The sequence below is a fragment of the Xiphophorus maculatus genome, chromosome 8 (assembly GCF_002775205.1).
Source record: "Xiphophorus maculatus strain JP 163 A chromosome 8, X_maculatus-5.0-male, whole genome shotgun sequence".
Classification (NCBI taxonomy): domain Eukaryota; kingdom Metazoa; phylum Chordata; class Actinopteri; order Cyprinodontiformes; family Poeciliidae; genus Xiphophorus; species Xiphophorus maculatus.
Genome location: NC_036450.1, coordinates 4,244,139 through 4,387,436, shown reverse-complemented (window position 1 = coordinate 4,387,436; position 143,298 = coordinate 4,244,139). Strand labels below are relative to the sequence as shown.

Genomic DNA, 143,298 nt, shown 5'->3' with positions numbered 1-143,298 from the left:
ATATAAAACCTGCATGTTGACTCTGCCTGTTAGAGCTTTTCACTCTGAACTGCTTCATTATTGATTGTCTTACAAGCTCTCTGCATTGTGCACAATATACAGATAAACCTGATTGAGTGATTTCATCTAACAGAGCTTGGAAATTAATTTCTTCCACAACAACTTGGTGCCAACCTGGACACTCGGCTCCAGCCTCAAACCTGGATTAGGATTAAAGAGAGACGAGGGCTGCTGGTCGGCTCCACGGCTCCAACGCTGAGATCAACAAACTCAATCCACTGATATCTGGTGAGACTCTCACTCAGGTAATAAATTAACTTAAAAACTCTAAATGACAGAATCTAAAATAGTAAAGTATCTGATAAACCTTTCTCCCTGAGGATTGAGATTGACCAGATTAATAGAGATTACAAAGGAAAAGAATTTAAAAAAGAAGAAAAGTAAGAGAAGAAGAGAAGACAGATCTTTGTAAAAATGAAAGATTATTTTCTTGAAGATACCTGTAAGGGTGTCTGTCTAAGAAATTGAGAACTTATAGAGATTTTATTGGTTTTCTTGGAAAGCTGAAGAAAAAACCTTGATATAGTTTTGATGGAACCACAGGTTCTAGGATGAGTCCTAGTTAAAGTCCTTATCGGAGAATAAGGCAGGTATTTACTGGAGTTTTGGTTTTTAAATTCAGGGAACCAAACCTTTAGAGAATCCTAAAGACGTTTATCAGAAATAAAGACCCTCTTAGAGGATTAAGAGGCAGAGCGACCACAAAGCTGATTGGTTTGATTCTGTGAAGACGTTTGCAGCCTAAAGAGGAAATCCCACCTATTCAGAAGAATTGGCCTGAGTGGTTCCAGGGTCTTTTCTCCTCCTCAGGGTGAATTGTTTCACTATATAATAATGAAATAGTCAGAAAAAAGTCTGCATGGTGTGAATGAATGGATAAAAAGTGTCATTTTTCTTGCAGGTGGTTCATTGAAGCTGATCGTTTTGAAAGGAAGAGAAAGAGAATTAGAAGCAGAGGAAGTGAACTGAGGCAAAGAAATCAGAAACAAAGAGTTTAGTTCATCTGGAGAAACACGAGGAAAGTTTGGATGAAAGAGAGAGAACGAAGAGAAAGATAGAAAAATGATAAACAAATGGAAATGCTTCTTTTACTGAACATAAATCTTTAGTCAATAAATTACAGGCCTTAATATGTTTTATGTTTTTGTGTGTTTGAATAAGCAAATGATTTTATTCCTTAAAAGGATGAATAATAAGTGACTAAAACAAAATAAACCAAATCGATTTCTATTTGCTTCTTTTTTTTCCTCTATCTGAGCCTTGCTGCGGTGCATCTGACCTCTGACCTCAACTCCTCAACCCTGTCCTCCCATGGACCAGATGATGTCCCTCTCACACCACCAGCTGATGAAAGAGATCCAGTGGATCCAGTGGATCAAGAAGATCAGGAAGATGAAGAAAACCTTCATCACCTCCAGCCACTGAAGTGTCTGTTGATCCTGATTTTTATTTTTGACACCAGAGAACTGATGAAACATTTCCATTCAGGGGACGACTGTCAGGTCTCCTGTTGGACATTTGGACTGAAACTGTGTGTGACTGAGCTTTAACAACCTCCGCTGGTCTGCTGTCCAGTATCAGCGTAGAGAAAGAAAAGATAAACATGATTCAAAGCTGTGAGAGGAGAAGACACCACTCTGAACTGGTGATGCTTGTTTCATCTGTGGACAACATGGACATTGACTGAGGGACGATCTGGACCAGCCAGAGATCCAAGACCAGAACCAGTTGGACTGACAGGGAGCCGGAGGAGAGAGACTGGGAGGATTTCACTGCAGCGACGCCGACAGCAGGAGGGAGAGAGAGAAGAGAAAGGAGACATTTAAGATAAGTTATACACACACACACACACACTACAACGAAGACTGCTGGCTTACTAACCCCGTTCATATTTAGAAATTCTTTAGAAAGAAAAGAATGACTTTAATAGAGTTTTTATGCTCAATAAATAGAGAAACTCTTTCAATTGTTCCTGTTAATTCTAAGTCCTGAACAGAAGGACCAACACTAATGACCCTCTAAGGGTCCATGAACCATAGATTGAGAAACTGTGAAGGGAAACTGCAATCACTTTAGTTCTGCAATGAACTAACAAAATTATGCCATTGAATTATAGCAAGTAAAACAGATGGAGAACATTCTAAATAAAAAATGGTTTTGAAATAAATGTTTTAAAATAAATAAATAAAAACTGAATAGTTTTAGACAAAGACAGTAAATTTAATGTTAAATGGGAATAAAGTCAAAGTTTCTCCTGGATTCTAAATGTTTTGAAAACTTCTGACACTCAGATGGTTGAGATTTATTTTGTTCTCCTTTTTGAAGATCTATGCTGTAGTTACATATTAGTATGGGAATAAACAAAACATCTTTCAGGGTTAAGAACTAGAGATCATTAATACTGCAGAGTTTAGAACATCTTGGTATACCATATAATATTTGTTGTATTGAAATTGAATAGAAGGAAATTATTATAAAATAAAGCTGTGATACATTTGAACTAAGAGGTTAAAAAGACTTTTTGTTTTCCTGGAAATATTTGTTATAACAAAACCTAAAATTAGTGAAACTTCAGCAGAAACTTGATCAATTTGTTGCTGTGATCCTAAATTATATTGAGATTTCTTGTTTGACTGTGAACACATAACTTAAAACAGGATCCTGTAGATTAGAGTTCAATTCAAACATTAAAATATGTTAAAAGGAGAAAAATTAGAGAATCTTGAAGCTTCAGTAAATTTGATAATTACAATTTGATAAAATAGACAAAATGAGGACTGACTGGAAATTATTGACTGTGATGAAAATTTAACTGATTCCAAATTCTGACTGTTTGTCTGTTTCATGTTGAATGTTTGTGTGTTTTGTGTTTAATAAATATTGTTTACTAAACTAAAATTAGTTAGAGTTTGATGAAGCAACTTAAGTTTCTAAAGGAAAATTGCATGAGATGATCTGAGATCTTAGTTTGTCTTCAGGATGGTAATTTTTATTTTTATACTTTGACAACCAAAATTATATTTTGCTCTGTTAATTCTAACAGTGTAAGGAGGAAGTAGGACTGCCTACAGTCGACCTTTGAACTGTCTGAGACTGACCCCTCCTAGCTCCTCCCACCTACTGGATTTGTTCCCGCCTTCAGTTTCCATAGCAACGCTCCCTTTGAGTTTCACAGAGTTTAGGAAGAAAGAAAAAACCTGCCATGCTTGATAGAATGAATGGATGTTTATATAATAACTGAGCATGAAATTATATAGTTAGTATTTACATATTAAAGATGAATAAAACAGTTTAAATGGTTTTTAAGTATTTTCTTTACTTTGTAGAATAATAAGGGATTTATTTGTATAAATAACTTTTCATAATGACATATAACACTTTTAAGAAAATCAATGTAAAATTTTAGCAGCTTTAGATTCCATTCCTTCCTCTTTACTTAAAAAACAAAACAATCAAACTCAAAGCTTCTGAAACTCTTTAAATTCTTTCTTTGGGAATTACTTAATGGAAATAGCTAATGGCTTCTGTTATGAAATAATGCACAATATAATGTATGAACCTTTGGATGAAATGCATCATGGGATGCTTTGCTGGTTGATTCCCAATGTCACATAATATGTTGCACAATGTTTTGGATTGATTAAATTAATTGAAAACAGATTTAACATTTACTTTTTTAAACTTAACTTAAACTTGGACTTTACAATAAACATAAACCTTTACTAGGCTTCCTTTAATTGGAGAGTTAACACACAAATAAATCTTGACTAAATTCAGTTGATTCAACATCGTTCTCACGTAAATATGTTATAATTTACAGTGTAGATGGGTAAAATCATGAATAGAGGTTCTGTTTGCTGAAATGATTGGATTTTCCAAAATACTGCAAATCCTTAAAAGTATGAATACAACATTTTAGCCTAATGAGTCTAAATTTACAGTTTTAGACGAGGATAAAAACATAAATCAACCTACATTCAAACTTCAAATTAGATTTGAAGACTCTGTGTGGAAGTGAGGCCCACACTGCTGAGCTCATACGACACAAACCATTGAAATTAAACATATTACTTAGCAGATGGCTGGTTTCTGATGCTTCTGATGACTCGGTTGCCAATGGTGATGCAAGAGCTGCTGCTGCTGCTAAGCTAGCTGCCCAGAGACCTCAGGCAGTAAACTGCCCCTTCTTTCACACTTGCTGATGTTAAGATGGTTCAATCCGTTGCACATTCTCTACCTGACAAACCTTTTGACCACTTAATATTGGATTTATGTCAAATCTCACCAACTTAAGCTAAAAATGAAAATGAAAAAACAATAGTAGATTGTTCCTGTGTTGTCTTATTGTTAAAACCTGCCCACTAGGTTTTGTCGAGCCTCACAGACAGTGAAAACCTTCCTGCCATTTCCTGCCAAAGGCCTGTTGCATCCATCAGACCAGGTGACTGGGTCGTGATGAAGGATTTTCAGAGGAAGCTCTGGAACTACAAATGCTGGCCTAGTTCAATCCAGAGGCCAATCCAGCTGCTGCTCATGACCAACACAACCACTAAAGTCCAGGAAGGAACAACCTGAATCCCCAGCAGCCACAGTGAGGAGAACCAGAACCTCTCTGTAACGTCCATCTAGATCAGACCTCCAAATCCAAAACAACAGAGTCAGTAGTAAAACTTCACTCTACCTAGTATCAAGTACTACAACCTCTGACCCCAAAGAGAACATCGTCCAGTTCAACAGTTAGTTTAAATGTTTCTTAAAGGCTCTCCAGCCAAAGAACTACTGCTGGTCCAGTGGCGAGTGGTCGAAGTGGAGAGAGAAGATTTGAACCATCACTGTTCTGACAGGAGGCATCAAATCCTACTGAGCAGATAAACTGTCAGTGTTCCTGTTTCTACACTTTACCTGCTTCCAGATGGAAAAATCTACATTTTCTTGTTGGGTTTTTGAATAATTTACACTACAGACACTTAATATACCTTCACTGAGCAAATGTAAGATTTATGTGGGATTTTCTTGAAAACACATGAAATTGGGAAACTACATCATAATAATTTTTAGTTCTTTGAATAAGATGTAGATTAGATGAATATATCAAAAGTCTTAATAATACTAACTTTAGGCTGAAACAACTAAATTAAAATGTGCATAAAATCAAAAAGTGAAGGTTTAACATGAATAACTTGAACTGCATGTGGAGATTTTCACAAAAATAAATGGAAATCTGATTTGATAAAAAGCTTATATAACTACATGTTTAACCTTATGCATTACTTTATAGAAATAGTTAGGATAATTTTCCTGCTACCAGGAAGGTTTTATAGCAAATGTTCCTCATGATTTGAACTCAAAGTTTAATCTCTCTTCCTTTTGAAAGTTAATCTACAGGATTATTAGATTACTGATGAACTGGAATCAAACAACATGATGAACAGCTGATGTTTCACTGTTTTCTTCTCTGAACAAACTGCTTCATGTTTTTGTTCCCTGGTATCAAATTCTTGTCTCCACCATTAAAGTCAGAATCAACAGTTTCCTGTTGCTCCCTTTCAAAATAAAACAAATATTGTTAAAATGTGTTTGATTCAGTCAGATTATTAAACAGTTAATCTTCTCCACTTGTAGAGTTTAATGATTGTGAACTAAAATACTTCCTGTTGTTCAGGTTGAATCAGTGAATGTAAATGTTGCTCCATGTCTCCATCTAGTGGACTGATAGTAGAAGTGCAGCAGCTGATGGCAGCTTCCTCTGCCTCTCTGCAAATCTTTTTTAGCTGCTGTTGCCAACAGCAGACATGGCTCAGTTTAATGTGCCATGTCTGCACCATGTTGGAGGAAGAAGAGAGGAAAATATTCTGCTTCTCTGACCTGAAGAACAGGCCTTCTGATGGTCGGCATTTTATTACCAATTTGGTCATAAAACGTTAGTATTTTTGTAAAGACCGTCACCGGTTCTGTAAGAAGGAATGGACCAGAACTCCAGCAATGTATCATGAGAACCTTGTGGAAGGAAACCAGAACATTTGACCCAAATTAGACTGAAGGAGATTCTGACAAAACCTGAGGAGATGGAAGCAAACTTCTGAATATTAAGTTATGAAACTGTGTCCAATAAATATTTTTATATAATTATTCTCTTTCTTATTTCTGAATCATGAGGCTTTTCACATTCCTGGGTAAAAGTTACTCAAGACATCAAAATGTACAAATAATATGAATTCTGATTGACTAGAAGTTACCTGTGGAAAACCACAAGGGTCAGAACTGGGTCCTAAACTTTTATACTTTACATAAATGATTTATGCAATGAACAGTGGCGGCTGGCCAGTAGGGGGCGCTTGGGCGCCGCCCCTTTTAAATTGTTTAGATAATAAATGATTTCTATTCTGAACTGCAAAATACTTAGAAATGTATTTATTCATACTGTGTGTCCAATAGACATGTTAGAATTTATTAAAATAGTAAATACATAATTCTATTTAATTGCTCACATTGTGCACACTTCCTATGTGCAGGGCGCCGTCCTAATGAGAGTGTATGTAGGCGCATCAACTTTTGGCAAGCAGGTGATCTGAGGCTGACTTTTAATTGGTTGTTTAAGGTTTTCCACAGGGCGCAGCGCTCTGCGTCCCGGACACACCCATTTTGTTGTGTCATTACTGGTAGAGCGTCAGTACTGGCTAATTTTTTTTAAAACATTGTGTGATTGGACAATCCCCGATTCGACTCATTAGAGCAGCTGCAGTTCGTTAGGTCGATTCACGTTTACGTTTGCATTAAGCAATGCATTTTACTGCTTTCCGTGTTTGCTATTTCAACGTTCTGGCACGGAGGCAATGTGGACAACAACTGGGGTAAGAGACTTAAAACATCTTTCAGAAAAATGCAAACGGCACGAAAACAGCCGCAGCCACCTAGACAATGCAATGAAGCTAAGTTTTTGGGGGAAACTTAGCATAGCTGAAAGGTGCTTTTCAACTCTGAAAAGCATCAAGACTTTTCTGAGAAACTCAATGACTCAGGACAGGCTGAATGCATTGGCCATGTTGTCAATGGAGAAAAGACTAGTCACAGAGATGACTGACTTTAACAAGAATGTAATTGAGAAATTTGCAGGGCAGAAGGAAAGGAGGGCAAAATTCATGTTCAAATAGTGCTATTTTTTAAGATTTGTTTTGTTTGTTTTTCATTTGTTTGTTTGTGTGCGCCCCCCTCAGTTTTTTTAGCACCAGCCGCTACTGGCAATGAATCTAATTTGTTAACATTTACTTTATTTGCTGATACATTATTTTGATCTGGTCAGTTTGGAGCAGCAACAGTTTAATGGAAGGAGAATTACAAATATTAATGATGAGACAAAAATTTCAGGTAGAAGTTCTGAATGAAATAGAAAATATGAAGATTTTCCCACTTTAGGCTTCAAAGCATTGACCTCTGACCTTCATGGGATGGGAATGTTTTACTTTAAATCAGGACTTTCTGAAAGGCAGAGTTGATGAAAAAATCTTTTTAATGCAAATATTTAAATTTGAACAGGAAAAGAACAGAATGAGCAGCAAATGAACCAAATGCAGAAGAAAAATGTTTTTATTTAAAACACATGAAGAAAAACTGCAGCAAATTTACAAAAGGAAGATTTAATATTCAAATCTGACATGTTGAGAAAAATAGGAGCCGATAGAAACAGAAAATGATCAGTGATTGAGAAAAACTGATCAACATTTCAATGAAATCTGATGAATGAAAGGAAAAAAAATATGAGAAACAACATCTTGATATTCAGTGTGAAGCTTTGACTGGAAACAGACAAAAAAACATGTGGATCCTGGAATAACCCTGGAATAATCCTGGAATAATCCCAGCTTCCATCTTTAAAGGACTGGAAGAAGAAAAAGTTTCCAAGGACTCAATCAGAATTGTTTCACCAAGAAATAGATTGTAGAGACTGAACTATCTGTTCAACAGTGAGAGAGTTTCTCTGACAGGAGGAAAATCTTTAGACTCTTTAGACTCAACTCAGCACAGAAACACTGAGGAACCAGAACTGGACCAGAACCTAAATCCAGGAATCAGAGGTTCAGTGAATGTGGTGTTGAAGGTGTGGAGGAGGATCAGTGAGTCAGAGGAAACTCTGTAGAAGGACAGAATGCCAGCAGGACAGTCCACATACACTGCTACTCTGTTAGAGACAGAGGAGGAGGAGAGACGAGTTTCTCTGTCATTGTGCCAGACAGAGTAACCAACATCATCAGAGCAGCTCAGACTCCAGGAATGATCATTCCCTCCAAACAAACAGTCTCCACTGTTTTTTTTCCTCCTGATTCTTCTGTAACTCACTGATATATAAACTCTTCCTCTCCACTCAACCTCCCAGTAAGAGCGACCAGTCAGACCAGTTCTACACAGTAGCTGAGGCCAGTAATCAAATCTGTCTGGATGATCAGGATATGACTGAAGCTCCTCCACATGTGTCACCTTCCTGTTGTCTTCAGACAGTTTGAGTTCTCTGCTCACTGTGTTTGTGTCGATGGTGAGTTGACAGGAATCTGATGGAGAGAACAAACACAATCCAGCTGCAGTTATTGATCATTTATTGGCACTTTGATGATGACTCCTAAATGAGTGATGTGACAGTTTGAAGATGGTTGAATGTGAGCTGCTTTGTTGTCATGAATCAGATGAAAAACACACTTACACTTCCTCAGACCTGGTGTCAAGAATGGGACTCCAGCAGGCTCCACCCTGAAAGGAGGAGGGGGGTCAGACCATCAGTCTCTTTCAGCAGCAAACATGGACATTACATGTCTCTCAGACACACATTGTCCTCCACTGAGACAGGAACAGTCCAACATTTGGATTGCAAACTGCAGTGGATGTAGGAAGGACAGTTGGTGCTGCTGCAGCACAACTCATTTCTCCAAACACAGGAAAAGCTCCAACAGAGAGGAGAAAGGAAATCCCTCAGTAACAACCTGAAGAAACTCACTGAAGCCTAAAGGGACATCAGGAAACTAAGGAAACATTTCTGGAAGCTCAACCTGATTTAATAATCAGCATTAAAATACAATCAATCTAAACTCTGACACAACACCTGGATACCTGTTCCATCCACACTCCCACACACAGATGAAGGAATGAAACACTAAACAGCCCTGCTGCTGAAAACCTGCTGTGGCCTCACTGTAATATCCAGAAATACAAACATTAAAAAGGAGAAGCTGCATCACATTCAACAAAGAGTTCAACAAGAATCAAAGATTTGATCTCTGAGCTCAGACTCACAAACCAGGGAGAGGCTTCCATCATCACACACCTCTGACAAACACCTCCAACCTTTCAGCACTTCCTCTACCAACCAACACCACCAGGTGGCGCTGCTGCACACATTTACAATGAGACCAAGAAGAAGAAGCAGCATCCTGAATCCAGCAGCTGCAGTAATGGCTGTGAAAGTGTCCAAGGAGCATCTGGAACCAGAACCAGCAGATCCAACAGTCCAGAGAGTCTTTGTTTGCATCTTTCCTCTCAGATTTCCAAGCTGCTCAGAGAGGGAAATGACATCATCATTCTACTGATGATGTCACGCTCTGATGTCACTGATCAGGAGCTGCTGGACTTGTACATTTCCAGCATGGAGGACAGAGAAGATCTCAGCTCTGATGAGGAGCTGGCCTGCCTTCAAACTGATTCAGGGTCAAAGAAATATTTCCAGATGAAGTCAGACTAAAATGTTGGATTGTCCTGCTGTTGCAATCAGAGGCCAAGAAGAAGCTTCAAGTTCTTCTCCTGTTCAGCTCTACGTTCCTGTCAGAGACTTCAGCTCCTCATGAGGAGAACAACTAAAGCCTGGAACAGACTGACACTAACATCCTGACATCTCATCCCTGAACAAAGCTTTGCAGCATCAAGGTGACTCTTAGCGCCATATATGGACAGATTTCCTCTAAAGGGGGCGGAGCCTGGATTGGAGGAACCAGCAGCAGCTTCCAGGAACAAACCTTGGGAACCTCTGGAGGAGAACATGGAGATGAGATTCCTGCTTTAATCAGTGGATTCATTGATAGAAAACATGACGACTGAAATATCTGAGAGCTGCAGCTCCATTTTCTACAGATCTGCTGGAACATCAGATAGAAATGAAGAATAACACATTCAGGTTGAATCTAATGGAGGCTGAAGATCTCAAAGTTTAATGAGAGGAAACCTGATGAGCTCTACAGTCCACTAGATCCAGATCAGAACATCTACACTGGAAGCAGAGCCACAAGCTAGAAAAATATAACATAACATTACATAAAACTTTTCTAACCTAAATCAGTTTAACACCCAAAACTCAGACAGCGTTTAGCAGCTTAACTTTCCTCGATATGTTTTTCAGATTTGATGGTGAATTTTTGAAAGCTAGCAGTTCATGATATCAGGGAGGCAAAGGCGGCACCAGAATCATTGATTACTTTCAAACTAACCAACAAATCAAAAAGCGCAAAGCGACTTGGATGTAACTTGTAACGCAACGCTTTATAGAAATGTAGTGAAGTACAAAGTACAGATGCTGTAAAATGTAGTGGAGTAAAAGTTCCCACCATTAAATCTACTTACGTACAGAAACATGAAAAATGTCCTTAAGTTCAGTAACAAAGTTCTTGTCCCAACAACCAGGATCAGGTGAAGGACCTCTGCAGTCCCATGATGCTTCCTCTCCCTCTTCTAAACCACCTGATGGGCTGATATCATCCCTCTACTTTATCAATAAAATGTTTTTCTTTCTCTTATTATGATTCCATTATTTATCCTAAATGTGACGTCAGAGCTGTGGATCTGGAATCTGATTGGTCGGATGGATATTTCCCTGGTTTTCCAACATGAAGGGTCTCTGCCTTTTTCCAAAAAGGTGGGAAATTTTTCCCAAACTTTATTGAACAATCCCAAAAGCTTTCCCAACTACTGAAAACCTAAACACATTAGTCTTTTCTTGGATCTGTCTAAAAGGTCTTATTATTGTTTTTTCATTTCTACCACAGTCAACAGAGCACAATTCTACTTTTTCACCATCATTCACTGCAATTCTTTATTTCCTCTGGAAAACAAGGGATTTCCATTCTCTCCTGATTCCTTTCATTCTTTGGATCATTTTCCAGATGTCGCCCCCTGGTGGAGATCAAACTACTAAATGGATGAAACTGTTAAAATTCTCACTTTATTTCTTTGCCTTATGAATTGTTTCAAACTAAAAGTTTCCCAGCAGACTGACTAAAGACATTTCTCCCTCTTCCTCCTCTATCAGACCTTCTCTGCTCCTGCAGCAGGTTCCTCCATACCTGAGAGCTTCCAGTCTCCAGTGTGGATCCTTCAGTCCAGCCGACAGCAGCTTCACTCCTGAGTCTCCTGGATGATTGTAGCTCAGGTCCAACTCTTTCAGATGGGAGGGGTTGGAGGTCAGAGCTGAGGCCAGAGAAGCACAGCCTTCCTCTGAGACCAAACAGCCTGATAAGCTGCAGACACACAATTCATCACATGATGAGAATATGAGAACATTGAGGTAGAACCCAATGTCTGAACTGATTGTTGGATGGATGGATGGATGGAGGGATGGATTTGTAACATGTGGAATAAATAAGAAAGCCAAGCAACTGCTGGGATCTGTAATAATGTTTGTTTTTGCACCTAAGATGCTGCAATTTGTCAAGTGCCCAGAGTTACCTGAGAGTTTCCAGGTTGCAGTTTGGACTCTTCAGTCCAGCAGAGAGAAGCTTCACTCCGGAATCCTGCAGGTTGTTGTTACTCAGGTCCAGTTCTCTGAGACTGGAGGACTGGGAGCTGAGAACTGAGGACAGAGCTTCACAGCTTCTCTCTGAGAGGTTACAGCCACTCAGTCTGAGGAGACAGAGAGAAAAATCTTTTATTAAACAATTCTTCAAAATGTGTCTTTTTTCCAGTCAACAATGTTCCTCTTTACTGATTTAAGGGACTGTTTTATATATAATTATGTTGCCTTTTGTTGTGAACTGGTTCAGTCTATAGATGGGCCTCCAGCCATGAAGGACTGAACTAAAGGCAACAAGGAGGCTGGCAAGAGAAATATTAAATTCCTCTATGAACTAAATTAATCCCATGTCAGTTTTAACAGAAAGAGTCCAATGAAGCCTGAGAATCAAGGCTGGGCTGAAGAACAGCATCAGGCTTAGTTTGAGGATCAGCATCAGAGCTGGTTTGAGGGAAAACACCAGCTTGAATCAAAGCTGAGCAAATCTGGAATTTCATCTTTCCATTTTTTAACTGTTGGATACAGAGATGGAAAACTGAGCAGCAACTGACAAAAATTATATTTGAACAAGAATAAAATTGCTCTATAAATGGATTGTATAAAAAACTCCTCTACTTGTTTCTCTGAATATAGATGATTATTTTAACATGTTGTTCATCCTCTTCCTGTTACTGAAACATTTCCACTTATTCTAGAATCTACAATTGCTCTCAGCCATATCTCTTCAATGCCAATAATATTGGTTAATGTAATTTATCTGAACAGTCTAACTTCCTGTCCATCAGCCAATCAGCTTCTTGTATTTTCTCAGTAGATCCATCAGTGGAAGCCCCGCCCAGCCCATGATGCTCCTGGTTTGTGAAGACAGAGAAACAAACTGAACTCTGATAGGAAACAGTTTCAAACTGATTTTCTCTCTCCAACCTCTTGGTTCCACATGGAGCTATATTTGGCCCCCTGCTGCTCTGACTACCATGTCATTGTGGTTCCAGTAGATGGGTCGGTTTGCCAGGTTCATACAGTACCATGTGGAAAATGGTGCTATATGGTAATAGGCTGTTCTTTGCAAAGTTACACAGTCAAACTTAACAGAAATAATTTTAGTTATTCAACTGTCATTAGAGACAAAATGATGTTCAGAATATCAAGTTATATTTTCACCATGTTATTCATTAACTTATAAGTCCCATCGTTCAAAACTAAATATTTAATTGTGAAACTACAAATTTAGATTCAAACTAAATGTTTCCCAGCAGACTGACTAAAGACATTTCTCCCTCTTCCTCCTCTATCAGACCTTCTCTGCTCCTGCAGCAGGTTCCTCCATACCTGAGAGTTTCCAGTTTTGTAGGTAATAAAAATCAACAACAGTCACATGTACAATGGATTAGGAAGTCTAACAATTGCTGGGAGGAAGGATCTGCAATAATGCTCCTTGTGTACCAGGATGCAGCAACCTGTCATGTATCCAGAGCTACACTATCAATGTTAGCCTGAACCCAACCTTTCTAAATATCTCTTTTCTTGGTTCATTCAGGCTGCAGTAAAGGAAAACCAGCCATGTTTGTGTCGAGACTTAGCATAGTTACCCATCTCACAGTAAGACATCTATTATTATTTTACTCTACTATTGAAAAACATTTGCATCATAACTGATAGAATATAATGGACAGAAATCTGGTTTCACCAGGATTGAGAACATTTTACCTGAGAGTTTCCAGGTTGCAGTTTGGACTCTTCAGTCCAGCAGAGAGAAGCTTCACTCCTGAATCCTGCAGGTTGTTGTTACTCAGGTCCAGTTCTCTGAGACTGGAGGACTGGGAGCTGAGAACTGAGGACAGAGCTTCACAGCTTCGCTCTGAGAGGTTACAGACACTCAGTCTGAGGAGACAGAGAGAAAAATCTGTTATTAAACAAATGATGAAAATTTATGTTATTTCAAATCATCATCACTTTGCTTGGACAGAGAAGGAACTATCTTATTTTACACACATTCATGTTGCTGTTTGTTGTGAATCGGTTCATTCTATAGTTAGTCCTCCAGCCTTAAAGTTTAGAACTACAGGCAAAAAGGAGGATGGAAAAATAATTATAAGATTCCACAATGAACTAAATTAACCCAGTTTCAATTTTGATATGAAGAGGAGTAGTTTTGCTGCTGGGATATGAAATAATATGTCCAGCTTTGCTGAAGGAAGTCTGTTTCACTTTTAAACGTCTCCTTCCTCCCCACCAGTGGGACACTTTGAAGAAAAAATGTACCAATATATAAACTGAAGCATGAAAATATATTTACCTCATAATTAGCAGATTTCTGTCAAAACATAAATGCAGTAACAATCTGTGTCCTTACAGAGCTTTGTTGGAGGCTTTAACCACTGGCAGCAGCCTCAGAAGAGCCTCCTCTGAAGCAGAGTATTTCTTCAGGTCAAACACATCCAGATCTTTTCCTGATGACACTAAGATGAAACCCAGAGCTGACCACTGAGCAGGAGACAGTTTATCTGTGGAGAGACTTCCTGAACTCAGAGACTGTTGGATCTCCTCCACTAGAGAACGATCATTCAGTTCATTCAGACAGTGGAACAGACTGATGCTTTTCTCTGCAGACACATTCTCATTGATCTTCTCCTTGATGTACTGAACTGTTTCCTGATTGGTCTGTGAGCTACTTCCTGTTTTCGTCAGCAGACCTTGTAGGAGTCTCTCATTGCTCTGCAGTGAAAGTCCCAGGAGGAAGCGGAGGAACAAGTCCAGGTGTCCATTTGGACTCTGTAAGGCCTGGTCAACAGCTTTCTGATGGAGAGATTTTAGGTCAGATTTATTAAATAATGAAGATTTCTTAGATCTTTGTGTTTCTTTCATCAGGTTGACACCAGAGTTGATGAAGGTCAGATGAACATGAAGAGCAGCCAGAAACTCCTGAACACTCAGATGGATGAAGCAGAACACCTTATCCTGGTACAGCCCTCTCTCCTCTTTAAAGATCTGTGTGAACACTCCTGAGTTCACTGAGGCTGCTCTGATATTGATGCCACACTCTGTCAGGTCTGATTCATAGAAGATCAGGTTTCCTTTCTGCAGCTGATCAAAAGCCAGTTTTCCCAGAGACTTAATCATCTTCCTGCTCTCTGGACTCCAGTGTGTATCTGTTTCAGCTCCTCCATCATACTTGACCTTCTTCACTTTGGTCTGAACCACCAGGAAGTGGATATACATCTCAGTCAGGGTTCTGGGCAGCTCTCCTCCCTCTCTGGTCTCCAACACATCCTCCAGAACTGTAGCAGTGATCCAGCAGAAGACTGGGATGTGGCACATGATGTGGAGGCTTCGTGATGTCTTCATGTGGGAGATGATCCTGCTGGCCTGCTCCTCATCTCTGAATCTCTTCCTGAAGTACTCCTCCTTCTGTGGGTCGTTGAACCCTCTGACCTCTGTCACCATGCCAACACACTGAGGAGCGATCTGATTGGCTGCTGCAGGTCGCGTGGTTATCCAGAGGAGAGCAGAGGGAAGCAGTTTCCCCCTGATGAGGTTTGTCAGTAGAACGTCCACTGAGGTGGACTCTGTAACATCAGTCAGGATCTCCTTGTTGTGGAAGTCCAGAGGAAGTCGACTCTCATCCAGACCATCAAAGATGAACAGAACCTGGAAGTGTTCAAAGCTGCAGATTTCTTTGGTTTCACTAAAGAAATAATGAACAAGTTCCACCAAACTGAACTGTTTATCTTTCAGAACATTCAGCTCTCTGAACGTGAATGGAAATATAAACTGGATGTTCTGGTGGGCTTTGTCTTCAGCCCAGTCCAGAGTGAACTTCTGTGTTAGGACTGTTTTCCCAATGCCAGCCACTCCCTTTGTCATCACTGTTCTGATTGGTTGATCTCTTCCAGGTGGGACTTTAAAGATGTCTTCATGTCTGATTGTTGTTTCTGGTCTGTCTGGTTTCCTGGATGCTGTTTCAATCCGTCTGACCTCATGTTCATCATTGACCTCTCCAGTCCCTCCCTCTGTGATATAGAGCTCTGTGTAGATCTGGTTCAAAAGGGTTGGACTTCCTGCTTTAGCAATCCCCTCAAACACAGACTGGAACTTCTTCTTCAGACCAGATTTAAGTTGATGTTGACAAACTGCAGCAAAATATCCTAAATGAACACAATAACAAAAATCAGATATTAAATAAAATCATCTTTTGAATTTGATTACATCACTTTAGCAAATTAAATGTATAATTTATCTTTCATTTCAAATCTCTGCAGAAATCCTCTTACTGCTCTCCAGACAGTCAGCCAGCTCCTCCTGCTTCATCCTCCTCAGGAAGTTCAGTGTGATCTTCATCACTGCCTCTCTGCTGCTCCTCCTCTGTTCATCATCACCTTCCAACACCCCATCATCTCTCTGACTCTCTGGATGTTCTGGGTAATCTGGACTCAGAGCTTTCTGGATCTTTTTCAGTTCTTTCTTCACAAAAGTGACAATGTTGTCCTCCAGCAGCTGGAACAGAATAATAGATGAAGGAAATATCAGAGTGAAATCATGGAGCCAAACACCAGATGGATGTTGGACAGACTGACACTCCTCTGGTCTACAAAGTGCAGCATGAAGATGACTTTGAACAGAACTCATAGAAAAGTAGTACTTGTACATGTACAGACCATAAATATGGAGTCCAGCTGTGTTTGATGCTGCTGGGCAGACTGACCACTGGGAACCTCTGAGCTCTGCTGGTCCACTCTGTGGAGGAACCAGGAACAATTAGGAAATCAGGAAATATTCATCCAGCAGTATTCACAGATGAAATCACCAAGATTTCACATCAAATGTCCTTTATATAGAAAACAGAGCATCACATGAACACAATTTAAAGTCAGAAAGAATAAGATGATCTACAAACTAGAAGAACCTCTGATGGTCCACATCAGCTCAGTTTGGTTGAGTTCCTGCAGATCTCACCAACCACATCATGAAGCTTCCTTCCCTGCTGAACTGCTCTCACAATACACACAGGAACCAAGTCCTGATGGACCAGATGGCTTTACCAGGTATTTCACAGTGGGTTGTGGAAATGGGTCCACCGTTAATCTGACATGGAGCTAAGAAGCAGCAGCTCATCATCATCAACACCCAAACATGGATATATGAAAGTATTGTCAATGGGGTTTATGTCTGGTGAGGAAAGGGACCACCTCATTATTCTTTCATCTTTAAGGCCTTTACTGGCTAGACACATAATGGAGTACTTTGATGCATGCAATTGAGCATTGTCCTGCATAAAAATCATGGTCTTCTTGAAAGATGCAAACTTGTTCCTGCACCACTGCATGAAGAAACTGTCTTCTAAAAACTGGCAGTAGGTTTGGGAGTTGATTTTGAGTCCATCTTCAGACCAAAATTGTCCAACTAGCTCATGTTTGATAATACCAGCCCATATTAGTACCCTACCTCCACCTTGCTGGTGTCTGATGCAAGGTGGAGCTGTGTGGCCATTACTGATCCAGCTACAGGGCTGTCAAGAGTCACTCTCATATCATCAGTCCATAAAACCTGATGATATGGGTGATTAACACAGAAGGCTGTTAATCACCCACAGATTCAATCCAGGTGTGTGGCAGAAGGGAAAAAGGCCAAAAATGCAATGCAGGGGGGCCTTAGGACCGGAATTGAGAAACACTGATATAGGGTGTCCTTAGGCCCCACCCTTCCTCATTAAACAAATACACATTAGCTGATATTCAATAAGCATTCCATGTTTACTGCTAGGAGTTGAATAATGTGCATAAAAATGATATGGTCAAAACTAAAAGTTGCCTAATTGTGCACACAGTGTAGATGTATGTGACAGAATGGACAATAAAAATAATTACACCCCCTCCCCTTTTCTTACTTTATTTAAGGACTGTAGACTATACTCTTAAGCTGCACTTCTCCTACTTGAATTTAGAGATGCATTAAACTATAGTTACAGCAGTTTGCCACCAGTTGGCACATGCTATGGTAGTTTTTCTGGGTTCCAAGTTCTAATCTCTGTTGCTCAATAAGTGTAAGTAAGTATCCTCTGGACTTCTGGGATGCTAGATCAGTGTAATATTCTCTGGACTTTCTAAATGTGCTCTGAATGTGTAAAAGTAATGAGAACTCCACAGATCCTAAGTAATAATAAAAACTAAATGTTCCTGTTCTGGAAGAATTTTTTCTGGATTCTAAATTTGTTGTAAATTGAGTTTTAGCTACAAACCATTTGCCTCCATTTCACTAATATTTAAGGAATTAAGGACAAAAATTACCAAGATATTTAAATATTTAACTGGTACCTGTACATTTTATCACACTTAACAACAGATGAGTCAGTCAGCAGCAGGTCTAACCCACGTTCCTCCTGACCTGCCCTCTCCTAAGGGAAATTAAAGCTGCAGTATGTAACTTTTATATAAAAATATTTGTTTTTACGTATTTGTTAAAACTGTCATTATGTTGTAACACTATGATACGAAAGATGATCTGTGAAAAATCTATTTCCTCTGTCTTTTCCCAGTGCTATCTAGAAACAACCAATCCGTGGCAGTTGAGTTTTATTGCTGTCAATCACAATCTCATGTGGTGCTGCTCATCCTCCCTCCTCTCGCTCTGTGCTATGCTGTAGCTAGCATAGCCTGTTGTGAATGCTCAGTCTAGTTAGCATAGCTACCAATGACAGCAGAAAAACATTTTTCCTATAATGACAAGATGTTTCTCCACCATTAGCACATTTAGCAGTTAATGAATGATGATGATTGACAGCACTAAGACCCTCCTCCTGGTTCTGATTGGTTGTTTTTGGTCAGAACGGTGAATTACTTAAGCTAACAGTAGTAGTTCAGGGAGAAGGAGGAGGAGATTGATCTTTTTTCACAGATTATCTGTTTCATAACAAACTGTCACAACATGGTGACAACTTTAACAAATATGGAGAAAACATATTTTTTATTGAAGTTATATACTGCAGCTTGAATAAAATGCAACTACATAACATTTTTTGAGAAGTCTGGATTGTTTTATGTATATTTTGCATGTTGCGTTTCACTGTTGCTGGTGTGGAGAGACATTTCAGTATCTAAAACTAACAGAAACATTTAAGCAACCTACTTGCAAACTGTATGTGGACTATTGCATGTAAAATTCATGAGCAGTAAATATTGTGCTAATATCAGTATTGGACCAAAGAAAGCAAGGCAGTAGCAAGCCTTTAAAATTGTGATGCTTTCTATGGGTCAAATAGACTCAAACATTGTAACAGCAGCTGCATGGAGGGCCCCCAATTTAATTTTTTGTCATGAGGCCCAAGATTCCTGGCGGCGCCCCTGCAGACAGATCCAAATGACTGATGAACTTGTGCAGATTTCTCTGCAGATGCAACCAGGAGGAATTTGTGAGGCTGCATGTTCAGATCCCAGCAGCTGAACTGCTGGTATTTTCAGTGAAGTCGTTTAATTTAATTTATTATAAGTTATTGAGGCCACAGTCAGTGATTTTTATCACTGCGGAGAAAAAGTTAGAAGTTTATCTGCTTTATGTGTTATGGGATCTGGATTCACGGTTTAACTAGTGAATAATAACTAAACCATCCATCCATCCATCCATCCATCCATCCATCCATCCATCTTCTTCCGCTTATCCGAGGTCGGGTCGCGGGGGTAGCAGCTTCAGAAGGGAGGCCCAGACTTCCCTCTCCCCAGCCACTTCTTCTAGCTCCTCCGGGGGAATCCCGAGGCGTTCCCAGGCCAGCCGAGAGACATAGTCCCTCCAGCGTGTCCTGGGTCTTCCCCGGGGCCTCCTCCCGGTGGGACGTGCCCGGAACACCTCACCAGGGAGGCGTCCAGGAGGCATCCTGACCAGATGCCCGAGCCACCTCAACTGGCTCCTCTCGATGTGAAGGAGCAGCGGCTCTACTCTGAGTCCCTCCCGGATGACTGAGCTTCTCACCCTATCTCTAAGGGAGAGCCCAGCCACCCTACGGAGAAAACCCATTTCGGCCGCTTGTATCCGCGATCTCGTTCTTTCGGTCATGACCCAAAGCTCATGACCATAGATGAGGGTGGGAACGTAGATCGACCGGTAAATCGAGAGCTTCGCTTTTTGGCTCAGCTCTCTCTTCACCACGACGGACCGGTACAGCGCCCGCTTGACAGCAGACGCTGCGCCAATCCGCCTGTCGATCTCCCGCTCCCTTCTTCCCCCATTCGTGAACAAGATCCCGAGATACTTAAACTCCTCCACTTGGGGCAGGACACCCCCCCTGACCCGGAGAAGGCACTCTACCCTTTTCCGGCTCAAGACCATGGCCTCGGATTTGGAGGCACTGATCCCCATCCCGGCCGCTTCACACTCGGCTGCGAACCGCTCCAGCGAGAGCTGCAGATCACGATCTGATGAAGCCAAAAGGACCACATCGTCTGCGAAAAGCAGAGATGAGATCCTAAGGCCACCAAATCGGATCCCCTCAACACCTTGGCTGCGCCTAGAAATTCTGTCCATGAAAGTGATGAACAGAATCGGTGACAAAGGGCAGCCCTGGCGGAGTCCAACTCTCACCGGAAACGAGCCCGACTTACTGCCGGCAATGCGGACCAGACTCTGACACCGGTCATACAGGGACCTGACAGCCCGTATCAAAGGGCCCGGTACCCCATACTCCCGGAGAACCCCCCACAGGGCTCCCCGAGGGACACGGTCGAACGCCTTCTCCAAGTCCACAAAACACATGTAGACTGGTTGGGCGAACTCCCATGCACCCTCCAGGACCCTGCCGAGGGTGTAGAGCTGGTCCAGTGTTCCACGACCAGGACGAAAACCACACTGCTCTTCCTGAATCCGAGGTTCGACTATCCGACGGACCCTCCTCTCCAGGACCCCTGAATAGACCTTGCCAGGGAGGCTTAAGAGTGTGACCCCTCTATAATTGGAGCACACCCTCCGGTCCCCCTTTTTGAACAGGGGGACCACCACCCCAGTCTGCCAATCCAGGGGAACTGCCCCCGATGTCCATGCGACATTGCAGAGTCGCGTCAACCAACACAACCCTACAACATCCAGAGCCTTAAGGAACTCCGGGCGGATCTCATCCACCCCCGGGGCCTTGCCACCGAGGAGCTTTTTAACCACCTTGGCGACCTCGCCCCCAGAGATTGGAGAGCCCAACCCAGAGTCCCCAGGCTCCGCTTCCTCAGTGGAAGGCATGTTGGTGGGATTGAGGAGGTCTTCGAAGTACTCTGCCCACCGACCCACAACGTCCCGAGTAGAGGTCAGCAGCACACCATCCCCACTATAAACAGTGTTGGTGCTGCACCGCTTCCCCCCCCGAGACGCCGGATGGTGGACCAGAATCGCCTCGAAGCCGTACGGAAGTCTTTCTCCATGGCCTCTCCAAACTCCTCCCACGCCCGAGTTTTTGCCTCAGCAACCGCCCGAGCCGCATGCCGCTTCGCCCGCCGGTACCCATCAGCTGCTTCCGGAGTCCCACAGGCCAAAAAGGCCCGATAGGACTCCTTCTTCAGCCTGACGGCATCCCTCACCGAAGGTGTCCACCAGCGGGTTCGAGGGTTGCCGCCGCGACAGGCACCGACAACCTTGCGGCCACAGCTCCGATCGGCCGCCTTGACAATGGAGGCACGGAACACGGTCCACTCAGACTCCATGTCCCCCACCTCCCCCGGGACGTGTTCGAAGTTTTGCCGGAGATGGGAGTTAAAGCTCCGTCTCACAGGGGATTCCGCCAGACGTTCCCAGCAGACCCTCACAACACGTTTGGGCCTGCCAGGTCTGACCGGCTTTCGCCCCCACCACCGGAGCCAACTCACCACCAGGTAGTGGTCAGTGGACAGCTCCGCACCTCTCTTCACCCGAGTGTCCAAGACATACGGCCGCAGATCCGACGAAACGATGACAAAGTCGATCATCGAACTGCGGCCTAGGGTGTCCTGGTGCCAAGTGCACATATGGACACCCTTATGCTTGAACATGGTGTTCGTTATGGACAATCCATGGCGAGCACAGAAGTCCAGCAACAGAACACCGCTCGAGTTCAGGTCGGGCGGGCCGTTCCTCCCAACCACGCCCCTCCAGGTCTCACTGTCATTGCCCACGTGAGCGTTGAAGTCCCCCAGCAGAACAAGGGAGTCCCCAGGAGGAGCACTCTCCAGTACCCCCTCTAAGGACTCCAAAAAGGGTGGGTAGTCTGAACTGTCGTTCGGCCCGTAAGCACAAACGACAGTCAGAACCCGTCCCCCCACCCGTAGGCGGAGGGATGCTACCCTCTCGTTCACCGGGGTAAACCCCAACGTACAGGCGCCGAGATGGGGAGCAACAAGTATGCCCACTCCTGCCCGACGCCTCTCACCTTGGGCAACTCCAGAGTGGAAGTATGTCCAGCCCCTCTCAAGGAGACTGGTTCCAGAACCAGAGCCGTGCGTCGAGGTGAGACCGACTATTTCTAGCCGGAACCTCTCGACCTCACGCACTAGCTCCGGCTCCTTCCCCACCAGAGAGGTGACATTCCACGTCCCAAGAGCCAGTTTCTGCAACCGAGGATCGGACCGCCAGGGTCCCCTCCCTCTGCTGCCACCCATCCCACACTGCACCCGACCCCTTTGGCCCCTCCCACGGGTGGTGGGCCCATGGGAGGGGGGGCCCATGTGTCCTCTTCGGGCTGAGCCCGGCCGGGCTCCATGGGTAAAAGCCCGGCCACCAGACGCTCGCCATCGTGCCCCCCCTCCAGGCCTGGCTCCAGAGTGGGGCCCCGGTGACCCGCGTCCGGGCGAGGGAACACCAAGTCCAAAGTTTTCCTTCATCATTGGGGTCTTCGGGCTGCTCTTTGTCTGTATAACTAAACCATGTGGCTGAATAGCCTATGTTAATATGATTATAATTTGACAGGTAAAAATAGTAAATGACATGATTCTGATCATTGATCCTCCTGAATAATGTCCAGCCTTGTTTAAAGAGCAGAAAAATCTGTTTCTGAGACCAACATGTTGGTTTGAAATGACTGAGAGAAGTTTGGTGATCTTAGTGTTGAACTCTGACATGGAGAAGAACCAGGAATCATTTCCACTCTGACCATCCAAGGAGGATCTGATGGAGCTTGAATCAGAACCAGATGGTCCATTAGAGATCATCTGGTTCTGAAAGATATCCACATGAGATATTTATTTTTTTTAGCTTAACTGTAAAAATGGTTAATAATCCACTATGTTGGATGATATTTGAACCACAGAGATGAAACTTTAATCATAAAATTAATTCATAAAAGCCTTTTTCTTTCAGCATTACTCTGTCTGGAAAATAAATTACATTTATATTTAGAGAACAATCCAAATATCAATCTAGAAATTAAATTCACTTCTGCCTTTTGTGTTTGTGTGTTAAATTAATATTGGATGGTCATAATAACAGATATAAACTGAACAGTTACAGCAGTTAGAAACAGCTCACCTCTCTGATGGTGGAGATCCAGGAGATTTAAAGTCAATGATATCTTCCTTTGACCTGTCACTCTTCAAGGACACACAGCTGAGTTCTGGTTCTGGTTTGAGTCTCTGATGGATCCTGACAGAAACATGATGATTAAAACTTAATCAGCAAAGAGGAGCAGCAGCAGCTTCATCACCACGTCTGTTCTGGCCTGATATAGTGAATGCTGTGTGAAAAGGGCTGTGGACAGTTAGAGATGGTGACCTCACCTCTGACCTTTGCTCTGGCTCTCATCTTCCCCACACAGAGTGGTTTTAGAGGGAGGGACTCCCTCCTCTCTGTCCTCACACTGATCCATGCTGCTGAATTCACATCAGCTCACACACACTTTCTACCTTCACCTGCAGAGGAAACACACATCATTCATCTGCACATCAACTCTGATCATCCTTTACATCATTAGAGCTGGAAAAAGATCAGCTGCTCCTCCTCTGATTGGCTCTTCTTCTCTGCTTCATATCAGTGTCAGGTGAATGCAGTCAGACAGCAGAGAGGCAGAGGAAGCTGCCATCAGCTGCTGCACTTCTACTATCAGTCCACTAGATGGAGACATGGAGCAACATTTACATCCACTGATTCAACATGAACAACAGGAAGTATTTTAGTTCAAATTTATTGAACTACCAGCTCTATCAAATATTAACTATTTAATAATCTGACTTAATTAAACAAATTTTAAGAATAATATTTTACTTTGAAACTGTTGTGTTCAACTTTTATGGTGAAGACCAGAATTTGACTCCAGGAAATAAAAACATAAATCAGTTTGTTCAGAGAAGAACATCAGCTCTTCATCAAGAGCTGCTGGACTCCAGTTTATCAGTAATCTAATAATCCCTTTGATTATTAAGGGATTATTATTATAAACAGCAGAGAGATGAAACTTTGAGTTCTAGTCAGTAGATTTTTGTTCTCCAAACATCAGAGAGAAAAATAAGAAACTAACAGGAAAGATCCTGAAGACAAAGTTCAAGTAGAAAACAAAGAAAACTTACAGTTTGTTCAAATGATCCAAACAGCTGAAGAAGAACATCTGAACAACAAATGGAGACCCAACAGAACCGCAGTAGAACCAGACTGGTACCACAACTGAACAGGTGAGTTTAATCTGAAAGTTTTATGAGGAGAAATGAAGCCAAACTGGTTTAACTGGTACTGACTGGGACTCAGAGGAATCTTTACCTGCTGACTTCTGAAGACATGAATTCTTCTCATAACTCCCAGTTTGAACACAAAGACTTTGCTCCTTTCATTTTGCTGATCCAGGTTCTGTTCAGCTCTAATGGAACCAGAACCTGTTTTAATTTGGAACCAACTGGACTCTTCAATGGAGGGAAATTTATCTTCCCTGGTGGGAGAAAGTATAACCTGCATGACGTCTGATTATTAAACCCAGAAGCAGCTTTTTTAAATGATCCAAACATGTCAGTGATGGTAAAAATAGATCAGAACCAGAACCAGTTCTAAGATTTCAATCATCAGGATGTGAATAAAAGATCATCTGTTCCTCAGCAGCTCTTGAAATGAGCTCAATGCAACAGCAGTAAACATTATATTGAACCATAATTTATTGAAATGAATCAGAACCAAAGTGCTGAAGCATTGAGAGAAAAACTAAGTCCATCCTTTCTGCTTCCACAGCAGGTCAAAGGTCATCAGTTTCAAGGAGCTGCTGGTCAGATGGAAATCTTTAACTATTTTTATCCCTTTGACACTAAATAACAAAAAGTTTATAGTTTAATGCAATTATGACATAAAAAATATCAAAACAAAAATAAAAAACAAAAATCTATTAAAACTACAAACTAACAGAAAATAATCTGAAAAATGAAACAAAGGAACAAACTCAACTGTAGTCCTTAATATCACCACACTACTGCTGCTGAAACCACACAGAAAAGTACCGTCGCCTAGCAACCTCTCAGCCAATAGAATCCAAGTGTTATATTGGGTTTTATAACACTTGGATTATATAAATGTTATAGATGGTTAGAAGGAAACTCAGTGTTTCCTTCTAGTGGGTGTCTGTGTGGTTCTGTATCTGTCTAGATAGAGAGATGTCTGTCTATTCTAGCAATATAGGAACAATCTAGATAGACAGATGTTAGAAAACCCATAAAGCTGATAAAAATCAACATCCATTCTTTTGATAGAATACTGTGACTCTTTAAAGTTTAACTAACATTTGAAATTGCTTTTAATTTCCTGTGACCAGATGTCTCCCCCCCCCAAAAAATAAACCTTCCTTTGACATCTGTTACTCCCATCTTTGCAACATTTCGTTTTGGTAAACTCCTTATAACCTCTGACTTTTAAGAGTAATACAATTAAAGTATGAAAAAACAATAAGTGTTAGATAATCAAGAATAATATATGTAGCATATACATTTAAACTATTTAAACTAGAGAAGTTTAAATAGATTAGTAATGTTGTAATTACTGCTGGTTTTAAACAGAATGTCTTCCTGATACACAGAGTGAATCAGTGACTCCAGCCCTGCTCAACATGCCATCTGTGTGAGGCGGTAAAAGCCCCTCAGGATGGTCAGGACATTTGCTCACCAACTTTGTGACACTTTGCTTTCAAAAACTCCTTCCAACCTCCATGAAGTTTAGGAAGAATGCAATTAAAAGGGATCAACAATAAACATTTACTGCTAGGTAGAGTCTAACAGTTGGCAGAGGATGAGGAGACAGTGACAAACAGACAAAGGCCACAAAGGGGAGGATCGATGGCTCTGGTGCTCATTGTATCTGTGTGTGTGTGTGTGTGTGTGTGTGTGTGTGTGTGTGTGCGGGTGTGGGTGTGTGTGTGTGTGTGTGTGTGTGTGTGTGTGTGTGTGTGCGGGTGTGGGTGTGTGTGTGTGTGGGTGTGTGTGTGTGCGGGTGTGGGTGTGTGTGTGTGTGTGTGTGTGTGTGTGTGTGCGGGTGTGGGTGTGTGTGTGTGTGTGTGTGTGTGTGTGTGTGTGTGTGTGTGTGTGTGTGTGCACATACAGTAGCAATATGTGGTACTGTTCACAGCAGCACATAAAGTTCAGCCTGTAGCAGAAACAATCAGCTGATTGGACCCACAGTACCGGTGCTGCTACGGCCTGACATGAGAAGTCTTCCACTTTAGCTACAGCACATTTGGTCAGCTGGTTTTATCTCTGTGTGTTCTGGGCTGTGTGGTGGAAATTATCTTTAACAAAAAGTGAGACTCTGTTTAGTGATCAGAGAAAGATTAATCCTTTTCTTCATCTGTTTGGATCGTTTGAACAAACTGTAAGTTTGTTTTATTTCCTAGTTGAACTTTTTCTTCAGGAACTTTCCTGCTTGTTTCTTCTCTCTGATGTTTGGAGAAAATGTTCCCCATGATTTGAACTCAAAGTTTAATCTCTCTTCCTTTAGAAAGTTAATCTACAAGATTATTAGATTACTGATGAACTGGAATCAAACAACATGATGAACAGCTGATGTTTCTTTGTTTTCTTCTCTGAACAAACTGCTTCATATTTTTGTTCCCTGGTATCAAATTCTTGTCTCTACCATTAAAGTCAGAATCAACAGTTTCCTGTTGCTCCCTTTCAAAATAAAACAAATATTGTTAAAATGTGTTTGATTCATTCAGATTATTAAACAGTTAATCTTCTCCACTTGTAGAGTTTAATGATTGTGAACTAAAATACTTCCTGTTGTTCAGGTTGAATCAGTGAATGTAAATGTTGCTCCATGTCTCCATCTAGTGGACTGATAGTAGAAGTGCAGCAGCTGATGGCAGCTTCCTCTGCCTCTCTGCAAATCTTTTTTAGCTGCTGTTGCCAACAGCAGACATGGCTCAGTTTAATGTGCCATGTCTGCACCATGTTGGAGGAAGAAGAGAGGAAAATATTCTGCTTCTCTGACCTGAAGAACAGGCCTTCTGATGGTCGTCATTTTATTACCAATTTGGTCATGAAAACGTTAATATTTTTGTAAACACCGTCACCGGTTCTGTAAGAAGGAATGGACCAGAACTCCAGCAATGTATCATGAGAACCTTGTGGAAGGAAACCAGAACATTTGACCCAAATTAGACTGAAGGAGATTCTGACAAAACCTGAGGAGATGGAAGCAAACTTCTGAATATTAAGTTATGAAACTGTCTCCAATATATATTTTTATATAATTATTCTCTTTCTTATTTCTGAATCATGAGGCTTTTCACATTCCTGGGTAAAAGTTACTCAAGACATCAAAATGTACAAATAATATGAATTCAGAATTTCCGGTTTGAGCAGAGCCATTTGAGGACACGTTGATCTGAGCTCCGACTGGACCCTCAATTTTGGCACAAATTAACTCAATTTCAGCGCTGGTCTTGCATCAGACTAAGAACATTACTTCTTAAGGGAGCAAAAAGGTAGGCATACACCAGCAAAATGCCCAAACATCGTAATCCCCAAATCGAACCCCAAGAAGCTAATGCTAGCGGCCATGACGAAGTGCTAACTGCTATTGGTGGACTGCGCGGTGAACTGATGGCCACGCTAACAACTACGGCTAAGGTTCACACAGATAAACTTCAAGAATTACAATGTGCACTGGGAAAGATAGAATCCAAAATTGATGACACCATGGGCCGCGTTGCGGAACTTGAGACTGCTACTGCGACCCACTCGGATTCGATCCATGCTATGGAGGTAGACATATCGGCCATGAAACAAGAGCTAGCAACCCTGAAAATTCGCTGCGAGGACCTGGAGGCCAGGTCCCGTCGATGCAATCTGCGTATCGTGGGTGTAAAAGAGGGGCGTGAAGAGGGGAAGCTTATGTCTGGCTTTGTGGCTGAACTTCTGAAGGAGACATTACAGCTTGCTTCGACTCCACTCCTGGACCGGGCACACCGCACTCTGCGCGGTAAACCAGTCAGCGGAGACGCGCCTCCGCGAGCCATCGTGATCAAATGCCACTACTTCAACGAGAGGGAGGCTATTTTGAGGAAAGCAACAGGGAGTAAACAACTTACCACCAAGGACGGCGACAAGATCTTGGTTCTCCCTGATTATACTATGGCTGTCAGTAAACAACGTGCAGCTTTTAACGAGGTCAGGTCTCTCCTGCGGGGTCTTGAGCGTGTCCGGTATGGCCTTCTTTTTCCGGCTACGCTCAGGATCACCACCCCGGAGGGTGAAGAGCATCGCTTCAAAGACCCTTTAAAAGCAAAAGAGTTCATATCCACAAAGCTCTCTTCGGGGAAATGAGTACCGCCCGGGTCGGACAAGCATGGCCGCTGCACAGTTGAGGGGTTTTGTTCTTTCTTTCAATCAATGGGGGTCCAGTCGGGTCCAGGCTGTCATGGTAAGCGGATACACTTACGGGTGTAGAAACTGTAAATACCGGGACCCGGTGGGAAGCTCACACGGAGCTCCCTTCCCCCCCCTTCCTGTTCTTGAGATTTAATGTTTTATTTTGGATCTGCGGGAGACGGGTCATGAATACGTCAGTTTTTGTGTTCCAAGAGTTATGGAGTTTGAGGTTTGTGACTGTGTTCTTTGGTTTGTTTAATTCCACACATCCTTTATTATATTCTGTGTATTTACTCTGTTTTATATGGTTGACTGCTTTTGTTGCGTGGGACACTGAGCTGAGATTTGACAAACAAACAAGATGGCTTTACAACTCTATCAATTCAAAGAGTTATGAGTGTTTGCAATAGGTTTGAACCAGGAGTGGCATGGGTTAGCTGGAATGTGAGGGGTCTCAATAATATAATTAAAAGAAACAAAGTATTTATACACCTTGATAAGTTGAAGACCAAGATAGCATATTTGCAAGAAACGCATCTGTTAAACAAAGAACATAACAGGCTTAAGAGAGGAGGTTTCACCCAGATATATCATTCTAACTTTAATGCTAGAGGCCGGGGGGTAGCTATCCTTATACACAGGGATGTCTCTTTTGAGGAAACTTCCGTCATCAGAGATAGGGATGGTCGCTTCATTATTGTACAAGGTAATCTATTCAATATTCCTGTTGTTCTTGCTAATATTTATGCTCCAAATTGGGATGATATGCAATTCTTCAAAAACTTGTTTTCGCTCCTCCCATGCTTGGACTTGCACAATATAATCATAGGCGGGGATTTTAATTGTGTTCTGGACTCTTCTATTGACCGATCAAATCTGATACAGAGGACTGGCCAATTGAGCAACAAAGCAGCTCATTGCATCAACTTATTCATGCGGACGTACGGCGTTGCTGATCCTTGGAGAGTCAAAAATCCAACCTTGAAAAAGTTCTCATTTTTCTCCCCCCCACACAAGTCCTATTCAAGAATCGACTACTTCTTATTGGACCAGAAACTCATGCATATGGTGGCTTCAGTTGATTATGAAGCCATAGTCATTTCAGACCACAGTCCTGTTATAATGAAAATGCATTTTACTGGCCACATAACACCTCGAAAAATCTGGAGGTTTAATGCCAGACTATTGACAGAACAAAAATTTGTGGATTACATTAACACTCACATAGATATATTTTTTGAGATTAACAGCTCTCCGGACATTAGCTATGGAACACTGTGGGAAACATTTAAGGCATACATTAGAGGGCAAATTATCTCTTACAGCGCAAACGACAAAAAAAATAAGCTCCAACGCATGTCTGAAATTAGTGACAGGCTTAAAATTATCGACCAGTGTCAGGCATCCGCAGCGTCAGACATCTGCTGGGAAGAGAGAGCGCTCCTTCAAGCAGAATTTGATCTCCTTATGAATGAAAAAGCAATAGAGATGCAACTAAACCTGAATCAACAACACTTTGAGCATGGTGAAAGAGCAGGTAGGATGTTAAGTCATCAGCTAAAACAAAAGTCTGCAGCAAGATCCATTTCAGCTCTCAAAGAGGAGGGAGGGGAGATAACTACGGACCAAAAGAAGATTAATATGCAGTTTGTGTCATTTTATAAAGAATTATATTCTTCGGTCAGTCCAGATCCAAACATGATACATAACTTTTTCAAGCATTTGAGGTTGCCTACGTTGCAAGAGTCAGACAGGGCTACTATTGAAGGGGACATACAACTGGTAGAAATTGACCAGGCAATTCAGAAAATGAGAACGGGAAAATCTCCAGGCCCTGATGGCTTCCCGATCGAGTTTTACAGATGCTTCTCTGCCAAGCTTTTGCCCCACCTATGTAACGTCTATACAGAAGCATTTAGAAAGAAGGCTCTCCCACCTACAATGACACAGGCTAATATATCCGTACTGCTCAAAAAAGATAAAGATCCACTCATATGCGAATCTTACCGTCCTATAAGCCTACTCTGTTGTGACTACAAAATACTCACTAGGACTCTGGCGGACAGATTGGAGAAAGTGCTAGATAAGATTATTCACCAGGACCAAACTGGGTTCATGAAGGGCAGACAACTTTATAGTAATCTACGCCGTTTGTTCAATATAATGTATTTACCAGGCGGAGATATTGTGCCAGAGGTCATCATGTCATTAGATGCTCACAAAGCTTTTGATAGAATTGAGCATAACTACTTGGTGAAGGCTCTTGAACATTTTGGGTTTGGGCCATGTTTTCGTTCGTGGATAGAACTTGTTTATAGATCTCCACTGGCTGCAGTTCGGACAAATAATATGGTGTCAGATTATTTCCCTCTTTCTCGCGGGACGAGACAGGGATGCCCCTTATCCCCCCTGCTATTTAACGTAGCCATAGAACCTCTAGCTGTTGCACTCAGGAATGATCCAGGGGTGATGGGAATTAGTAGAGCAGGACAAATCCACACTGTTTCATTGTATGCCGATGACCTCCTTCTCTTTCTGGCTGACCCATGCAAATCCATGCCTAACGTTATAAAGTGCATTGAGGAATTTGGGAAGATATCGGGATACTTGATTAATAGAACAAAATGCCTTGTTTTTCCTGTCGGTGATAGAGCGAGCAAGATGCCCCAAAACTCTCTTCCGTTTACAGTGAGTTCTGACAAATTCACGTATTTAGGAGTGAATATAACCAGAAATTATAAAGATCTATTCAAACATAACTTTATTACTGCCTTCAATCAGTTTAAACAGGATATGGAACACTGGTCGTCTCTCCCTCTATCTCGGGCAGGAAGGATAAATTCAGTTAAAATGGTTATAATGCCTAAACTGTTATTCCTTTTTCAGGCAATTCCAATATTTATTCCTAAATCATTTTTTAAAAAGCTAGACAAGATAACCTCAATGTACATTTGGAATAAAAAGATTCCTCGTATCAGAAAAGAGTTTTTGGAGAGGTGACGGGAGGAGGGAGGACTGGCCATGCCGAATTATATGCACTTTTATTGGGCTGCTAATGTCTCTAAACTTTGTTTCTGGTTTAAGCCAGCAGAAAATGAGGCGGTGCCCATTTGGTCACTGATGGAACAAAACTCTTGTAAATCTGGTTCGTTGGCCTCAGTTGTTTGCTCGCCACTGCCACTTGATAAACGACTAATTACAATTAACCCAGTTACCTTAGGGGTAATTAAGATCTGGGAACAGCTTAGGATCCATTTCAAACGAAAACAAGGTCTCCTAGCAGCGCCTATATCAATGAATGCCTTGTTCCCACCTTCTCTAATTGACTCTGCTTTCCATGCCTGGGCAAATAAAGGGATAAGCACTGTGGGAGACCTGTTCAAAGATGGGCATTTTATGTCCTTTCAACAGCTGCAGAATTCATTTAGCCTATCTTCTTCAAACTTTTTTAGGTATCTGCAGTTGCGAAGTTTTGTTAAAAAACACTTCTCACAGACGCTCCAAACTCCAGACTCCAATTGGATTGATGGGTGCCTGGAGGTGGACCCCAAGAAGAGAGGGGCCACATCGAAGGTATACGCATTAATTCATACAGCGGCTGCACCCTCATTAGACAAAATTAAAGAACAGTGGCAGCTGGAGTTGAGATTGAGAATAACTGAGGTGGAGTGGCAGCAGGCAACAAGGCTTATTCATGATTCATCAATATGTATCAGACATGGTTTAATACAATTTAAGGTGGTTCATAGACTTCATTTGTCAAATAGTAAACTCGCAAAGTTGTTTCCAGGATTGAATGAAGCGTGCCCAAGGTGTAAAAGCGAGAAAGGCACTCTTGGCCATATGTTTTGGGAATGCCAAAAACTGCAGACCTTCTGGAGAACTATCTTTAAGACCCTGTCGAAATCTTGGAATATTAATATTCCGCCGAATCCTCTTTCTGCAATATTTGGGGTTGTTCCTCGGACATGTTGTGTGTCCACCCGACAAGCTTCAGCTGTAGCCTTTTCCACATTGGTTGCTCGTCGACTCATACTTCTATCATGGAAAAAAGAGGCACCCCCCTCCTATAAACAATGGATTAAGGACTTGCTTTCAAATCTCAAAGTTGAACAGCAGAGATATGCTGGGCAGGGCTCTGTGGACAAATCTTACAAAGTATGGCGACCATTCTTGTGTCACATTGAGGGACGTCCAGCCAATCAGTCAACCCAGCATGAAACTAACTAAGTCAACCTTCCCTTTTTTTTTTTTTTTTTTTTTTTTTTAACGGATGTGTGGATGTGAATGTTTGGGTTGTTAATCTACTTTGTTGAAAACCAATAAAAATATTCAATTAAAATAATATGAATTCTGATTGACTAGAAGTTACCTGTGGAAAACCACAAGGGTCAGAACTGGGTCCTAAACTTTTCTTACTTTACATAAATGATTTATGCAATGAATCTAATTTGTTAACATTTACTTTATTTGCTGATACATTATTTTGATCTGGTCAGTTTGGAGCAGCAACAGTTTAATGGAAGGAGAATTACAAATATTAATGATGTGAAAACAATAGATTAACACTAAATTATGGAAACATTTGTAATATTTAGTAACAAGAAAATAAAAAAATGAAAGTTGTCAAGAAAACTGGCATGGGGTTGTGAGATCTTCCAGGTACACGCAGAAAAGGTGCATAAAGGCCTGAAAAAGCAGTCTTGTGAAATGATTACAATAATAAATATAATAATTAAATTGAATATACACAATTATCATTAGTAGAATAAGTACAGGTAATCACTGAATAACTTTCTGTAATGTAATACTGAATAATGATCTGTAATGGCAACAACAATGACATGATTATGTTTGATGATTTATAATATGTGGAAGATGTGACTGATTCTTCATGAATGTCAAAGTGTGATGATTTGAAAATCAATTCAAATGGGTTTTAATACAGGATGAATGCGTTTAATGGGTAGTATCAGATGATATAGTCAGTTAGAGGAAAAAGAGGAATTTAGGGGTAAGTTTCTGCTGTCGAACGCAGTTCTGAACAGATGGCCAAGACGCACAGGATGGGTGGTGCGGTGTGGTTAGCTAAAAGCAACACGCTGGAACAGGACGGGACTTTCCACACTAGTCAGCAGACAGGAGGGGCCGACGGGGTTTTCCGTGCACCTCAGCAAATGTTCAGGAAACCACGTAAACTAAAACTCCCCATACACATACATGGCGGGGAAATGTATAAAAACAGACGGAATAGGAGAAGTCGGCGTTCCTAGTCCGGCGGCGCTGAAGAAGAGACAACACACAGCAGCAGATCGAGTAACGGACCGCACTTCGAAGCCACGGGGAAGCTCGGACTTCACGCCGCTAAGAAAGGACTGGATCCCACCGCCTCAGCTGTGGTTCTTAATTCGACCGTCGGTCTCGTCTCAACCCAACAAATCTCAAACTCTGTAACAAGACTTGGAGGAAGGATAAAGACCCCTTAGGGATAAGGAACTGGGTTTTGCAAAAGGATTTGGACCCGTTCTGCTTTGCTTCCTTTCTAAAGAGGATTTTCCACACAAGACAAAAACTTCGACCAAGGATGCTAGAAATTCTTGTTGCTAAAAGATCCACCATCGTCTGGGTATGAGTTGAATCTGTGCCCTAGAATTCCATCTCAGAACGTGCGACATAAGATAGAGAAAAGAGGCAGGGTAGTATGATTATACATGTGAATTTTATTACACTGTTTTTAGATTATATACAATTGATTATTGATCTGTATGTCACATATCCCTGCTTAAGCTTGCTTAATAAATTTATACTATAAAATTCTAGTGAGGTTGGTGGACATTGGGATTATTTGAGTCATCTAATTATTTTCCATTTCTTTTAATTAAGGTAAAACTAATGTACATGATTCTAGAAAATAGGAGGCTTCGTAATTTCCTTTGGTGAGTGCAAATAATGACCCTGGGACTATTATCCAAGTCACTAAAATTATCTAGTCGGTTCCAAGTGCGAGTTATATTTTAGAAGGCGAGCTACCGTTAACAGAAGTGGTTATGGGGATTATGCAGCTGTGAGGGCTACTCAGCTGATTGTTTCTTAACTGTAAAGGGTCGTAACTTCTGGATCGAAGGTAGTTAGAACTAGACGAGTCGCTTTCGCCACCAGTTTAAACAGATTATCTCTCATAGATCTCCTTAAGGGTAATACCCAGGTCTCAGAGATTTTCCGGACCCGTTAGACGGAGAACTGGTCAGTAGTCAGCCCGAGGGAGTTGTGATGAAGTGGGCGGAGCTGACTATTACGAAATAACACACAAAGTGCATACTTTAAAATGTTATGATTTAGTAGAGATCAGAACAACATTGATTATTTACAAAGTCTATAATAAACTCCTTTCATGGTGTAAAGAAACATTGTTAGAAATGAAAGAAACAAACTATAAACTAATAGAAAATGATTTATTTAGGATGAATATTAAAAACAATTGTAGGTAATTTAGAGGGATTTCTAGTTTGCAATAATTTAGTGAGGAGATAAAAGTGTTTTTCTCTCTTTAAAATATTTGCTAAACAAATAAAATAAGGTTTATGATGTTTTTTGTGAGTTTGTCTACAAACTTAGCTGGAAATCCTTGAAGATGTTTTATAAAAATATACAGGAAATATTTTGCTGCTTTGATTTTGATGATGATTTATGTAGAACAGAGTGAAAGTTTTATATGTTTGTTTTTCTATCTAAACTTTTATCAGTTTAAACTTTGTATTCTTGCCATTGACAGTAATTTAAACTTTGTTTAATTATTTCTATTCTTGTCTTGTTTTTCCAGCTTTGTGTTTTTTCTTGGTTTTGTGTTTGTTGGTTTTCAGCTCTTTTCCTTTAATGAATAAAATCATCATTTGAAAACTGTTTATTGAATTTAATCAGTTTTTCTTCATCAAATATTAAAATCAGTTTGATGATCTGAAACATTTCAGGTGGACAAAAAGGCAAAACAGAAGAAATCTGTAAAGGAGCAAATACTTTTCACAGCACTTTATGTTTCAGGTCCAAAGAAATCAAGCGGTCCAGTCTGGATTTAGAAGCAGAATGTTCTGTTTAAGGTGTGACTGGAGTCCAGTTGTTCTGGGTTTCTGGATGAGTCCAGAACCTTCTGGATCAACCAAACCAGATGCTCAGATCTTCTCATCTGGAACATCTGGGAGAGCTTCTGACTAAAACTACAGACATCAGGTTCAATGAGGATCTGAGATCTGAGAACGTTTCTATGAAGCATTTTAATCCTCTTGTCTCTGTTAGGTGGACAGTGGAGAAAAAGAAGCAGAAAAAAGCAGAACTAAGAACTGGGACATGATGGAAACCAGAACTTTCTGACCTAAGATCTGGAAAACAAACTTTAACTGAGACGTTACTGAAGCTTGATGTTCAGTTGATCCAAATCTAAAGCTGGTCTGCAGGGACGACTTTAGGGTTTGTTTGTTTCTGCTCACCTGGAGCACCAGCCGGGTGGAGTCAGTCTGAGTTCCTTCATCATCTAAAGAGAGCTGGAGAACATTGAAGATCCTCCTGGAAAAAATGGGAGCTTTGGAAAGAAATGAGCAGGAAGAGAAAGAAAAATGGATCTTCATCACTTCTGAAGTGGACGACATCAGAGTTGGATTCAGTGGAGTCACATGAAGAACAGAACACTGAGGCTAGAATAATAAACATCATGCTAAATATTAGCTGCAGCTCCGTCAGAAGAAGCTTCAGGTTGAATCTAAAGGAGGCTGAAGATCTCAAAGTGGATGAGAGGAAACCTGATGAGCTCTACAGTCCACTAGATCCAGATCAGAACCCTGGAGAACATCTACGCTGGAAGCAGAGCCACAAGCTAGAAAAATATCCAGGTTTCTATCCAACCTGAACACAGGAAGTCCTTTCTTCTTCTGCTGCAGCTGAGAAGGTCCTGCTGCAGAACTGAAGCCACACAGTTCCTCCACAGCAGAACAGAGGAGGTTCTGGAGGAGACCAGGGTCCACATCTGGACTCAGAGTTCTCCTGAGCTTCAGCAGAACTGCTGGCTTTGGTTCTGATCCGCCTCTGTTCTGGTGTCTGATCTTCAGAGACCATCTGAACCGACCCATCAGAACTCAGTTGAGGTGGTGGAGGATGAGGATGGGGCGCGGCGAGGAGGAGGAGGAGGAGGAGGAGGAGGAGGAGGAGGAAGAGAAGGAGGAGGAGGAAGAGTGCCGTAATCCATCTCTCTGCTGTGGAGACCTGTTTGTCACTGATTTCACCTTCTTGCCTGTTTGGCTCTTTTTTTCAGCCATTAAAATGCCGCTAATTCATTTTGGTATTCAGTCAGCACTATTATTATTTCAACATTATGATGGTCCCAAACCTATCAGTTCTTCTACTATTCTGGCTGCATACAACTTCCTTGTTCTGAGGACTTTGAGTCTGTGAAAAGCATTAAGACAGACAGACAAATATGAGAAACTTTTGTGAGGAGATTCAGAGTGCAGTGGAAGAAGGAGAACAAAACAGAGACAATGTGATTGATGAATGGTGGATTCTTGCTCCTGAATCTGAAGCTGTAAGATTACAGTGTGATGAGAATCTGAGAGATATTCTGATGAGGACAAAGAACAGGATATTGCCCCCGACTACAGTCATCAGTCTGATGCTGGAACAGAAGTCAGAGTCATCAGGGAACAGCCTTCAATTGATCCAGCTGTGTTACGCACAATTGATCAGAACCCGAACCAGAACCAGAACCAGGCCTGTGTGTTCTATGCAATAAGAGACTGGTGTATTCAGTGTTTCTGTGCTTTGAACCCTCATCCATTTTACTTCTATGTCAACGGTGGAGCAGGAAGTGGAAAATCCCACCTGATTAAATGTATTGACTCTGAAGCAAGCACTGCTCTGGATCATCAGATCCATCAGTAGCCTCTTCTACTGATGGAGAGGAGGCTGACATATCAAATCAAACTGTCATGTTGACTTCATTTACAGGAACAGCAGCTTTTTCTATCAATGGCTGTTTGTTACATTCACTGCTCAAACTACCCAGGAGTCTAAAACCTCCCATTCAAGGACTTGATACTCAACTAGATGAAGTCAGATTTGAGCTTTTAAATGCTGAAATTATTGCTACTGATGATATTTCAGTGCTTTCAAAACCTCTTTCTGCTGATGTGGATGCAAGACTGAAAGAAAAGGAAATCACTGAGATTTTGGAGGAACGTCTGTTTCAGGGTCGTTGACGTATCAGGATTTCCATCAGGGGAAATTAAACATTTAAAAATATGTTTATCCATTGCAATTATTAGAACATTTGAAATGTTGTGCACACAGAAATTATCATTAAAAATTAAAATGAGACGTTTTCAGAGGTTTTTTATCAATATGATTCGACTGTGGTCTTAAAAAATGTCATGTGGTGCGACCGTGATTTATCTTAAAATAAAGTATTTTCCATCATTTATTAAACATTTTCTTATAAGTTTAATTTTACTGAAGGTGTTTAAAAACAAAGTTTTAAATTTTCTTTGTATTTTTCTGACAATTATGACAGTTTTCCCCCCAAAATGAACCAGTTCCATTTATAATTGTCTTATATTTTTCTTCACCATTTCATCAAACTGTGTTAAATATAAATAAACTCCAGTCACTTGAGGAAACTGTATTAGTGATTAATATTTCTGCTCCAGAAATTAAATATTCCATTTTTAGTTCAATACATTTACTTTTTAATTGGTCACCAAATGATTTATAGAATAAATGTCGGCCAGTAAACGGGTCAAAATCCTTTAAAAAATAAAAATAGTATTACATCCAGTAACAGTACATTACAAAAAACACAAATTAAACACACCAATTTAATTCACATCAAAATTAATGCAGTAATCAACTTTGTAACAAACATTTCAAACAGATCCTCATAAAATCAGAATGTTCAGTAGATTGATTTTATTTTCTGAACTTTTTAAAGTTTTATTTTAAAAACTTAATAAAAACAGAAATGTTCAATCTCCCAAATGTAAGAACAACAATGACAATAGAATAATTCAGTTGAATTGAATTATTTTAAGCAGAACCAAGTATGATAAATAATGTAATCATTCACAAGTTCCCCAAATGTGAGCTTCTTTCAAAACGGAAAAGATTTCAATGAACTTCTAAACCATCATATTACTCCTGGGTAGAGACGCTCCCATCAGGGTTTTTCCTGCTGGTTCTGATCACCATGAGGTCCGATCACTGCCGATCACAGATACCGATCACATGGATTGGCTGTTAATGTTTGGCTTTAGGTAGAAATGCTACTATGTGATCTGGCAAAATGGAGCCATAAAATCACCTCATTTAGACAAAAACATGTCCAATACTTGCAGGCTCATGGCTGATTGTTCTGGTTCTGATGGCTTGTTTCTGACCCAGTAGAGTAATTCAGCAGAACACAGGGAAGAGGCAGAGGAACTCCATTTGTTCTCTCAGATTATCTCATGTTAGGACATAGAGAAAGTTACATTAAAACTTTTTTAAAGTTTCCTCCTCAGTACCGCGTAGCGATGGTCCAACAAAGAATTATTGTGATGATTAATCAGGTTAAAAATTGGCTCATTCTGAAGATTTTTAACCATTTACACCTTTTTTATACAGTTTTATACATTAAAAGATACAAAAACAGATAATTAAATAACTTGTTAGAATATATTTAGAAAGTTTTTTCCATCTATTTTAAAACTTTCTAACTTCTTTTCTGCAGTTCCAGGGTGAGTCTTTCTTCATGACTCTTTAAGGAATGAGAAGCTCAGCTCAATGTTTTTATCCAACCTTGTTATTAATCAGTGAAATAAGTTGGAGGAGAGACGTTTGGTTCCTGTTGCAGCTCAGTGTTAATCTGGTTAATCTGAGAGATGAGCTCCAGTCTAACACTGCAGTGAGGATTAAAACCGGCCAGACAAGGTGAGGGACGGAGGAGAGGTCACCATCAGGAAGTTTGAACCTCTGCAACAAACTGCATTTTAATCACAACCAGCTGCTGATTTTACTGGGTTTTGCTTTTTCCAGTTAAATCCTTTATTTTCCGGTTTGGGTTGAATCAGGTGTGGCCCACGTTGGCGCTGTGGCGGGTCATATCCATGTTGGTTTATTCACTAAAAACAGGTTTACTATTTGTTATCAGATTTAAATGTAAAATATAGCAGAGATGCAGCGATCAGACCTTTTCTGTCCAACACTGATCTCCAGTTTTCATTCTGCTCTGATCTTCCAGTTCCTGGGATTTTTCCTCCAAAGAGAAAAATGTTCTGCAGGTTCTGAGTTTCAGGTAGAAGTTCTGAATGAAACAGAAAATATGAAGATTTTCCCACTTTAGGCTTCAAAACATTGACCTCTGACCTTCATGGGATGGAAATGTTTTACTTTAAATCAGGACTTTCTGAAAGGCAGAGTTGATGAAAAAATCTTTTTAATGCAAATATTTAAATTTGAGCAGGAAAAGAACAGAATGAGCAGCAAATGAACCAAATGCAGAAGAAAAATGTTTTTATTTAAAACACATGAAGAAAAACTGCAGCAAATTTACAAAAGGAAGATTTAATATTCAAATCTGACATGTTGAGAAAAATAGGAGCCGATAGAAACAGAAAATGATCAGTGATTGAGAAAAACTGATCAATATTTCAATGAAATCTGATGAATGAAAGGAAAAAATAGGAGAAACAACATCTTGATATTCAGTGTGAAGCTTTGACTGGAAACAAACAGAAAAACATGAGGATCCTGGAATAATCCTGGAATAATCTTGGAATACTCCCAGCTTCCATCTTTAAAGGACTGGAAGAAGAAACAGTTTCCAAGGACTCAATCAGAATTGTTTCACCAAGAAATAGATTGTAGAGACTGAACTATCTGTTCAACAGTGAGAGAGTTTCTCTGACAGGAGGAAAATCTTTAGACTCTTTAGACTCAACTCAGCACAAAAACACTGAGGAACCATAACTGGGCCAGAACCCAAATCCAGGAATCAGAGGTTCAGTGAATGTGGTGTTGAAGGTGTGGAGGAGGATCAGTGAGTCAGAGGAAACTCTGTAGAAGGACAGAATGCCAGCAGGACAGTCCACATACACTGCTACTCTGTTAGAGACAGAGGAGGAGGAGGGACGAGTTACTATGTTATTGTGCCAGACAGAGTAACCAACAACATCAGAGCAGCTCAGACTCCAGGAATGATCATTATATCCAAACAAACAGTCTCTACTGTTTCCTTTCCTCCTGATTCTTCTGTAACTCACTGATATATCAACTCCTCCTCTCCACTCGACCTCCCAGTAACAGTGACCAGTCGGACCAGTTCTACACAGCAGCTGATTCCAGTTATCAAATCTGTCTGGATGATCAGGATATGACTGAAGCTCCTCCACAAATGTGACCTTCCTGTTGTCTTCAGACAGTTTGAGGTTTCTGCTCACTGTGTTTGTGTCGATGGTGAGTTGACAGGAATCTGATGGAGAGAACAAACACAATCCAGCTGCAGTTATTGATCATTTATTGACACTTTGATGATGACTCCTGAATGAGTGATGTGACAGTTTGAAGATGGTTGAATGTGAGCTGCTTTGTTGTCATGAATCAGATGAAAAACACACTTACACTTCCTCAGACCTGGTGTCAAGAATGGGACTCCAGCAGGCTCCACCCTGAAAGGAGGAGGGGGGTCAGACCATCAGTCTCTTTCAGCAGCAAACATGGACATTACATGTCTCTCAGACACACATTGTCCTCCACTGAGACAGGAACAGTCCAACATTTGGATTGCAAACTGCAGTGGATGTAGGAAGGACAGTTGGTGGTGCTGCAGCACAACTCATTTCTCCAAACACAGGAAAAGCTCCAACAGAGAGGAGAAAGGAAATCCCTCAGTAACAACCTGAAGAAACTCACTGAAGCCTAAAAGGACATCAGGAAACTAAGGAAACATTTCTGGAAGCTCAACCTGATTTAATAATCAGCATTAAAATACAATCAATCTAAACTCTGACACAACACCTGGATACCTGTTCCATCCACACTCCCACACACAGATGAAGGAATGAAACACTAAACAGCCCTGCTGCTGAAAACCTGCTGTGGCCTCACTGTAATATCCAGAAATACAAACATTAAAAAGGAGAAGCTGCATCACATTCAACAAAGAGTTCAACAAGAATCAAAGATTTGATCTCTGAGCTCAGACTCACAAACCAGGGAGAGGCTTCCATCATCACACACCTCTGACAAACACCTCCAACCTTTCAGCACTTCCTCTACCAACCAACACCACCAGGTGGCGCTGCTGCACACATTTACAATGAGACCAAGAAGAAGAAGCAGCATCCTGAATCCAGCAGCTGCAGTAATGGCTTGTGAAAGTGTCCAAGGAGCATCTGGAACCAGAACCAGCAGATCCAACAGTCCAGAGAGTCTTTGTTTGCATCTTTCCTCTCAGATTTCCAAGCTGCTCTGAGAGGGAAGTGACATCATCACTCTACTGATGATGTCACGCTCTGATGTCACTGATCAGGAGCTGCTGGACTTGTACATTTCCAGCATGGAGGACAGAGAAGATCTCAGCTCTGATGAGGAGCTGGCCTGCCTTCAAACTGATTCAGGGTCAAAGAAATATTTCCAGATGAAGTCAGACTAAAATGTTGGATTGTCCTGCTGTTGCAATCAGAGGCCAAGAAGAAGCTTCAAGTTCTTCTCCTGTTCAGCTCTACGTTCCTGTCAGAGACTTCAGCTCCTCATGAGGAGAACAACTAAAGCCTGTATCAGACTGACACTAACATCCTGACATCTCATCCCTGAACAAAGCTTTGCAGCATCAAGGTGACTCTTAGCGCCATATATGGACAGATTTCCTCTAAAGGGGGCGGAGCCTGGATTGGAGGAACCAGCAGCAGCTTCCAGGAACAAACCTTGGGAACCTCTGGAGGAGAACATGGAGATGAGATTCCTGCTTTAATCAGTGGATTCATTGATAGAAAACATGACGACTGAAATATCTGAGAGCTGCAGCTCCATTTTCTACAGATCTGCTGGAACATCAGATAGAAATGAAGAATTTCATCATTTCACATCAAATCTGTTCATCTTCCACAGATACAACTGAATTATTGACCTGAACTGGTTCTAAAGGTCTGGATGGTAAAAACATCCATTGTTTTTATGTCTCATTAGTTTCCAGAAAGAGTTGAAATGTTTCAGAAGCTTTTATCCAGCAGCTCAGTAAAGATCTCTCCTCTTTCCAACCTGATTTAGTCCATGAAGCAGAACATCTCTGCTGCTGCAGCAACAGGAGGAAACTTCTCCAGCTCTCAACTTCTACACTCTGACTGCTTGGAAACAGATCAGGGAGGAACAGCCTTTTCTCCAGGCTGCCTCCTCCTGACTCTAGCGCCACCTACTGGCTGTTCACCAGAGGTGGAGAAAGAACTCAAACAATGTACTGAAGTAAAAGTACAAATAAACAGACAAAAATGTTCTCTAGTAAAAGAACCACATTAACATTTTTACTTGAGTAAAAGTAAGAAAGCATGAAAAACATGTTTAATATCTGCTGAAGTTGTTTTAAAATCCGACAAACGAGCCTCATGGGAACCAATATTCTAATTTATTGAATATGACTGTAAATGTAAATATGAGATGGAGATTATTCACATTAATTCAGTAACCAGGATGTGGAGGAGTTTAACGTTACTGGGACATTCATGGCAGGAGACGCTGCGCTCCATGCGCCCCGACCGCAGTAATCAATGTTACTGCCAGTTCAGCTGCTTACAACTATTTAATTGTTTTATTTATTGCAGTCGATTTAAACTAGAAGTTTGGTAAGATTACATAAAACTTCTCTAACCTAAATCAGTTTAACACCCAAAACTCAGACAGCGTTTAGCAGCTTAACTTTCCTCGATGTTTTTCAGATTTGATGGTGAATTTTTGAAAGCTAGCAGTTCATGATATCAGGGAGGCAAAGGCGGCACCAGAATCATTGATTACTTTCAAACTAACCAACAAATCAAAAAGCGCAAAGCGACTTGGATGTAACTTGGATGTAACTTGTAACGCAACGCTTTATAGAAATGTAGTGAAGTAGAAAGTACAGATACTGTAAAATGTAGTGGAGTAAAAGTTCCCATCATTAAATCTACTTACGTACAGAAACATGAAAAATGTCCTTAAGTTCAGTAACAAAGTTCTTGTCCCAACAACCAGGATCAGGTGAAGGACCTCTGCAGTCCCATGATGCTTCCTCTCCCTCTTCTAAACCATCTGATGGGCTGATATCATCCCTCTACTTTATCAATAAAATGTTTTTCTTTCTCTTATTACGATTCCATTATTTATCCTAAATGTGACGTCAGAGCTGTGGATCTGGAATCTGATTGGTCGGATGGATATTTCCCTGGTTTTCCAACATGAAGGGTCTCTGCCTTTTTCCAAGACGTTGGGAATTTTTCCCAAACTTTATTGAACAATCCCAAAAGCTTTCCCAACTACTGAGAACCTAAACACATTAGTCTTTTCTTGGATCTGTCTAAAAGGTCTTATTATTGTTTTTATTTTCTACCACAGTCAACAGAGCACAATTCTACTTTTTCACCATCATTCACTGCAATTCTTCATTTCATCTGGAAAACAAGGGATTTCCATTCTCTCCTGATTCCTTTCATTCTTTGGATCATTTTCCAGATGTCGCCCCCTGGTGGAGATCAAACTACTAAATGGATGAAACTGTTAAAATTCTCACTTTCTTTCTTTGCCTCATGAATAGTTTCAAACTAAATGTTTCCCAGCAGACTGACTAAAGACATTTCTCCCTCTTCCTCCTCTATCAGACCTTCTCTGCTCCTGCAGCAGGTTCCTCCATACCTGAGAGCTTCCAGTCTCCAGTGTGGATCCTTCAGTCCAGCCGACAGCAGCTTCACTCCTGAGTCTCCTGGATGATTGTAGCTCAGGTCCAACTCTTTCAGATGGGAGGGGTTGGAGGTCAGAGCTGAGGCCAGAGAAGCACAGCCTTCCTCTGAGACCAAACAGCCTGTTAAGCTGCAGACACAATGAATGAATGAATGAATGAATGAATGGATGGATGGATGGATTTGTAACATGTGGAATAAATAAGAAAACAAAGCAACTGCTGGGATCTGTACTTGTGCTTCTTTTTGCACCTAAGATGCAGCAATTTGTCAAGTGCCCAGAGTTACCTGAGAGTTTCCAGGTTGCAGTTTGGACTCTTCAGTCCAGCAGAGAGAAGCTTCACTCCTGAATCCTGCAGGTTGTTGTTACTCAGGTCCAGTTCTCTAAGACTGGAGGACTGGGAGCTGAGAACTGAGGACAGAGCTTCACAGCTTCTCTCTGAGAGGTTACAGTCACTCAGTCTGAGGAGACAGAGAGAAAAATCTGTTATTAAACAATTCTTCAAAATAAAATTTTTTTCCAATCAACAATGTTTCTCTTAGACAAGGAAGGTACTATCTTATTTTACACATGCTTATGTGTTTGGTGTGAACTGATTCATTTTATAGTTGGGAATCCAACCTTAAAGGACAGAATTACAGGAAACAAGGTGATTGGAAAGATAATTATAAAATTACACAAATAACAAATTTAATCCAATTTCAATTTTAACAAAGATGAATTTTGCTGCTTTAATTTTCAACATTCTTTCCAGCTGCTAAAGAAAGTCTGTTTCTCTTTTGCGTGTCCACCCACATTGGGACACTGTGAAAAGAAAATGCACTAATATATAAACTGAAACATGATTTTATGTTTATCTCATAATTAGCAGATTTCTATCAAAATAAATACAGTAACAATCTGTGTCCTTACAGAGCTTTGTTGGAGGCTTTAACCACTGGCAGCAGCCTCAGAAGAGCCTCCTCTGAAGCAGAGTATTTCTTCAGGTCAAACACATCCAGATCTTTTCCTGATGACACTAAGATGAAACCCAGAGCTGACCACTGAGCAGGAGACAGTTCATCTGTGGAGAGACTTCCTGAACTCAGAGACTGTTGGATCTCCTCCACTAGAGAACGATCATTCAGTTCATTCAGACAGTGGAACAGATTGATGCTTTTCTCTGCAGACACATTCTCATTGATCTTCTCCTTGATGTACTGAACTGTTTTCTGATTGGTTTGTGAGCTACTTCCTGTCTTTGTCAGCAGACCTTGTAGGAGTCTCTGATTGGTCTGCAGTGAAAGTCCCAGGAGGAAGCGGAGGAACAAGTCCAGGTGTCCATTTGGACTCTGTAAGGCCTGGTCAACAGCTCTCTGATGGAGAGATTTTAGTTTAGATTTATTAAATAATGAAGATTTCTTAGATCTTTGTGTTTCTTCCATCAGGTTGACACCAGAGTTGATGAAGGTCCGATGAACATGAAGAGCAGCCAGAAACTCCTGAACACTCAGATGGATGAAGCAGAACACCTTGTCCTGGTACAGACCTCTCTCCTCTTTAAAGATCTGTGTGAACACTCCTGAGTACACTGAGGCTGCTCTGATATCGATGCCACACTCTGTCAGGTCTGATTCATAGAAGATCAGGTTTCCTTTCTGCAGCTGATCAAAAGCCAGTTTTCCCAGAGACTCAATCATCTTCCTGCTCTCTGGACTCCAGTGTGGATCTGTTTCAGCTCCTCCATCATACTTGAGATTCTTCACTTTGGTCTGAACCACCAGGAAGTGGATGTACATCTCAGTGAGGGTTCTGGGCAGCTCTCCTCCCTCTCTGGTCTCCAACACATCCTCCAGAACTGTAGCAGTGATCCAGCAGAAGACTGGGATGTGGCACATGATGTGGAGGCTTCGTGATGTCTTCATGTGGGAGATGATCCTGCTGGCCTGCTGCTTATCTCTGAATCTTTTCCTGAAGTACTCCTCCTTCTGTGGGTCATTGAACCCTCTGACCTCTGTTACCATGCCAACACACTGAGGAGGGATCTGACTGGCTGCTGCAGGTCGCGTGGTTATCCAGAGGAGAGCAGAGGGAAGCAGTTTCCCCCTGATGAGGTTTGTCAGCAGAACGTCCACTGAGGTGGACTCTGTAGCATCAGTCAGGATCTCCTTGCTGTGGAAGTCCAGAGGAAGTCGACTCTCATCCAGTCCATCAAAGATGAACAGAACCTGGAAGTGTTCAAAGCTGCAGATTTCTTTGGTTTCACTAAAGAAGTGATGAACAAGTTCCACCAAGCTGAACTTTTTCTCTTTCAGCACATTCAGCTCTCTGAAAGTGAATGGAAATATAAACTGGATGTTCTGGTGGGCTTTGTCTTCAGCCCAGTCCAGAGTGAACTTCTGTGTTAGGACTGTTTTCCCAATACCAGCCACTCCCTTTGTCATCACTGTTCTGATTGGTTGATCTCTTCCAGGTGGGACTTTAAAGATGTCTTCTTGTCTGATTGTTGTTTCTGGTCTGTGTGGTTTCCTGGATGCTGTTTCAATCTGTCTGACCTCATGTTCATCATTGACCTCTCCAGTCCCTCCCTCTGTGATGTAGAGCTCTGTGTAGATCTGGTTCAGAAGGGTTGGACTTCCTGCTTTAGCAATCCCCTCAAACACAGACTGGAACTTCTTCTTCAGACCAGATTTAAGTTGATGTTGACAAACTGGAGCAAAATATCCTAAATTAACACAATAACAAAAATCAGATATGAAAAAAATCATTGCTGAATTTGAATGCATCACTTCTGAAGATGTTTTTCATAAATGTGATTCCATCTCTTCAAATTTCAGTAAATGTGTGATTTATCCATCAGGTTAAACCTTTGTAGAAATCCTCTTACTGCTCTGCAGACGGTCAGCCAGCTCCTCCTGCTTCATCCTCCTCAGGAAGTTCAGTGTGATCTTCATCACTGCCTCTCTGTTGCTCCTCCTCTGCTTTTCATCATCGCCTTCCAACACATCATCATCATCTCTCTGACTCTCTGAATGTTCTGGGTCATTTGGACTCAGAACTTTCTGGATCTTTTTCAGTTCTTTCTTCACAAAAGTGACAATATTGTCCTCCAACAGCTGGAACAGAAAAATAGATGAAGGAAACATCATGGAGCCAAACACCAGATGGATGTTGGACAGACTGACAGTCCTGTACAAAGAGCAGTGTGAAGGTGACTTTGAACAGAACCCATGGAAAAGTTGTTGTTCATGTACAGACCATAAATATGGAGTCCAGCTGTGTTTGTTGCTGCTGGGCAGATGGACAACTGGGGACCTCTGAGCTCTGCTGGTCCACTCTGTGGAGGAACCAGGAACAATTAGGAAGTCAGGAAATATTCATCCAGCTGTATTCACAGATGGAAACACCAAGAGTTTGACATTAAAATTCCATAAAGCAGAAAAACAGAGCATCACATAAAAATAATACAAAGAAGTTAGGAGGAAGATTAACTACAACAATGGAGACCAGTAACACCAGAAACACCCAGTAGACATTTCAAAAAGTTGGTTCTGATTGTGGACTTCTAACAGTCCACACTGTCATTAGATCTGATGCTGGTGGAGACAGTTTCCCAGAGCTTGGGGACAGTGGAAGTGAAGGCTCTGTCCACACAGGTTCTTCAGGACAGTGTGGGACATCCATCAGGTTCTGATGACTAGATCTGAGGTGATGTGGACATGGAGGAGGTTTGAGATATGTGGGTGTGTGTCCATGTGGGTTCCTCTTTGTCTTTCAGCATTAATCTGTGTTTAATCAGACTTAGAGACTAATCCAAATATAAACCTAGAAATGAAATTGGTACAATAATGTTTTGTTATCACTCTTACATTAGTAGTTTTACTAAATTGTTTTTCATTTAAAGGTTTAGTGTTCTCACCCCAGAGAGGAGGAATTTGTTAAACTGTGTGAAAGACAAAACTTGATTTTTCCCTTAACCTTGAACATGTTTTCTGCAGCTGTTTCCCTTTCTACTGAAATACTCCTTACTTGTGAAACTGCCTGTGTGTAGAATGTAGTTTCTGTTTTCCTCCTTCCTTGTTATCAGAATAGCCCTTTTCTGTTAAGATCACTCTCCCACATCCCATTCACTCCTTCCCTGTGTTGATAAAAAGACAAGCGCTGCAGCAGAGTGTAGGAATGCAAAACGAGAGGCTTGAAGAAGCAGTTTTCTGTGTCTTCCCCCTTTTGCAGAAGGTTGGTTGAAAACTAATAAACGTTGTTTGTGGTTCTCTTTTATGTAGGTCGAGAAAATACCTATCAGAAATTTACTTCTGCATTTGTGTTTCTGTGTTAATATTAATATTTGATTAAATAAGTGAGTCTGTTTCATTTGGAAAAATTAAGCTGACGCTAAACAGAAGAAAATGCATTTAAATGTTTGTGGGTCAAAGGTCATGTCAACATGATAGTTTCTGTGTCTTGATTGAAAAGTGAGTTCATTATGGGTCATTTTTGTCCCCGTTATTCATCAGCAGTAATTGGGTGATTCTCTGAATTTGGTACATTTTGGCGTCTCAGATTACTTAAAAATATAACACAATAAATTATGTTTTTGATCATTGCATCTATTGAAGGACTCTTTAAACCTCCAGGAAAATATGTCTCCCCACCTTATTCATGAAATCCCAAGCAGTATTAAGAATTTCTTTTTTACTTAGGTTGCTTTAAATTCAACCCCATAACAGGACAATTTCATTCCTCTATGAATAAAACTCTAACATAATTAAACTAATTCTTCCAGTTCCTTTTAGATGACCTGTCCCTTGATATTAATGTATATCTTATTTGATTCTGAATTATAATAATTAGACTGATAAGTAAAATATGGCAACTTGATGTAAAAGTGCTTTTCATAAATCATAAAAATATACTTTAAAATAAACATTAAATCAGGCTTTTTTATTGTTTCTGAATAATTCTTTAAACTTTGCATACAGTCCAACAAATATTAGTCTAATATTTGCTGTTATTATAAAAAATCATAACAATGTATCAAGTAACGGTTGAACCCATTGTAACAGTTGACCAAACTGTAACGGGGTTGAAGATTTTTACTAAAAGTTGCCATAATCCACATTAGCTGGGTTATGGAGCAACATATGATATGATGAAAACAAGAATTAATATGTTTCAAAGACCATTCTTTACTTTTTCCCCAAACAACAATAATTATCATTTACATGCCTAAAGGTGTTGAAAGGTTGAGCTTGACAATGACAATGTTTGGATAAAAAAATAATAAAATATCGGTAAGAAACTATATTAACACTTAAATCTCTACAGTGTGAGCGGGAAAAAACTTAAGTGATGTCACTTCCAGGATGCTGAGGAAATTGGACTGAACCATTATTTATAAAAAGGAGGGATTGGTCTGCTGTTACAGGGTTAAACAAAACTGGAGGGACATGATTAAAAAGTGATATTTTATAAATAATTCATGTATTTTTCTCATATTTCTTTTATGTAGATTAAAGTATACCTAAAATGTTTAAAATGGTACAAATAAGTTGCAGTTACTGGTTAGTTTCATTTGTTTTATATTCAGTGAAAAATTAACATTGGTCAGTGGGGACATGCTCATTTGGCTGACCTCTACGCTTCAACAACCCATTAAATCTTTCAAAACATGATTTTTAAAATATATTTGCATGTTATATTATGTTACCAAGACACATGAATATTTCCATTACTTGATTTTTCTTTAAAAATGTTGGTTGAATTATATGAAAATATTTGAGATAAACCTGTGAGACACAAAATGAAACTAATTCAGAGAATGACCCAGTTGCTTATTTATGGTGTCAGTTAGAGACCATCTGGTTCTGAAAGATATCCACATGAGATATTTTTTTATCTTAACTGTGGAAATGGTTAATAATCCACTATGTTGGATGATGTTTGAACCACAGAGATGAAACTTTAATCATAAAATTAATTCATAAAAGCCTTTTTCTTTCAGCATTACTCTGTCTGGAAAATTAATTACATTTATATTTAGAGAACAATCCAAATATCAATCTAGAAATTAAACTCACTTCTGCCTTTTGTGTTTGTGTGTTAAATTAATATTGGATGGTCATAATAACAGATATAAACTGAACAGTTACAGCAGTTAGAAACAGCTCACCTCTCTGATGGTGGAGATCCAGGAGATTTAAAGTTAATGATATCATCCTTTGACATGTCGCTCTTAAAGGACACACAGCTGGGTTCTGGTTCTGGTTCTGGTTTGAGTCTCTGATGGATCCTGACAGAAACATGATGATTAAAACTTAATCAGCAAAGAGGAGCAGCAGCAGCTTCATCACCACATCTGTTCTGGCCTGATATAGTGAACGCTGTGTGAAAAGGGCTGTGGACAGTTAGAGATGGTGACCTCACCTCTGACCTTTGCTCTGGCTCTCATCTTCCCCACACAGAGTGGTTTCAGAGGGAGGGACTCCCTCCTCTCTGTCTTCACACTGATCCATGCTGCTGAATTCACATCAGCTCACACACACTTTCTATCTTCACCTGCAGAGGAAACACACATCATTCATCTGCACATCAACTCTGATCATCCTTTACATCATTAGAGCTGGAAAAAGATCAGCTGCTCCTCCTCTGATTGGCTCTTCTTCTCTGCTTCATATCAGTGTCAGGTGAATGCAGTCAGACAGCAGAGAGGCAGAGGAAGCTGCCATCAGCTGCTGCACTTCTACTATCAGTCCACTAGATGGAGACATGGAGCAACATTTACATTCACTGATTCAACCTGAACAACAGGAAGTATTTTATTTAGTTAATTATTAATCTCTACAACAAGTGTGACCTGAACAAGTGGATTATCTGCTCCATCAAAATCTGACTGAATCAAAGACATTTTAAGAATAATATTTCAATTTGAAACAAAGCAGAAACGAAACTCTTTTGTTTGACATTAATGGTTGAGACTGGAGTTTGATTCCTGGAAATAAAATGATGAATGATTTTGTTCAGAGAATAAAATAAAGAAACATCAACTTTCATCATGTTTTTCTTCCAATTCATCAATAATTTAATAATCCTGTAGATTAGCTTTCAAACAGCAGAGATGAAACTTTGAGCTGAATTTAAAAGGGAACATTTTCTCTAAATGTCATAGAACTGAAACAAGTAGAAAAGTTTCTGTAGATAAACTTCAAGTAGAAAACAAAACAGACTTACAGTTTGTTCAAACTGTCCAAATAGTTGAAGACGAACATCTGAACAACAGACTGAGACCCAACAGAACCACAAGAGAACCAGACTAATGCCACACCTGTACAGAGACACAACAGAACTGGACTTTTATCCGACCTGAACAACATGAGTTCAAAGTCAAAGTGTTATAAATGTTGCATAAGTGATTATATGACAGCTCACCTGGTTTGTAGTTTCTTCTTTCAGAGCAGCAGAACCAGGAAGTAGAAGGTCTGCAGTGAAATCAGAGGCAGGTTGATAAATCTTCATGAGACAGGAGAGAAGTTCTGATGAAAATGTTTCATGATGGAGTCATGAGGAGAAATGAGCCCAGAGAAAAGAACAGCTGGTTGCTTCCTGCTGCTGTAACTGGTCAGAATATAATTACAAGCAGAAAATAATCAGAAAAATTAAACTAAACTATAATTCTTAACATCACCACAGTACTGCAGCTAAAACCACACATTGTTCTAATGCAGATTATTCCTGAAGCTCCTATATAATCATTGATCATTATGTTAGTGTGGTGAGCAGAGTGAGGACAGTCTCTGTTTAAAACCAGGATCAGCTGAGGAGGTTCTGCTGATCCAGGTTGAAACCCTGATTTCATTTCAATCATCAACCTGAATTTAAAGTCAGAGTCAGATCAAGCAGCAGAGAGGTGGCAGCTTGTTCCAGACTCATTATTTACACATGCAGCTGTTTTCCAGCTGTTCTCCACAGCTGGAGGGAGGGGGGATGTTTGGGAGGCGAGAACCTGAACATTCAACCTCCAGGTTTCACAGCTGGATTCTGACCTCAGCAGCTGGAACAATGACACAGATGAAACCAGTGACTCCTGAAAAATGGGATGTTTGGATCTGAGCAGGTCTGCAGATTCCACTGACTGGGATTTATTCAGAAAACGTCTCAGAGCTGAGAAGAGCTGAGCTTCTTTAGACTGAATGCTGGGAAATCTGCCCTCCTCCCATTCAGTGATGTTCAGGTTCTGAACTTTAAAAACTAAAATCAGTTGGAAACATCAGGAATTTTGTCCACTAATAGTGATAATAATAAAATCAAACACTTCTGCTGTTAATTTAGTAAAGTCGCCATCTTGTATTTTAAAAATTGTTTCTCTTTTTAACAAATCAAACTGATTAGACTTATTATTTTGAAGCAACAACCATTAGTTTAATTTATTGATTATGTTATTAGCAAACAAATATAAACTTAAACTAATGTATGGAGGAACAAACATGCCTCAGTCAAGATAATCACTATTTATATCATAATTATCACCATAACCACATAAGCTAACAAAGCTAACATCTTGTATTCCACATATATAAAGATTGTAATTTTTAGATTAAAAATATGTAGAAAATTATATATTTATGTCCAGTTTTATTTTCTATAACAGAGTTTTAGGGCCACACTAAGGAAAAATATACAAATAAAATTACAAAGTAAGTGTGTCTGTTTGGTGGGAAAATTATTCTAAGTTAACATCTGCTGATCATGTTACATTAAATGCTTGTGAATCTCACCAACAGAACCTGTTTGGGTTCAACACACAAGGTAGGAAGTTGTTTTCCTGCAGCTGCTTGGGAACCAGACTGTCTCTCCATGTTTTGGATCCTTATCCTTGATATAAAACCTGCATGTTGACTCTGCCTGTTAGAGCTTTTCACTCTGAACTGCTTCATTATTGATTGTCTTACAAACTGTCTGTATTGTGCACAATATACAGATAAACCTGATTGAGTGATTTCATCTAACAGAGCTTGGAAATTAATTTCTTCCACAACAACTTGGTGCCAACCTGGACACTCGGCTCCAGCCTCAAACCTGGATTAGGATTAAAGAGAGACGAGGGCTGCTGGTCGGCTCCACGGCTCCAACGCTGAGATCAACAAACTCAATCCACTGATATCTGGTGAGACTCTCACTCAGGTAATAAATTAACTTAAAAACTCTAAATGACAGAATCTAAAATAGTAAAGGATCTGATAAACCTTTCTCCCTGAGGATTGAGATTGACCAGATTAATAGAGATTACAAAGGAAAAGAATTTAAAAAAGAAGAAAAGTAAGAGAAGAAGAGAAGACAGATCTTTGTAAAAGTGAAAGATTATTTTCTTGAAGATACCTGTAAGGGTGTCTGTCTAAGAAATTGAGAACTTACAGAGATTTTATTGGTTTTCTTGGAAAGCTGAAGAAAAAACCTTGATAGAGTTTTGATGGAACCACAGTTTCTAGGATGAGTCCTAGTTAAAGTCCTTATCGGAGAATAAGGCAGGTATTTACTAGAGTTTTGGTTTTTAAATTCAGGGAACCAAACATTTAGAGAATCCTAAAGACGTTTATCAGAAATAAAGACCCTCTTAGAGGATTAAGAGGCAGAGCGACCACAAAGCTGATTGGTTTGATTCTGTGAAGACGTTTGCAGCCTAAAGAGGAAATCCCACCTATTCAGAAGAATTGGCCTGAGTGGTTCCAGGGTCTTTTCTCCTCCTCAGGGTGAATTGTTTCACTATATAATAATGAAATAGTCAGAAAAAAGTCTGCATGGTGTGAATGAATGGATAAAAAGTGTCATTTTTCTTGCAGGTGGTTCATTGAAGCTGATCGTTTTGAAAGGAAGAGAAAGAGAATTAGAAGCAGAGGAAGTGAACTGAGGCAAAGAAATCAGAAACAAAGAGTTTAGTTCATCTGGAGAAACACGAGGAAAGTTTGGATGAAAGAGAGAGAACGAAGAGAAAGACAGAAAAATGATAAACAAATGGAAATGCTTCTATTACTGAACATAAATCTTTTGTCAATAAATTACAGGCCTTAATATGTTTTATGTTTTTGTGTGTTTGAATAAGCAAATGATTTTATTCCTTAAAAGGATGAATAATAAGTGACTAAAACAAAATAAACCAAATCGATTTCTATTTGCTTCTTTTTTTCCTCTGTCTGAGCCTTGCTGCGGTGCATCTGACCTCTGACCTCAACTCCTCAACCCTGTCCTCCCATGGACCAGATGATGTCCCTCTCACACCACCAGCTGATGAAAGTAGATCCAGTGGATCCAGTGGATCAAGAAGATCAGGAAGATGAAGAAAACCTTCATCACCTCCAGCCACTGAAGTGTCTGTTGATCCTGATTTTTATTTTTGACACCAGAGAACTGATGAAACATTTCCATTCAGGGGACGACTGTCAGGTCTCCTGTTGGACATTTGGACTGAAACTGTGTGTGACTGAGCTTTAACAACCTCCGCTGGTCTGCTGTCCAGTATCAGCGCAGAGAAAGAAAAGATAAACATGATTCAAAGCTGTGAGAGGAGAAGACACCACTCTGAACTGGTGATGCTTGTTTCATCTGTGGACAACATGGACATTGACTGAGGGACGATCTGGACCAGCCAAAGATCCAAGACCAGAACCAGTTGGACTGACAGGGAGCCGGAGGAGAGAGACGGGGAGGATTTCACTGCAGCGACGCCGACAGCAGGAGGGAGAGAGAGAAGAGAAAGGAGACATTTAAGATAAGTTACACACACACACACACACACACACACACACACACACACACACACACACACACACACACACACACACACACACACTACAACGAAGACTGCTGGCTTACTAACCCCGTTCATATTTAGAAATTCTTTAGAAAGAAAAGAATGACTTCAATAGAGTTTTTATGCTCAATAAATAGAGAAACTCTTTCAATTGTTCCTGTTAATTCTAAGTCCTGAACAGAAGGACCAACACTAATGACCCTCTAAGGGTCCATGAACCATAGATTGAGAAACTGTGAAGGGAAACTGCAACCACTTTAGTTCTGCAATGAACTAACAAAATTATGTCATTGAATTATAGCAAGTAAAACAGATAGAGAACGTTCTAAACAAAAAATGGTTTTGAAATAAATGTTTTAAAATCAATAAATAAAAAACTGAATAGTTTTAGACAAAGACAGTAAATTTAATGTTGAATAGGAATAAAGTCAAAGTTTCTCCTGGATTCTAAATGTTTTGAAAACTTCTGACACTCAGATGGTTGAGATTTATTTTGTTCTCCTTTTTGAAGATCTAAGCTGTAGTTACATATTAGTATGGGAATAAACAAAACATCTTTCAGTGTTAAGAATTAGAGATCATTAATACTGCAGTGTTTAGAACATTTTGGTATACCATATAATATTTGTTGTATTGAAATTGAATAGAAGGAAATTATTATAAAATAAAGCTGTGATACATTTGAACTAAGAGATTAAAAAGACTTTTTGTTTTCCTGGAAATATTTGTTATAACAAAACCTAAAATTAGTGAAGCTTCAGCAGAAACTTGATCAATTTGTTGCTGTGATCCTAAATTATATTGAGATTTCTTGTTTGACTGTGAACACATAACTTAAACCAGGATCCTGTAGATTAGAGTTCAATTCAAACATTAAAATATGTTAAAAGGAGAAAAATTAGAGAATCTTGAAGTTTCAGTAAATTTGATAATTACAATTTGATAAAATAGACAAAATGAGGACTGACTGGAAATTATTGACTGTGATGAAAATTTAACTGATTCCAAATTTTGACTGTTTGTCTGTTTCATGTTGAATGTTTGTGTGTTTTGTGTTTGATAAATATTGTTTACTAAACTAAAATTAGTTAGAGTTTGATGAAGCAACTTAAGTTTCTAAAGGAAAATTGCATGAGATGATCTGAGATCTTAGTTTGTCTTCAGGATGGTAATTTTTATTTTTATACTTTGACAACCAAAATTATATTTTGCTCTGTTAATTCTAACAGTGTAAGGAGGAAGTAGGACTGCCTACAGTCGACCTTTGAACTGTCTGAGACTGACCCCTCCTAGCTCCTCCCACCTACTGGATTTGTTCCCGCCTTCAGTTTCCATAGCAACGCTCCCTTTGAGTTTCACAGAGTTTAGGAAGGAAGAAAAAACCTGCCATGCTTGATAGAATGAATGGATGTTTATATAATAACTGAGCATGAAATTATATAGTTAGTATTTACATATTAAAGATTATTGAAACAGTTTAAATGGTTTTTAAGTATTTTCTTTACTTTGTAGAATAATAAGGATTTATTTGTATAAATAACTTTTCATAATGACATATAACACTTTTAAGAAAATCAATGTAAGATTTTAGCAGCTTTAGATTCCATTCCTTCCTCTTTACTTAAAAAACAAAACAATCAAACTCAAAGTTTCTGAAACTTTTTAAATTCTTTCTTTGGGAATTACTTAATGGAAATAGCTAATGGCTTCTGTTATGAAATAATGCACAATATAATGTATGAACCTTGTGATGAAATGCATCATGGGATGCTTTGCTGGTTGATCCCTAATGTCACATAATATGTTACACAATGTTTTGGATTGATTAAATTAACTGAAAACCGATTTAACATTTACTTTTTAAACTAAACTTAAAATTGGACTTTACAATAAACATAAACCTTTACTAGGCTTCCTTTAATTGGAGAGTTAACACACAAATAAATCTTGACTAAATTCAGTTGATTCAACATCGTTCTCACGTAAATATGTTATAATTTACAGTGTAGATGGGTAAAATAATGAATAGAGGTTCTGTTTGCTGAAATGATTGGATTTTCCAAAATGCTGCAAATCCTTAAACGTATGAATTCAATATTTTAGCCTAATGAGACTAAATTTACAGTTTTAGACGAGGATAAAAACATAAATCAACCTACATTCAAACTTCAAATTAGATTTGAAGACTCTGTGTGGAAGTGAGGCCCACACTGCTGAGCTCATACGACACAAACCATTGAAATTAAACATATTACTTAGCAGATGGCTGGTTTCTGATGCTTCTGATGACTCGGGTGCCAATGGCGACAGAAGAGCTGCAGCTGCTGCTAAGCTAGCTGCCCAGAGACCTCAGGCAGTAAACTGCCCCTTCTTTCACACTTGCTGATGTTAAGATGGTTCAATTCTTTGCACATTCTCTACCTGACAAACCTTTTGACCTCTTAATATTGGATTTTTGTCAAATCTCACCAACTTAAGCTAAAAATGAAAAAACAATAGTACATTGTTCCTGTGTTGTCTTATTGTTAAAACCTGCCCACTAGGTTTTGTCGAGCCTCACAGACAGTGAAAACCTTCCTGCCATTTCCTGCCAAAGGCCTGTTGCATCCATCAGACCAGGTGACTGGGTCGTGATGAAGGATTTTCAGAGGAAGCTCTGGAACTACAAATGCTGGCCTAGTTCAATCCAGAGGCCAATCCAGCTGTTGCTCATGACCAACACAACCACTAAAGTCCAGGAAGGAACAACCTGAATCCCCAGCAGCCACAGTGAGGAGAACCAGAACCTCTCTGTAACGTCCATCTAGATCAGACCTCCAAATCCAAAACAACAGAGTCAGTAGTAAAACTTCACTCTACCAAGTATCAAGTACTACAACCTCTGACCCCAAAGAGAACATCGTCCAGTTCAACGGTTAGTTTAAATGTTTCTTAAAGGCTCTCCAGCCAAAGAACTACTGCTGGTCCAGTGGCGAGTGGTCGAAGTGGAGAGAGAAGATTTGAACCATCACTGTTCTGACAGGAGGCATCAAATCCTCCTGAGCAGATAAACTGTCAGTGTTCCTGTTTCTACACTTTACCTGCTTTTGTAGCACTACTTAATGTAGTTAAGGGACTAGATGGCATATAACACCAGAAGACTAGGTTCATCTACTGGAGCTGTTGTCAGTAATCAATAAAACAATACAAAAGAATAACTGCTTTCAATATTATGTATTTTAAAGGACAAAAATTAAGTGAACACCACAAGACACAAACATACATGGAAACCAAAAATAAATAAATACATACAATATACTGTATATACACAGTACTGCAGTAGATCTTCTATATAGATGTGCACAAAGAGTCCAAACTTTCCCCGCTGGTCAGCACATTGTCTGACTGACACACATTTAAAAGTCCATGTTTTAATTGTCCAGTTATTTGAGATGAAAAAATGTCCAAGCGCAATTCGTTTCCACCAGAAAAGAGAAGAATAATGGATCGTGTGTCTATGTAGTGAGATGGGGGGGAAATGTTATGGACCATCAGACTCCTACCAGACCAGTATGGAGTAAATTTCAGGTTCTCCTGGCTCCAGCCAGTTGTCAGAAGCTCGCCATCCTTTAACCCTAAAAAGGATCACCTGGCCTGTATTAAAATAAACAGGACCAGTAAATTACCAGCCTGCTAGTTAGCTAGACTTGTTTCAGTTATTATATACAGAAATAAATGCAATTATATCCACAATCTAATCTTTCAGACAAATTAAAGATATCAGGATTTATCTCATTATTTTAAACACATATTGAATTTAAGAAGCTACAATTGATGATCAAACAATTAGCATTGGCTACCACTAGTGATGTTACGTGATGTGCCGAGGCTTCGAGGTGTGTCGAGTAATGGAGGGGGCATTTCCGTAAAGCGCGTATCGAAGCTTGCTTCATTTAGGGGAGGAGCCGAAAACGATGACGTCCGAAGCCTCGCTGCCTGGCTGTACCACGTGACTGCTTTGGGAAGTGGCTCAGAGTTTGGCGCGGGGTTTGACAGCTTTAGAAACCCCACAGGCTCCATTCAAAATGTGGGTTGTTGTAGGCGAGTTGCGGTCAGTTGAGAGAGTGGATAGAGTTTTGATAGTTTGGATAGCAGAGTTTGGATAGTGGTTATTTAGTTTGGTGTTTGGAGAGTTTAGGAGAGAGATAGATAGATAGATAGGAGATTTAGGAGCGCGAGGACAGGATAGGAGTAGGATGGAGCTGGCGAGAAAGAGGAGGATTTCCCCTATGTGGGAACATTTCGATTTGATAAGCCCTAACAAGGTAAGGTGAACTGAACATTTGCAGATGCATTAGGTTTGCTTATGAGGAACTGTATTTTTCACTGTTTCTTATTTTCTGTAAAGGTGAGGTGTTTATTGTGCTCCAAGGAGTTGGGGTACAATAATAACACCTCATCCATGTAGTGTCAAAAAGAGAAATCGTTTGAAACCAAAAACTGTGGAGAAATTGTTGTTTCTTAATAAAAATGCATGAAATCATCCAAGTTACACAAGCATTAGCCTATTCACTACCCCTCCCTAGTTCCACAGGCACTTTCACTGTCCTCTGCCTGATTAAGCCCAGGCCATTTTTCTAGAGTCACAGAAAAACATTATTACACAACATGCCATATCACATGACACTACTATTTTGGGAATAATTACACACAGAGGATACATTCAAACAATATTTTATTATACACATACGTGTATACATAATTTATGTAGACAAATGATTTCGTCCTACACCTTTTGTGACGTCATTCCCAAGAGCCATAATAGACAAAAATTCAATGCATCACACGTGTTAAGATACAGCTGGCTGTGATTATACACCTGGCCAGTAGGTGGTTTCGTGTGCACATGAAGCCTCAAGAAATGAACCCTTTCTCGAACCAGTTGGCTCAAGTGGTTCAATGCCTCATGAGGCTTCATCTCACCATCACTAGTTACCACCACCAACATGCCAACCAAACAAACATTTGTGTTCACTACTCACCAATTCCATATATAGTTCAGTGCATGACAACTTCATGGCTCCAAGCTCACTGGATGTTCAGATGTACATGATTTTTCATATTGTGAGTTTTAAAAGTGCATAATAAACAAAGAGATGAACTAATTGTTTGGAAGAACAAACCTGTGGCTCCTTTGTCTCCAGCTCTCCCCCTCACACCTGACTGGGAAAGCTGGAGCAGGCCTAATTAACCACTCAAGATGCAGTGATTGGCTGAATGCACTGTGTGACTGACTGTCACTCTAACCAATGGAGCACCAAAGGGGGGATTAAGGGCAGTTTTTACCCTGGGTTACACTTTCAGATGGGAAAATCTACATGTTCTTGTTGGGTTTTTGAATAATTTACACTACAGACTCTTATCTATACCTTCACTGAGCAAGTAAGATTTATGTGGGGTTTTCTAGAAAAGATATAATAATTTAGCTCTTTCTTAATTGCACATGAATTTACTTGATATAACAAGATAAATTTGTCAAAATCAGGTCAATAAACTGATGTAAAAATCACTTTAATCGAATTAAATTAAATTAAAAAGTTTTTCAGATGAACAAATCATAGCATCATGAATCTTCTTTTCTATATGTGACAGATTTCAACATCTCAACTCTCTTAATCCCAGTTTTTTGGTTTCCAATCAGTCAGATTAGTGGAGATTAAGCTGCATTGCAGGAAAACTGGGATGATGAATGGATGAATGCAATTCTACCACTAAATAAAAACAACTCATGAACTCAAGTTGGAAAGTAGGAAAACTGCAATTCCCGTATTGTTGGGTCTATAACCTGACATTCTTGCTGGACAAAAATAAGAACACAGAGAGACGGTTAAAATTTATTACAATTGAACGGAGAACTCTGCCCAGGCACATCACCTTATCTCTGTCTCCGGACCAGTTCTAATGTGCTTCTTTGCAAGTGCATATTTATTACATTGAGGCGTGGCTTAAGTTACAAATCATTTGCATAGAAGGTGCGGAAAACAGAAAACACAGCTGTCAACACAGAGTCTCTTCTTAAACAATGGTGTCATCCAGCATTTCCAGTTCCCGAGATTCTCTGGGTCATAAACTTCAGTTCTCGTGTCCCTCTAGGTCAGGGGTGGGAAACTCCAGGCCTCGAGGGCCGGTCTCCTGCAACTTTTAGATGCATCTCTACTTCAACACACCTGAGTCAAATAATGAGGTCATCAGCAGGACTCTGGAGAACTTTACTGCACTTAGGAGGTGATTCAGCTGTTGGATTCAAGCGTGTTGGACCAGGGAGACGTCTAAGAGTTGCAGGACACCGGCCCTCCAGGACCAGGATTGCCCACCCCTGCTCTAGGTCATAAAACTTTGACCCTTAGTCTTTGATGTTCTCTCCTGTTAAGTGTCACTCTTATCTCCAGGCCAACTGTCTCCCAATTCGGCTTCCTGCTGCTAAAGGCACACACTCTGGGAGCAGACATAGATTCTCACAGTTCTTAAAGTCTCCTAATCTTTAATATTTATATTTGTATTTATCTAAAAACCTAACATTTTCCCCCTAAAAATACAAATTTAAATTCATACCTCATTTCCCCATAGATGTACAACTGTAAGATCATTTTCAAAGCTTAAACATTTCTACATTGAGATAAGATGCTAATTAAAACACATAGAAGCTTTTACTGTTCAGTATACATTTCAAACTAGCAAACATTCTCCAGTGTCATCACCATCAGTGTCAGCATTATCATTGAACAATGGTTTAACTTAAAAGGGTAAATAGTGGGCTTTGTTATTTTCCATCAGGGAAATTACTTTAATCTTTTATCAAAGAACGCAGACTTTGAATGAGATAACATCCACCTAACGCCAGAACAGCTGCAAAACTGCAATGACAAAGCAGAATCAAAGAAAACCAAGATGCAATATGTCCAAAGGCATCAGTTTGTCTGTCCAGTCCACTCTACTGTACATCTGAGTGGATTCTCCACCGCTCATTTTCATCTGTGACTGCTATTGTGTCGGAATAAATGTGAAACCACTTCTCCAAGCAGTCGCACACTCCTTCACAGCCAACAGTGTCAAGGGCAATCCTTTCTAGATTGCAATGAGAGAGATTTTAGCACTTTTCATGCACAGCCTTATACACTGCCTGGCCAAAAAAAAAGTCGCCACCTGGATTTAACTAAGCAAATAGGTACAAGCCTCCTATTGGATAAGTACTGCATAGGCGATTATCTTTCAGCTGGCAACAAGTTATTTAACCCCAGCTGATGCAATGAGTAACTCCTCATTTCTTAAACAACCATGGCAAAAGACACATCCTGTGGTCGTGGAAAAGACGTTAGTCTGTTTAAGAAGGGTCAAATCATTGGCATGCATCAAGCAGAGAAAACATCTAAGGAGATTGCAGAAACTACTAGAATTGGGTTAAGAACTGTCCAACGCATCATTAAAAACTGGAAGGATGGTGGGGAACCATCGTCTTCCAGGAAGAAATGTGGTCGGAAAAAAATCCTGAATGATCGTGATCGGCGATAACTTAAACGTTTGGTCAAATCAAATCGAAGAAAAACAACAGCAGAACTCAGGAGTATGTTTAATTGTGAACGCAAAAGCATTTCCACATGCACAATGCGAAGGGAACTCAAGGGGTTGGGATTGAACAGCTGTGTAGCCGTAAGAAAACCTCTAATCAGTAAGGCTAACCAGAAAAGAATGCTTCAGTTTGCTAGGGAGCATAAAGATTGGACTCTGGAGGAATGGAAGAGGGTCATGTGGTCTGATGAGTCCAGATTTACCCTGTTCCAGAGTGATGGGCGCATCAGGGTAAGAAGAGAGGCAGGTGAAGTGATGCACCCATCATGCCTAGTACCTAATGTACAAGCCTGTGGGGGCAGTGCTATGATCTGGGGTTGCTGCAGTTGGTCAGGTCTAGGTTCAGCAACATTGTGGCCCAAAGAATGAGGTCAGCTGACTACCTGAATATACTGAATGACCAGGTTATTCCATCAATGGATTTTGTCTTCCCAAATGGAACGGGCATATTCCAAGATGACAATGCCAGGATTCATGGGGCTCACATTGTGAAAGAGTGGTTCAGGGAGCATGAGACATCTTTTTCACACATGGATTGGCCACCACAGAGTCCAGACCTTAACCCCATTGAGAATCTTTGGGATGTGCTGGAGAAGGCTTTGTGCAGTGGTCAGACTCTCCCATCATCAATACAAGATCTTGGTGAAAGATTAATGCAACACTGGATGGAAATAAATCTTGTGACACTGCAGAAGCTTATTGAAACAATGCCACAGCGAATGCAGGCTGTAATCAAAGCTAAAGGCGGTCCAACAAAATATTAGAGTGTGACCATTTTTTGGTGGTGACTTTGTTTTTGGCCAGGCAGTGTATATTGCCTGTTCCAAGTTCCTCACCTTTCTGCACATCTATGGTGGATGAAATTCATTCAATTTACGTTATATTATTATAATACTACACCTCCAACAAATGGAAAACACAGAAACCCTGTAATCACCTGCTTCAAAAGACATGGTTCTAAATTAATGTTTTCCCTGAATGTTAAGCATATGCAGATCTTCATTTGAAACTAATCTTGTAATACAATTCCAAAACAAAAAACAATAACAAAAAGTTTAAAGATCAAATGTAGTTGGAAAATCTACATTTACCATCAATCAAACAGTGAATATGAGTGTGAATTAACAGTCCAGTCTGAGTAACTTTTATTGAACAAACTAGATCTTACTGGTTGTTTAACATAACATATTTTACATAATTTCTTAAACAAAGTTTCAAAAAGAGTTAGACCTGGAGTAATTATAATCGTAATTTAACAAATCCAGACATTTTCTAGATACACCACTTTTTCCTCTAGGCCTTTTACTGGTAGTAGAATTTTAAATTTTATTCACAATCATTTTAAATGGATGTAAATCAAAACAAAAATCAAGATTAGAAAAATCATTATAATCCCGCATCTCGGACCTGTCTTTGTTAGACCATTAAATTAGTGCTCTGAAGATGGCTGACACAATTATATTCAAATCAACATGAACCATAATTCCTATAGTTTTTTCCCAAGTTAGTTAACAAAATGTATTTCCTTATCACTAGAAATTTGGTCAAATACATCATATCTGGGAATTATCATTTTGCAAAATGCTTTTGCCACCGTCAGAGCCTCTTTTAATGAAAAACAACTCAAAATAATTTAAAGTAAGCATCTATCATAACCAGACAATATCTTTCTTTTCACTTTTTTGATGTAGTCGTATAAAAATCCATATGCATCACTTAAAAAGACATGTGAGTTCTAGTAACTTTCTTCTTCTTGGTCTTAAGTTTCCCTGTTTCCCTGTGGGTTATGTTTAGCACAGATCAGACATGTTCTTCAAATTTGTTTTATTTGTTTAAGTAATACAAGTTTCAGTAATCTAATTAAGTAATATAAAAGATAAACCCATAACATATTCTCCCCCCTGATGACGCATTACTTGCTAATGTATCACAATTTCTACTACTTTAAATAAAGATTTCGATGAAACAGGTTTATTATTTTACCTGAAAAATTCTACCCGTATTCAATGCTGCCCTTTTATTTATCCACAATAATTTTTCCAATTTAGACCTTTGCTGTTGCATGTCACTAAATATCTTTTTGTGTATAATAGGTTATTCTTCTATATCTAACACTTTTACTTCTGTTGATTCTGCGGCTTCTGCTATTCAAATCAGTTAACCTGTTTCCATTAAAAACCTCATTAGTACTCGTTCTGTGTGCTACACACTTACAAACTACTAGGTTAGCTGGCAGTTGTTTAGCTTATAGAAAATCTATTAGCAAAGAGGCGTTTTGTTACAGGTTTCCTTGTAAATATTGTCACCTTTATCAAGGTAAAACACTTCTATTTTTTCTCTACTAGATGGCACTAGTTGGTTCTTCTTGCAAAACATTGTTCTTACTTTCCAAATGAAAATTAACCATTCCAAAATTAAATCAAGTTCTCAAATAGCCTAATTCACCTCAATTTATTAATTTAATTATTAATCAATTAACCCCAGATTAAAGATTTCTAAACTCCAGTCTAGAAAACACATTACTTTATCCACACTTTCTTCTTTTCAAATCAGAGTAACTAGTTACATTTACTAGGATGGCTCAAAGTATCAAATTTCACTGAACTTTGCATTTCAAATTCACTATATTTTCAAATATTAAATGGTTAATGATTTGATCAGTTACTCAGTTCCTATATACAATTTGTTTGCTATTTTTATTTTTAAATTTTCTTTTCTGTTCTAATCACACATATTCATACTATGTAATCAGAAATAAACAATAACGCAACAAACAAAACATGAAACATTTAGTCTCGTCGTGGTCAGTCACAAACTGTCAGTCTATTCACATCATTTTTCTTCTTTGCTCAAATTTATCCAATCAAAATTTATTGAAGCTTCAAGAATTTTCCAAATGTTTTAGCATTTTTAATGTTTTAATATTTTAAACTTTAGTCTCCAAGATTTCAATTAACATGTGCATTCTAAAAGGATATCTCCTTAGGACCTAATAATTAAGTTCCTGCTGTTAAAACATGTCATCAATTTCAATAAAATGTAGATTCATTTCTTTTTCTTAGAATTAAACTCTAATTTAAATATTCAATTGAAATGCAGCAAATACTTTAATGATCCACAAAACACTACTGTTTAACTCTATAATTATAAACACTTAGATTTTCAATTCTAAACAAATTTATTCAATCAGGAAAACCCTTAACTGTCAGCTATTTCCAGAACTTAATAGTTCAAAAACCTCTTTTCTGCTTTTTATTTTCTTTTCAGGATTATTTTAATAATTTTCATAGTTAACTTTTATCTTTATTATTTTATTTCGTCAAAGATCTCTGCCCTTTTTCCTAAAAGGTAAACTTTCAAAACAAACAGAATAATTTATTTCAGCATGATTTAAACCTTCAAGATGACTCTATTTTCCCAAAACATTTCATATTACAGTTTTAAAGCTCATTATTTCATTTTACTCTTATGTTGAATCATTAAATCATCTAATAAGACATTCTTTGTTAATTTGATAATTCCTTTCTGTGAACAGATTAGTGAACAAAGAGTCTTGATCGTAGTGGCAGTATTGTTTTTAATATATATTTTATTTACTTTCTCTTTTCTCTTGTATAGTTTTAATCACTTTAGCTACTTCAACACACTGCATATTTTCTGTGTTTGCCTTCTCTCACTAATTTACAAGCTTGTCGGGGGAGGAAGTTTATTCCTGAGTTTCGAACGACGCGCTGAAACCATGCACAGCCAGAGTCAACAGGACTTGGAAACAAAATCCCGGGAAGTAAATTCTTTGCTGGGTCAGCGCTTAGGTCTGACTTTGTTTGTCAGCAGCGGATTGAAGAGATCCGAGCAGACAGGATGAACCGACAGAAATGTGAGTTGATAAGCGCTATTAAATTGGGTTGAAGTCCCATATAAAGTTCCAATTTGATTAACCCTCCTGTTATGTTCGTTTCTGAGGTACAGCAATAATGTTCGTGGGTCAAATTGACACAAACAGTATCAAAAAATAAATAAATAAATATTTCCAAACAATAATAATAATAATAAAAATAATAATAATAAAATGTAAATTTAAAATGGGTCAATTTGACACGGAACATAGGAGGAGGGTTAAAAATAACATCAAATAAAAGAGAAGAGCGGGTTTGAGTCTCCTTCCGTTCGTGGGCGGGTATAGTCGATGTTTGAATTTGTGTGTTCCGTCCTGGATGAGGTCCAAAATTTTGTAGGAATGTGAATGTGAAGTGTGACTGGTGCTGAATTCCCTGAAAGTACAACTTATTGTCCTCGGAATCAGAATCCTAGGTGGGGAACCGGACCAAAACATAGTTTTGGCTTCCTGCTCTCCAGTGGAGAATAGGTGCTCACGTGGGGTACTTTCCGCGACGAAGCACAAAATAACAGATCATACTGAACTAAATCGCAGAGTACTAAACAAAGAACCTCAAGCCGGTAGGAAATTTGTGTGTGTGTTTGAATGAATGGTGCTTAATTCAATAACAGTAAAACTTTCTGTCCTCGGAATTAGAATCCAAAGTGAAGAACCGGGTCAAAATTAGTTTGACCTAGAAGCCTGTTCTTCAGGGGACACTAAGCGCTCATATATATATATATATGATATATTTAGAAGTATATAAAAAACACAGAAAGAAAAACAAACTAATGAACTCCTATTTGCTTCTTTCCTTTTTCTCTGTCTGAGCGTCGCTGCGGTGAGTCTGACCTCTGACCTCAACTCAAACCTGTCTTGCCATGGCCGAGATGAAGTCCCTCCCTCGTCACCAGCTAATGATGGCGATCAAGAAGACAAAGAAGAGTTCCATAACCTCCAGACACTGAAGAATCTGCTGATTTTAATTCCTTGGCACCTGGGAACTGCCATTCAGCAAACTACTGCATGGTGTCCTGCTGGACATTGGACTGAAACTACATTCCTGTGTTTGGATGCAACTGAACTCTTACAACCTCCGCTGATCTACTACCTGACATCAGCGTGGAGAATAAAAGGATAATGTGCTTTAGAGACAAAGACAACAAACTGAACTATTTGATGCTTCTTTCATTTGTGAACTGTTTGGACATTGACAGAGGGACAGTCTGGACAACTCAAGATCCAGCACCAGGTCCAGTTGGACTGACAGGAAACTGCAGAGAGAGGAATAGGGAGGATTACACCCCAGCGACGCCAGCACTGGGAGGAGAAGGGAGAAGTGAGACAGAAAGGAGACATCCAAAGATAAGTGTATCACACACACAGCTGTTATACACTGTTATTGCACTGAAGATGTGCTTGCTTGCTAACCCTGCACATGTATTATCTAGACCACAGGTGTCAAACTCCAGTCCTCGAGGGCCGGTGTCCTGCAGTTTTTAGATGTGCCACAGGTACAAAACACTGGAATGAAATGGTTTAATTACCTCCTCCTTGTGTAGATCAGTTTTCCAGAGCCTTTAATGACCTAATTATTCTATTCAGGTGTGGTGCAGCAGAGGCACATCTAAACGTTGCAGGACAGCGGCCCTTGAGGACTGGAGTTTGACACCCCTGATCTAGACAGAAAAGGAAGTCTTAGAGGCTTTTATTTTCAACAATAGACAAATTCTCTCAGTTTGTCTCTGTAAACTCTGAGTCATGAACAGCAGGACCACTGTTAAAGGTCCTCTTAGGGCCCACAAGCCATAGGTTAGGAAACCGTGAAGGGAAAACTGAAATCACTAAAAGCTGAACAAAGAACTAATGAAAATTATGCCACAAAATTGAACCAATTTTAAATCTTTAAAAATGATCAAAGATTTTGAGCTAATAATGATTTGCAAAATGTTCTTATTCCTTCTTTTAAAGGAAATGCTAGTTTGGGAATTAAATTAAATATCTCTAAGTGTTGAAAATAATTGATACTGCAGTGTTCATAGACTATGAAGTATTTGTTGCATTTAAATCAAGCTTGTTATGTGTTAGTTCCTGAGTGACTGCTGATCTTATCAGCACCAGCCCCCCTTTTTTTGTTTTGTGTTAATAAAAGGCAAGTTCTACTGCAGAGTTTCAGAACACATGGTAAACTGTTCAGAGGAGCAGTTCGCTGTGTCTTCTCCTTTTGCAAAAGCTTGGTTGAAAACTCAAACGTTGTCTGTGGTTCTTTCTTTGTATTTTAGGTAAACAAAAATACCTATCAATGTGGATCCTGGAATAATCCTGGAATAATCCCAGCTTCCATATTTAAAGGACTGGAAGAAGAAAAAGTTTCCAAGGACTCAATCAGAATTGTTTCACCAAGAAATAGATTGTAGAGACTGAACTATCTGTTCAACAGTGAGAGAGTTTCTCTGACAGGAGGAAAATCTCTTTAGACTCTTTAGACTCAATTTAGCACAGAAACACTGAAGAGGAACCAGAATTGGTCCATAAGACCCCAAATCCAGGTATCAGAGGTTCAGTGAATGTGGTGTTGAAGGTGTGGAGGAGGATCAGTGAGTCAGAGGAAACTGTGTAGAAGGACAGAATGCCAGCAGGACAGTCCACATACACTGCTACTCTGTTAGAGACAGAGGAGGAGGAGAGAGGAGTTTTTATGTTGTTATGACAGACAGAGTAACCATAAACATCAGAGCATCTCAGCCTCCAGGAATAATTATTCCCTCCAAACACACAGTCTCCACTGTCTCCTTTCCTCCTGATTCTTCTGTAACTCACTGATATATCAACATCTCCTCTCCACTCGACCTCCCAGTAACAGCGACCAGTCAGACCAGTTCTACACAGCAGCTGATTCCAGTTATCAAATCTGTCTGGATGATCAGGATATGACTGAAGCTCCTCCTCCCATGTCACCTTCCTGTTGTCTTCAGACAGTTTGAGTTTTCTGCTCACTGTGTTTGTGTCGATGGTGAGTTGACAGGAATCTGATGGAGAGAACAAACACAATCCAGCTGCAGTTATTGACACTTTGATGATGACTCCTGGATGAGTGATGTGACAGTTTGAAGATGGTTGAATGTGAGCTGCTTTGTTGTCATGAATCAGATGAAAACACACTTACATCTTTTCAGTCTCCATGGACCTGGTGTCAAGAATGGGACTCCAGCAGGCTCCACCCTGAAAGGAGGAGGGGGGTCAGACCATCAGTCTCTTTCAGCAGCAAACATGGACATTACATGTCTCTCAGACACACATTGTCCTCCACTGAGACAGGAACAGTCCAACATTTGGATTGCAAACTGCAGTGGATGTAGGAAGGACAGTTGGTGCTGCTGCAGCACAACTCATTTCTCCAAACACAGGAAAAGCTCCAACAGAGAGGAGAAAGGAAATCCCTCAGTAACAACCTGAAGAAACTCACTGAAGCCTAAAAGGACATCAGGAAACTAAGGAAACATTTCTGGAAGCTCAACCTGATTTAATAATCAGCATTAAAATACAATCAATCTAAACTCTGACACAACACCTGGATACCTGTTCCATCCACACTCCCACACACAGATGAAGGAATGAAACACTAAACAGCCCTGCTGCTGAAAACCTGCTGTGGCCTCACTGTAATATCCAGAAATACAAACATTAAAAAGGAGAAGCTGCATCACATTCAACAAAGAGTTCAACAAGAATCAAAGATTTGATCTCTGAGCTCAGACTCACAAACCAGGGAGAGGCTTCCATCATCACACACCTCTGACAAACACCTCCAACCTTTCAGCACTTCCTCTACCAACCAACACCACCAGGTGGCGCTGCTGCACACATTTACAATGAGACCAAGAAGAAGAAGCAGCATCCTGAATCCAGAATTATATGTTAATGATTATTTGTTGCTTACAGTTAATGAAAACGTGACATTTCTGATCAGATTACAGATCAATATAAACAATCAATGCAGAAATGTGGGTCTAATGAAAAATATGTTTAATATCTGCTGAAGTTGTTTTAAATCCTGACAAACGAGCCTCATGGGAACCAATATTCTAATTTATTGAATATGACTGTAAACGTATGTGAAGCTTTTGCATAAACCAGCCAGAGAGACGTTGATGAAAATTCAAAATATAATCTTAATTTATTAACAAAAAGAATCCAAAAATGATAAATTGGGCCCAAACTGAGGTCAACAAAACAAAGTACAACTCAAGTGGTAACAGAACAAACTCAAGCACAAACTGACCTAACAAACAAGACATGAGGGGAACTTAAATAGTGGCTGATCAGACCATTAACAGACACTAGGGGGTAATTAAACACACAAAAACCTAACAAATATTGGTCAGAATATTACTAAATCTATAAATGAAATAAATATCAGAATTTAACTAACTTTCCAAAAGAAGAAACGTTAAATAAATGGTAAAATTAAACTAAAGACCAAATTTCCCCCTCCCCTGGTGAACAAATGGAATGGTCCACTGAGGTTTGACAACCATATATGGACACCAACCAGCTGGAGCTCATCTCTGATTTTCAGCCACAGGTCCAGAGGAAACTGGTAACTCAAAAGAAAAATAATTAATTTGTTGTATTTAACAAAATATACAAAGAACTGACATAAAGTTAACTAAATGGGTGCACAACAAATAGTTAACTAAAGAGTCAGACTAATGAAAACAAATTTAAAGATACAAATCTAAACTACTCACTAATCAATATATAAAGTAATATTAAGGGAAAACAAAAAAACCCATTACCAATAGTGTCTGCGTGTGACAGTTGGGACAGCTGTCACAACGTAAATATGAGATGGAGATCGAAGACCTCAATGACGGATAAAAACATTGGACTTGGCGTTCCCTCGCCCGGACGCGGGTCACCGGGGCCCCACTCTGGAGCCAGGCCTGCAGGGGGGGCACGATGGCGAGTGTCTGGTGGCCGGGCTTTAACCCATGGAGCCCGGCCGGGCTCAGCCCGAAGAGGAAACATGGGTCCCCCCTCCCATGGGCCCACCACCTGTGAGAGGGGCCAAAGGGGTCGGGTGCAGTGTGGGATGGGTGGCGGCAGAGGGAGGGGACCCTGGCGATCCGATCCTCGGTTGCAGAAGCTGGCTCTTGGGACGTGGAATGTCACCTCTCTGGTGGGGAAGGAGCCGGAGCTAGTGTGTGAGGTCGAGAGGTTCCGGCTAGAAATAGTCGGTCTCACCTCGATGCACGGCTCTGGTTCTGGAACCAGCCTCCTTGAGAGGGGCTGGACATACTTCCACTCTGGAGTTGCCCAAGGTGAGAGGCGTCGGGCAGGAGTGGGCATACTTGTTGCTCCCCATCTCGGCGCCTGTACATTGGGGTTTACTCCGGTGAACGAGAGGGTAGCCTCCCTCCGCCTATGGGTGGGGGGACGGGTCCTGACTGTAGTTTGTGCTTACGGGCCGAACGACAGTTCAGATTACCCACCCTTTTTGGAGTCCTTAGAGGGGGTACTGGAGAGTGCTCCTCGTGGGGACTCCCTTGTTCTACTGGGGGACTTCAACGCTCACGTGGGCAATGACAGTGAGACCTGGAGGGGCGTGGTTGGGAGGAACGGCCCCCCCGATCTGAACTCGGATGGTGTTCTGTTGTTGGACTTCTGTGCTCGTCATGGATTGTCCATATCGAACACCATGTTCAGGCATAAGGGTGTTCATATGTGCACTTGGCACCAGGACACCCTAGGCCGCAGTTCGATGATCGACTTTGTCATTGTTTCATCGGATCTGGGGCCGTATGTCTTGGACACTCAGGTGAAGAGAGGTGCGGAGCTGTCCACTGACCACTACCTGGTGGTGAGTTGGCTCCGGTGGTGGGGGAGGAAGCCAGTCAGACCTGGCAGGCCCAAACATGTTGTGAGGGTCTGCTGGGAACGTCTGGCGGAATCCCCTGTGAGACGGAGCTATAACTTCCATCTCCGGCAAAACTTCGAACACGTCCCGGGGGAGGTGGGGGACATGGAGTCTGAGTGGACTGTGTTCCGTGCCTCCATTGTCAAGGCGGCCGGTCGGAGCTGTGGCCGCAAGGTTGTCGGTGCCTGTCGCGGCGGCAACCCTCGTACCCGTTGGTGGACACCTTTGGTGAGGGATGCCGTCAGGCTGAAGAAAGAGTCCTACCGGGCCGTTTTGGCCTGTGGGACTCCGGAAGCAGCTGATGGATACCGGCAGGCGAAGCGGCATGCGGCTCGGGTGGTTGCTGAGGCAAAAACTCGGGCATGGGAGGAGTTTGGAGAGGCCATGGAGAAAGACTTCCGTACGGCTTCGAAGCGATTCTGGTCCACCATCCGGCGTCTCGGGGGGGGAAGCAATACGGCACCAACACTGTTTATAGTGGGGATGGTGTGCTGCTGACCTCTACTCGGGACGTTGTGGGCAAGTGGGCTGAGTACTTCGAAGACCTCCTCAATCCCACCAACATGCCTTCTATTGAAGAAGCTGAGCCTGGGGACTCTGGGTTGTTCTCTCCAATCTCTGGGGACGAGATCGCCGAGGTGGTTGAGAAGCTCCTCGGTGGCAAGGCTCCGGGGGTGGATGAGATCCGCCCGGAGTTCCTTAAGGCTCTGGATGTTGTAGGGTTGTGTTGGCTGACGCGACTCTGCAATATCGCATTGACATCGGGGGCAGTCCCCCTGGACTGGCAGACCGGGGTGGTGGTCCCCCTGTTCAAAAAGGGGGACTGGAGGGTGTGCTCCAATTATAGAGGGGTCACACTCTTAAGCCTCCCTGGCAAGGTCTATTCAGGGGTCCTGGAGAGGAGGGTCCGTCGGATAGTCGAACCTCGGATCCAGGAAGAGCAGTGTGGTTTTCATCCTGGTCGTGGAACACTGGACCAGCTCTACACCCTCGGCAGGGTCCTGGAGGGTGCATGGGATTTTGCCCAAACAGTCTACATGTGTTTTGTGGACTTGGAGAAGGCGTTCGACCATATCCCTTGGGGAGCCCTGTGGAGGGTTCTCCGGGAGTATGGGGTACCGGGCCCTTTGATACGGGCTGTCAGGTCCCTGTATGACCGGTGTCAGAGTCTGGTCCGCATTGCCGGCAGTAAGTCGGGATCGTTTCTGGTGAGAGTTGGACTCAATCAGGGCTGCCCTTTGTCACCAATTCTGTTCATTACTTTCATGGACAGAATTTCTAGGCGCAGCCAAGGTGTTGAGGGGATCCGATTTGGTGGCCTTAGGATCTCGTCTCTGCTTTTTGCAGACAATGTGGTCCTACTGGCCTCATCAGGTCGTGATCTGCAGCTCTCGCTGGAGCGGTTCGCAGCCGAGTGTGAAGCGGCCGGGATGGGGATCAGTGCCTCCAAATTCGAGGCCATGGTCTTGAGCCGGAAAAGGGTAGAGTGCCTTCTCTGGGTCAAGGGGGTTGTCCCGCCCCATGTGGAGGAGTTCAAGTATCTCGGGATCTTGTTCACGAATGAGGGAAGAAGGGAGCGGGAGATCGACAGGCGGATTGGCGCAGCGTCGGCTGTCAAGCGGGCGCTGTACCGGTCCGTCGTGGTGAAGAGAGAGCTGAGCCAAAGAGTGAAGCTCTTGATTTACCGGTCGATCTACGTTCCCACCCTCATCTATGGTCATGAGCTTTGGGTCATGACCGAAAGAACGAGATCGCGGATACAAGCGGCCGAAATGGGTTTTCTCCGTAGGGTGGCTGGGCTCTCCCTTAGAGATAGGGTGAGAAGCTCAGTCATCCGGGAGGGACTCAGAGTAGAGCCGCTGCTCCTTCACATCGAGAGGAGCCAGTTGAGGTGGCTCGGGCATCTGGCCAGGATGCCTCCTGGACGCTTCCCTGGTGAGGTGTTCCGGGCACGTCCCACCGGGAGGAGGCCCCGGGGAAGACCCAGGACACGCTGGAGGGACTATGTCTCTCGGCTGGCCTGGGAACGCCTCGGGATTCCCCTGGAAGAGCTAGAAGAAGTGGCTGGGGAGAGGGAAGTCTGGGCCCCCCTTCTGAAGCTGCTACCCCCGCGATCCGACCTCGGATAAGCGGAAGAAGATGGATGGATGGATGGATGGATGGATTATTCACTTTAATTCAGTAACCAGGATGTGGAGGAGTTTAACGTTACTGGGACATTCATGGCAGGAGACGCTGCGCTCCATGCGCCCCGACCGCAGTAATCAATGTTACTGCCAGTTCAGCTGCTTACAACTATTTAATTGTTTTATTTATTGCAGTCGATTTAAACTAGAAGCTTGGTAAGATTACATAAAACTTCTCTAACCTAAATCAGTTTAACACCCAAAACTCAGACAGCGTTTAGCAGCTTAACTTTCCTCGATATGTTTTTCAGATTTGATGGTGAATATTTGAAAGCTAGCAGTTCATGATATCAGGGAGGCAAAGGCGGCACCAGAATCATTGATTACTTTCAAACTAACCAACAAATCAAAAAGCGCAAAGCGACTTGGATGTAACTTGTAATGCAACGCTTTATAGAAATGTAGTGAAGTAGAAAGTACAGATACTGTAAAATGTAGTGGAGTAAAAGTTCCCACCATTAAATCTACTTACGTACAGAAACATGAAAAATGTCCTTAAGTTCAGTAACAAAGTTCTTGTCCCAACAACCAGGATCAGGTGAAGGACCTCTGCAGTCCCATGATGCTTCCTCTCCCTCTTCTAAACCATCTGATGGGCTGATATCATCCCTCTACTTTATCAATAAAATGTTTTTCTTTCTCTTATTACGATTCCATTATTTATCCTAAATGTGACGTCAGAGCTGTGGATCTGGAATCTGATTGGTCGGATGGATATTTCCCTGGTTTTCCAACATGAAGGGTCTCTGCCTTTTTCCAAGACGTTGGGAATTTTTCCCAAACTTTATTGAACAATCCCAAAAGCTTTCCCAACTACTGAAAACCTAAACACATTAGTTTTTTTCTTGGATCTGTCTAAAAGGTCTTATTATTGTTTTTCATTTCTACCACAGTCAACAGAGCACAATTCTACTTTTTCACCATCATTCACTGCATTTCTTCATTTCCTCTGGAAAACAAGGGATTTCCATTCTCTCCTGATTCCTTTCATTCTTTGGATCATTTTCCAGATGTCGCCCCCTGGTGGAGATCAAACTACTAAATGGATGAAACTGTTAAAATTCTCACTTTCTTTCTTTGCCTCATGAATAGTTTTCTTCACTTTTTATGTAATTTATATTTTATTAAATCCTGAACGTTGTGAGTTTTGTTTAAAATCTAAAGTTCTTTATTTTTCTCTCCCATAACTTTTAAACATCCATCTGACCAACATGGAGTTACTTTTCTTCTCATCTTTGCTTCTTGGGGCTGATTGGTCTGGAGCTCCATCAAATATTGTTTTAAAGTCCTTTCTGTCATCAGTAGATCATCATGGAAATCTAACTGAACTTCTTTTATTAATTTAGTCAGAGTCCCTATTAAACTATTAAACCCATCCCACTCTTTAATTTTCCTTGTGAGCCGTTCTTAGTCTGGAGAATATTCCAGAAAACTGGGTAATGATCTCTGCCTCCAGATGAGGCGTCTAAATATTTAATTATCAAATTAAACATTCAGCTTCATACTAAATGTTTCCCAGCAGACTGACTAAAGACATTTCTCCCTCTTCCTCCTCTATCAGACCTTCTCTGCTCCTGCAGCAGGTTCCTCCATACCTGAGAGCTTCCAGTCTCCAGTGTGGATCCTTCAGTCCAGCCGACAGCAGCTTCACTCCTGAGTCTCCTGGATGATTGTAGCTCAGGTCCAACTCTTTCAGATGGGAGGGGTTGGAGGTCAGAGCTGAGGCCAGAGAAGCACAGCCTTTCTTTGAGACCAAACAGCCTGATAAGCTGCAGACACACAATTCATCACATGATGAGAACATGAGAACATTGAGATAGAACCCAAGGTCTGAACTGATGGATGGATGGATGGATGGATGGATGGATAGATGGATTTGTATCACGTGGAATAAATAAGAAAGCCAATAAACTGCTGGGATCTGTAATAATGTTTCTTTTTGCTCCTAAGATGCAGCAATTTGTCAAGTGCCCAGAGTTACCTGAGAGTTTCCATGATGCAGTTTGGACTCTTCAGTCCAGCAGAGAGAAGCTTCACTCCTGAATCCTGCAGGTTGTTGTTACTCAGGTCCAGTTCTCTGAGACTGGAGGACTGGGAGCTGAGAACTGGGGACAGAGCTTCACAGCTTCTCTCTGAGAGGTTACAGCCACTCAGTCTGAGGAGACAGGGAGAAAAATCTGTTATTAAACAAATCAGAAATATTTATTTCTTTATTTCCAGTCAAGAATTTTCTTCTTGGAAAGATTGAAAGGACTTTTTACTTCACATATTTTTATGTTGACTTTTATTGTGAACTGGATCATTTTGTAGATGGTTCTCCTGTCTTGAAGGATTGAACAACAGACAACAAGGAGGCTGGCAAGATAAATATTACAATCCACCATGAACTAAATGAATCCAGTGTCAGTTTTAACAGAAAGAGTCCAGTGGAAATCTAGGCTGAATATCAGCATCAGAGCTGGTTTGAGGGAAAACACCAGCTTCAAGCAAAGCAGAGAGAATCTCAGATTTCATCTTTCCCTTTTTAACTGCTTGGATACAGAGATGGAAAACTGAGCAGCAACTGACAAAAGCTGTTCCTTTGAGCAACAAGCTAACTATTTAGCTTCAAACTAAATGTTTCCCAGCAGGGACTTCCGGTTATGGCGTCTTACTGAGCAGCTGCTGGGCTCTGAGCTCCGACCAATATATCCTGCATTTAGATATCTAGACTACTGCTAAGATATTTTTCGTACGAGCAAACTCCCTGGGATTCAATTCAACCTGCCAAGATGCCGAGTAAACAAATTAAAAGCGAAAACAACCAGCAAAGAGGGATCCGACGCTGGAAGCGAAGCGGAAACCGATACATGGAGGAGGCTAACGCTAGCTCCCTGACCTCTGAAGCTAACCTCCTGGAAGCTATCCAAGCCTTGAAAACTCACTTTACCAGGCAACTACGGGAGATTATAACTTCAAATCAAGAAATTAAAGACACAGTTGGAGTATTCCTCGAGAGGTTTACCTCTGCAGAATCCCGCATTAGCAACCTGGAGGACGGCGTCGCCTCATTAACAGGCAAAGAAGCGACCATACAAAAGAAAACCCAGGATCTCGCTTTGAAGGTGGACGAGCTTGAAAACAGAAGATCCAACCTGAGACTCGTGGGTTTACCCGAGAAGACAGAGCAAGGGGACATCGCTGCTTTTCTGCAGACCTGGCTGATGGAGGTCCTGGGGCGGGACGCGTTTCCATCCCCCCCATTATCGAGTGGGCCCACAGGCTGCAGGGCCAGAGAGCTCCAGGCCGCCCGCCACGCGTGATCATCGTGAAATAACTAAACTATCAAGACAAGATGAGGGTGATGACTGCAGCCCGTCTGAAAGGAAAGGTGATGTACAACGGCGGCCATGTGATGTTCTTCCCTGCTATCCGCGGATGTGGTGAAACAACGGAAACAAAACGACCGGGTGAAACAACAACTCCGTAATCTGAATATAAACTTTGGACTGATATTCCCAGCAAAGATGAGGATTTTCCACTGCGGTAAAAGCTTCCTCTTCCACACGCCAACGGAGGTGGAGAAATTTATACGGGAAACAAAACAAACTGACGGGTAACCACATTTACACGCTAGATGGCGCCAGCGAGGTCTAATAAGGATCAATACTCCAATTGATCGGTGATCCTGGACAATACACATTTCCACTAAGTCTCCCCCTCTTAGCGGTGGGGAATCAGTTTTAGATACCATGGTCGGGGTTCGCAGTTTAAGGTTGAGGTGCGAGTTGTTTAAGTAAACGTTTTTTCTGCTCCTGTTGTTCTGGGATCAGTAGCAAAGCCAAGTCACAGAATAGAGGGGAAGGGGAGGTGGAGATTCCCACTGGTGGGAAATCTCAGGAAAGTCTTTTGTGTTTGTAAATGTTCAGTGTTCTCAAGGTGCAATGTTCTTCAAGTTGTAAATTTCAAGTTCCTACAGTTGAGACAAAAAACAGAAAGATGATAAATGGACATTAAGCAGATGAGTACTGAGTCCATTGTTGATGTGATCTCCTGGAATGTAAGAGGCCTTAGGAAATTGATCAAACTCAAAAAAGTCATGAATAGACTTAAACAATACCATCCAAAAGTGGTTTTTATCCAAGAAACACATTTACTTACAAACCAAGTTGCACGTCTAAGAAGAAGATGGACAGGTCAAGTATTTTCCAGCTCATTTTCTCCACATGCTGGGGGCGTGGCAATTCTTCTTCATAAATCTTTACCTATTTGTATAAAAAGGACCATCATAGATCCTGCTGGGAGATTCATAATAATCCAAGCCTCACTGATGAACTGTCAGGTCTAAATACCTATTAAACAAACATAGGAAAGACAAGAGAGTTAGATTCTTTGTTTCTCGCGAGGAGAGCAGACAGAGATGTGCTTTCAGTTACAAATCTCCAACCGCTCTGAAACACATCTGTCTGTTCCTCTCTTTTATTGATTTTAGGAACCCTGCCACACGGGGCGCTGCAACTCTAAAAGGGTGGAGGGGAAAACAGCTCATCACATAGTTGCAGCGCTTAAAGACATTCACTTTCTAGACACATGTTATCTATACCCTAAATCTTTCTTGCTCCAGGCACGGTGTGAAATAAGACACGTTGTATAGCTTCAAAGCAACGGCTTTGTATCACAAAGAAGCACAGAGCAGAGTTTATTGTCAGGCTTGTAAAACTCTGCTGGGAGCAATTAACACCTCCGTCTCACCTGAGTGAAGTTGGCCCCCCCACCTTCTGCAAATTAGACAAAATTGGTGTCAATCAACTCGGCTACGTTTGTGCTGGTTTGTGGAGCAAAAATTTTCATTTGTGCTGCTATCATTTTAAAGATATTAAGAAATGTTTTAGAGGTCATCAAAGGTCAACCAGCCCTCTTAATATCTTTAAAATGATAGCTGCACAAATGAAAATCTTTGCTGCACAAACCAGCACAAACGTAGCCGAGTTGATCGACACCAATTTTGTCTAATTTGAAGAAGGTGGGGGGGCCAACTTCACTCAGGTCTCCGTCTCTCATAGGAAGTCCTGCAGGGCAACAGCTGCTGAGAGTAGCTGTCACCCCTATTTCCCAGGGAAGTCTCAGGATAGAATCAAAGTTATTTAACACACAGGAACATGATCTAAATGTAACTACAAGGCTACATGATACAACAAATATTTGATAATTACTAATAATACAATTTACCTAACATGAACCAAAACTTAATTTTGGTTAACCTGTATGGTCCTAATATAGATGACCCTGATTTCTACAATAATTTGTTTCTCTCTATTACAGCTTTACACGGTGATGTGATCTTTGGTGGAGATTTTAACTGTACTTTAGATCCTAATCTCGACCGATCATCGGGTTTAGATTTGTCCCACCCTAAAAGTAGATGGGTTATACAACATTTTATGTCTGAACTAAACTTAAGAGATATATGGAGAGTACAGAATCCAACAAAGAAAGAATATTCTTGCCACTCAACTACCCATAATAGTTATAGCTATATATATCCATTCATCCATTCATCTTCTTCCGCTTATCCGAGGTCGGGTCGCAGGGGTAGCAACTTCAGAAGGGAGGCCCAGACTTCCCTCTCCCCAGCCACTTCTTCTAGCTCTTCCGGGGAAATCCCGAGGCGTTCCCAGGCCAGCCGAGAGACATAGTCCCTCCAGCGTGTCCTGGGTCTTCCCCGGGGCCTCCTCCCGGTGGGACGTGCCCGGAACACCTCACCAGGGAGGCGTCCAGGAGGCATCCTGGCCAGATGCCCGAGCCACCTCAACTGGCTCCTCTCGATGTGAAGGAGCAGCGGCTCTACTCTGAGTCCCTCCCGGATGACTGAGCTTCTCACCCTATCTCTAAGGGAGAGCCCAGCCACCCTACGGAGAAAACCCATTTCGGCCGCTTGTATCCGCGATCTCGTTCTTTTGGTCATGACCCAAAGCTCATGACCATAGATGAGGGTGGGAACGTAGATCGACCGGTAAATCAAGAGCTTCGCTCTTTGGCTCAGCTCTCTCTTCACCACGACGGACCGGTACAGCGCCCGCTAGACAGCAGACGCTGCGCCAATCCGCCTGTCGACCTCCCGCTCCCTTCTTCCCTCATTCGTGAACAAGATCCCGAGATACTTGAACTCCTCCACCTGGGGCAGGACACCCCCCTTGACCCAGAGAAGGCACTCTACCCTTTTCCGGCTCAAGACCATGGCCTCGGATTTGGAGGCACTGATCCCCATCCCGGCCGCTTCACACTCGGCTGCAAACCGCTCCAGCGAGAGCTGCAGATCACGATCTGATGAAGCCAAAAGGACCACATCATCTGCAAAAAGCAGAGATGAGATCCTAAGGCAGGGGTGGGCAATTATTTTTTCCATGGGGCCACATGAGAAAAAGAAAATAATGTGGAGGGCCGGCCAAAAGGCTGATCTCAATTCTGCATAATATGAACTGTACTTCTTTGTAAAAAGCAGTAAATAGCATTGTTTTGACAAGCTGGTAAGAGTACATGTTATAATTAAGCAATGAAAACATGAGGTTGCCTTCCAAAAAATGTAATTTATTCAAGCGAATTTCACAAAATAATGGGAAAGGCAATTAATCCCTAAAACGGCATCATAAAAACACGCTAAACATGCAAATAAAAATAACCACAATATAATTAAAATCATGCACAACTCAACCATTTAAAACTTTTTACATTTTTAAGTTATTTTTTCTTGTTCAGTGAGAGAAATCTAGTCTCTGCTGGGCTTTAACGAGTGCATCAAAATCAGGTTGAATGTCTGAGGTGGAGATGCGAAGCACAGCTGACAGATGATCGTCAGTGAGAGATGATCTGTAACTGGATTTCATGAACTTCATCATTGAAAATGTTTGTTCACATATGTAGGTAGAGCCAAAGAGAACCAACATCTTCTGAGCATGTCTCTTCATGTTTGGAAAGTTCTCCTCCTTGAGAGAAGAGTAGAAATCCAGCAGAGATCCTGATTTAAAGAGCTCTGCCAGTACTGCATCAGACTGCAGGTCAATGAGTTCCAGCTGAACATCACTGGGTGCATTATCCACACTGCAGGTAAAGGGAGAGGAAATCATGTGCATTTCATCCTCGATTGTCCTGAGATCTTCAAATCTCCTTGAAAACTCACAATGCAATGCTCCTAACATGGATGAGTACCTGCGGAGGTGATCGGCTGATGGTGTGACTTCTTTCAGGGTTTGCATGTGAGTGAGATTGTTGTTCTCCAGTTGGCTTGAAAGAAACAACATCTTTTTCATGAAAGCCTTCACCAGGGTGTGCATTTCATGAACAAAAAGGCCCCTGCCTTGCAGTTTGGTATTCAGGTCATTCATCAGTGCGGTCACATCAACAGCAAATGCAAAATCTGCCATCCAGTCCTCATCTGAGAGCTCTGGGATGTCTTTGCCTTTCATCTCACAAAACTCTCGAATCTCTGTTTTCAGATCCCAAACTCTTTTTAGCACTTTGCCCAGGCTGAGCCATCTGACAGGTGTGTGGTAACTGATGTCACTATGCTCAGACGCATGGTCCTCCAAAAGTGCGACAAACTGTCTGTGATTCAATGCCCGTGCCCTAATGAAGTTTACTATGTTACTAACAACATTAATAACATGGTTCATTTTTAGCACCGACTTGCACAACACATGTTGGTGTATAATACAATGCAAAAATATTAATTCCTGATCTGCGTCGATTTCAGCCACTTTATCTTGCATACGTTTTAAAAGTCCCACATTTTTCCCTGTAAAATTTGGACAACCGTCCGTTGGGCAGGTGTCTGTCCGTGGGACAGACACCTGCCAGTCTGTCCCATTTCAGTCCCAGTGTGTCCATGCACGCATTCACCTCCATGAAGAGATCGCTCCCTGTAGTTGTTCCTTTCATCGACCGCATTGCTGCCAGCTCCTCCGTAATCTTGAAGTCCGGCGTTATCCCGCGGACAAATACAAGTAACTGGGCTGTGTCACGGACATCACAGCTTTCATCCAAAGCCAAGGAGAAAAAGTCAAAATTTGCCACTTCACGTTGCAGCTGAAGCTCCAGATTGCACAATATGTCCTCGACCTTTCTCGTCACGGTTCGCCTGGAGAGCGGGACTTTCTCAAATTCTTCTTTTTTTTCAGGGCATATTAAAGCTGTGGAGTCCACCAAGCACTCTTTGATAAACTCCCCCTCCGAGAATGGCTTACTGGTTTTAGCGATTTTGTGAGCTATCACAAAGCTGGTCTTGGTTGCTGCATCCCTGGATGTGTGAAGCTTGGTAAAAAAGCCTTGCTGCTTTTGCAGTTTAGCTAGCAAAGCTTCCGATGTCCGCGCCCTTTCAGCATCAGTCACGTTCTTGTATTTCTCCCCGTGTTTTGTCTCGTAATGCCGACTCAAATTGTAGTCCTTAAACACGGCGATCTGCTCCCCGCAAACTAAACACACGGCTTTACCTCTCACTTCAGTAAATAAATACTTAGCAGTCCAATTTTTGTTGAAAACCCTGCAATCGGCATCTACCTTTATTTTTTTAGCATGAGCAGACATTTCTGAGGGCTAAAGTCCTCTTGTGACTTGCTAGTGACAACGATCAAATCACGCACATGCCTCAATATACGTTTTGCGTCATCATGTACGTAAATAAAAAACAACTTCAAAATAAAAGCAATGCAGCTTCAGTCCATGCATCAGGTAAAATAAGAAAATATGTTTATTTTGTAATTTCCAATTAACGTTACACGGGCCGGTCAGAGTCAATCAAAGGGCCGTATGCGGCCCGGGGGCCGTACAATGCCCAGGTTTGTCCTAAGGCCACCAAATCGGATCCCCTCAACACCTTGGCTGCGCCTAGAAATTCTGTCCATGAAAGTAATGAACCGAATCGGTGACAAAGGGCAGCCCTGGCGGAGTCCAACTCTCACCGGAAACGAGCCCGACTTACTGCCGGCAATGCGGACCAGACTCTGACACCGGTCATACAGGGACCTGACAGCCCGTATCAAAGGGCCCGGTACCCCATACTCCCGGAGAACCCCCCACAGGGCTCCCCGAGGGACACGGTCGAACGCCTTCTCCAAGTCCACAAAACACATGTAGACTGGTTGGGCAAACTCCCATGCACCCTCCAGGACCCTGCCGAGGGTGTAGAGCTGGTCCAGTGTTCCACGACCAGGACGAAAACCACACTGCTCTTTCTGGATCCGAGGTTCGACTATCCGACGGACCCTCCTCTCCAGGACTCCTGAGTAGACCTTGCCAGGGAGGCTTAAGAGTGTGACCCCTCTATAATTGGAGCACACCCTCCAGTCCCCATTTTTGAACAGGGGGACCACCACCCCGGTCTGCCAGTCCAGGGGAACTGCCCCCGATGTCAATGCGATATTGCAGAGTCGCGTCAGCCAACACAACCCTACAACATTCAGAGCCTTAAGGAACTCCGGGCGGATCTCATCCACCCCCGGAGCCTTGCCACCGAGGAGCTTTTTAACCACCAGACGCGGTGCGTCTCCGTCTGCCGCCTTCACTTGCTGTTCATCCTACATTTCATGTGTCTCGGATTAAGCCTGTGTTGACCAGTCCCTTGTGCCCGCCACTGGATCCCCCTCCTCCCGCCAGTGATTTTGAAGGTGGCCCTGTCTATTCCGTCCGCCGCATTGTTGACTCCCAAAAGAGGGGCCGGGGCTGGCAATACCTGGTGGACTGGGAGGGTTATGGTCCGGAGGCTCGCCAGTGGGTTCCCGGCTCCTTCATTTTGGACCCTTCCCTCATTTCGGACTACCGTTCCTCTCTCCCTTCGGGGTCTGGTGGACCGCCTAGTGGCGGTCGTTGAGGGGGAGGTACTGTTGTGGATCTCCGGAGGACTGGATGAGGTTCCTGTGGCCTTCTCCACCAGGGGGCGTTCAGGAACATTGTGGTGGGCATGGTCGGTGGATCCTACCGGCACACCTGCTGCCACTTACCTTGTTGGGAGGAGTATTTCAGGAGGACATCGTCTACACTCTAGTGCCAGAGTGTTAGCTTATAAATGGTAGATCCAGTTTATTGCTGACCTCAGACCACCTGCTCTGTTCTAAAATTCTGCCCTTGTGGCCTCGCCTCAGGTTTCGTTGCCGCGGAGCTGCCGGCATTCTGTCCGTCTGGATTCCCAGTGGCCGGAAGAATCATCGAGACCACATGACCTGATCCTCCTTGTTTCCCGAAGAGTCTGTCTCACCTGTCCGCCCTCCAACGCCGCCGTCGCCCGTCCTCGCTGCTCCAACCCCTGATCCACCATGCTGCCTATCCCTCTCAGCTCCGCTTTATCCACCAGCAAGTAAGGCCTCGAACCGCTGAACTTCCGTTTCCCTCCCGTCACTCTGTTCTCACTTCTGTGTTCCTCTTCAGGAAGACCGTTGGTCCGGTTCCACCCTCCCGAGTGTCACATCCTGGATGTTATTCACATTTTGCACCGTGTTTATAATAAATCATTGAACTTACTTTGGTCTCTCTAGTGTGTTCTGCGCATGTGGGTTAATCGAGTAAACCAAAACATGACAGATACAGCTTTGCTTTCACTTGATGCAGAAAAAGCATTGGATAGAGTGGAACATAATTATCTCTACAAAGTTCTCTCTCAATTCGGTTTTGGTAGTTATTTCATAAACTGGATTAAAATACTTTATAATAAAGCCTCTGCCTCAGTTATAAGTAATAACATTGTATCTAAATCATTTAATCTAGGTAGGGGACACGTCAAGGCTGTCCCCTCTCACCCTCCTCTTTGTTCTGGGAATTGAACCACTGGCTATTGCCATAAGGAAAAATCAAAACATACAAGTTGTCAGAATAAAAAATTTTGAATCTAAAATTGGACTATTTGCCGATGATATTATGTTAATGTTGTCCAATCTAAATTGCTCAATCCCCCAACTACTTAAAACTATCAATGAGTTTAGTTATATTTCTGGTTATAAACTTAACAAATCTAAATCCGTCATCCTATTTTTAAAACAGGCAGAAAGAAACAATCCTCCAATTCACAACATTTCAGGTGGCAAAAGACAGCCTTACTTACTTAGGCATAAAAATTACTGCAAACATAGATGATCTGGTTCGGGCAAATTACACGCCGGTGGTTAATTCAATAATGGAATCACTTGATAGATGGTCTACCTTACCTATATCTATGATTGGCCGTATAAATATTCTCAAAATCAACGTTCTCCCTAAATTCCTATATCTTTTCCAGACTATCCCTCTTAATCCTCCTGACATTTTTTTTTACAAAAAGTCAAACCATCCTAAATAACTTCATTTGGAACAACAGACGAGCCAGATTACGTTTATCATTATTATATCTTCCATATGACAGAGGAGGGCTCGGTGTGCCAAATTTCAAGTGGTATTATTGGGCTGCTCAGCTCTCTAGCGCATCCTGCTGGTTTTCAGCAGCTGATCTGTCGTGGGTAAATATAGAAAATATAAATACCACTCCTTTATCCCTAATCTCATATCTATACTCAAGGAAATGCAAAGAGTTATTAAAAAATACTTCAAACCCATTTGTTAAAAACACTATCCAAGTATGGTATGATGTACATAAATTCAAAATGAAATACCAACAATATCCCAATTCTCCCCGATCTGGGGAAACATGACATTTGAACCAGGTAGGAAAGACATGGGTTTTAAAACATGGTATGCTAAAGGTTTATGCAAAATTTCAGATTTATTTGATAAAGGGATTATGATGAGTTTTGAAGATTTGAAACAAAAATTTGACATTCCAACTAAACATTTTTTTAAGTCTATGCAAATCAGAAGTTTTGTCTTGGGTACTCAAAAGTATGTCAGGATCTGTGTTTTTCTGTGTTTTTTTAGAGTTTTCTGTGTCGTTGAGTCTCCGTGTTGTCCTGTCTCCCCCTTGATTGTTCCCAGGTGTGTCTCGTTCTGTGATTACCCTCTGTATTTAATGCCACCTCTGTGTCTGCGTCTTTGTCGGGTCCTTGTCTAATGTGCACTCAGTCCTTTGTGTGTCCAGTCATGCTGCTGTTTGGACTATTTGGATTTTGTCCATTAAATCACCATTATACATTTACCTGGGTCCATCTGTGTCTGCCTCACCACCTCACCACTGCAATTCATGACACTAACATTACCTAGTCTTACTTCTATAGAAGAACTGGCAACAAATTACCATTTGAAGAAGGACCTAATATCCTGCTTTTATAACATCATCAGAGACAGAATCCCAGACATCCTCACAACACAAAAGACTGGCCTGGTGTGAAGACTTGAAATGTAATATATCAGTAGAGGAATGGCAGAGGGCCTGTCTGAAGGCACAGACACACTATTAATACTCAATTTAAGTTAATCCAATACAAATGGTTGATGAGAACATATGTTACTCCAACATTACTAAATAAATTTAATTCCAACATTCTGGATACATGTGCTAAATGTGGAGATAAAGACAAATTGATTCACTGCCTTTGGGAAAGTCCTGAGATTCAGAATATTTGGAAGGAGGTTTTGGATAAAATTTCACTTATCGTCGGTAACAAACTTAATCCCTGTCCTGGTTGTGTATCTTAGGGATTTTTCCCACTCAAACTCAAATAAGCAAGGTTGATCAAAAGTCCATAATTTACTGTTTGGTGCAGGCCAAATATAGTACAGCCAGTCCTGGAAATCTGTAACCAGACCCCAATTAAAAACTTGGATGTGTAAATTATCAAGCTCTCTTGCCTTGGAGAAACTCACCTTTATGATTCAGGGTAAATATTGTGTATTCCAAAAGATATGGGAAAATTTTTGCTACTCTTGGAAAATATAAATACTCATAATGATGATTGACTGAACGTACTCTAGTTAATTTTGCTTATGTTTTTATTTTTATAGTGGCTATAAGTCTGTTATCCTCATGTTAATACCAAATGTACTCACTGGCTCGAAAAACGTACGAAACTAAAACACTGTTGCCTAGATGCCTAGAACCAGGGAGGAAGTTGCCATCACCTCATACCTAGCTTGTGGACTGAGATTAAATCTCTTGGACTAAGTCTCAACATACACCCTGAGATAATAAACTTAAAGTACTCTGTCTCACTGTAATCAATTGTTTGTCACCTTGAATGTTTAAGTTGTTAATGTGTTTTCTTTTGGTTTTGTTAGGGGTTTTGTGCACTTGTGAGTTACTTGTCTGTGTCTCTTTTGGAATGTAAAAGACAATAAACAGATTTTGGAGAAAAACATGTTTCCCAGCAGACTGACTAAAGACATTTCTCCCTCTTCCTCCTCTATCAGACCTTCTCTGCTCCTGCAGCAGGTTCCTCCATACCTGAGAGCTTCCAGTCTCCAGTGTGGATCCTTCAGTCCAGCCAACAGCAGCTTCACTCCTGAGTCTCCTGGATGATTGCAGCTCAGGTCCAACTCTTTCAGATGGGAGGGGTTGGAGGTCAGAGCTGAGGCCAGAGAAGCACAGCCTTCCTCTGAGACCAAACAGCCTGATAAGCTGCAGAGACACAATTCATCACATGATGAGAAAATGAGAACATTGAGGTAGAACCCAAGGTCTGAACTGATTGCTGGATGGATGGATGGATGGATGGATTTGTAACATGTGGAATAAATAAGAAAGCCAAGCAACTGCTGGGATCTGTAATAATGTTTCTTTTTGCACCTAAGATGCAGCAATTTGTCAAGTGCCCAGAGTTACCTGAGAGTTTCCAGGTTGCAGTTTGGACTCTTCAGTCCAGCAGAGAGAAGCTTCACTCCTGAATCCTGCAGGTTGTTGTTACTCAGGTCCAGTTCTCTGAGACTGGAGGACTGGGAGCTGAGAACTGAGGACAGAGCTTCACAGCTTCTCTCTGAGAGGTTACAGCCACTCAGTCTGAGGAGACAGAGAGAAAAATCTGTTATTAAACAATTCTTCAAAATGTGTCTTTTTTCCAGTCAACAATGTTCCTCTTTACTGATTTAAGGGACTGTTTTATATATAATTATGTTGCCTTTTGTTGTGAACTGGTTCAGTCTATAGATGGGCCTCCAGCCATGAAGGACTGAACTAAAGGCAACAAGGAGGCTGGCAAGAGAAATATTAAATTCCTCTATGAACTAAATTAATCCCATGTCAGTTTTAACAGAAAGAGTCCAATGAAGCCTGAGAATCAAGGCTGGGCTGAAGATCAGCATCAGAGCTGGTTTGAGGGAAAACACCAGCTTGAATCAAAGCAGAGCAAATCTGGAATTTCATCTTTCCATTTTTTAACTGTTGGATACAGAGATGGAAAACTGAGCAGCAACTGGCAAAAAACATTATTTTGAACAAAAATTACTAAACTAATGTGGAAAAAATATAAAGAAATAGAAACAAATTTGCTCCTAAAACAATCCAAAAACAAGCACTAGCCAAACATGAAATACAGGGAAATTTAACCCAGTATTTAAATTAAAGAGTTCTGAAAACACCCCACCAACCTGACACTAAAGGTTACTAAGCACATGGAAAACACACTTTCAGACGTCACCACAATTAAAACTGCATTCATAAATATCACAACATTGAACGGCCCTCCAAATATGTTTTAAACATTTTGTTGGAATAAGATGGGCCACCAATATGTTACGATCCTCATGTCATCACACAGAACTCACAAAATACAAAGTCCAGACTGATAGGTTTATTTTAATTCCTATCTAGCAAAGATTCAAACCAGAGTCAGAGGCATGATTGTCTTTTCTGCAGAAATGAGGGAAGATCCGAGACGCGACGAATCACTGTAAAACACTGTCTGGGATCAACTCTGCCAGATCTTTCTCTGCATTTGGTTTTATTAGAAAATACAAGGAAGGAGGTTGGGCCTTCTCACATAGTCACACAAAGAATTTGACCAATGACCTTTTTCTACAGGGTGTCCTGGGACCTTCTGTGGGCATGCCCTTAAAAGGGCATGGGGCTGACTACAACTAATCAATTACAGATGGAGCTGATACCACAGGAATGTTCTAAGTCTCTAGCCTCCAGGCAAACATCCTACAAATGGTTAATAGTATTTCACAGAAGAAAAGAAGTCAAGTAACATCAGACAAAATAATAATATGAAAACATAACCTTTCAAATAAACTCACAAGTAAATGAACTTAGATAATTATTCTAACACAGACCAGATGATGTTTTTAACAAAGAGGTTTTATTAAACCCAAGTCTGGACACAAAGTGGTTCTGGCAGTCTTGGTAAAATAAAAGAGTGAGAGAACGAACAAATAAGGCAGCAGTTGGCCGTCGGATTCAGGCCGCTGTGGGGCTCATACTGATTCTAATCTAACGTTCATAATAGTTATCTCTTCTTTCATTTCTAATTATTTATTATTATTTCTACTGATATAATTAAATTCAAATTAGAAAACAGCTTATTGATCCCAAAAGGAAATAAAATCTTCTTGTGACTCATATTGATTCAAATTCTTCAAAAGGTTATTTTAGATATTAATGACTGTTTAGCTTAAAAGATCTCTTGTGGTCTGTATGACAGACCACAAAAGTCTGTTATACAGACTCTTGGTTCTGACTTTATATTATATATATATTCTAGATAAATTCCTCTACTTGTTTCTCTGAATATAGATGATTATTTTAACATGTTGCTCATCCTCTTCCTGTTACTGAAATATTTCCACTTATTCTAGAATCTATAATTGCTCTCAGCCATATCTCTTCAATGCCAATAATATCTGTTAATGTAATTTATCTGAACAGTCTAACTTCCTGTCCATCAGCCAATCAGCTTCTTGTATTTTCTCAGTAGATCCATCAGTGGAAGCCCCGCCCAGCCCATGATGCTCCTGGTTTGTGAAGACAGAGAGACAAACTGAACTCTGATAGGAAACAGTTTCAAACTGATTTTCTCTCTCCAACCTCTTGGTTCCACATGGAGCTATATTTGGCCCCCCTGCTGCTCTGACTACCATGTCATTGTGGTTCCAGTAGATGTATGGAGTGAAAATAGTCACAAAGTATCTGTGCGTGTGTAATACTGGATTTGTAAGCCTTATAAATAAAATAAACCTGCTCCTACGCCTACAAATGTTGCACAAGTCACCTGGTACATACAAAACTGCATTTATGAACAGATCCGGTTCCGAGTGCATCAGTATTTTTGAGACTCATTTCAGCTTCAGCAGCTCCCAGATTTGTGTGTATATGGTGTGTTTCCATGCTAGTAGAAAGCTGGGTCATCTGAGTTTTACTCTGAGTCTAGTGTTTTTATCCTCTAAACGTTTCTCACTGTGCTTGTGGCAAATATCTTAGTTCGGTGGAAAACAGTAAATCTCAGCACTTCCTTATAACATCCCAAAATTATTTATAGACATATTGTGCATTTCTGAGCAGTTCAGGCAAGGATGTAACTTTGTGTTGCAAGTTGGTGATGAAGAGGAGCAGGGTCAGTGGGTGAGGGGGGTTGGGGCTCAGATGCACCTACAGTCACTGGAAGATGTTTTCTTTAGTGCTAAGAATAAAGACAAAACTTACACGTGAAAGCCAGACACTCTTATTCAATAAATTAGGATATATGTCCTGATCAGGCTTGTCAGATTAATAGAACCTTTCAAAAATAATCTTTTATGAGGTATTAAACATACTACAAAATATAAATATATGTAATCTAATTAATCTATATAATGTCTTTAATATTTGTCTGATTTTATCAAGTGCTAAAAACATCAAACAACATGAGATTCTGTAACAATCAAAATGTTATTAAACATTTCAAAAGCAGAATAAGTAACTTCTGTGTAAACCAAATGAATCCTTGTTGGTACAAACTTTGTATTTTTCAATTATGTGATTCTGACTCCACAGCTGTTCCTCAGTTGGCAAAACCTTTTGTCCTGCTGACTTACACATAGCAGATGAGATATGATGTGTCTTTAATACGGCAAATATTAAAGACCCAAAAGCTTTTTGGTTCTGGTTGGAGCAGTTGGTGAGTAGAGAGACCATCGATGTTACTGGATTCTATAAAATGTGGCTTAAAGCTGAGATGCTGATGCTTGGATTTGGTTTCTGTCAGTTCTAGAAACAAGAGAGAACAAAGCGAATTTCTCTTTATAATGGCCCATAATTGAATTTTACTTAATAGGAGCCATGATTTAAAATTTAACAAACTTTGGCTCTTTATGCTTTATGAAATATTTCATCCTATTTGATGATTGCTCTGAATATCGCCACGTTCTACAAACAAATGATGTAATTTGTCCATGGAAAAATGTAGAAAAAAGGGTGATTGTATTAATTTTCTCAGTCTGTCATCTTAACGTCACACGCAGACTCGTTGCCAAGGCAACCAATAAACAGCAGCCTGAGGAGCGCAGAGCAAAGATTACGTTCAAGTGCATCAGGATTTAACACTAAAAGAACCACAAAAACATTTCCCACACAAAAAAGGACGTACAAACACCAAACAGAACATTCTGTCCGCTGCAGTTTTATGTTTTTGAATTTCCATTTTGCATCATTAGGAAGTGATCCTGAACACTAGCGGTGGTTGATTAGCTACTTAAATACCTGCTGTCCTGATTATCTGCCAGGAAATGTATGTGGGTCGCCTTGTTTTAGTGATAATTGAACCGAAATACTCCGAACTGTGCAGCAAGACTTCATGTTAAAGTGATAAAAGTTAAGCTATCATAACTAACCTACTCTCCACTTTCTTTATATATTTGTTTTAATTAAATCTTCTTACTGACCTGTAAAATGTGATCCCCTTGGATCTTGTTATCTTGCTATCATAGTGTTGACAATTAATATCAAAACTTTGCGTCCCCTTCTCAGATTTTGAAGATTTTGATTGCGTCATTTTCCATCCATCCATCCATCCATCCATCCATCCATCCATCCATCCATCCATCCATCCATCCATCCATCCATCCATCCATCCATCCATCCATCCATCCATCCATCCATCCATCTTCTTCCGCTTATCCGGGGTCGGGTCGCGGGGGTAGCAGCTTCAGAAGGGAGGCCCAGACTTCCCTCTCCCTGGCCACTTGTTCCAGCTCTTCCGGGGGAATCCCGAGGCGTTCCCAGGCCAGCCGAGAAACATAGTCCCTCAAGCGTGTCCTGGGTCTTCCCCGAGGCCTCCTCCCGGTGGGACGTGCCCGGAACACCTCACCAGGGAGGCGTCCAGGAGGCATCCTGACCAGATGCCCGAGCCACCTCAACTGGCTCCTCTCGATGTGAAGGAGCAGCGGCTCTACTCTGAGTCCCTCCTGGATGACTGAGCTTCTCACCCTATCTCTAAGGGAGAGCCCAGCCACCCTACGGAGAAAACCCATTTCGGCCGCTTGTATCCGCGATCTCGTTCTTTCGGTCATGACCCAAAGCTCATGACCATAGATGAGGGTGGGAACGTAGATCGACCGGTAAATCGAAAGCTTCGCTCTTTGGCTCAGCTCTCTCTTCACCACGATGGACAGGTACAACGCCCGCTTAACGGCAGACGCTGCGCCAATCCGCCTGTTGACCTCCCGCTCCCTTCTTCCCCCATTCGTGAACAAGATCCCGAGGTCATTTTCCTGATTAACCTCCTGAGACCCGGGCTTTTGTTTGATGTGCATTTTTTATGTCTCCTTACCATTTGGGATTAGTATGACCTAATTTTAGTTGAAATTAAATTTTAGCTTTCTATGTGCTCTTGAACTATGTCAAAACCAATGCCCTCATATGAGGACAATGGGTCTGTTTTTGCATATACATTTCTCCTTGTCATTTGGGATCATAAGGACCCAATTGGCCTAAAAATGAAATTTCAGCTTTCTACAATAAGTGGTTTTCTCAAAACCCAATGTCCTCAGACGAGGACATTGGGTCTATCTGTGTGACGATAAGACCATTCAATCAATGTTATTATTTACATCTGTGTTTACAAAAATGTAATGTCCTCATATGAGGATGCAGGGTCTCAGGAGGTTAAATGTAAATCAACAGTAAGTCACGTGATGTCCAGTCCACTAGACCACTGAGCGGATTTACCATTTACGTTTTACACAGGAGTTTTAAAAAATATTACCTGGCTGTTAATGCTTAGAATACAACGTGCAGCTGCTGTCGAGTTACATGGATGCAGGAACATAAAGGAAAAAAAGCAGCAAATATTGGTGGGGACATGTCCTCTTCATGCTAGAGTTGGTGGGGACATGTCCCCTTCATGTCAGAGTTGGTGGGGACATGTCCCCTTCATGCTAGAGTTGGTGGGGACACGTCCCCTTCATGCCAGAGTTGGTGGGGACACGTCCCCTTCATGCTAGAGTTGGTGGGGACATGTCCCCTTCATGCCAGAGTTGGTGGGGACATGTCCCCTTCATGTCAGAGTTGGTGGGGACATGTCCCCTTCATGTCAGAGTTAGTGGGGACACGTCCCCTTCATGCCAGAGTTGGTGGGGACACGTCCCCTTCATGCCAGAGTTGGTGGGGACATGTCCCCTTCATGCTAGAGTTGGTGGGGACATGTCCCCTTCATGTCAGAGTTGGTGGGGACATGTCCCCTTCATGTCAGAGTTAGTGGGGTCATGTCCCCTTCATGCCAGAGTTAGTGGGGACATGTCCCCTTCATGCCAGAGAGTGAGACATGGAGTAATTATAAATAATTTCAGATTATGTCTTATATGTCTGGTATTCTGCCCTCCTCATGTTTCTGTTAGCGGGAGCTAGTGTTTATGTGAGCTATGCTACTTTAGCTGTTAGCAGCTAAGTCCGTGTATTTTTAGTGTCACACTCAGCACAGTTTGAGAGTCTATCTTCAGTCTTAACTTTAACCAGGTTGATCTAATTTTATGATGCCGAAGCATCTCCAGGAGATTATGGCAGTTATGGATGTTGGTCTCTATCACTGAAACCGTATTTTGTTGCTTCAGCAGTATTGAAGGTAGACCTGCTCCTGCAGGAACATCATCTGCTGCTAGACTTTATTCACCAGAACAAACTGAAAGGTTCTCCATTTATGTTGACTTCTCGACATATTTAAGGATTTATCTCGAGGATTAAAGGACTAATGTCTCAGCTAGATCTAAAGAAACTCATCCATGCGTTCATCTTCAGTCGCATTGATTAATGCAACAGTGTCTTCACAGGTCTGTCCAACAAATCAATCAAACAGCTGCAGCTGATCCAGAATGCTGCTGCTGGCGTTCTCACTAAAACCAGGAAGATCACATAACACCAGTTTTAAAGTCCCTACACTGGCTCCCTGTAGCTCAAAGAATAGACTTTAAAATACTGTTGTTAGTTTATAAATCACTGAACGGCTTAGCACCACAATACATTAAAGATCTGCTGTTGTTGTATCAACCTTCCAGACCTCTCAGGTCTTCCAGTTCTGGTCTGCTCTGCATCCCCAGAACCAGAACCAATTCAGCATCTATGCACCACAAATTTGGAACAAACTTCCAGAAAACTTTAAAACAGCTGAAACACTTTCTTTAATTCTCGACTAAAAACCTACCTGTTTAGAATTGTATTTGAAACGTAATCAATTACAAATTTATTGATAGAACTTGACTTAATGTCATGTTTTGATTGTTGATTCTATATTGTATTGTGTTTCTGTGTTTATTATGATGTAAAGCACTTTGAAATGTCTTGCTGCTAAAATGTGCTATACAAATAAAATTTGATTGATTGATTTAGTCTAATGTTCACACAGAGGCCTGTCACAATAATCATTAAATCAATTAATCAATTGATCCATCATTTCCATTGGCCTGATTTATCGTTTCTCTTTTTTTCTCTCTTTCTACCAAAAATTGGATGATAAAATTCTTCAGTTTGGTACTTTGGTCTTGACTTGCCCTTATTTTGAAAGTCAACATTGTTTACAAAGACTTTAAAATTAGTTGCTTTATTTATTTTGGATATTAAAAATGTGTTAAATGTTCATTAGAATTTAAAGTTTAATGAACTTTGAGAATGTGTTCTTGCATTATTATTTCATCATTACCATTATAATAAACAGTTTACAGTTTACAATTGTAAACTGTTTTTACAATTGTTTGTAAAAACAGTTTACATGTCTAGAGGCTGGAAGTTATTGGAGCATCTGATTCTGATCATTTGAAAGGATTGTCAAATACTTTTGCCAGTATAGTGTATCTCTGCTTGGAGCTAGTGGACAGAAATATGGCTTCACTAGGATTTAAAACATTTTACCTGAGAGTTTCCAGGTTGCAGTTTGGACTCTTCAGTCCAGCAGAGAGAAGCTTCACTCCTGAATCCTGCAGGTTGTTGTTACTCAGGTCCAGTTCTCTGAGACTGGAGGACTGGGAGCTGAGAACTGAGGACAGAGCTTCACAGCTTCTCTCTGAGAGGTTACAGCCACTCAGTCTGAGGAGACAGGGAGAAAAATCTGTTATTAAACAAATTATGAAAATGTATGTTCTTTCAAATCATCATCACTTTGCTTGGACAGAGAAGGAACTATCTTATTTTATACACATTTATGTTGCTGTTTGTTGTGAATCGGTTCATTCTACAGTTAGTCCTCCAGCCTTAAAGTTCAGAACTACAGGCAAAAAGGAGGATGGAAAGATAATTATAAGATTCCAAAATGAACTACATTAACCCAGTTTCAATCTTAACATGAAGAGGAGTAGTTTTGCTGCTGGGATATGAAACAATATGTCCAGCTTTGCTGAAGGAAGTCTGTTTCACTTTTGCACGTCCTTTTTCTCCCCACCAGTGGAACACTTTGAAGAAATAATGCACCAATATATAAACTGAAACATGAAAATATATTTGCCTCATAATTAGCAGATTCCTATCTATAAAAAATGCATTAACAATCTGTGACCTTACAGAGCTTTGTTGGAGGCTTTAACCACTGGCAGCAGCCTCAGAAGAACCTCCTCTGAAGCAGAGTATTTCTTCAGGTCAAACACATCCAGATCTTTTCCTGATGACAGTAAGATGAAACCCAGAGCTGACCACTGAGCAGGAGACAGTTTATCTGTGGAGAGACTTCCTGAACTCAGAGACTGTTGGATCTCCTTAACTAGAGAACGATCATTCAGTTCATTCAGACAGTGGAACAGATTGATGCTTTTCTCTGCAGACACATTCTCATTGATCTTCTCCTTGATGTACTGAACTGTTTCCTGATTGGTCTGTGATCTACTTCCTGTCTGTTTCAAAAGACCTTGTAGGAGTCTCTGATTGGTCTGCAGTGAAAGTCCCAGGAGGAAGCGGAGGAACAAATCCAGATGTCCATTTGGACTCTGTAAGGCCTGGTCAACAGCTCTCTGATGGAGAACCTTTAGTTTAGGTTTATTAAATAATGAAGGTTTCTTAGATCTTTGTGTTTCTTCCAACAGGTTGACACCAGAGTTGATGATTGTCCGATGAACATGAAGAGCAGCCAAAAACTCCTGAACACTCAGATGGACAAAGCAGAACACCTTGTCCTGGTACAGACCTCTCTCCTCTTTAAAGATCTGTGTGAACACTCCTGAGTACAATGAGCCTGCTCTGATATTGATGCCACACTCTGTCAGGTCTGATTCATAGAAGATCAGGTTTCCTTTCTGCAGCTGATCAAAAGCCAGTTTTCCCAGAGACTTGATTATCTTCCTGCTCTCTGGACTCCAGTGTGGATCTGTTTCAGCTCCTCCATCATACTTGACCTTCTTCACTTTGGTCTGAATCACCAGGAAGTGGATGTACATCTCTGTCAGGGTGCTGGGCAGCTCTGCTCCCTCTCTGATCTCCAACACAACCTCCAGAACTGTAGCAGTGATCCAGCAGAAGACTGGGATGTGGCACATGATGTGGAGGCTTCGTGATGTCTTCATGTGGGAGATGATCCTGCTGGCCTGCTGCTTATCTCTGAATCTCTTCCTGAAGTACTCCTCCTTCTGTGGGTCATTGAACCCTCTGACCTCTGTCACCATGCCAACACATTGAGGAGGGATCTGATTGGCTGCTGCAGGTCGTGTGGTTATCCAGAGGAGAGCAGAAGGAAGCAGTTTCCCCATGATGAGGTTTGTCAGCAGAACGTCCACTGAGGTGGACTCTGTAGCATCAGTCAGGATCTCCTTGTTGTGGAAGTCCAGAGGAAGTCGACTCTCATCCAGACCATCAAAGATGAACAGAACCTGGAAGTGTTCAAAGCTGCAGATTTCTTTGGTTTCAGTAAAGAAGTGATGAACAAGTTTCACCAAACTGAACTTTTTCTTTTTCAGCACATTCAGCTCTCTGAACGTGAATGGAAATATGAACTGGATGTTCTGGTGGGCTTTGTCTTCAGCCCAGTCTAGAGTGAACTTTTGTGTTAGGACTGTTTTCCCAATGCCAGCCACTCCCTTTGTCATCACTGTTCTGACTGGTTGATCTCTTCCAGGTGGGACTTTAAAGATGTCTTCTTGTCTGATTGTTGTTTCTGGTCTGTGTGGTTTCCTGGATGCTGTTTCAATCTGTCTGACCTCATGTTCATCATTGACCTCTCCAGTCCCTCCCTCTGTGATGTAGAGCTCTGTGTAGATCTGGTTCAGAAGGGTTGGACTTCCTGCTTTAGCAATCCCCTCAAACACAGACTGGAACTTCTTCTTCAGACCAGATTTAAGTTGATGTTGACAAACTGCAGCAAGACGTTCTAAAATAAGACAAAAAGTAAAATCAAGAACTAGATAAAATTTTATTCTTAAGATGTTTTGCATAAATGTGATTCCATCTCTACAAATTTCAATAAATGTGTGATTTATCCATCAGGTCAAAACTTTGTAGAAATCCTCTTACTGCTCTCCAGACGGTCAGCCAACTCCTCCTGCTTCATCCTCCTCAGGAAGTTCAGTGTGATCTTCATCACTGCCTCTCTGCTGCTCCTCCTCTGCTCTTCATCCTCACCTTCCAACACCTCATCATCATCTGTCTGACTCTCTAAGCATTCTGGGTCATTTGGAATCAGAATCTTATGGATCTTCTTCAGCTCGTTCTTCAGAAAAGTGACAATGTTGTCCTCCAGCGTCTGGAATAGAATAATAGATGAAGGAAACATCAGACTGAAATCATGGAGCCAAACACCAGATGGATGTTGGACAGACTGACAGTCCTCTGATCTACAAAGTGCAGCATGGAGATGACTGTGAACAGAACCCTTGGAAAAGTTGTTCATGTCAGACCTTAAATATGGAGTCCAGCTGTGTGTGATGCTGCTGGGCAGACGGACCCCTGGGAACCTCTGAGCTCTGCTGGTCCACTCTGTGGAGGAACCAGGAACAATTAGAAAGTAAGGACATATTCATCCAGCAGTATTCAGAAATGAAATCACCAAGACTTTCACATTAAATGTACTTGAAGCAGAAAAACAGAGCATCATATGAACAAAATGGAGTGAAGTTAAAAAGAGGAAGATGAACTACAAGGATGAAGAGCAGTAACACCAAAATCACCTAGAAGACATTTTAAAAGGTTGATGCTGAACTTGGACTTCAAACAGCCCACACTGTCATTAGATCTGATGCTGGTAGAGACAGTTTCCCAGAGCTTGGGGACAGTGGAAGTGAAGGCTCTGTCCACACAGGTCTTCAGGACAGTGTGGGACATCCATCAGGTTCTGATGACTAGATCTGAGGTGATGTGGACATGGAGGAGGTTTGAGATATGTGGGTGTGTGTCCATGTGGGATCCTCTCCTGGATGTTTTAGTGAGGATTTTAAAATGGATCCTGTAGATCCGTGGAAGCCAGTGAGCTCACATTGTATCTGTCCACAGAGAGACAATCAGAAGGTAAAGGTCCATGCCCCCCCCCCCCCCCCCCCTTCTCTCAGCTTGTCCTAACCAAAAACTCAAACTGAATACTCTTAGCGGTGGATCACTCGGCTCGTGCGTCGATGAAGAACGCAGCTAGTTGCGAGAACTAATGTGATTAGCAGGACAAATCAGTGAGCAGTGGACAAGATGATCCAAGTAGTTATAAAAATTTAATGTTCCTGCTGATCCCACTAAGAACCAGCAGAACCTCTGATGGTCCACATCAGCTCAGTTTGGTTGAGTTCCAGCAGATCTCACCAACCACATCATGAAGCTTTCCTTCCCTGCTGAACTGCTCTCACAATGCACACAGGAACCAAGTCCAGATGGACCAGACTGGCTTTACCAGGTATTTCCCAGTGGAAATGTGTTCCACTGTTAGTCTGACATGGAGCCAGGAAGCAACAGAACATCATCATCAACATCCCAGAGATGAAGATATGAAGGTGTTTTCATGAGAACAGATCAGCTGATTTCTGTAGATAATGGATCAAACCTCTCTGCAAATATAACTGGAAACATCTGAGTTTTTACTGGTTCAGTTTCCATAGTTACAGCAATTAGAAACAGCTCACCTCTCTGATGATGGAGGTCCAGGAGATTTAAAGTCAATGAGACGATCCATTGAACCGTCGCTCTTAAACGACACACAGCTGGGTTCTGATTCTTCTTGTGTGAAAATCTGATGGATTCTGCTAAAAAAGAAACTAATTAAAATCTTTCCTTTGAGTTTTGCTTTGAAGATATTTTTTATTTGGTTCATTATAAAATAAAGAGCTGTGAGACACAACAGAACCAGACAGATCATCGACTTGATGTTCTAAATGATTCCTATCAGAACCGGTCCAATCCTCCAACATGTTCCTGATCATTGATCCTCCTGAATAATGTCCAGCCTTCTTTAAAGAGCAGAAAGATTTGTTTCTGAGACCAACATGTTGGTTTGAAATGACTGAGAAGTTTGGTGATCTTAGTGTTCAGCTCTGACATGGAGAAGAACCAGGAATCATTTCCACTCTGACCATCCAAGGAGGATCTGATGGAGCTTCAATCAGAACTGAATGTTAAGTTAGAGAACATGTCGTTCTGAATGCGATTCACTGGAGACATTATTTAATTTTACTGTAGAAATGTTTGATAATACACCGTGTTGGATGATGTTTGAATCTCAGAGATGCAACTAGAATCATAAAATTAATTCATAGAAACTTTTTCTTTCAGCATTAATCTGTGTTTAATCGGACTTAGAGACTAATCCAAATATAAACCTAGAAATTAAATTTACTTCTGCCTTTGTGTTTCTGTGTTAATATTAATATTTGGTTAAATAAATGAGTCTGTTTCATTTGGAAAAATTAAGTGGATGAAAATGCAGTTAAATGTTTGTAGGTCAAAGGTCATGTCAACATGATAGTTTCTGTGTCTTGATTGAAAAGTGAGTTCATTATGGGTCATTTTTGTCCCCGTTATTCATCAGCAGTAATTGGGTGATTCTCTGAATTCGGTACATTTTGGCGTCTCAGATTACTTAAAAATATACCACAATAAATTGTGTTTTTGAACACTGCATCTATTGAAGGACTCTTTAAACCTCCAGGAAAATATGTCTCCCCACCTTTTTCATGAAATCCCAAACAGTATTAAGAATTTATTTGTTACTTAGGTTGCTTTAAATTCAACCCCATAACAGGACAATTTCTTTCCTCTGTGAGTAAAACTCTAACATAATTAAACTAATTCTTCCAGTTCCTTTTAGATAACTTGTCCCTTGATTAGAATAACTAATTGTAAGTATTTTTTCTATTTTGAATCATAATAATTAGACTCATAAGTAGAATATGTCAACTTGATGTAAAAGCTCTTTTCATAAATCATAAAAATATACTTTAAAATAAACATTAAATCAGGCTTTTTTATGTTTTTGAATCATTCTTTAAACATTGCATACAGTCCAAAAAATATTAGTCTAATATTTGCTGTTATTATAAAAAAATCATAACAATGTATCAAGTAACGGTTGAACCCATTGTAACAGTTGACCAGACTGTAACGGGGTTGAAGATTTTTACTAAAAGTTGCCATAAGTCCACATTAGCTGGGTTATGGAGCAACATATGATATGATGAAAACAAGAATTAATATGTTTCAAAGACCATTCTTTACTTTTTCCCAAACAACAATAATTATCATTTACATGCCTAAAGGTGTTGAAAGGTTGAGCTTGACAATGACGATGTTTGGATAAAAAAATAATAAAATATCGGTAAAAACCTATATTAACACTTAAATCTCTTTACAGTGTGAGCAGAAAAAAACTTAAGTGATGTCACTTCCAGGGTGCTGAGGAAATTGGACTGAACCATTATTTATAAAAAGGAGGGATTGGTCTGCTGTTACAGGGTTAAACAAAACTGGAGGGACATGATTAAAAAGTGATATTTTATAAATAATTCATGTATTTTTCTCATTTTTAATTTTATTTAGATTAAAGTATACCTAAAATGTTTAAAATGGTACAAATAAGTTGCAGTTACTGGTTAGTTTCATTTGTTTTATATTCAGTGAAAAATTAACATTGGTCAGTGGGGACAGGCTCATTTGGCTGACCTCTACGCTTCAACAACCCATCAAATCTTTCAAAACATGATTTTTAAAATATATTTGCATGTTATATTACCAAGACACATGGATATTTCCAATACTTGATTTTTCTTTAAAAATGTTGGTTGCATTATGTGAAAATATTTGAGATAAACCTGAGAGACACAAAATGCACCGAATTCAGAGAATGACCCAGTTGCTTATTTATGGTGTCAGTTAGAGACCATCTGGTTCTGAAAGATATCCACATGATATATATTTTATCTTAACTGTGGAAATGGTTAATAATCCACTATGTTGGATGATGTTTGAACCACAGAGATGAAACTGGAGTCATAAAATTAATTCATAAAAGCCTTTTTCTTTCAGCATTACTCTGTCTGGAAAATAAATTAAATTTAGATTTAGAGAACAATCCAAATATCAATCTAGAGATTAAACTCACTTCTGACTTTTGTGTTTGTGTGTTAAATTAATATTGGATGGTCATAATAACAGATATAAACTGAACAGTTACAGCAGTTAGAAACATCTCACCTCTCTGATGGTGGAGATCCAGGAGATTTAAATTGAATGGGATGACCCTTTGACCTGTCACTCTTAAAGGACACACAGCTGGGTTCTGGTTCTGGTTCTGGTTTGAGTCTCTGATGGATCCTGACAGAAACTTGATGATTAAAACTTAATCAGCAAAGAGGAGCAGCAGCAGCTTCATCACCACGTCTGTTCTGGCCTGATATAGTGAACGCTGTGTGAAAAGGGCTGTGGACAGTTAGAGATGGTGACCTTTGCTCTGGCTCTCATCTTCCCCACACAGAGTGGTTTTAGAGGGAGGGACTCCCTCCTCTCTGTCCTCACACTGATCCATGCTGCTGAATTCACATCAGCTCACACACACTTTCTACCTTCACCTGCAGAGGAAACACACATCATTCATCTGCACATCAACTCTGATCATCCTTTACATCATTAGAGCTCAGGCTCAAGCATTAGACATCAGGCTTGGCGCTGAGCTCCACATAAACACATTAAACGGGCGGACCCCTCTCTAGGCCCTCCACCGCGATCTGTTATTGTGAAATTTCTCAGTTTTAAAACCAAAGAACTTCTCCTTCACAAGCCATGGCAGAAAAAAGTTTTACCTGGAACAGCAAGCAGGTAAGTTTGGATCATGACTCTGATTTTGAAAAAAATAAAACTAAAACGCAGACGTGCTCAAGTTTCTGAAGGAGCAGCAGATCCTTTTCAAAGCCTCTTTCCAGCCCGACTGAGGGTGAAATATGCAGATGAAATGAAGATTTACAACACCGTGGTGGAGGAAATGTCCAGCAGAGGCCACGCTGTGCGGGTCGTTACGTCACCAGAACCGGTCCTGGAACAAGTGAAGCTGCTGTGCTGGAGCAGGAAACGCAGAGAACAGGGGAGCGGAGCGGTCTTCTGATAAATACTGTTCCCACTGTGAAATTCTGTTCCCACTGTGAAATTCTGTTCCCACTGTGAAATTCTTTTCCCACTGTGAAATTCTTTTCCTCTGTTTCGGGAAGCGCATTGCAGCCAGAGAGGCGGATCTGACCATTTTCATGGCTTTTCTGATCGATTTCTCTGTAAAAACAACTCATATAATAATGTCAAGGTTTTAACATTCAGTTTAATCGGCAGCTGTTGTTTAAAAAATTGTAAAATAAATAAATAAAGTCCCAAAGTTATGGGAGAGGAGAGAATGGATATTTCAGCTGCCTGAAATAATCTGTTCGCCCTGAACCAGCAGAACCTCTGATGGTCCACATCAGCTCAGTTTGGTTGAGTTCCAGCAGATCTCACCAACCACATCATGAAGCTTTCCTTCCCTGCTGAACTGCTCTCACAATGCACACAGGAACCAAGTCCTGATGGACCAGACTGGCTTTACCAGGTATTTCCCAGTGAAAAAAAAAGTGTTCCACTGTTAGTCTGACATGGAGCCAGGAAGCAACAGAACATCATCATCAACAACCAGACATTGTCGGGTTCCGGGGTTTTGGTTCTGTTTTTTTCTTTATTTTTGGATCCTCTTGGTGGTTCAAGGGCTGTACACCAGATAGCGCCGGAGGCTGGTTTCCCGGGGAAGGTGTGCCTGTAGTTCTGCACACCTGACGATGATCGTCTCATCATCAGCTGGAGGTGAAAAGACGCTGACAGCCAGCACTTCGACGCTGGAGTGTTTTTGCCAAAACGGTGTTTCCTCTCGAGTCAATCCCTGGATCCTCCCTGAGAGATCTCCATTGTGGCTTTTGGATTAAGACCTCCTCGTGACGCCGTAGGTGGTTCCCACAGGTTGCCCGAGTTCCCCTTCCCTCCATCATCGTCAAATCCAGAACTTACCTGTCCGCCCTCCACCGCTATCTCCCAGCCTTTGGACCTCGCTCAGCTCTGCTGCCCATCCGGAACTCGCAGTATCCACCTCCTCAATCCGAGACTATATCTACCAGAAAGTAAGAGCTGATTTTTCCTTCTCGCTCATCCTGTTTTCCAGCTACCATTGAACTCACCATTTCCTTTTTCGCTGTTCTGCAGTGAGCCGCAGTTAGCAGCATTTCCCCCCAGTCTGGACCCCAGACCACGCCAATATCTTTACTGGGTTATTGTTTTACAATAAATATTCTTCAACTGATTTTTGTCTCCTGTGGTGTTCTGCATGTGGGCTAGAAACCTAAACCCCAACATGACAGATATGAAGGTGTTTTCATTAAAATAGAGCAGCTGATTTCTATAGATAATAGATCAAATCTCTCTTTTTAAATATAACTGCAAACATCTGAATCTTCCTCCACAGTTACAGCAATTAGAAACAGCTCACCTCTCTGATGGTGGAGCTTAGGGAAATTTAAAGTCAATAAGATCATCCTTTGACCTGTTGCTCTTCAAGAACACACAGCTGGGTTCTGGTTCTGGTTCTGGTTTGGTTCTGGTTCTGGTTTGAGTCTCTGATGGATCCTGACAGAAACATGATGATCAAAACTTAATCAGCAAAGAGGAGCAGCAGCAGCTTCATCACCACGTCTGTTCTGGCCTGATATAGTGAACGCTGTGTGAAAAGGGCTGTGGACAGTTAGAGATGGTGACCTCACCTCTGACCTTTGCTCTGGCTCTCATCTTCCCCACACAGAGTGGTTTTAGAGGGAGGGACTCCCTCCTCTCTGTCCTCACACTGATCCATGCTGCTGAATTCACATCAGCTCACACACACTTTCTACCTTCACCTGCAGAGGAAACACACATCATTCATCTGCACATCAACTCTGATCATCCTTTACATCATTAGAGCTGGAAAAAGATCAGCTGCTCCTCCTCTGATTGGCTCTTCTTCTCTGCTTCATATCAGTGTCAGGTGAATGCAGTCAGACAGCAGAGAGGCAGAGGAAGCTGCCATCAGCTGCTGCACTTCTACTACCAGTCCACTAGATGGAGACATGGAGCAACATTTACATTCACTGATTCAACCTGAACAAGTCTTATAGTTCACAATTATTAATTTGTACAAGTGGATTATTCGCTCCATTAAAGATGAACTATTTAATCATCTGAGTGAATCAAACCCACTTTAATAATATTTTATTTTGAAAGGAAGCAACAGGAAACTGTTGCTGACGTTAATGGTGGAGACTAGAGTTCGGTACCAGGAAATAACAACATGAATCAGTTCGGAGAAGAAAACAGTGAAACATCAGCTGTTCATCATGTTGTTTGATTCCAGTTCATCAATAATCTAATAATCCTGTAGATTAGCCTTCAAACAGCAGAGATATTAAAGTTTCAGCTGAAATCAGAAGTGAAACTTCAAACGTCAGAGATTAGAAACAATCAGGAAAAAGTTAAAGTGATGAAAAAAATTCAAGAAATAAACAAATCAAACTTACAGTTTGTTCAAACGATCCAAAGAGTTAAAGAAGAAAATTTAAACAACAGACTGAGACCCAACTAACGGTCTGGAGCCGCACCTGAACAGGTAAATTCAAACCGAAAGTAAATGTGACGGATGTTGCGTAACCGATGACGTCACAGTCCACTTGGCTTGTAGTTTTTTCCTTCAGAGCAACAGAACCAGGAAGTAGAAGCTCTGAGGTGAAATCAGAGGCAGGTTGATAAAATCTTCATGAGGAAGGAGAGAAGTTCTGATAAAAATGAGGGTGTACTTACTTTTGATCATGACTGTAGTGATGATTGATAGTAACAAAAAATGAAGAACAGTATTTTAGTTTATTCATCATGTCATAGAGAAAAAATGTGAAAATGCATTTTTCAAACTAATATTTTCACCATGTCATCCATACGTTCATTCTAAACTAAATATTTAATTCACAAGCTAAATATTTACTTTGAAAACAAAATTTTTGAAAATAAAAATTTAGCTAAATATTTAGCTTCTAAATAAATATTTATTTTGCAAACTAAACATTTAATTTTCAAATTCAGTATTTATTTTCAAGACTACATATTTAATTATCTTTTTTCATGTCTAGTTGTTCAGTCAGACCAGGGGCCCCAAAGTCGGTCCTGGAGGGCCGGCATCCTGCATGTTTTAGTTTCTCCCTAGTTTAATGCACCTGGATCCAATGACGGCTCGTTAGACGGCCTAAGAGGAAAACTGACACGCTGAAAAGGTTGTTGGTTCCACCAGGGAGAGAACTAAAACGTGCAGGATGCCGGCCCTCGAGGGCCGACTTTGGGGGCCCCTGTTTTAAAAGGACATATTGAAGGTTTTCTTTAAAAATCTGCCATATGTGTAACATGACGTGGTACAGTGCACCATTATTGTTCTTACTTCACAGGGAAGTTTATCCAGAGAGTGAGAGACCACCATCTTCGTATTGTCATCATATCATTCTGTGGACGTCACAGCTTCACATTTAATGAAATCTCCAACAGAAAGCAGAGACTCTCATCTGTTTCCTTACCTCGCTGAAACCAAATGATGCTCCCATCACAAAGTAGTGCATACTGTTGAGAAAAATGTGATTATTACGTCTATACAAACCATACAACAATATGGTGGGTGGAGGCGGATGTTACCATCACTACAAACATTACACAGTTGTTGGACAGTCCTTGTTTAGGCAATCCCTGTGGTGTTTAAGAGGAAAATTCAAGAAGGGGGAAGAAAATTAATGTGTCATTACTATAACAATCAGATTGAGGTAAAGGACAACAGCCTTACCCACAGTATTGATTATAAACATTTAAAGCAGGAATGGTTGAAAATAAGCATCTTGTAGCTCTAAAGAACCACAAGTGTCCCATCAGAACATCTCACCTTAACATCATTGCCAACAAATTCTGTCCATGGTCCAGATGACATCTGAAGACAGACTTCTCTGATGATACAAAGTTTTTAAGTTAAAAGTTAGCAAGGGTATATTTCACAACATAAACATTATAAACATGTATGAGAATGAAAGACAGATGTGAGACAGAACAGTCTCTTGATGGTCCAGCTTTAACCCATGTCTTGTTTAAAAAGAAACAAGACTGCTTAGAAAATGTATGTCCTATTGGATTTCAGGCATTAAAACGTTATCCACAAATTCAATTTGGATATTTACTCTTACATAAATATGAAGATTAATGCTCAACCTTTGCCTCTGTGGAACAACGGAACAACATGCTGAACACATGCCACTTTCAAACTCATTCCTATAAAACCTTAATGTGTTGATGTGGTTTTCATCTGTGAAGCCACTGATAGAATCAAGGAAGAAAATCTCCCTTTGCTTAGGTTTCAGAATCTGAAAAAATATGTCACACTGATGATGAACACTACCGCAGAGTAATAAATGAATTAGACAAGTGTCAAGAAATGCAGTAAATATGTAAATAAGTATTGTACTAACGCATAGTGTCCAATGTCCAGGACGCCACACAGGAATCAGAACCCAGTCCAGATCTTGTGCCTGCAGCTTCCAATTAAATCACAAAATTAATATATTGTGGTGAATCTGACATCCAAAGCAAAAATATGTACTGGTAGGTGTAGTGCTGGGTCAAGGGAAAGAGGTGGAAACCAGGTGTGGACTACATGACTGTTTCCTGTTTCCTGTTGGTAGCTGCTGGCTGGACAGGTGGCTGGGCTGATGCACAGCTGGACACCATATTGAAAGTCAATGCCTGTAACCAAATGATTAACAAACCTGTCCCTTCTGTCAATGGCTGAAAAACAGTTCGGGCAATGAAAGTGAGATGTGTCTCTCCAGGGTAGGCCACATCTGAATATATGGAATCCTGCAGGATCAAAAAGAAATTAATACAATTAAAAAACAACATCTTTATACTTTGCAGATAAGTTTAAACGAGACATGGTTAATTCCCACTCAAAATAGAGCGAGGACACAACGTAATAGCTACTAACATTAAAAAAAGGTTATTACACATCAGGAAATATACAAATGATTGGTAGAAAAAAAGGCATGTTTGAAATTAATCACTGTAGATTTTTTAACATTATTGTTACTGTTTTGTAGGATTTAACAATTAATTATACAAGTCACAATGGCTTACACATAACAAATATATATTCTGCAAAAATTATTAGAAACTGTAAAAGTGATATTGCTCAAACAGCCAAGGGCAGGTATTAACTAATTAAATATTTACTCAATTACTCTGTAACTTTTGACAAAAAACAAATTACGACAATTTTTCCATATGTAAAACTCTTGAGTAAATGTTGTTGATATGCAACTTAATGCGAGTAACTTAACTGAATGAAGAACACATTTTAATCCATAAAAAATAAAACATGATACACAGATAAATGTTTATGTTTGGTTTCTTCAGACCTTCATTTGTTGTCTTGTATTAATATTTTTCATTTTTGGTTTTAAAATACCTAACAGTGCACATAACTTCATTTTTATTCATGTCTGCTGAAATAAATGGGTAATATTACATTGCACATTATGATCAGTACAACAGTAGTTAAAAAAAGCCATTTCACCAAATACTTTGTTACTCTTACTTGTGTAGTTTATTGCACAGTTACTTACTAAAAATATATTGAACTATATTTCAATATATTAATATATATGTGATACGTCATTAGAGAATCACATCTGGGTTCTAAACCCACCTATGATGGCAGCTGTTAGTTTATAATAAATATTAGACTTTCCAGAAATTTAACATTGGTGTACAAAACATATTTAAAAAAGATTAACCTTTAAAAATAAAAGAAAAACACTAAAAAACTGGTAAGTATGTAAAAAAAATATTAATTAATTATTCTTAATTAAATAAGAACAGTATTTTAGTTTATTCATCATGTCATAGAGAAAAAATGTGAAAATGTATTTTCCCAACTAAACATTTAATTTTCAAATCCAATATTTATTTTCTAAACTACATATTTAATGATCTATTTTCATGTCTAGTTGTTCAGTCAGACGCTCCATCATGTTGTCATGTTCCAGTTTTTCTCCACTCAGCAACAGTTGGTGAACAGGATTTAATCCAGTTTAGTGTAATTGTCTTTCTTGCTACTAGTAGCAGAAGGTGCAACAATATGTAACATTGATCTTTAGTGAGTAAATCCTTGGTGTTTATGTCCAGCAGAAATAGAAGAGGCTCCATGGGGAGATCTGTCCTTAGAATGTCCTCAATCTCCTGTTTCATTTCCTCCCAGAAGGTCTTTATTTGTGGTCAGTCCCAGAAGACGTGTGTGATGACCGACCATTCCACAAATTCCTCCAACATCTATCTGTGGATGGAATCCTGGAAATGAAACTTTTTAATGGAGTTCTATTAAATCTGGTTTTTACTTTCCAGTCAAACTCTTTCCAGATTTGGTTTCCAATCCATTTATGGCACAAAAATGCACAGAAGAAAACTCCACTCCGTGTTTTATCAATCTCCAGTTCAGTCCAGTAAATTGATGCTCTCAGTTTTCCCATCAATCCACCAATGGAGACACCAAACTGTGCAGTAAGAGACTGGTGTATTCAGTGTTTCTGTGCTTTGAACCCTCATCCATTTTACTTCTATGTCAACGGTGGAGCAGGAAGTGGAAAATCCCACCTGATTAAATGTATTGACTCTGAAGCAAGCACTGCTCTGGATCATCAGATCCATCAGTAGCCTCTTCTACTGATGGAGAGGAGGCTGACATATCAAATCAAACTGTCATGTTGACTTCATTTACAGGAACAGCAGCTTTTTCTATCAATGGCTGTTTGTTACATTCACTGCTCAAACTACCCAGGAGTCTAAAACCTCCCATTCAAGGACTTGATACTCAACTAGATGAAGTCAGATTTGAGCTTTTAAATGCTGAAATTATTGCTACTGATGATATTTCAGTGCTTTCAAAACCTCTTTCTGCTGATGTGGATGCAAGACTGAAAGAAAAGGAAATCACTGAGATTTTGGAGGAACGTCTGTTTCAGGGTCGTTGACGTATCAGGATTTCCATCAGGGGAAATTAAACATTTAAAAATATGTTTATCCATTGCAATTATTAGAACGTTTGAAATGTTGTGCAAACAGAAATTATAATTAAAAATTAAAATGAGACGTTTTCAGAGGTTTTTTATCAATATGATTCGGCTGTGGTCTTAAAAATGTCATGTGGTGCGACCGTGATTTATCTTAAAATAAAGTATTTTCCATCATTTATTAAACATTTTTTTATAAGTTTAATTTTACTGAAGGTGTTTAAAAACAAAGTTTTTAATTTTCTTTGTATTTTTCTGACAATTATGACAGTTTTTCCCCAAAAATGAACCAGTTCCATTTATAATTGTCTTATATTTTTCTTCACCATTTCATCAAACTGTGTTAAAAATAAATAAACTCCAGTCACTTGAGGAAACTGTATTAGTGATTAATATTTCTGCTCCAGAAATTAGATATTCCATTTTTAGTTCAATACATTTACTTTTTAATTGGTCACCAAATGATTTATAGAATAAATGTCGGCCAGTAAACGGGTCAAAATCCTTTAAAAAATAAAAATAGTATTACATCCAGTAACAGTACATTACAAAAAACACAAATTAAACACACCAATTTAATTCACATCAAAATTAATACAGTAATCAACTTTGTAACAAACATTTCAAACAGATCCTCATAAAATCAGAATGTTCAGTAGATTGATTTTATTTTCTGAACTTTTTAAAGTTTTATTTTAAAAACTTAATCAAAACAGAAATGTTCAATCTCCCAAATGTAAGAACAATAATGACAATAGAATAATTCAGTTGAATTGAATTATTTTAAGCAGAACCAAGTATGATAAATAATGTAATCATTCACAAGTTCCCCAAATGTGAGCTTCTTTCAAAACGGAAAAGATTTCAATGAACTTCTAAACCATCATATTACTCCTGGGTAGAGACGCTCCCATCAGGGTATTTCCTGCCGGTTCTGATCACCATGAGGTCCGATCACTGCCGATCACAGATACCGATTACATGGATTGGCTGTTAATGTTTGGCTTTAGGTAGAAATGCTACTATGTGATCTGGCAAAATGGAGCCATAAAATCACCTCATTTAGACAAAAACATGTCCAATACTTGCAGGCTCATGGCTGATTGTTCTGGTTCTGATGGCTTGTTTCTGACCCAGTAGAGTAATTCAGCAGAACACAGGGAGGAGGCAGAGGAACTCCATTTGTTCTCTCAGATTATCTCATGTTAGGACATAGAGAAAGTTACATTAAAACTTTTTTAAAGTTTCCTCCTCAGTACCGCGTAGCGATGGTCCAACAAAGAATTATTGTGATGATTAATCAGGTTAAAAATTGGCTCATTCTGAAGATGTTTAACCATTTACACCTTTTTTATACAGTTTTATACATTAAAAGATACAAAAACAGATAATTAAATCACTTGTTACAATATATTTACAAAGTTTTTTCCATCTATTTTTAAACTCTGAGCAGCAAAGAACCAAATGCAGAAAAAAAATGTTTTTATTTAAAACACATGAAGAAAAACTGCAGCAAATTTACAAAAGGAAGATTTAATATTCAAATCTGACATGTTGAGAAAAATAGGAGCCGATAGAAACAGAAAATGATCAGTGATTGAGAAAAACTGATCAACATTTCAATGAAATCTGATGAATGAAAGGAAAAATAAGAGAAACAACATCTTGATATTCAGTGTGAAGCTTTGACTGGAAACAGACAGAAAAACATGAGGATCCTGGAATAATCCTGGAATAATCCTGGAATAATCCCAGCTTCCATATTTAAAGGACTGGAAGAAGAAAAAGTTTCCAAGGACTCAATCAGAATTGTTTCACCAAGAAATAGATTGAAGAGACTGAACTATCTGTTCAACAGTGAGAGAGTTTCTCTGACAGGATGAAAATCTTTAGACTCTTTAGACTCAACTCAGCACAGAAACACTGAAGAGGAACCATAAAAACAGAACCAAAATCCAGGAATCAGAGGTTCAGTGAATGTGGTGTTGAAGGTGTGGAGGAGGATCAGTGAGTCAGAGGAAACTCTGTAGAAGGACAGAATGCCAGCAGGACAGTCCACATACACTGCTACTCTGTTAGAGACAGAGGAGGAGGAGAGAAGAGTTTTTATCTTATTGTGCCAGACAGAGTAACCATCAACATCAGAGCAGCTCAGACTCCAGGAATGATCATTCCCTCCAAACCAACAGTCTCCACTGTTTCCTTTCCTCCTGATTCTTCTGTAACTCACTGATATATAAACTTCTCCTCTCCACTCAACCTCCCAGTAACAGCGACCAGTCAGACCAGTTCTACACAGCAGCTGAGGAAAGTCAAATCTGTCTGGACGATCAGGATATGACTGAAGCTCCTTCACAAGTGTCACCTTCCTGTTGTCTTCAGACAGTTTGAGGTTTCTGTACATTGTGTTTGTGTCGATGGTGAGTTGACAGGAATCTGATGGAGAGAACAAACACAATCCAGCTGCAGTTATTGATCATTTATTGACACTTTGATGATGACTCCTGAATAAGTGATGTGACAGTTTGAAGATGGTTGAATGTGAGCTGCTTTGTTGTCATGAATCAGATGAAAAACACACTTACACTTCCTCAGACCTGGTGTCAAGAATGGGACTCCAGCAGGCTCCACCCTGAAAGGAGGAGGGGGGTCAGACCATCAGTCTCTTTCAGCAGCAAACATGGACATTACATGTCTCTCAGACACACATTGTCCTCATGACAACTGAAATATCTGAGAGCTGCAGCTCCATTTTCTACAGATCTGCTGGAACATCAGATAGAAATGAAGAATTTCATCATTTCACATCAAATCTGTTCATCTTCCTCAGAAACAACTGAATTATTGACCTGAACTGGTTCTAAAGGTCTGGATGGTAAAAACATCCATTGTTTTTATGTCTCATTAGTTTCCAGAAAGAGTTGAAATGTTTCAGAAGCTTTTATCCAGCAGCTCAGTAAAGATCTCTCCTCTTTCCAACCTGATTTAGTCCATGAAGCAGAACATCTCTGCTGCTGCAGCAACAGGAGGAAACTTCTCCAGCTCTCAACTTCTACACTCTGACTGCTTGGAAACAGATGAGGGAGGAACAGCCTTTTCTCCAGGCTGCCTCCTCCTGACTCTAGCGCCACCTACTGGCTGTTCACCAGAGGTGGAGAAAGAACTCAAACAATGTACTGAAGTAAAAGTACAAATAAACAGACAAAAATGTTCTCTAGTAAAAGAACCACTTTAACATTTTTACTTGAGTAAAAGTAAGAAAGCATGAAAAAGATGTTTAATATCTGCTGAAGTTGTTTTAAAACCTGACAAACGAGCCTCATGGGAACCAATATTCTAATTTATTGAATATGACTGTAAATGTAAATATGAGATGGAGATTATTCACATTAATTCAGTAACCAGGATGTGGAGGAGTTTAACGTTACTGGGACATTCATGGCAGGAGACGCTGCGCTCCATGCGCCCCGACCGCAGTAATCAATGTTACTGCCAGTTCAGCTGCTTACAACTATTTAATTGTTTTATTTATTGCAGTCGATTTAAACTAGAAGCTTGGTAAGATTACATAAAACTTCTCTAACGTAAATCAGTTTAACACCCAAAACTCGGACAGCGTTTAGCAGCTTAACTTTTAAAGCTTTTATTTGTTAATGATGATGATTTGTTGCTCACAGTTTCAGCTTGAAACTAAATGTTTCCCAGCAGACTGACTAAAGACATTTTTCCCTCTTCTTCCTCTATCAGACCTTCTCTGCTCCTGCAGCAGGTTCCTCCATACCTGAGAGCTTCCAGTCTCCAGTGTGGATCCTTCAGTCCAGCCGACAGCAGCTTCACTCCTGAGTCTCCTGGATGATTGTAGCTCAGGTCCAACTCTTTCAGATGGGAGGGGTTGGAGGTCAGAGCTGAGGCCAGAGAAGCACAGCCTTTCTTTGAGACCAAACAGCCTGATAAGCTGCAGACACACAATTCATCACAGGATGAGAACATGAGAACATTCAGGTAGAACCCAAGGACTGAACTGATGGATGGATGGATGGATCTGTAATAATGTTTCTTTTTGCTCCTAAGATGCAGCAATTTATCAAGTGCCCAGAGTTACCTGAGAGTTTCCAGGTTGCAGTTTGGACTCTTCAGTCCAGCAGAGAGAAGTTTCACTCCTGAATCCTGCAGGTTGTTGTTACTCAGGTCCAGTTCTCTGAGACTGGAGGACTGGGAGCTGAGAACTGAGGACAGAGCTTCACAGCTTCTCTCTGAGAGGTTACAGACACTCAGTCTGAGGAGACAGAGAGGAAAATCTGTTATTCAGCAAATCAGAAATATTTATTTCTTTATTTCCAGTCATGAATTTTCTTCTTGGAAAGATTGAAATGACTTTTTACTTCACATATTTTTATGTTGACCTTTATTGTGAAGTGGATCATTTTGTAGATGGTTCTCCTGTCTTGAAGGATTGAACAACAGACAACAAGGAGGCTGGCAAGAGAAATATTACAATCCACCATGAACTAAATGAATCCAGTGTCAGTTTTAACAGAAAGAGTCCAGTGGAAATCTAGGCTGAATAACAGCATCAGAGCTGGTTTGAGGGAAACACCAGCTTCAAGCAAAGCAGAGAGAATCTCAGATTTCATCTTTCACTTTTTAACTGTTGGATACAGAGATGGAAAACTGAGCAGCAACTGACAAAAGCTGTTCCTTTGAGCAACAAGCTAACTATTTAGCTTCAAACTAAATGTTTCCCAGCAGGGACTTCCGGTTATGGCGTCTTACTGAGCAGCTGCTGGGCTCTGAGCTCCGACCAATATATCCTGCATTTAGATATCTAGACCACTGCTAAGATATTTTCCGTACGAGCAAACTCCCTGGGATTCAATTCAACCTGCCAAGATGCCGAGTAAAAGAAGCGACCATACAAAAGAAAACCCAGGATCTCGCTTTGAAGGTGGACGAGCTTGAAAACAGAAGATCCAACCTGAGACTCGTGGGTTTACCCGAGAAGACAGAGCAAGGGGACATCGCTGCTTTTCTGCAGACCTGGCTGATGGAGGTCCTGGGGCGGGACGCGTTTCCATCCCCCCCATTATCGAGCGGGCCCACAGGCTGCAGGGCCAGAGAGCTCCAGGCCGCCCGCCACGCGTGATCATCGTGAAATAACTAAACTATCAAGACAAGATGAGGGTGATGACTGCAGCCCGTCTGAAAGGAAAGGTGATGTACAACGGCGGCCATGTGATGTTCTTCCCTGCTATCCGCGGATGTGGTGAAACAACGGAAACAAAACGACCGGGTGAAACAACAACTCCGTAATCTGAATATAAACTTTGGACTGATATTCCCAGCAAAGATGAGGATTTTCCACCGCGGTAAAAGCTTCCTCTTCCACACGCCAACGGAGGTGGAGAAATTTATACGGGAAACAAAACAAACTGACGGGTAACCACATTTACACGCTAGATGGCGCCAGCGAGGTTTAATAAGGATCAATACTCCAATTGATCGGTGATCCTGGACAATACACATTTCCACTAAGTCTCTCCCTCTTAGCGGTGGGGAACAAGTTTTAGATACCATGGTCGGGGTTCGCAGTTTAAGGTTGAGGTGCGAGTTGTTTAAGTAAACGTTTTTTCTGCTCCTGTTGTTCTGGGATCAGTAGCAAAGCCAAGTCACAGAATAGAGGGGAAGGGGAGGTGGAGATTCCCACTGGTGGGAAATCTCAGGAAAGTCTTTTGTGTTTGTAAATGTTCAGTGTTCTCAAGGTGCAATGTTCTTCAAGTTGTAAATTTCAAGTTCCTACAGTTGAGACAAAAAACAGAAAGAGCTGATAAATGGACATTAAGCAGATGAGAACTGAGTCCATTGTTGATGTGATCTCCTGGAATGTAAGAGGCCTTAGGAAATTGATCAAACTCAAAAAAGTCATGAATAGACTTAAACAATATCATCCAAAAGTGGTTTTTATCCAAGAAACACATTTACTTACAAACCAAGTTGCACGTCTAAGAAGAAGATGGACAGGTCAAGTATTTTCCAGCTCATTTTCTCCACATGCTGGGGGCGTGGCAATTCTTCTTCATAAATCTTTACCTATATGTATAAAAAGGACCATCATAGATCCTGCTGGGAGATTCATAATAATCCTAGCCTCACTGATGAACCAGAACTTAATTTTGGTTAACCTTTATGGTCCTAATATAGATGGATCAATATAGATCAATATAATTATTGATTTCTCCAATAATTTGTTTCTCTCTATTTCAGCTTTACACGGTGATGTGATCTTTGGTGGAGATTTTAACTGTACTTTAGATCCTAATCTCGACCGATCATCGGGTTTAGATTTGTCCCACCCTAAAAGTAGACGGGTTATACAACATTTTATGTCTGAACTAAACTTAAGAGATATATGGAGAGCACAGAATCCAACAAAGAAAGAATATTCTTGCCACTCAACTACCCATAATAGCTATAGCTGTATAGATTATTTCCTAATTTCAAACTCCTTGGTTACCAGAATTAAGAGTTGTGCCTACAAAAGCATATTGATCTCCAAACACTCACTATGCATGCTTAAATTTTCACCCTTAATTGCGTTTAGACATAATCCTATTTGGTGATTAAAACCCCACTGGTTGCAAATACCCACATTTCTGAATTATATTGAGATAAATATTGATGATTACTTCAGCCTTAATAAATCTGAGGCTACAGCATCTATTAGATGGGAAACCTTTAAGGCTTTTATATGGGGTCAGATGATAATGTACACAAAAAATAAAGCTAATAAAATAACATGGAGATGCTAAAACTTGAAGAACAAATAAAAGAGACTGAGCTGGAGATAAATCTAAAGGGTTCTAAAGAAAAGCAACAAGAACTGCTAATATTGAGAGCAAAATATGACAAACTATCTACTAACAAAGCTTCATCAGAGATATTCAGATTGAAACAATCCTACTACCATCAGGGAGAGAAGGCAGGAAAACTTCTAGTGTGGCTCATTAAAGCTTTGCAGAATGAGAGGGCAATAAATGAAATTATAACTGCAAATGAAAACACTACTGATCCTCAAAAAATTAATGATCTCTTTAAAGATTATTACTCAAAATTATATACGTCTAAAGGGCACAAACCACAAGCATCACTTGACTCCTTTCTTAATTGTGTAAACATCCCCACACTTAGTGAAACAGCTAAATCAGAACTGGATATGCCAACATCTATAGATGAACTCTCAAATGCAATAGATAAATTAAAATCAGGAAAATCACCTGGTCCAGATGGGATTCCTTTGGACCTATATAAAATATTTAAAAACAAATTATTGCAGCCCCTGTATAATATGCTATTAGAAAGTTATACCATTAAAGAATTACCTCCTTCCTTGTGAAATGCGATCATAACAGTTCTACCTAAACCTGGGAAATCTCCCACTAGATGTGAATTTTTCTGACTAATCTCACTTATAAACTCTGATGCCAAAATAATATCTAAAGTTCTAGCAATCAGGCTTGAGAAATTTTTACCATCCCTTTCTGACCCTGATCAGAACGGATTCATAAAGGGGCAGCAAGTTCACCACGGTATCCGTCATGTTCTGAATATAATTCATGCTAACCCTCTATGGCATGGTGTTGCCCACAGGCAACAAACCACATATCTATACCTCACGTTCCTCCTTTATTTTATTTTTTGGGGGGCGTGATTTAAAGTGCCACCAGACATATTTTTGTCCAAATAAAAGAGGTATTGAGGTCCAGGTGACCTTTTACTTGGAAGGTCACCTGCTTTTTATTGAGCAGAGATGCATGGTACACCTTGCCTCCTACTTGTAAGTTACAGATCACTTTTCTTCATGGTTAAATTTTGGGTAACTCTAACAAAAAATATTTACATGTCTCTGAGTATGTAAAGAAGCATTGTAGGTCATTTAAATAAATTTTTTAATATAATTTATATGCTAAAACTGTGTTTTGTTGTTTGTTGCCTCAGGGCAACATTGCGCAGTAGGGGTCATTTTGTTCAGACAATATTATTCTAGTGCGTTGATATGCAGTTGATTACAAAATAATTATCACAGCCAATTTTTTAACTGTATTATTGACTAACAGCAACAGGAGATGGATGCAAGCTCATTTCATGGACAAAAAGTGCGTGGTTCATAAGCTGGGGTCATTCTCGATGACAACAAGAGGATCCACTCTACCACCATTATTTCATTGTTTGTTTATCCTCAAAACTAACTTCAGTCCAAAAGGGCAATAAGCTGGTCATTAATGAATAAATGGCCCTATTCCAAGGCAGGCAAAGACTGAAGCAATATCTGCCAAAACCAAAAATATGGGGCTGCAGGGTACTTCATATGGCTGGTGCAGATTGTGTTCCTTACAACTTTAAAACTTACACAGGGCGAGTCGTGCCATCACCAAATCTACCAGACATGGGAGCTGGTGGACATGTTGTCCTTTGCTTGGCTCAAATTCTACAAAGGAATCAGAATTACAAACTCTTTAAAAGAGAACCTGCAGTCCTAACTCCAGTCACTGATGTGAATCTGGTCGCTACAACCCATGGATAATCAGATAAACAGATGGTGATTCACAAGTATGTCAATAATCAAGTACCAGAAATGTGATATACACTCTTTTTCACATCAGCAAGCAATTCCTACCTGATGTTTTACACATAATAGGGAAAAAAACTGATGGCAACATCCTTAGTGAGTCTAACTCTGCCAAACATACACGTACAAACACACAAATGCTCATTTTAGTAGTTTAGTAGTTTTCATTAACGAATGTACCATTCGGTAATGAAAGTTTGTTTATTTTATATTTGGTGAATTGGAACCATGTCTGATTTATTTTTGTCAACAATTTTTTTTTTTTTTATGAATATAGTTTTTGTTTGATTTGTATTTAATTTCTCATAATCACTGTAGAAAACCTTGGTGTTTTAGCCCCCTTGTAGCACAATGTTGCCCTGAGGCAACAAACCCAAATCTGGTTCCGGGAGGCGTCAGGGTCTGATTTTATGATTGATATGTAACTAGGGACAACTAAGCTCCCAAAGAATGCAGGAAAAATATTTTTTCCCCAAAAAACCGGTATCCGTCATGTTCTGAATATAATTCATGCTAAATATGAACATCCTGATACAGCTTTGCTTTCACTTGATGCAGAAAAAGCATTGGATAGAGTGGAACATAATTATCTCTACAAAGTTCTCTCTCAATTCGGTTTTGGTAGTTATTTCATAAACTGGATTAAAATACTTTGTAATAAACCCTCTGCCTCAGTTATAACTAATAACATTGTATCTAAATCATTTAATCTAGGTAGGGGACACGTCAAGGCTGTCCCCTCTCACCCTCCTCTTTGTGCTGGGAATTGAGCCACTGGCTATTGCCATAAGGAAAAATCAAAACATACATGGTGTCAGAATAAAAATGATTAAATCTAAAATTGGACTATTTGCCAATGATTTAATGTTGTCCAATCTAAATTGCTCAATCCCCCAACTACTTAAAACTATCAATGAGTTTAGTTATATTTCCGGTTATAAACTTAACGAATCTAAATCCGTCATCCTATTTTTATATCAGGCAGAAAGAAACAATCCTCCAATTCACACAACATTTCAGGTGGCAAAAGACAGCCTTACTTACTTAGGCATAAAAATTACTCCAAACATAGATGATCTGGTTCGGGCAAATTACACGCCGGTGGTTAATTCAATAATGGAATCACTTGATAGCTGGTCTACCTTACCTATATCTATGATTGGCCGTATAAATATTCTCAAAATCAACGTTCTCTCTAAATTCCTATATTTTTTCCAGGCTATCCCTCTTAATCCTCCCAACAGTTTTTTTACAAAAAGTCAAACCATCCTAAATAACTTCATTTGGAACAGCAGACGAGCCAGATTATGTTTATCATTATTATATCTTCCATATGACAGAGGAGGGCTAGGTGTGCCAAATTTCAAGTGGTATTATTGGGCTGCTCAGCTCTCTAGTGGATCCTGCTGGTTTTCAGCAACTGATCTGTCGTGGGTAAATATAGAAAATATAAATACCACTCCTTTATCCCTAAATTCATATCTATACTCATGGAAATGCAAAGAGTTATTAAAAAATACTTCCAACCCATTTGTTAAAAACACTATCCGAGTATGGTATGATGTACATAAATTCAAAATGAAATACCAACACTATCCCAATTCTCCCCGATCTGGGGCAACATGACATTTGAACCAGGTAGGAAAGACATGGGTTTTAAAACATGGTTTGCTAAAGGTTTATGCAAAATTTCAGATTTATTTGATAAAAGGATTATGATGAGTTTTGAAGATTTTAAACAAAAATTTGACATTCCAACTAAACATTTTTTTAAGTTTATGCAAATCAGAAGTTTTGTCCTGGGTACTCAAAGGTCTCTAACATTACCTAGTCTTACTTCTATAGAAGAACTGGCAACAAATTACCATTTGAAGAAGGACCTAATATCCTGCTTTTATAACATCATCAGAGACAGAATCCCAGACATCCTCACAACACAAAAGACTGGCCTGGTGTGAAGACTTGAAATGTAATATATCAGTAGAGGAATGGCAGAGGGCCTGTCTGAAGGCACAGACACAATCTATTAATACTCAATTTAAGTTAATCCAATACAAATGGTTGATGAGAACATATGTTACTCCAACATTACTAAATAAATTTAATTCCAACATTCTGGATACATGTGCTAAATGTGGAGATAAAGACAAATTGATTCACTGCCTTTGGGAAAGTCCTGAGATTCAGAATATTTGGAAGGAGGTTTTGGATAAAATTTCACTTATCGTCGGTACCAAACTTAATCCCTGTCCTGGTTGTGTATCTTAGGGATTTTTCCCACTCAAACTCAAATAAGCAAGGTTGATCAAAAGTCCATAATTTACTGTTTGGTGCAGGACAAATATAGTACAGCCAGGTCCTGGAAATCTGTTGTCGGGATGCCTAGAACCAGGGAGGAAGTTGCCATCACCTCATACCTAGCTTGTGGACTGAGATTAAATCTCTTGGACTAAGTCTCAACATACACCCTGAGATAATAAACTTAAAGTACTCTGTCTCACTGTAATCAACTGTTTGTCACCTTGAATGTTTAAGTTGTTAATGTGTTTTCTTTTGGTTTTGTTAGGGGTTTTGTGCACGTGTGAGTTACTTGTCTGTGCCTCTTTTGGAATGTAAAAGACAATAAACAGATTTTGGAGAAAAAATGTTTCCCAGCAGACTGACTAAAGACATTTCTCCCTCTTCCTCCTCTATCAGACCTTCTCTGCTCCTGCAGCAGGTTCCTCCATACCTGAGAGCTTCCAGTCTCCAGTCTGGATCCTTCAGTCCAGCCGACAGCAGCTTCACTCCTGAGTCTCCTGGATGATTGTAGCTCAGGTCCAACTCTTTCAGATGGGAGGGGTTGAAGGTCAGAGCTGAGGCCAGAGAAGCACAGCCTTCCTCTGAGACCAAACAGCCTGATAAGCTGCAGACACACAATTCATCACATGATGAGAATATGAGAACATTGAGGTAGAACCCAAGGTCTGAACTGATCGCTGGTGGATGGATGGATGGATGGATTTGTAACATGTGGAATAAATAAGAAAGCCAAGCAACTGCTGGGATCTGTAATAATGCTTCTTTTTGCACATAAGATGCAGCAATTTGCCAAGTGCCCAGAGTTACCTGAGAGTTTCCAGGTTGCAGTTTGGACTCTTCAGTCCAGCAGAGAGAAGCTTCACTCCTGAATCCTGCAGGTTGTTGTTACTCAGGTCCAGTTCTCTGAGACTGGAGGACTGGGAGCTGAGAACTGAGGACAGAGCTTCAAAGCTTCTCTCTGAGAGGTTACAGTCACTCAGTCTGAGGAGACAGAGAGAAAAATCTGTTATTAAACAATTCTACAAAATTAAATTTTTTTCCAATCAACAATGTTTCTCTTAGACAAGGAAGGTATTATCTTATTTTACACATGCTCATGTGTTTGGTGTGAACTGATTCATTTTATAGTTGGGCATCCAACCTTAAAGGACAGAAATACAGGAAACAAGGTGATTGGAAAGATAATTATAAAATTACACAACTAAGAAATTTAATCCAATTTCAATTTTAACAAAGATGAACTTTGCTGCTTTAATTTTCAACATTCTTTAAAGCTGCTAAAGAAAGTCTTTCTCTTATGCGTGTCCACCCACATTGGGACATTGTGAAAAGAAAATGCACTAATATATAAACTGAAACATGATTTTATGTTTATCTCATAATTAGCAGATTTCTGTCTATCAAAAAATCAGTAACAATCTGTGACCTTACAGAGCTTTGTTGGAGGCTTTAACCACTGGCAGCAGCCTCAGAAGAACCTCCTCTGAAGCAGAATATTTCTTCAGGTCAAACACATCCAGATATTTTCCTGATGACACTAAGATGAAACCCAGAGCTGACCACTGAGCAGGAGACAGTTCATCTGTGGAGAGACTTCCTGAACTCAGAGACTGTTGGATCTCCTCCACTAGAGAACGATCATTCAGTTCATTCAGACAGTGGAACAGATTGATGCTTTTCTCTGCAGACACATTCTCATTGATCTTCTCCTTGATGAACTGAACTGTTTTCTGATTGGTCTGTGAGCTACTTCCTGTCTGTGTCAGCAGACCTTGTAGGAGTCTCTGATTGGTCTGCAGTGAAAGTCCCAGGAGGAAGCGGAGGAACAAGTCCAGGTGTCCATTTGGACTTTGTAAGGCCTGGTCAACAGCTCTCTGATGGAGAGATTTTAGTTTAGATTTATTAAATAATGAAGATTTCTTAGATCTTTGTGTTTCATTCATCACGTCAGAACCAGAGTTGATGAAGGTCCGATGAACATGAAGAGCAGCCAGAAACTCCTGAACACTCAGATGGACGAAGCAGAACACCTTGTCCTGGTACAGACCTCTCTCCTCTTTAAAGATCTGTGTGAACACTCCTGAGTACACTGAGACTGCTCTGATATCGATGCCACACTCTGTCAGGTCTGATTCATAGAAGATCAGGTTTCCTTTCTGCAGCTGATCAAAAGCCAGTTTTCCCAGAGACTCAATCATCTTCCTGCTCTCTGGACTCCAGTGTGGATCTGTTTCAGCTCCTCCATCATACTTGACCTTCTTCACTTTGGTCTGAACCACCAGGAAGTGGATGTACATCTCAGTCAGGGTTCTGGGCAGCTCTCCTCCCTCTCTGGTCTCCAACACATCCTCCAGAACTGTAGCAGTGATCCAGCAGAAGACTGGGATGTGGCACATGATGTGGAGGCTTCGTGATGTCTTCATGTGGGAGATGATCCTGCTGGCCTGCTGCTTATCTCTGAATCTCTTCCTGAAGTACTCCTCCTTCTGTGGGTCATTGAACCCTCTGACCTCTGTTACCATGCCAACACACTGAGGAGGGATCTGACTGGCTGCTGCAGGTCGTGTGGTTATCCAGAGGAGAGCAGAGGGAAGCAGTTTCCCCCTGATGAGGTTTGTCAGCAGAACATCCACTGAGGTGGACTTTGTAGCATCAGTCAGGATCTCCTTGTTGTGGAAGTCCAGAGGAAGTCGACTCTCATCCAGTCCATCAAAGATGAACAGAACCTGGAAGTGTTCAAAGCTGCAGATTTCTTTGGTTTCACTAAAGAAATAATGAACAAGTTCCACCAAGCTGAACTTTTTCTCTTTCAGCACATTCAGCTCTCTGAACGTGAATGGAAATATGAACTGGATGTTCTGGTGGGCTTTGTCTTCAGCCCAGTCCAGAGTGAACTTCTGTGTTAGGACTGTTTTCCCAATGCCAGCCACTCCCTTTGTCATCAATGTTCTGATTGGTTGATCTCTTCCAGGTGGGACTTTAAAGATGTCTTCTTGTCTGATTGTTGTTTCTGGTCTGTCTGGTTTCCTGGATGCTGTTTCAATCTGTCTGACCTCATGTTCATCATTGACCTCTCCAGTCCCTCCCTCTGTGATGTAGAGCTCTGTGTAGATCTGGTTCAGAAGGGTTGGACTTCCTGCTTTAGCAATCCCCTCAAACACAGACTGGAACTTCTTCTTCAGACCAGATTTAAGTTGATGTTGATAAACTGGAGCAAAATATCCTAAATTAACACAATAACAAAAATCAGATATGAAAAAAATCATTGCTGAATTTGATTGCATCACTTCTGAAGATGTTTTTCATTAATGTGATTCCATCTCCTCAAATTTCAGTATATATGTGATTTATCCATCAGGTTAAACCTTTGTAGACATCCTCTTACTGGTCTGCAGATGGTCAGCCAGCTCCTCCTGCTTCATCCTCCTCAGGAAGTTCAGTGTGATCTTCATCACTGCCTCTCTGTTGCTCCTCCTCTGCTTTTCATCATCACCTTCCAACACATCATCATCATCTCTCTCACTCTCTGAATGTTCTGGGTCATTTGGACTCAGAACTTTCTGGATCTTTTTCAGTTCTTTCTTCACAAAAGTGACAATATTGTCCTCCAACAGCTGGAACAGAAAAATAGATGAAGGAAACATCATAAGCCAAACACCAGATGGATGTTGGACAGACTGACAGTCCTCTGGTCTACAAAGTGCAGCGTGAAGGTGACTTTGAACAGAACTCATGGAAAAGTAGTTCTTGTTCATGTACAGACCACATATATGGAGTCAAACACAGCATGAAGATGTGTTTGTTGCTGCTGGGCAGACGGACCACTGGGAACCTCTGAGCTCTGCTGGTCCACTCTGTGGAGGAACCAGGAACAATTAGGAAGTCAGGAAATATTCATCCAGCAGTATTCACAGATGGAAACACCAAGAGTTTCACATTAAAATTCCATAAAGCAGAAAAACAGAGCATCACATAAAAATAATACAAAGAAGTTAGAGGGAAGATTAACTACAACATTGGAGACCAGTAACACCAGAAACACCCAGTAGACATTTCAAAAAGTTGGTACTGAAGTTGGACTTCTAACAGTCCACAGTGTCAGCAGATCTGATGCTGGTGGAGACAGTTTCCCACAGCTTGGGGACAGTGGAAGTGAAGGCTCTGTCCACACAGGTCTTCAGGACAGTGTGGGACATCCATCAGGTTCTGATGACTAGATCTGAGGTGATGTGGACATGGAGGAGGTGTGAGATATGTGGGTGTGTGTCCATGTGGGATCCTCTTTGTCTTTCAGCATTAATCTGTGTTTAATCAGACTTAGAGACTAATCCAAATATAAACCTAGAAATTAAATTGGTACAATAATGTTTTGTTATCATTCTTACACTAGTAGTTTTACTAAATTGTTTTTCATTTAAAGGTTTAGTGTTCTCACCCCAGAGAGGAGGAATTTGTTAAACTGTGTGAAAGACAAAACTTGCTTTTTCCCTTAACCTTGACCATGTTTTCTGCAGCTGTTTCCCTTTCTACTGAAATACTCCTTACTTGTGAAACTGCCTGTGTGTAGAATGTAGTTTCTGTTTTCCTCCTTCCTTGTTATCAGAATAGCCCTTTTCTGTTAAGATCACTCTCCCACATCCCATTCACTCCTTCCCTGTGTTAATAAAAAACCAAGCGCTGCAGCAGATTGTGGGAACGCACGATAAGAGGCTAGAAGAAGCAGTTTTCTGTGTCTTCCCTCTTTTGCAAAAGCTTGGTTGAAAACTAATAAACGTTGTTTGTGGTTCTCTTTTATGTAGGTCGAGAAAAAACCTATCAGAAATTTACTTCTGCCTTTGTGTTTCTGTGTTAATATTAATATTTGATTAAATAAATGAGTCTGTTTCATTTGGAAAAATTAAGTTGATGCTAAACAGAAGAAATTGCAGTTAAATGTTTGTGGGTCAAAGGTCATGTCAACATGATAGTTTCTGTGTCTTGATTGAAAAGTGAGTTCATTATGGGTCATTTTTGTCCCCTTTATTCATCAGCAGTAATTGGGTGATTCTCTGAATTTGGTACATTTTGGCGTCTCAGATTACTTAAAAATATACCACAATAAATTGTGTTTTTGATCACTGCATCTATTGAAGGACTCTTTAGACCTCCAGGAAAATATGTCTCCCCACCTTCTTCATGAAATCCCAAACAGTATTAAGAATTTCTTTGTTACTTAAGTTGCTTTAAATTCAACCCCATAACGGGACAATTTCATTCCTCTATGAGTAAAACTGTAACAAAATTAAACTAATTCTTCCAGTTCCTTTTAGATGACCTGTCCCTTGATATTAATGTATATCTTATTTGATTCTGAATCATAATAATTAGACTGATAAGTAAAATATGGCAACTTGATGTAAAAGCTCTTTTCATAAAAATATACTTTAAAATAAACATTAAATCAGGCTTTTTTATGTTTTTGAATCATTCTTTAAACTTTGCAAACAGTCCAACAAATATTAGTCTAATATTTGCTGTTATTATAAAAAAAATCATAACAATGTATCAAGTAACGGTTGAACCCATTGTAACAGTTGACCAGACTGTAACAGGGTTGAAGATTTTTTACTAAAAGTTGCCATAAGTCCACAATAGCTGGGTTATGGAGCAACATATGATATGATGAAAACAAGAATTAATATGTTTCAAAGACCATTCTTTACTTTTTCCCAAACAACAATAATTATCATTTACATGCCTAAAGGTGTTGAAAGGTTGAGCTTGACAATGACGATGTTTGGATAAAAGTAATCAAATATCGGTAAGAAACTATATTAACACTTAAATCTCTTTACAGTGTGAGCAGGAAAAAACTTGAGTGATGTCACTTCCAGGATGCTGAGGAAATTGGACTGAACCATTATTTATAAAAAGGAGGGATTGGTCTGCTGTTACAGGGTTAAACAAAACTGGAGGGACATGATTAAAAAGTGATATTTTATAAATAATTCATGTATTTTTCTCATATTTCTTTTATGTAGATTAAAGTATACCTAAAAATGTTTAAAATGGTACAAATAAGTTGCAGTTACTGGTTAGTTTCATTTGTTTTATATTCAGTGAAAAATTAACATTGGTCAGTGGGGACATGCTCATTTGGCTGACCTCTACGCTTCAACAACCCATCAAATCTTTCAAAACATAATTTTTAAAATATATTTGTATGTTATCTTACCAAGACACATGGATATTTCCAATACTTGATTTTTCTTTAAAAATGTTGGTTGAATTATATGAAAATATTTGAGATAAACCTGTGAGACACAAAATGCACCGAATTCAGAGAATGACCCAGTTGCTTATTTATGGTGTCAGTTAGAGACCATCTGGTTCTGAAAGATATCCACATGAGATATTTATTATCTTAACTGTAGAAATGGTTAATAATCCACTATGTTGGATGATGTTTGAACCACAGAGATGAAACTTTAATCATAAAATTAATTCATAAAAGCCTTTTTCTTTCAGCATTACTCTGTCTGGAAAATAAATTACATTTAGATTTAGAGAACAATCCAAATATCAATCTAGAAATTAAACTCACTTCTGACTTTTGTGTTTGTGTGTTAAATTAATATCGGATGGTCATAATAACAGATATAAACTGAACAGTTACAGCAGTTAGAAACAGCTCACCTCTCTGATGGTGGAGATCCAGGAGATTTAAAGTCAATGATCTCATGCTTTGACCTGTCGCTCTTAAAGGACACACAGCTGGGTTCTGGTTCTGGTTTGAGTCTCTGATGGATCCTGACAGAAACATGATGATTAAAACTTAATCAGCAAAGAGGAGCATCAGCAGCTTCATCACCACGTCTGTTCTGGCCTGATATAGTGAACGCTGTGTGAAAAGGGCTGTGGACAGTTAGAGATGGTGACCTCACCTCTGACCTTTGCTCTGGCTCTCATCTTCCCCACACAGAGTGGTTTTAGAGGGAGGGACTCCCTCCTCTCTGTCCTCACACTGATCCATGCTGCTGAATTCACATCAGCTCACACACACTTTCTACCTTCACCTGCAGAGGAAACACACATCATTCATCTGCACATCAACTCTGATCATCCTTTACATCATTAGAGCTGGAAAAAGATCAGCTGCTCCTCCTCTGATTGGCTCTTCTTCTCTGCTTCATATCAGTGTCAGGTGAATGCAGTCAGACAGCAGAGAGGCAGAGGAAGCTGCCATCAGCTGCTGCACTTCTACTATCAGTCCACTAGATGGAGACATGGAGCAACATTTACATTCACTGATTCAACCTGAACAACAGGAAGTATTTTAGTTAGTTAATTATTAAACTCTACAACAAGTGTGACCTGAAGAAGTGGATTATCTGCTCCATCAAAGTTCAACTGTTTAATAATTTACTGAATCAAAGACATTTTAAGAATAATATTTCAATTTGAAACAAAGCAGCAAGAAACTGTTCTGTTTGACATTAATGGCTGAGACTGGAGTTTGATTCCTGGAAATAAAATGATGAATGATTTTGTTTAGAGAATAAAATATAGAAACATCAACTTTCATCATGTTTTTATTCCAATTCATCAATAATTTAATAATCCTGTAGATTAGCTTTCAAACAGCAGAGATGAAACTTTGAGCTGAATTTAAAAGGGAACATTTTCTCTAAATGTCAGAGAACGGAAACAAGTAGAAAAGTTTCTGTAGATAAACTTCAAGTAGAAAACAAAACAGACTTACAGTTTGTTCAAACTGTCCAAAGAGTTGAAGACGAACATCTGAACAACAGACTGAGACCCAACAGAACCGCAGGAGAACCAGACTAATGCCACACCTGTACAGAGACACAACAGAACTGGACTTTTATCCGACCTGAACAACATGAGTTCAAAGTCAAAGTGTTATAAATGTTGCATAAGTGATTATATGACAGCTCACCTGGATTGTAGTTTCTTCTATCAGAGCAGCAGAACCAGGAAGTAGAAGGTCTGCAGTGAAATCAGAGGCAGGTTGATAAATCTTCATGAGACAGGAGAGAAGTTCTGATGAAAATGTTTCATGATGGAGTCATGAGGAGAAATGAGCCCAGAGAAAAGAACAGCTGGTTGCTTCCTGCTGCTGTAAATGGTCAGAATATAATTACAAGCAGAAAATAATCAGAAAAATTAAACTAAACTATAATTCTTAACATCACCACAGTACTGCAGCTAAAACCACACATTGTTCTAATGCAGATTATTCCTAAAGCTCCTATATAATCATTGATCATTATGTTAGTGTGGTGAGCAGAGTGAGGACAGTCTCTGTTTAAAACCAGGATCAGCTGAGGAGGTTCTGCTGATCCAGGTTGAAACCCTGATTTCATTTCAATCATCAACCTGAATTTAAAGTCAGAGTCAGATCAAGCAGCAGAGAGGTGGCAGCTTGTTCCAGACTCATTATTTACACATGCAGCTGTTTTCCAGCTGTTCTCCACAGCTGGAGGGAGGGGGGATGTTTGGGAGGAGAGAACCTGAACATTCAACCTCCAGGTTTCACAGCTGGATTCTGACCTCAGCAGCTGGAACAATGACACAGATGAAACCAGTGACTCCTGAAAAATGGGATGTTTGGATCTGAGCAGGTCTGCAGATTCCACTGACTGGGATTTATTCAGAAAACGTCTCAGAGCTGAGAAGAGCTGAGCTTCTTTAGACTGAATGCTGGGAAATCTGCCCTCCTCCCATTCAGTGATGTTCAGGTTCTGAACTTTAAAATCTAAAATCAGTTGGAAACATCAGGAATTTTGTCCACTAATAGTGATAATAATAAAACCAAACACTTCTGCTGTTAATTTAGTAAAGTCGCCATCTTGTATTTTAAAAATTGTTTCTCTTTTTAACAAATCAAACTGATTAGACTTATTATTTTGAAGCAACAACCATTAGTTTAATTTATTGATTATGTTATTGGCAAACTAATATAAACTTAAACTGATGTATGGAGGAACAAACATGCCTCAGTCAAGATAATCACCATTTATATCATAATTATCACCATAACAAAATAAGCTAACAAAGCTAACATCTTGTATTCCACATATATAAAGATTGTAATTTTTAGATTAATAATATGTTGAAAATTATATATTTATGTCCAGTTTTATTTGCTATAACAGAGTTTTAGGGCCACACTAAGGAGAAATATACAAATAAAATTACAAAGTAAGTGTGTTTGTTTGGTGGGAATATTATTCTAAGTTAACATCTGCTGATCATGTTACATTAAATGCTTGTGAATCTCACCAACAGAACCTGTTTGGGTTCAACACACAAGGTAGGAAGTTGTTTTCCTGCAGCTGCTTGGGAACCAGACTGTCTCTCCATGTTTTGGATCCTTATCCTTGATATAAAACCTGCATGTTGACTCTGCCTGTTAGAGCTTTTCACTCTGAACTGCTTCATTATTGATTGTCTTACAAACTCTCTGTATTGTGCACAATATACAGATAAACCTGATTGAGTGATTTCATCTAACAGAGCTTGGAAATTAATTTCTTCCACAACAACTTGGTGCCAACCTGGACACTCGGCTCCAGCCTCAAACCTGGATTAGGATTAAAGAGAGACGAGGGCTGCTGGTCGGCTCCACGGCTCCAACGCTGAGATCAACAAACTCAATCCACTGATATCTGGTGAGACTCTCACTCAGGTAATAAATGAACTTAAAAACTCTAAATGACAGAATCTAAAATAGTAAAGGATCTGATAAACCTTTCTCCCTGAGGATTGAGATTGACCAGATTAATAGAGATTACAAAGGAAAATAATTTAAAAAAGAAGAAAAGTAAGAGAAGAAGAGAAGACAGATCTTTGTAAAAGTGAACGATTATTTTCTTGAAGATTCCTGTAAGGGTGTCTGTCTAAGAAATTGAGAACTTACAGAGATTTTATTGGTTTTCTTGGAAAGCTGAAGAAAAAACCTTGATAGAGTTTTGATGGAACCACAGGTTCTAGGATGAGTCCTAGTTAAAGTCCTTATCGGAGAATAAGGCAGGTATTTACTAGAGTTTTGGTTTCTAAATTCAGGGAACCAAACCTTCAGAGAATCCTAAAGACGTTTATCAGAAATAAAGACCCTCTTAGAGGATTAAGAGGCAGAGCGACCACAAAGCTGATTGGTTTGATTCTGTGAAGACGTTTGCAGCCTAAAGAGGAAATCCCACCTATTCAGAAGAATTGGCCTGAGTGGTTCCAGGGTCTTTTCTCCTCCTCAGGGTGAATTGTTTCACTATATAATAATGAAATAGTCAGAAAAAAGTCTGCATGGTGTGAATGAATGGATAAAAAGTGTCATTTTTCTTGCAGGTGGTTCATTGAAGCTGATCGTTCTGAAAGGAAGAGAAAGAGAATTAGAAGCAGAGGAAGTGAACTGAGGCAAAGAAATCAGAAACAAAGAGTTTAGTTCATCTGGAGAAACACGAGGAAAGTTTGGATGAAAGAGAGAGAACGAAGAGAAAGACAGAAAAATGATAAACAAATGGAAATGCTTCTATTACTGAACATAAATCTTTTGTCAATAAATTACAGGCCTTAATATGTTTTATGTTTTTGTGTGTTTGAATAAGTAAATGATTTTATTCCTTAAAAGGATGAATAATAAGTGACTAAAACAAAATTAACCAAATCGATTTCTATTTGCTTCTTTTTTTCCTCTGTCTGAGCCTTGCTGCGGTGCATCTGACCTCTGACCTCAACTCCTCAACCCTGTCCTCCATGGACCAGATGATGTCCCTCTCACACCACCAGCTGATGAAAGTAGATCCAGTAGATCCAGTGGATCAAGAAGATCAGGAAGATGAAGAAAACCTTCATCACCTCCAGCCACTGAAGTGTCTGTTGATCCTGATTTTTATTTTTGACACCAGAGAACTGATGAAACATTTCCATTCAGGGGACGACTGTCAGGTCTCCTGTTGGACATTTGGACTGAAACTGTGTGTGACTGAGCTTTAACAACCTCCGCTGGTCTGCTGTCCAGTATCAGCGCAGAGAAAGAAAAGATAAACATGATTCAAAGCTGTGAGAGGCACCACTCTGAACTGGTGATGCTTGTTTCATCTGTGGACAACATGGACATTGACTGAGGGACGATCTGGACCAGCCAGAGATCCAAGACCAGAACCAGTTGGACTGACAGGGAGCCGGAGGAGAGAGACGGGGAGGATTTCACTGCAGCGACGCCGACAGCAGGAGGGAGAGAGAGAAGAGAAAGGAGACATTTAAGATGAGTTACACACACACACACACACACACACACACACACACACACTACAATGAAGACTGCTGGCTTACTAACCCCGTTCATATTTAGAAATTCTTTAGAGAGAAAAGAATGACTTCAATAGAGTTTTTATGCTCAATAAATAGAGAAACTCTTTCAATTGTTCCTGTTAATTCTAAGTCCTGAACAGAAGGACCAACACTAATGACCCTCTAAGGGTCCATGAACCATAGATTGAGAAACTGTGAAGGGAAACTGCAATCACTTTAGTTCTGCAATGAACTAACAAAATTATGCCATTGAATTATAGCAAGTAAAACAGATAGAGAACATTCTAAACAAGAAAATGGTTTTGAAATAAATGTTTTAAAATAAATAAATAAAAAACTGAATAGTTTTAGACAAAGACAGTAAATTTAATGTTGAATAGGAATAAAGTCAAAGTTTCTCCTGGATTCTAAATGTTTTGAAAACTTCTGACACTCAGATGGTTGAGATTTATTTTGTTCTCCTTTTTGAAGATCTAAGCTGTAGTTACATAATAGTATGGGAATAAACAAAACATCTTTCAGGGTTAAGAATTAGAGATCATTAATACTGCAGTGTTTAGAACATGTTGGTATACCATATAATATTTGTTGTATTGAAATTGAATAGAAGGAAATTATTATAAAATAAAACTGTGATACATTTGAACTAAGAGATTAAAAAGACTTTTTGTTTTCCTGGAAATATTTGTTATAACAAAACCTAAAATTAGTGAAGCTTCAGCAGAAACTTGATCAATTTGTTGCTGTGATCCTAAATTATATTGAGATTTCTTGTTTGACTGTGAACACATAACTTAAAACAGGATCCTGTAGATTAGAGTTCAATTCAAACATTAAATTATGTTAAAAGGAGAAAAATTAGAGAATCTTGAAGCTTCAGTAAATTTGATAATTACAATTTGATAAAATAGACAAAATGAGGACTGACTGGAAATTATTGACTGTGATGAAAATTTAACCTTTACAACTACTTGCTGCTATGGGCTGTATTTAACTGATTTTGCTCAGTAACTGTTACACATGGGATTAGTTTGGAACATTAAAATGAAGCATACTGAAAATTTCAAAATAAAAGCCTTGAATATTTTTACATCATGTAATTGCTCTTTTTGGCTTTATGTGACTTTTTTATTCAAAGCACTGATACACATGGGACTAGTTTGGCCCTTTGAAATGAAGTTTAACAAAAATTTCAAAATAAAATTCTTGCCAATTTTTACATGAGATTATTGCTCTTTTGAGCATTATATAACGGATTTTATCCAATCACTGTTATACATGGGATTAGTTTGCACCTGGGAAATAAAGCTTAACAAAAAATTCAAAATAAAAGCCTTGAGAAATTTTACATTAGATAATTGCTCTTTTGAGCATTATATAACTGATTTAACCCAATGACTATTAGGCATGGGATTAGTTTGGACCTTTGAAATTAAGCTTAACAGAAATTTCAAAATAAAAGCCTCAATATGCCCCTGAGGTTAGTGCACTGCCACAGGCGGTGCAATAATATTATTCTGCATTATCTTTTTCTCTCAAAAAATGCTCATTAGCATTTTAGCTTAAATAAGCTATTAGCTATTTATTTGACTTATTAGCCATGTTTAGTATACTGAATGGACTAAGTCAATTATAGAAAACATCCTAGTGATGTCCCACATGCTACAGACAGCAATCATGCTAACATTAGCATTTTTGCTAATTTTAGCTGATACACTTACTTTATCATACTGAATGGTGCAAGTGAATGTTAGTAAACATTCTTGTGATTCTCCTCATATGATTGCAGCGTTCTTTAGCATTGATGATAATTTCTAGCATCAGAACGCTGGGTCCAAACCGACGGGCACACTTTGGCAGGACCCGGTTAAATTTCTTCAGGAATTTCCTAGTTGGGGCCTGCCCATAGCAATGCATAAGGAGAGCAGTACTGACTTGCTTCGCAAGTCAGTACTGCCTCCATGCATTGCATGGCAGGCACCTATTATTCTACACCCAATAGAATGTCTCTTTATTTATTTTTCTTCCATCACCGTTAATGCGGCTCGTACCGCTGCGTGCACCCCCACAAAAGTGGTATCAAAACGTGCGGCTTGATGCCGAGAAGGGAGCTATTACTTTTATTGGGAATTGGACTTACGATGGCGACGTAAAAAGCAAAAAACGAGAAAAATTTCCAACTGCCGAAACGCAGAGCATAACTGACACCAACTGCCGCTTTTTTAGAGTGAGAAATGAAGAGAATTTTTGACCTCAAAACAATTTTGAAATTGCCATAGGCGGTGCAATAATATTAGCATGCATTATATTTTTCTCTCAAGTTAGAGTTCATTAGCATTATCCTTTTACTTTAAATAAGCTATTAGCTATTTTCTTACTTATTAGCCATGTTTAATATACTGAGTGGAGTAATTCAATTACAGACAACATTCTAATGATATCCCACATGCTATTGACAGCATTTAGAGAAAGATATTTTCAGCCTCTTTGATCAGAAAAACTAACTGCTTCAAACAGTTACAATTCTGTCTCTCCCTCTCTCTCTCACTCACATGACAGCTGAATTGCTCTTTAGAACTACAATGACTGAATGTCAGAACTACAACATGGTGGAACTGTCAGTTACTACAGAGGAGGACTGAGCTGGCCTTTAGAACTACTTGTGTTTTGGGCTTTTTATAACGGATTTTATCCAACCATTGTTACACATGGGATTAGTGTGGCAGTTTAAAATGAAGCTTATGAAAAATTTCAACCAAAGCACTGATACACATGGGATTAGTTTGGCCCTTTGAAGTCCATAATGAAGCAAGTCTGAAACGGAAAGCTCTGCCAGGCAGAGAAACACATGACTTTTGTACAAAGGGATAAGGGATCCAAAGCAGGGAATCAGACTGGTTCCATGCAGCTGGGAAAAATAACGTCCAACCTTGTGCATGTAGCCCAAACAGCTTTAACTTGGTGGGAATATACAGAACTTAGAATAAACATATAGCAATACAACTAGCAGGTGTAACCAAACTGTAATTTTCCCACATCATTTCCCCCCTTTTGATTATAAGTAAATATGTAATATTTAATATTAATCATCATTTCCCTCCGAGGTTAAAAGATACAACATAAAACTATCCTGGAAGATGTAAGAAAAGGAAAAAAAAAATGAAAATCAAAACAAAAACAATAAAAAAAAATAAAAAACAAAAAAAAACAAACACATATACACAAGATACGAAAAACCTACCGGCAGACACCTACTCAACCCTGCAACAACATCACTGTGTGAGGTAGGAAAACTTATCTTGCAACCCCTCCTTGCCAGGGAGACGGTTCTGTATATGTGCCAACCATGATAAACATGGAGACATCACACCAACGATTGAAGATACGATAAAAATCACGAATAACTATTGTAATAAAAAAGAGACACAGAGAGAGAAAGAAAGAGACAGAGAGAGAGACACAGAGGTTTAAAATTCCTTTATTTTACATTCCTAATGTCAAAACCACAATAAAAAAAACACAAGCAAATCAAAAGGAAATTATCAACTCAACAGAAAAGGAAAAACTAAAAACTCTTCATCCAATGTACATAGCACATCCTTAATACCCCATTTGCACAGAAAACCCTCCATGTCTTTTGTTAACTTAAAAAACTCAAATTCTACACGAATCTGAGCAACCAACAATCTCTTAAACAAAACACATGCATCATCCGTTTGCTGACTGTTCTTTTTGTTCCTCCTTGATAGCCATATTGCCAATTTCGCAGTTCCTGAAAGAAAATTCAAAAGAATGTGAATGGACGTCTTTCTCACACAATACAGCGGGCCATAAATAAAAATACAAGTTGAAAACAATTCCCCAAAACCATCAAACAACTGACTTAAAAGATCAAACAGAGACTTCAACCTCACACACTCGACAAATAAATGAAACAATGTTTCGTCTTGAGAACAAAAACAACAAGAAACACTAATGCCAGGATCAAGGTGCGCCAGATACCTGTTCGTAGCTATGGCCCCATGCACAATCCTCCACTGGAGGTCACCCACCCGTTTTTCAACAGGGGGTTTGTACAGGGACCGCCAACAGCCTCTCGTGATAGAGCCGGAGTCAAAAAACTCAGTCCACTTCGACACCTTCACTCCCGCCAGAGAGCGTAAATTCAGAACCTTCACACAAGTACAATACAAAGCCTTCTTTTCCAGATTTTCAAAACGCCCCAACGGGGTGTCTCGGATAGACAACAATAAACTTGTATCATTCTGCCACTGATCTGCCGCAGGAGAGACAATCAGGGAAGGAAAAACTGTACTCACATTCATCATCCCATTGGTCAGACAGAGTACCGTTAACAGCAAACGCTCTAATAAACTCTGGCAAGGACGCACACGCCTCGTCTTTCAACTTTGAAACAAGTCTGGTAGACCTTATGTTCAACCTCTCCATTAAAGCGTCCACAGACAGCTTCAATAAATGTCCCAACTTCACACAACCCACTTCTATCATCCTAGATCGTAGCGTAACGGATGAGAGGAGTTGTGACGAGAGAAAAACATTTTCAAACAAAGGCTCTTTAAAAAGCCACATCCCAGGTGATATTTGAGTCTCTCTCTCAAACGTGAGAGTCTTCCACGCGTTTATCACTGATTGATAAAAAGGAGTAAGTCCAGTCAAGTCCACAGATCCTTGCTTCAGTAAGAAAAGATGTTTATCGTACCCCATCCTTCCTGCTTTCTGTAGCAAAAGACGTGCCGTATCCAGCCATGGCGTTCCAACTCCATACAGCATCTTCTGCAAACTTTGCAGCCTGAAGGCCGCAATCCGTGACGTAATGTCTATGAGTCCTTGTTCTCCTTCTTCCACGGGTAGATACAAAGCCGCAGCCCTCACCCAATGGCATCCGGACCAGAAAAAATCCACTATAGTCCTTTGGAGTCTTTGTATAAGAGAGGCTGGCGGTGTCAACACAGTCAATTTATGCCAAAGGGCCGAAGCAACCAAGTTATTGACCACCAACACTCTTCCCCTATAGGATAACTGAGGTAGCAGCCATTTCCATTTAGATAATCTGGCACACACTCTCTCCATGACACCCTCCCAATTTTTATTCAAAGCAGTCTCTGTTCCCAAAAAAACCCCCAAAAACTTAAAACCCTGATCCACCCAGTGCATATTCCCAGGCAATATAGGGAGAGTTTTATTTTCCCATAAACCAACTTTAACTGCAGAACTCTTCTCCCAGTTAACTTTAGCCGAAGAAGCTTTCTCATATAACTCCAAACAACACTGAAGACTCAAAATATCATTCTGATCCCAAATAAAAATATTTATATCATCGGCATAAGCAGAGACTACTAAACCTGAACTATGTGACAAACCTGGAAGAACAAGACCATTAAGAGTAAAACGAAGCCTATGCAAAAAAGGTTCAACTATAATAGAGTATAGTTGACCAGATATTGGACAACCTTGTCTAATCCCCCGTTGAAGTTTCACAGGACGACTTAAACCACCCCCCACTTTAACAACACAAGCTGCTTCATTGTATAATAACCCCTCCAAAAAACCCTCACCGAAACCAAACGCTCTTAAAGTAGAAAAAAGAAAAACATGATCTACCCTATCAAAAGCTTTTTCCTGATCCAATGAAATAATTCCTACATCAGTTCCATATATTCTACAAATATCAAACAAGTCTCTCAAAAGAAAAAGATTATCCTTAATTGATCTGTCAGGTACACAATATGATTGATCTTTATGTATAATAAATTCAAGAACATTTTTCAGTCTGTTGGAAAGCACTTTAGAAAATAATTTGTAGTCCACAGACCGGCCTCCAGTTCTTCAATAAAGTCAAATCTCCTTTTTTTGGAATCAAGGAAAGAACAGCTTTCCGACAGGATGACGGCAAAAAACCCGTTGACACGCACTCTTGTAGCACCTCCCACAAGTCTTCCCCCAGCAACCTCCAGAAATGTTTATAAAAATCCGCAGGTAAACCATCTATTCCTGGACTCTTTCCAGAACCCATTTGTCCGACTGCAGCCGTCAGTTCCTCCATCGAGACTCCAACATCCAGAATTTCCCGATCCGTAGCGGCAAGTTGCGGGAGACCATCCAACAAAGTTTCCATGGATCCTCCGTCACATGTCTGTTTCTTGTACAGGTCACCGTAAAAAGCCATGGCGTGTTCTTTCATAGCACAAGGATCAGCAGTCAGCGTTCCATCAGCAAGTTGGAGGCAACTCCTCTCCAAATTAAAGAAGGAAGATGTAGGGGCATCCATCTCTGTCACTGAAATAAACCGTGATCGAATCAAAGCCCCTTTAGCCCTTTCATTTAACTGACAACTTAACTGATCCCTCTTAACCCTCAGCTGACTATCCGCATTATGAGACACATTGGTTTCCAACACTTTTATCTCATTTTCTAATTTCTGAATCACTTTTTTAATTTTTGATGTAGAATAACTTGTATATTGTTGACAAAAAACTCTTATCTGAGCCTTCCCAACCTCCCACCACTCGGTTAATGACATAAATTCTAACTTTCTCATTTTCCAAATATACCAGAAGTCACTAAACTTTTGATAAAAGAGATTATCTTTAAGTAATTTCGTATTAAAATGCCAATGCGATTTACATCTAATGTTACTCAAGCAAAGAAAATCTAGATAGACTAGATGATGATCAGAAAAACCAACCGGAGAAATAAAACAATTTAACAATCTATTTCTATCCGTATCTAAAATATAAAACCGATCCAAACGAGCCCCACACACTATCCCACCCGTCATTTTCACCCAGGTGTGCTGTATATCCTGGGGGTGTTTGGTCCTCCAAGCATCCACTAAACCCACCTCTACCATCATCTCCATTAATCTAGAAGACGATGGAGGATGAGGTTCTTCCCCTGTTCTATCATTTAAAAAACTCGTTGTACAGTTCCAGTCTCCCCCCAACACCACACACTCATTTTGATTAGACTGCTGCAGAAAACTATGAATAACTTTAAAAATTTTAAGCCTTTGATCCCCTTGATTTGGTGCATAAACATTCATAAAACAGAAAAGGTTTTTTTTTATTTCCACTCTAATCACCAGGACCCTTCCTGGAACTAACTCAGAATGAGAAATAACATTAATGTCCAAAGCTGGTGAGAATAAAACTGCTACACCAGCAGATAATCTTGTGCCATGAGACAAAAAATATTTCCCTTTCCAACTCAGCCCCCACTCCACCTCATTGTCATGGTCTGTATGTGTCTCTTGTAAAAAAAAACAACATCAAGTTTCTTTTGCCTAATCGTCTCCAAAACAACCATCTTTTTAAGTGGATCCCTCCCACCATTGATATTTAAAGTCCCCACCCTGATATTACTCATACAAATAGAAAAGAGAGGCAGATCAGACAGAAACAGTAGAAAGAAAAACACCCAGTGCACTTTAATTATTATCTTATCTCTGAATCTTCAGTCGCTTTAAACCTTTCGCTTTTTTCGCTGACACCTGTCTCCTGACACTTGTCAGGTGTTTTTTTAACCGGAAACGTTTCTTTTCATCTAACATTTCAAACCCAACCACTTTCCGAACCATTAATACACTCTTGATAAATTTTTCTGCATCAGGAAAATAGTCAAGGACCTTAACTTGTTTTCCAAATGTTTCATCCAAAAATTCATTAATTTCCTCCAGAGTGTACAAATCGCCACTAGATGTTTGTGAATCTGCGATTGAGACACTGTCTGAGTCGCTGTCGTACTCCATGTCTTCTACCTGTGCAGGTGGCGCAGCAGACTGGACCCCTGCAGCGCCACCTTCAGGCAACGCTACAGCCTCTGCAACAACACAACCAACCATCTGATCTGTTTCTACCTCCAGATTACTCCCCTCTGAGGAGTCCTTGGGAACACCGGTTCCAGTTTTTTCAGTATCCTCCTGTACAATATGTTTATTCAAACCACTGCTTCCCTCTCCTGCATCAACGCTAGCGGGCGGAGGAAACGCCCCGCCCTCAGCGGGCGGAGGAGCCCTGACCACCTGCGACTCCTCTGCACTTCCGCTCACTTCAACCTGAGCTTCCTGATTTTTATGCAGGCAAGAAGCCCGCTTATGTCCAACATCCCCACACTCCAAGCATTTCATACTCCCAGAACTTGCATAAACCATATAAGATCCTTCTTCATATTTCACTCTGAAAGAAACTTCTAGCGTCTGTGTAGCAGAGTTTAAGAACATAAAAACCTGCCTCCTGAAAGACTGAACGTGTTTCAGCTTATCATGTTTACATCCCAAACCAACAGTTTTAAAACCAATCGCCAGTTTCCCAAATCGCTGGAGCTCCTTCTCCAACAAAACATTAGGAATGAACGGCGGCACGCCCGAGACAATAACCCGGGTGGAGGGCACCGCAAGCGGCGACACCTGCAGGTACTCCCCGCCTATCGTCACCCCGCTGACAATCAACTGGTTCACAAAGCGCCCTTCTCTTAAAAATATCACTACTCCCTTATTCATTCTGGAAGCATAAATTAAATTGCTGTGACCAACTAGATCACCAACTGTCAACAGAACCGTTTCAACTGGGATTGTCGGATCAGGTTGGACCCGAATCCCATTTCTCAAAGAGAGGGGCGGCGGCTCTGGAGGGGCGGCGGCATCCCCACAAACAAACAGCGCTACAAGCGCTGAAAAGCAAAAACCAGAACCAGAACCCAAGACTTAGAACCAAAGCAAGTAAAGAATATTAGAAAGCAACAAATACATGAAAGAAAAAGGTCAAAAAAGAAAAACGATTGAGACACTTTCACTCTCCCAAACTCACCACCCGCAGACTCACCACCACCACTCCCAGAGAGAGAAAGATAGAAAGAGAGAGAGAGCTGTGACTGCGAGGCAGAAGACAAGACTTTATGATCAAAACTGGAAGCAAAAATATGGTGTTAAATTCATATATATATATATATATATATATATATATATATATATATATATATAAATTCTTCCTCTCATATTATGATCATGTAAATTTTCTTCATATCGAAGAAAACAAAAATAGATATAACTACTGTATTGATGAGCATCCAGTTGAAGAGGTGTGAATTATGATAATTAAAATATGCACTACATGAAATAAATTGGCTGTTTCATATTTTAACTACAGGGAAAATTCAAGAAAATGATTAAAAACCACTGAAAATGGACGTGCCGTGGTGGCGTAGCGGTTAGCGCGACCCATATTTGGAGGCCTTCAGTCCTCGACGCGGCCGTCGCGGGTTCGACTGCCGGACCCGACGACATTTGCCGCATGTCTTCCATATAATCATATAAAGGACACTAGAGCCCACAAAATACCCCCTGGAGGGGTAAAAAAAACCCCACTAAAAATAATAAGATGTGCTATTTTATTAAATACAAATGCAAACAACACGTTCTAAATGTTAACCACATCGACAGTTATTTAATGAACAATATGTCAACAATATTTTTACATGTATTTACTATGCTTTTGTGATTTTATTGGATCAACTTTGTTATACATTTCTTAATATGCAATCAAAGAGATGGTTTGTTAACAGGCTTCAGTTCCTCCGCAAGAAAAAAATGTAAAAAAACAAGCACAAATTTAAGATTTTCTTGAACTATGTATTTTGTCAGCAGAGCAGCTCAGAACTCTGGAGCCACTTGCTGCAGCAGCTCAAAGATGGCTGTTGCCTTTTGCCCCGCCCCCTTCTATCCTGCTTTTGTGCGTTTTTCTTTCCCATAAAACCTTTAAAAATGAAAATTTCACACATTTCTTGTGCGTGTGGTCCATCAGTGGATATGTGAGGTAAGATTTGGGGTGAAATTCACTTTTAAATGTGTGCAGAAAGCGTCATCTACAGCTGGTGTGTGTAATAAGGGCTGTGATGCTCTGATATGCCAAAAGGAGCATAAAATTGATAAAAGTGTGTTTTTTTCTCACCAAAGCATAAAACACAGCTATATTACATTAAAGTGGGGCTTTTACAAAGTCCTTGGATAGTTATTTTTATTGAAAAGTTGATTTGAGAGCGTTGCTTCTGAATATTCAAATTGTAAGTAACGCGCAATCAAATCATTGTCAAATCATTGAGTTCTAGGGGTTTTAAATAGTAGGCATGGAGGAAGAAAATCTCAAACTATTATCTCCCCAGCTTTATTACAATATTGTTGTATGCTCTGATCCCGCTGGAACACACCAGACTTGTTGTTTTTGGAAACTTTTATAGAAATTTCGTTCTTGGCCATTTTCCTGAGGCAGAACAGAACGTTGTGGAGATCCA

The 143,298-nt window shown here is 40.3% G+C and overlaps 2 protein-coding genes and 2 long non-coding RNA genes across 4 annotated transcripts; all 4 read right to left on the bottom strand.

The window, feature by feature from the left end:
- Positions 1–39,315: 39,315 nt before the first annotated feature.
- On the bottom strand, positions 39,316–39,941 carry LOC111609449. The gene is made up of 2 exons (XR_002753126.1): positions 39,800–39,941; positions 39,316–39,731 (listed from the first exon to the last, which is right to left on the bottom strand). It is a non-coding gene; the product is annotated as an uncharacterized LOC111609449 (long non-coding RNA).
- Positions 39,942–40,302: 361 nt separating this feature from the next.
- Positions 40,303–105,425, bottom strand: LOC111609430 (NACHT, LRR and PYD domains-containing protein 3-like). The gene is made up of 11 exons (XM_023337888.1): positions 105,402–105,425; positions 102,832–102,951; positions 100,269–100,385; positions 99,063–99,141; positions 98,680–98,908; positions 98,513–98,536; positions 45,445–47,212; positions 44,820–44,993; positions 44,488–44,661; positions 41,230–41,276; positions 40,303–41,080 (listed from the first exon to the last, which is right to left on the bottom strand). Exons 3-11 carry the CDS (start codon positions 100,316–100,318, stop codon positions 40,551–40,553), a joined length of 3,075 nt encoding a protein of 1,024 aa, XP_023193656.1. The 5' UTR covers positions 100,319–100,385; positions 102,832–102,951; positions 105,402–105,425; the 3' UTR covers positions 40,303–40,550.
- LOC111609446 lies at positions 77,016–88,275 on the bottom strand. Its single transcript, XR_002753123.1, has 3 exons — positions 88,234–88,275; positions 79,041–79,144; positions 77,016–77,055 (listed from the first exon to the last, which is right to left on the bottom strand). It is a non-coding gene; the product is annotated as an uncharacterized LOC111609446 (long non-coding RNA).
- Positions 105,426–112,474: 7,049 nt separating the features above from the next.
- On the bottom strand, positions 112,475–128,635 carry LOC111609432 (NLR family CARD domain-containing protein 3-like; the record flags this gene model as incomplete). Its single annotated transcript, XM_023337895.1, has 9 exons — positions 112,475–113,192; positions 113,342–113,388; positions 122,111–122,284; positions 122,488–122,661; positions 123,112–124,903; positions 125,066–125,294; positions 125,444–125,534; positions 128,356–128,469; positions 128,604–128,635. Coding segments are annotated over 9 exons (3,180 nt in total), but the record flags the coding sequence as incomplete, so codon positions are not given.
- Positions 128,636–143,298: the final 14,663 nt, after the last annotated feature.

What these genes read in the sequence shown, in the direction of transcription:
- LOC111609430 (XM_023337888.1), bottom strand. Translation starts at nt 100,318, where the DNA reads ATGGATCGTCTCATTGACTTTAAATCTCCTGGACCTCCATCATCAGAG. An exon ending in GGCTGACCGTCTGGAGAGCA is followed by an intron (nt 98,537 to 98,679) that starts GTAAGAGGATTT and finishes GTCTTATTTTAG; the next exon opens with AACGTCTTGCTGCAGTTTGT. An exon ending in TCTTGCTGCAGTTTGTCAAC is followed by an intron (nt 47,213 to 98,512) that starts ATCAACTTAAAT and finishes CAGTTTGTCAAC; the next exon opens with ATCAACTTAAATCTGGTCTG.